The following is a 144,179-nucleotide window of genomic DNA, read 5'->3' as shown; positions in this document are numbered from 1 at the left end:
GTGATGTGTGGCTCTGGTTTCTTCTTAGATAGGAGGTTGAATTTAGAAATCAGGTTAGCTTTGCATTTGGCTGACATTGAGTCAGCAGAAGCAGAAGTCATGTTGTCAACGTGGTTCCAATCGGAAGGGGACATTTTTTGTGTTAATGTAATGTTCTTGGAAGGAGACGGAGTCTTCTTAGAGGCAACACGCTTTTATTCACTAACAGTTACTACACCTTAACACAAAGGGGTACTGGCTCCTTTCAACCACAACCTGGGGAGGTACAGCCTCCGGGCTATCTTACCCACACTTCTTCCACTTAAGCCCTCCGGCTATCTAGCCTAGGGGAGGCTAACCCACCGCTGGCACCGGTGGGTCCCCGACCACTGGCCCATCCGGACCTGGCCCTTACAAGGGCATCAGGCCGAGGGATCCTCAGGGTCCTCACCCCACGACCACTGGCACCGCACAGAGCCCCGGCCCTTAGAAGGACATCGGCGGCTTGGGGTCCAGGGTCTTCTGGGTCTTCGGGCGGCTTCTGGCTTCGTCTTGAGACGGACTGACTCGCGCTCTCAGGGAGCCACCTTATATACTCTTTCTCTCTGAGGGGCGGGGGTTCTGGGGGACCCCAGCTCCCGCCAGCCCCCTCCCCTCAGAGGGGTTCCAACCGCCTTTGGCCCGACCGGTTCGGACCGGTTCGGACCGGTTCCTACCCCTCCCCCAGGTTGTGGCGCGTGTGTGTCAAACCTGACCACCACATTAACATTAAATGTGTTTGTAAGAGAGTCTTGTCTAAATTATTGAGTTCAGATCGGAGTAACCTTATTCTCTCCGAGATTAGTGATAGGCTAGCTTTAAATAAAATCTGTTTAGAGTTCGGTGACGACACAGCAGCATATGTGAGTATGAAAGCGATGGGTATTACCTTGTTATCTCGGCATCTTTTTAGGAAGGCCAGCGTCTCGAGAAGCTGTGACTTCTTGTCTCGTTGTCTGTTAAAAACTCTAACAGATAGGTGGAATTCCTCCCCGTAGAGGGTATTAATTCTAGATTTGAAGCTTTCGTGACTGCAGGAATCCATACTCTTTGGTTCTTTCGATAAAGTCACGTAGGTAGAAAAAAAAATTATATTTAATATATATTTAGATATTATTTTTTGTTTTATTTTTAAGAGAAGTTTTGAAATGTATTTTTCCCCAGGCAACGCCGGGTTCTTCCTGCTAATAAATGTATGTTAGGTTTTTTTTATTTACCATACAGTATTTATTACAGTATTAAATATGTAATAAATCACTGCGACGACAATCTGGAACTTGTGTCTTCTTTATTGTTTAATTATTCCTTCACAGCTGGACAGCTCCGTGCTTTCTCTCTGATACGGCTGCACTCCCGTTCCCACGCGGTTAGGTGTTCTCTCGCGCCAGCTCGCTGACAACCTCTCCAGCTCCCACGCGCCGCTGACAGGCGGCTCGCAAGGAGGAAGCCTCCGGCCCGCCATGTGGCCGCTGGCGTTCCGGAGACGCGCGATGTGGTCCGGCTCTCTGACTCCACACACTGACCCCAAGCTCTCTTCCGCTTTCCCTTATATCCCCTGACCTACATCACCAAGCCCCGCCTACAGCCATGCCCCCTCACGATCCTTCTAGATGGTTACTCCCCAGAGCCTTTAAGCTCCGCCCCTAACTTCGGCTCGTCCTTCTGATTGGGTGATGGCCCAGGCGGCGGAGCCTATCCCACTGATCGGCGATCGTTGGTGAACTCTCACATGCAAATTAACTATACTTCTTATTTATGCGTTTACCAATGCTTCCCCTTTTTGTTGAACTGTAACACATTTTATAACACTGACTGTATGGGCATTTAAATACAGTACATTATTGTGTTACGACTTATGAACCGTCCGTCTTACGAACGGGCCTCAGTAATGAAACCCGTCCCTAAGTCAGGGACTGCCCATTTCGATTTTTGGAGATGGAATGTTTGCCTCTTCATAACAGTGGACCCTGGCGGTGGCCACCAATGAAAGCCAGAAATAATGTAAGTACTAAAGCCGGGGTTTTATAGTATGTGCCAAAAGTCTTTTTGCCAGGATTAGGTCATCCAAGTAGCACATACCCACCCAGTTGCATATCGGGCCAAGGGCCTAATGCATGAGTCGCTGAAACTCCTATAGGCCATTGGTTCAGCTGAAAATATGGCATTCAAATTGTCCCATGTTGTCTGGCATGACAAACGCTGTTTTCACCTTTGCTTTTTGTGAGTGGTATCTGTAGATAGATGTGTTTTCAGATCCAATACTGTGTGCAATGTGCAGCCTGACAATTGCTCAAGTTGGTCACCCTTCCCTTGCTCCCTGCCCCCCCTCACGCACTCCTCCCCGCACATATACTCGCACAGCCCCCCTTTTGTGACAACCCTACTGCCCCCGCTGACAGGGTCCCCCCCGTGTCCATGTGCGTACAGGAGGAGCGTGTGGTGCATGCGGACCACGTGCACTGTGTGTCCGTGTCTCATTGTTCCCCGGTGTCCCCCCACGTCCCTCCGAATCCACCCATGTCCTCCAGTGCCATCGTGTTTCCCCGTGTCTCTGCATGTCTCTCTGTGTTGCCCCATGCCACCGTGTCCCCCCATGGCCCCCAATTTACCGTGCCCCCCCTCCCCCCACCGTCTCCTCATGTCTCCCAATGTCTTTCCATGTTGTAGTAATTACCGTATTTCCCTGTGCCCCCTTCCACCCCCTGAGTCTGGTCATGTCCTCCAGCGTCTCCCTGAAATTCACCGTGTCTCCCCATGTCCCCGTGTCTGGTACTCAATAGCTTATCATTGGTACTATGCAATCGCCATTCAGAAAACTAGTTGTGGCGAAGTGTATATTCTCCCATATCCACTCACACGGTCTTTCCAGCAATCGACCCCAGATAAAATACAGAGACCAAGCTCGGTTGTAAGAGAACCTCCCTTTTAATAACATCAAAACCACCATAACTAACTTTTTGAGTGTCAGAGGGAATTTCTAATCCTGAATGGCAATGTGCATCAGGGCGGCAATGAAAGAAAAAATCATCAGAACTATTTCCCACAACATGCACGCACACAGTTGCCAGTCCACATAGTTTATAATCTGAGGTCATCGTCGTTCTTCACTCTGGAGAACACAAGTTGCCAGAGTGTAGCACAAGCAGAACAAGCCCTGGGTGTGCGATGGCCATGAACTTCACGCCCGGGCAGGTCACGGATGCGTGTAAGTAGGGGAAAATGGACTTAGCAAAGGTGAGTCACGTCAATCTGCACAAACGACTGAGCTACCGGGAGCACGCAGTTGTGGGGGCTGACGCCCGCCTTCCCGCTCCCTGTGAGCGGGCGGGGCGCGACGTCCACCCCCTCCACTCCCCCCTGCCTCCTCATCGGCCGCCTCTCGCCAGGCCCCCGCCGATCAGATGATCGGCCCCCCCACGCCAGCGCCCTCTCTGAGGGACATAGCTAAATTGCTGGCTCACCGCCGCACGGGGTTACTCCGCACATGCACCACCACTAATACTAAGGCAGCTGCGCGCACACGCGCACCCCTGCAGGCACTCGTTTCGCACAAAGGCTAGCGCTAAAAACGGTGGTATGAATATGCGCACGCACCTCCGGGTGGTTAAGCCCTAATCCACTTGCACACAAAGGCTAGCGCTAAAGGGCTGTGGGAATTTGCGTGCGCGCCTCGCCGTCAATGCTATTGTTGCTGTGTGAACACGCGCGTCGGCGAGCGGGTTCTAACGCGCCCCTCCCCTGCCCTAATATTCGCGTAGCACAGACGCGCGAGCGTGGGCTGGCCGTCTATGTTTAATAGACACGCGCCTCACACACACACTCAAATTAGCAACACCCCACCGACGCTGCAGCCCTGCGCTCGCTCTCTCGTGCACACCATCCCACCGCACAGTCGCACTACACACAAATCGCAGACACCACGCCAATGTTCTACCCACACACACAAAAATCACACTGCACCTATACTCTGTACTAAAGTTTATTAGCGGTGCAAATACACACTACCTGGAGGGGGAATGTTTTGCGAGAAGAGCTTAGCCTAACTCTGCCTACGAACCGAGTCACTCAAACGTCCTACCACGTACCTCGAAGCTGTACTCATGGAGTCCCACGGACGCTGTGAGAGTCGGAGGGAGGACGAGAAAAAACTTTATCTATCACTGCCTCGTAGCAGCACTCCTTGGCATCACACGGATGCTGCGAGTGGCTCGAGGAGGCAGGATGGCAAGGAGTGGGTCTTGAAGGCCCGAAGGTTGAAGACAACTCACCAAAATCATCCCGTGCTACTCTTTTTATTCCCTTAACTTCAAAGGCCCGGGGTGCCATTGTGCCGCGCGGCCAATCGTACGCTTACCTGCAGTTACAATTCCCCCCCCCCCCCCCGTTACCGTGTCCTCCCTCGAGTGCTGCTCGGCGGCGGCTGCAGGCAGCGGGCGGCGGCAGCCACCCATTGTCCCTTTGTCTGGAAGGGCGCTTGCACCCTTCTTGCTCAATATTCCGCCCTCCGTTCTCCCCCCAATGTTGTGAGTAACTCATTGCGGTTGCGCCCATACAATTTTAAACCAATTTTAGGGGCATCGCAATGTAACCTGTCCTGCGAGGGTCGGCCAATCTCCTGGCACCGGGAAACCGTGGGACTTTCCCTCTATGGGCCCTTCGGATTAAAACCCAATGTGCCAGGCAATCCCCCGCCAGGACACTACGTGGGTGCAAGTGCTGTGTGTGTGTGTGCGTGTGCTCAGGCTGGGGGGTAGTGGACCATCGCGGCGCTTGCGGAGTTGCTCCGTGGTCATGGCACCACACAGTGGCTAAGTGCACCTGATATCCCCAGACTAGGGTCTACAATTACGCTGAAAAGTTAACGAAATGATGTGCCGCTTTGTATCTATATTCATGGGAATTTCTGCTCCCAGTTTAATGATTCGGAGAGTTATATTGATCATCCTAGTACTCGTGACACTGTTACTCCGGTTAATTTTCACATTGGTACTCTGGATCGCTGTTTTTTAAAGATGGGGTCCACTTGAAATCCTGGGGCTCATTTATTACTGTCGTGCATCCCTGTTAGCGATCGCTGTCACCCTGTGTCTACCTGTGTGGCTGTGTCTGTTTGTCTCTTTCTGTGTCTCCTTGTCACTCTGTCTCCCTTTGTCTTTGTGTCTCTCTGTCTCAATGTATTTGTGATATTCTTAATCGATGTCTGTGTCTCTGTCTCAATGTCTGTCACACTCAGTCTTCGTGTCTCACTCTATATTGTTGTTTATCTCACTGTACATTGAGGGAAAAATGTATTTGATCTCCTGCTGATTTTGTACGTTTGCCCACTGACAAATAAATTATCAGTCTATAATTTTAATGGTAGGTTTATTTGAACAGTGAGAGACATAATAACAAAACAATCCAGAAAAACGCATGTCAAAAATGTTATAAATTGATTTGCATTTTAATAAGGGAAATAAGTATTTGACCCCTCTGCAAAACACGACTTAGTACTTGGTGGCAAAATCCTTGTTGGCAATCACAGAGGTCAGACGTTTCTTGTAGTTGGCCACCAGGTTTGCACACATCTCAGGAGGGATTTTGTCCCACTCCTCTTTGCAGATCTTCTCCAAGTCATTAAGGTTTCGAGGCTGATGTTTGGCAACTCGAACCTTCAGCTCCCTCCACAGACTTTCTATGGGATTAAGGTCTGGAGACTGGCTAGGCCACTCCAGGACCTTAATGTGCTTCTTCTTGAGCAACTCCTTTGTTGACTTGGCTGTGTGTTTTGGGTCATTGTCATGCTGGAATACCCATCCACGACCCATTTTCAATGCCCTGGCTGAGGGAACGAGGTTCTCACCCAAGATTTGACGGTACATGGCCCCGTCCAATGTCCCTTTGATGCGGTGAAGTTGTCCTGTCCCCTTAGCAGAAAAGCACCCCCAAAGCACAATGTTTCCACCTCCATGTTTGACGGTGGGGATGGTGTTCTTGGGGTCATAGGCAGCATTCCTCCTCCAAACACGGCGAGTTGAGTTTATGCCAAAGAGCTCCATTTTGGTCTCATCTGACCACAACACTTTGACCCAGTTGTCCTCTGAATCATTCAGATGTTCATTGGCAAACTTCAGACGGGCATGTATATGTGCTTTCTTGAGCAGGTGGACCTTGCGGGCACTGCAGGATTTCAGTCCTTCACAGCGTAGTGTGTTACCAACTGTTTCTTGGTGACTATGGTCCCAGCTGCCTTGAGATCATTGACAGGATCCTCCCGTGTAGTTCTGGGTTGATTCCTCACCGTTCTCATGATCATTGCAACTAGATTTGAAGCTTTCGTGACTGCAAGGATTCATATTCTTAGGTTTTTTCGGTAAAGTCACGTAGGTAAAACATCAAAATTAATAAAAATAAAATAAAATAAAGATCACGACGTTTCGGAGGCAACACAAGTCTCCGTCATCAGGTGGGACCGTCACAGCCAGATTAGCTGCATCAAGTGAGGCAATGATTCAAGATGTAATCCCTTAAAAGCAAGTTGAGGGGGGAGGAGAGGGGGGGGGGAGCTCATCAGAATGTGGTAGCCAATGAATGGAACGTATCGGGAGGGAGGGGGGGCGGGGCTCAAAGACGGCACAAAGTGCCACGTACAACGCATCGGGAGGGGGAGGGGGGCGGGGCCAAAAGGATGGGCGACGGCGTGGACGCGGTTGAGCGCAAGCGACTACTGCTGCACACACCAACGCATTGGACAGAGAGGGGGAGGGGAGGCCTGATACACATGATAGAAAAGAACGAAAATGCCCATGTTTATACCAATGCTGGCTGAACAATGAAGAGAGTACTGTTAAACACTGGGGATGTTAACACTCGGTAAAGTAAAGTAAAATAGTGCCTGTCAGATAAGATGGTCCAAAAAAGTGTAATTAAGTCTTTTTTGCGTGGTTGATAACATCTTTCCAATGATTACTAAGTTTGTACCCATCATCACGGTTGAAATTATGTCTGTGTTTGTATATTTGTATGGCTTCGTGTACAAACCTTTGATGGTAGCCAGGAGGTTTGCAGAGAACCTTGGTCTCGGAAAAGACAATTTCATGAGAGCCCACCGAGTTGTAGCAATGATCGGCAACGGCCGAAGAATCAGTTCTGCCGTGTTTCAGATCTGACTTGTGCTCGCGGACACAATCAGAAACATGACGTTTCGTTTCTCCAATGTAGCAATCACCACAAATGCAACTCAATTTGTAGACTCCAGGATACTGTAAGTCAGGAACGACATCCTTCACAGATGGAATCAGATCACGGATTTTATGCACTGTACTGAATCGGACTTGGATCTTATGTTTGTTTAGAATTTTTTAGATCTTTTTGGTCACGCCTGCTATGTATGGTAACGTGATAGTTTTGGTCGGAGTTTCATGTGGCTGTTTCTGTGTGGTGGGAGAGATAGCTTGGCGGATAGTACGGTCAGAGTATCCGTTCATCCTGAGGGCCCGATGTACATGTCTTAAATCACCGGTCAGGTGGTGTTGGTCAGAAATGCCATGGGCTCTGTGGTATGGCGTTTTGATGAGAGAATTCTTTTGAGATGGGTGGTGGTGGGAATCCGGTTTCAAGTAGGAATCTGTGTGGGTGGCTTTCCTGTAGACAGAATGTCCCAAGGATCCGTCTGGCCTCCTCTCAAACAGAATATCCAAGAATGGTAGTTTACCGTCTTTCTCCACTTTCATGGTGAATCTGATGGATGGGTGTCTAGAATTGATGTGGTCCAAGAAGTGGTTCAATGCTGGGAGGCCATGTGGCCAGATGACGAAAGTGTCATCCACATACCTCTTCCACAAGGAAGGACGCAGGGTGGATGTCTGGATGGCGTCTGATTCAAACTTTTCCATGAACATGTTGGCTATAACTGGTGACAAGGGGGAGCCCATAGGGGTACCCTCATTCTGTTTGTAGAAGGTGCCATTCCAGGTAAAATAGGTGTTGGTGAGGCAATGCCTAACCAGCGCAGGTACATCAGAATTCAATCCATGTTGGACTAAGTCCTCAATTATTGTTAGGGTGTCCGGTACTGGGACTTTGGTAAACAAAGATCCTACATCAAAGCTGACGAGGATGTCATCAGGAGATAGTACCATGTCCTTAACCAATAGAGACTAATTGGGTTGAGTTGAGTACTGCCGAAGAGGTCTTGCCTGTGAAGGGGAGCAGAGTATCTGATAGAAAACGGGCTAGTTTGTACGTAGGAGAGTTTATCGTCGACACGATGGGTCGTAGCGGGGTGCCTTCCTTATGGATTTTGGGAAGACCATAGAGTCTGGGAGGTCTAGCCGCCGATGGTTTTAGAGAGGGACGTTTGCTTGGTTCGATTAGGGAAGTCGAACTCGTGATGATACTGTTGGTTTTCATCGTTAGGCTTTTAGTGGGATCGTTTTTAATTTTGGAGTAACTCCCATCATTAAGAAGGTCCAGGATTTTGTTGTTGTATGAATCTTTATCCATGATGACCGTGGCATTGCCCTTGTCTACCGAGAGGATGACAATATCATCTCTCTTTTTTAGGTCTGCGAGTTCAGAGCGTTCGTTTTTGCTGATGTAACTAGTGGGTTTCTTAGCATTCTTAAGAATAGTAGCTATTTCAGCTCTGAACTGATTCTTCGGCCGTTGCCGATCATTGCTACAACTCGGTGGGCTCTCATGAAATTGTCTTTTCCGAGACCAAGGTTCTCTGCAAACCTCCTGGCTACCATCAAAGGTTTGTACACGAAGCCATACAAATATACAAACACAGACATAATTTCAACCGTGATGATGGGTACAAACTTAGTAATCATTGGAAAGATGTTATCAACCACGCAAAAAAGACTTAATTACACTTTTTTGGACCATCTTATCTGACAGGCACTATTTTACTTTACTTTACCGAGTGTTAACATCCCCAGTGTTTAACAGTACTCTCTTCATTGTTCAGCCAGCATTGGTATAAACATGGACATTTTCGTTCTTTTCTATCATGTGTATCAGGCCTCCCCTCCCCCCTCTCTGTCCAATGCGTTGGTGTGTGCAGCAGTAGTCGCTTGCGCTCAACCGCGTCCACGCCGTCGCCCATCCTTTTGGCCCCGCCCCCCTCCCCCTCCCGATGCGTTGTACGTGGCACTTTGTGCCGTCTTTGAGCCCCGCCCCCCCTCCCTCCCGATACATTCCATTCATTGGCTACCACATTCTGATGAGCTCCCCCCCCTCTCCTCCCCCCTCAACTTGCTTTTAAGGGATTACATCTTGAATCATTGCCTCACTTGATGCAGCTAATCTGGCTGTGACGGTCCCACCTGATGATGGAGACTTGTGTTGCCTCCGAAACGTCGTAATCTTTATTTTATTTTATTTTTATTAATTTTGATGTTTTAAATTTCGATTTAAAGCTTTCGTGACTGCAGGGATTCATCTTCTTGTTTCTTTCGGTAAAGTCACGTAGAAGGGAAGTAATAAAATAATAAAAATAAAACATAATAAAACAATTCTCACGACGTTTCGGCTACAACGCAAGCAGCCGTCTTCAGGTGAAGAATGAGACACTACCAAACTAGGAGCTTATATATAAGCTGCATTGGGGGTTGAAGAGCGCCTTAACAAAAAGAATGTGCATGTGAAGAGGGATTTAGCATATTCATGGAAAATGCGTAGGCGTTGGGCGGGGGGGTGTCAAAGTCATATTATGCCCATGCATTATGCAGGATCAGCAGCAACCAAGGGGGGTGCAGGGATTAGCAGTAACAAAGGAAAGGAATGTTAATGATATGTAGCTGCAGTTACTCAACAACCACGTAGAAAACTAAAGTATAAACTACATAAAAAACTAAAGTATAAACTGCATCGCACCATCAGTATACTTACTATACTCTATAATAAGCTGAGTTACTAACAGCAAGTAATACATTACAATTTTACCTCGTAAAAATTCTATAATATGCTTCCATCTAAACCTTATTCTCTTACATCACACGAGCATATACCGTACTATATACTGCCATAGATAAACCCAACATTAAATTATATACTGTATTGCTGTAAACCAACCTATATCTTATACATTTAATATCACACTATGTATTATTCTACACACCCTAATGTGTATCGAAATGGTTTATTACGTCCTTCCAATGATTGCTGAGCCAGAATCCATCTTCTCGGTTAAAGTTGTCTCTGTGTTTGTATATGTGGATCGCCTCATGAACGAATCTCTCATGATAGCCAGATGGCTTGCAGAGAACCTCTGTCTTGGAGAAGTCAATATCATGTGAGCCCACTGAGTTGTAACAGTGATCTAACACCTCAGCCGTGGCAGATCACTGTTACAACTCAGTGGGCTCACATGATATTGACTTCTCCAAGACAGAGGTTCTCTGCAAGCCATCTGGCTATCATGAGAGATTCGTTCATGAGGCGATCCACATATACAAACACAGAGACAACTTTAACCGAGAAGATGGATTCTGGCTCAGCAATCATTGGAAGGACGTAATAAACCATTTCGATACACATTAGGGTGTGTAGAATAATACATAGTGTGATATTAAATGTATAAGATATAGGTTGGTTTACAGCAATACAGTATATAATTTAATGTTGGGTTTATCTATGGCAGTATATAGTACGGTATATGCTCGTGTGATGTAAGAGAATAAGGTTTAGATGGAAGCATATTATAGAATTTTTACGAGGTAAAATTGTAATGTATTACTTGCTGTTAGTAACTCAGCTTATTATAGAGTATAGTAAGTATACTGATGGTGCGATGCAGTTTATACTTTAGTTTTTTATGTAGTTTATACTTTAGTTTTCTACGTGGTTGTTGAGTAACTGCAGCTACATATCATTAACATTCCTTTCCTTTGTTACTGCTAATCCCTGCACCCCCCTTGGTTGCTGCTGATCCTGCATAATGCATGGGCATAATATGACTTTGACACCCCCCCGCCCAACGCCTACGCATTTTCCATGAATATGCTAAATCCCTCTTCACATGCACATTCTTTTTGTTAAGGCGCTCTTCAACCCCCAATGCAGCTTATATATAAGCTCCTAGTTTGGTAGTGTCTCATTCTTCACCTGAAGACGGCTGCTTGCGTTGTAGCCGAAACGTCGTGAGAATTGTTTTATTATGTTTTATTTTTATTATTTTATTACTTCCCTTCTACGTGACTTTGATGTTTTACCTACGTGACTTTACCGAAAAAACCTAAGAATATCATTGCAACTCCACGAGGTGAGATCTTGCATGGAGCCCCAGGCCAAGGGAGATTGACAGTTATTTTGTGTTTCTTCCATTTGCAAATAATCGCACCAACTGTTGTCACCTTCTCACCAAGCTGCTTGGCGAGGGTCTTGTAGCGCATTCCAGCCGTGTGTAGGTATACAATCTTGTTCCTGACATCCTTGGAGAGCTCTTTGGTCTTGGCCATGGTGGAAAGTTTGGAATCTGATTGATTGATTGCTTCTGTGAACAGGTGTCTTTTATATAGGTGAAGTACCGGTGAGGACGCTTGACACCGAGGTTGAGGCACACGTATATTTATTTCACAATACGACAGTGGGCATATAACACTCGAGGGGGTATCGGCCCCCTCACCCGTATAACTCAGCATACACCCCTAGCTAACTCTGTCCTAGCCCCGAGCCCTCCACTAATGGGCTAGGGGAGGCTATCTGGCCCGACACTGGTAAGTCGGGCCCGGTACCCGGAGTTCCAGACCAGCTCTTACAAGAGCACCGGCTCTGGCTTTCGGGACCACGCCGCTGGCTCAGTCCTGTCCGGCCCTGAAAAGGACATCGAACTAGGGGAGTCCAGGGCTCTATCTAAGACGTCTTCAGTCCTCTTCCTTTAGCTTAAAACATAACTCCCGAGCCCTTTGAAACATCCCCTTTTATACCCAACCCCTCCCTGAGGGGTGGGGCCCCGGGGGATCATAACGTTCGAACCAGCCCCCCCCAGGGTGTCTGGCTCGGACGTCGTAGAGGGCACCTCCTCGTGCACTTACGTAGCCCCGCCCACTGTGTTTGTTTTCCATAGGCTGCCATGCATAACGGGCCTTCTCTTTAACACCCCTACATAGGTTTAGAGGTATTATGTAGAGGGGTGTAGCAAGCCGTTACGTTGGGGTGTCTACATCAACGTCCGCATACAGCTCCGCCCCTCGGGGGGGCAGTTGGGTATATAAGGCGGTGCGCGAGAGAGCTCGAGGCAGTCGTTGGAGCAGAAGAACCAGTGAAAACTGAAGACCAGCTAGCTAGCCCTGGGACTACCCTGACTCGCTGCTCTTATAAGAGCCGAGCAGGGCAAGCCAGGGGCGACCTCAGAGCAGCGAGGTCTGTGTCCTTGTGAGGGCCAGGCTCGTGTGGCTGAGGGTCGGACCTGAGCCGAAGCTGGGCCAGGTCAGTTATCCTCTACTAGGATGGTCTGGGTTAGAGGAGTGTAGGAGCTAACGGGGAAACGTTAGCCGAGGGACACTGCCTCGGATAGACCGGGTGAAGGGGCTGTTACCCCTTCCTGTGTTAGGGTGCGCTACGTACTGTATAGTACCCATTTGTTAATAAATACGTGTTGCCTCCATCAAACGTCTCCTGTGCTACTTACGCCGTTACAACTGGAGTCAGAAGTGGTCCTGTCTTCACGAAATGGATACCAGGAAAACAGTTCGTACCCACGGGCCGGGCCAAGGTGACGACCAGGAGGAGTCGAGTCAGCAGGCCTCGGACGGGGAATCTGAGATGATGCCGACGCTGCAGCACCCATCGCGGCCGCCTGACACACCGCTGCAGCTGGGGGGTGGGCTCCAGGATGCTCACTCCCGCCTGGCTGAGTTGCTGCTCGCCGCTGCCTCCATACTGGCGGAGATTACTGCATCGGGAGGAGGGGTGGCTGGTGACCGCGGAGAGAATTGGCGCCAAGCGCCATTTCGCGCCAGCACAGTGCCGCGACATGAGGATTGGCGCCAAAAACAGGCTCCCGCCACGGACACCGTGATGCGGCTTGAATTTGGCGCCATTTTACCAATCAGTTGATTGACTGGCGGAGACCGGGAGCACCACGTGAGGGAGGGTCTTCAATCACCACCTCCCACGTCATTAATACGCGACAGAAGTTGCTACGACCAACCCGTGGGGGGGGGGGGGGGGGGGCGCCATTTCCCTGGGCGACGGCGCTGCGCGGGAACATCAGCAGCGACTGCCCGTGTTGACGGCCTTTCAAGCAGAGGGAGGCAACTGGGGAGCCTTTCAATGGAGGTTCCTCGCTCACCAAGAGATGTCGGGGTGGACCGATGCCGAGGCACTGCGCACGCTCCCAGCGACTTTGGACGATGACGCTCTGGCCACCTTCAGATCGACTCCAAGGTCTGGTCGCTCCACACTCCATGCTGCGCTTCGGCTGATGGCCAGGGTCTACGGACCACCGTCTGCCTGTCGCCACCACTTCTACACTGGCCGTAAGGGGGAGACGGAAACTCCTCTCGCCTACCGCACTGCACTTCTGGCTCTCACTGACACCGCTTTTCCTCGCATGGACGAAGAAGGCAAAGACGCAATGGTTACAGAGCAGCTTTTGGCATTGGCGCAGGACTTGGGTGTTCCCATCAACGCGGCAGATGAGGTTGATATATGCTCGTTGCGAGTTGCTACGAGCATTCACGCGCACGAAGTTCTTAAACGGAAATGGCCTGTCGTTGTCTGCACCTCAGCCTCAGCTTCTGCCTCAGCCTCGGCGCCCAGTGAACCCCAAGGCGCTCTATCACAGGAGGAGGTCTTCGCCACGGCACGGTCGGGGGACTGGAGGTCGGGAGGTCGGTCGCCCCAGCGCACGCCACGCAAGCTGGAGCAACCGAAATTAGCGACGGCCCTCGTCACATGTTACAACTGTGGCCTCCGAGGTCACGTTGCTTCTGGGTGCCGGGCTCCACGTTAGCACGCTACAGGACCTCAGCTGGATGATGCCCAAGTTCCCAAGTCATCCCAACAGTCCCCGGCAAGTCGCGGCACCACACATGCTCGGCCCACTCACACTTTTCACATGAGTCACTGCGCCGCGCCTGATGGGCCACGGGATTCAGTGCGGGGAGGGGGTTCGTACGGGAGCTCGGACCAGGCCAATAGTCTGAGCTGGCCCATAGGGTGGTGGCTGCGTCGGCCGGTTCGTCCGTGGTTACTGGGTCGATCGAGGGTGTTGAGGTTTGGGTTTTGTCGACACGGGGGCGTCGGCAATGATCATTTTCGACCTTATTTACGATATTCTTCCCGTTCAATGTCGACCCTTACTCCCAGTAGACGTTCCATGTTATGCGGCGAATGGAGGTTCCTTGGGTATTGTGGGTCAGATCTGGGCGGGTATTTGCATTGGGGATATTAAATTGTCAGGACCAGTCTTGGTCTCATCGTCTCTTGCGGTCCCATGTTTATTGGGAACGGATTTTCTAGCTAAAATACCGATCAAGATCCTCATTGACCAGGGTTGCATGGAGCTCCCCTCGGGCCGCCGCATAGCATTTTTGTCCTCCCCTAGCAATCTACGCACGGCCTGTGCGACGGTGCAGGCGATGGTCACCCAGACGGTACTCGTACTGCCGGGGTCACAGATGTTAGTGCCCCTACGCTTGCGGAAATCTCTTGGTGTGGGTACGACGGAGCATTGTGTACTGTTAGGCCCGTCTAACGCAGCTGTCAGGGGTTTGGATTTGGCGGTGGCTCAGACGATGGTGCGGGGGGACAGAGACCCCTTCGTTATGGTTTTAAATGCGGGGTCATGAGCAGCTGTGATTCCACAGGGTACCGTGCTCGCTCATGTAGCACCGGCACCCGTGGGAGAGCCGCTGGTAGCGCATGTTGATACTGCTCCGGCTCCGCATCTGAAATCGGGGGGTGATCTAGGGTGGTTGGATTCACTGTGTTCTGGATCCAGTGATCTGTCTAGTTCACAGCTGGCGGCATTACGTGCCAATTTGGTCGAATTTTCGGACGTTTTCAGCAAGCACAAATATGATATTGGTTGCACTGACCTATTACGTCACCACATTGACACGGGTGACGCTGCCCCCATTCGGCAAAATTCCTTCCGGCTGAGCCCAGCCGAGAAGGAACATGTGAAATCATCTGTTAATGACATGTTGTCTGCCAACATCATTTCGCCCTCATCCAGTCCATGGGGGTCTCCCATCGTGCTTGTGAAAAGCACGATGGGTCCCTGAGGTTTTGCGTTGATTTCCGTCGCCTTAATAAGATCTCTGTGGCTGACGCATATCCGCTCCCCAGGATGGACGAATCCTTGGATGCTTTAGCGGGGCACGGTATTTTTCCACATTGGACCTGCTATTGGGATTTTGGCAACTCCCCCTTGACGAGGTGTCGAAACCCAAGACCGCATTTCGGACACCTGTGGGCCTATTTCAGTTCAATCGGTTGCCCATGGGACTCCATTCAGCTCCCGCAACGTTTCAGAGGTTAATGGAATTGGTTTTGTCCGGCCTGCAATGGGATACCTGTTTAATTAACCTGGATGACGTCATCTTTTTCAGTAGAACGTTCGAGGAGCACCTCCAACGTTTGAGGGCAGTGTTCCTCAGGATGCGATCCGCCAAATTTAAGTTTAAGCCACAAAAGTGCCAGTTACTCCGGGAATCAGTGCGGTACTTAGGACACATTGTCGGCCGTTCGGGTATCTCCATTGACCCCACTAAGACACATTGTGTCAGTACTTGGCCGACGCCCACTTCGGTTAGCGAGGTCCGTAGTTTTATTGGGTTTGCCTCCTATTACCGGCGATTCGTCGAACAGTTTGCCACCATAGCCAAACCCCTGCACGCTTTGACAGCTAAAGGTGTGAAATTTCGCTGGGGGCCGGAGGAGGAGGCCGCTTTTCACTCCCTTCGTGACGCCTTGGTGAGTGCTCCGCCCTTGTGTTACTCTGATTTCTGCTTGACACGGATGCCAGTAACACAGGCATTGGCGGAGTACTCTCACAGGTAATCGGGGGTGTCGAACGCGTTGTCGCCTACGGTAGCAGAGTTTTGTCGCCGGCAGAACAGAGGTACTGCGTGACCCGTCGCGAGTTACTGGCTATTGTGTTTTTTATCCAACAGTTTCGACCGTATCTCTACGGCCAACACTTCACTGTCCGTACGGACCACGCGGTGCTTCAATATGCGCTTCGCGTTGACCAGCCATCGGGCCAGTTGTCCCGATGGTTGGAGGTTCTCCAGGACTATCAATTCATAACTACTTACCGTAAGGGTGTTCGCCATACCAACGCGGATGCCCTGTCGCGGTTGTCACCAAGTTCGGAATGTGTGTGTCTTTTGGGATTGGGACGTTGCAAACCCCAGACTGTCGTCCCTCCGGCGGCTCTGGCCACCGCGGCTGATGCACCGCGACCCGAGATTCCCTTCTCTCCGACGGGTGGGGATTCTTTGCTCAAATTGTCCCTCGTTGAGTGGGGCCGGCTCCAAATGGGCGACGCGTCCCTGCTCGCGCTGCGTCACAAGGCCAATGGTTCCGATAAGGGTGCAGTTTGCGTCAGCTCGTGGGTATTGAAACAGGGCCTCCTTATGAATTGGGACGGTACGTCCCTTCGCCATAGGCTTGTTGTGCCATCTGCTGTGCGGGATAGGGTTGTTCTGGCCGCTCATGAACGACTGTTACATTTGGGATTTCACAAAACCCTTGCTCTGCTCCAGCGTGATTACTATTGGCCGGGTATGGCAAGGGATGTGTCCACCATTCTCAAAGAGTGTGTGCAGTGCGCCCAACGGAAACCGCCTCCCATTGCGGCTAACCCACCATTGCAATCTATTCAGGTCTCGCGCATCAATGAACTTGTTGCGCTTGATATTTTGGGGCCCTTCCCGGTGACACCTAGGGGTTACAAGTACCTGCTGGTTGGCGTGGAATATTTCACTCGATGGCTCATGGCCTGGCCACTTGCCAACCAGTCGGCAGCGGCCGTTGCCGAGGCCTTTGTCCAGGGCTATGTCTTGGACAAAGGTGCACCGGAGCGGTTGCTGACCGACCAGGGGAAAATTTTTTCCGGCGTTTTATTACGGCAGGTGTGCAACCTTTTGGGCACTAAAAAGGAGCGTACCTCCTCGTAGCACCCACAAACTGATGGGATGGTGGAGCGGCTCCACAGGATGATTACGTCCATGTTGTGCCATCGGGTGTGCGAAGCTCAAGTGGATTGGGACTTACAGATTCCAGGTGTCCTCGCCGCCTACAGGATGGCTCCCCACGCGGCGACAGGGTTTTCCCCCTTTTTTCTTATGTATGGCCGGGACGCTGATCCGCCCATGGATGCCCAGTTGGGGATTTCCAAACCCCGTGCTAAGTCGAAATTGGCTGATCACATCAAATTAAACATTTCTAAATTTGCCGAGGCACGGGAAGCAGCGACACTAAACTCTAGATCTCGCCAGATGGCGAACGAGCGGTTGCATGCACAGCGGACACACACGCACGAGTGGAAACCGGGCGATAAGGCCTGGTTGCACTGCCCGCAGGCACCATTGGCAATGTCCCCAAAACTACTGAGGCCATGGCGAGGACAGGTCGAGGTTGTGCAGGTTGCGCTCCCCCAATCTGTTCGGATTAAGTGGGGGAAGCGTTGTTGGTATGTTCACCCCTCCCGACTGAAACCTTTCACGGCACCACATACCTTCCCTTCATGTCCAAATGGCCGAGCATGTGATGTGTCCGTTGACTCGGGGAATGGGATGCCGCCGCCTGATCCTCACATGCCTCTGACTGACCCGCTCCCAGGTGCCCCGGAATTGACAGCCTCCGAACGCCAGCAGCCGGATCCCCGGAGCACGTGCGGACAAGCATGCCCTGTCCCGTACGACGGACCGGCCAAGCGGACTCGCGCTAAATTGCACCACTTCCCCTGACGTGCGGCCAGATCCACCAGGTTGCCCGTGTCAGGGTAGCCCCCTTTGACTGTCCGGATGTCCCACTTCTCCTGGACGTGTGGGGTCGCGGGCACGGGTCATGGGACGGTGTAATGGCGTTTTTTTATTTTATTTTCGACATTGTACATATGTTCATGGTGTTGAGTGTTGGAGGGTTGGGTTATCTATTGGGGCGTTTGGTTGTTGTTGTTAATTGTTGTTACGGGGCACACATACGGTTCTGCTTTTTGATGTATTCTTTATTGAAAAGGGGGGTTTTTGCAGCCGGGCCGGCTGCGAGCTATGCGGGGGGGGGGGGGGGGGTGATGTAGAGGTATTACGTAGAGGGGAGTTGCAAGCCGTTACGTTGGGGTGTCTACATCAACGTCCGAACATGGGGTGTCTACATCAAAGTCCGCATACAGCCCCGCCCCTCGGGGGGGCAGTTGGGTGTATAAGGCGGTGCGCAAGAGAGCTCGAGGCAGTCGTTGGAGCAGAAGAACCAGTGGAGACTGAAGACCAGCTAGCTAGCCCTGGGACTACCCTGACTTGCTGCTCTTATAAGAGCCGAGCAGGGCAAGCCAGGGGCGACCTCAGAGCAGCGAGGTCTGTGTCCTTGTGAGGGCCAGGCTCGTGTGGCTGAGGGTCGGACCTGAGCCGAAGCTGGGCCAGGTCAGTTAGCCTCTACTAGGATGGTCTGGGTTAGAGGAGTGTAGGAGCTAACGGGGAAACGTTAGCCAAGGGACACTGCCTCGGATAGACTGGGTGAAGGGGCCGTTACCCCTTCCTGTGTTAGGGTGCGCTACGTACTGTATAGTACCCATTTATTAATAAATACGTGTTGCCTCCATCAAATGTCTCCTGCGCTACTTACGCCGTTACACAAGTAACAAGCTGAGATTAGGAGCACTCCCTTTAAGAGTGTGCTCCTAATTTCAGCTCGTTACCTGTATAAAAGACATCTGGGAGCCAGAAATATTTCTGATTGAGAGGGGGTCAAATACTTATTTCCCTCATTAAAATGCAAATCAATTTATAACATTTTTTACATGCGTTTTTCTGGATTTTGTTGTTGTTATTGTCTCACTGTTCAAATAAACCTACCATTAAAATTATAGGCTGATCATTTCTTTGTCAGTGGGCAAACGTACAAAATCAGCATCTGTGTCATTGTCTCTGAGGCTGTCTGTCTCACTGTGTCTCTCTATCTCACTCTGTCTCTGTTTTTTCATTTTGTCTCTGTCACTTTGTTTCTGTCTCACTTTGTCTCTATCTCACTGTCAATGTCTGTCTTCCTGTCTCACTTTGTCTTTGTCTCACTCTGCCTCTGTCTCACTTTGTCTCTGTCTCACTATATCTCTGTCTGTCTCATTTTGTCTCAGTCTGTCTGTCTCACTCTGTCTGTTTCTGTCTCACTCTATCTCTGTCTTACTCTGTGTCGTCTCCCTTTGTTTCTGTATCTCACGTTGCCTGTCTCATCTTTGTCTGTTTCTGTCTCACTGTCTCTGTCTCTTTGTGTCTCTCTGTCTCAATGTATTTATGATCTTCTCACTCGATCTCTGTGTCTCTGTCTCAATGTTTGTCACACTCAGTCTTCGTGTCTATCTTGGTGTTTGTCTCACTGTCTCTGTATCATTGTATGTGGGTCTCTGTCTGTCTCACTCGCACTTTGTCTCTGTCTCACTCTATCTCTGTTTTTGTCTCTCTGCCTCTGTTTCTGTCTCAGTTTTTGTTGGTATCACTTTTATTCGTCTCACTGTCTAATTTTGTCTCTATCTCACTGTATGTCTCATTTTGTCTGTTTCTGTCTCACATTGTTTCTGTCTGTCTATCTTCCTGTCTCTGTCTCACTGTCTTTGTCTTACTGTCACTGTTTATCTCACTCTGTCTCTGTCTCACTCTTTCTGTCTGTCTCACTTTGTCTTCGTCTCACTTTGTTTCTGTCCACTTTTGTCTCTCAAATTTTCTCTCTGCCTCACTCTGTTTCTGTCTCACACTGTTTCTGTTTCACCCTGTCTCACTGTCTGTCTGTCTCACTGTGTATTGTCTTACTCTTTGTCTGCCTCTGTCTGTCTATCTCACTGTCCCTGTCTGTCTTACTTTCTCTTTCTGTCTCACTATCTGTTTCTGTCTCACTGTCTCAATTTATTTGTCTCACTTTGTATGTCTCACTCAGCCTATCTTTCTGTCTCACTCTGTCAATGTCTGCCTCACTGTGTCTTTGTCTTACTCTGTTTCTGTCTTACTCTGTCACTGTCTGTCTCACTTTGTCTGTGTCTCACGTTGTCTGCACTTCACTTTGTCTTTGTTTCACTGTCTCTCTCTGTCTCACACTGTCTCTGTCTCACTCTGTCTCTGTCTCACACTGTCTCTGTCTCACTCTGTCTCTGTCTCACACTGTCTCTGTCTCACTCTGTCTCTGTCTCACTCTGTCTCTGTCTCACTCTGTCTCTGTCTCACACTGTCTCTGTCTCACTCTGTCTCTGTCTCACACTGTCTCTGTCTCACACTGTCTCTGTTTCTGTCTCACACTGTCTCTGCCTCACCCTGTCTCACACTGTATCTGTCTCACACTGTATCTGTCTCACTCTGTCTCTGTCTCACTCTGTCTCTGTCTCACACTGTCTCTGTCTCACACTGTCTCTGTTTCTGTCTCACAGTGTCTCTGTCTCACTCTGTCTCTGTCTCACTCTGTCTCTGTCTCACACTGTATCTGTCTCACACTGTCTCTGTCTCACTCTGTCTCTGTCTCACACTGTCTCTGTCTTCACACTGTCTCTGTCTCACTCTGTCTCTGTCTCACTCTGTCTCTGTCTCACACTGTCTCTGTCTCACTCTGTCTCTGTCTCACACTGTCTCTGTCTCACACTGTCTCTGTTTCTGTCTCACACTGTCTCTGCCTCACCCTGTCTCACACTGTATCTGTCTCACACTGTATCTGTCTCACTCTGTCTCTGTCTCACTCTGTCTCTGTCTCACACTGTCTCTGTCTCACACTGTCTCTGTTTCTGTCTCACAGTGTCTCTGTCTCACTCTGTCTCTGTCTCACTCTGTCTCTGTCTCACACTGTCTCTGTTTCTGTCTCACACTGTCTCTGTCTCACTCTGTCTCTGTCTCACACTGTCTCTGTCTCACTCTGTCTCTGTCTCACACTGTCTCTGTCTCACACTGTCTCTGTTTCTGTCTCACACTGTCTCTGCCTCACCCTGTCTCACACTGTATCTGTCTCACACTGTATCTGTCTCACTCTGTCTCTGTCTCACTCTGTCTCTGTCTCACACTGTCTCTGTCTCACACTGTCTCTGTCTCACACTGTCTCTGTTTCTGTCTCTGTCTCACTCTGTCTCTGTCTCACTCTGTCTCTGTCTCACACTGTATCTGTCTCACACTGTCTCTGTCTCACTCTGTCTCTGTCTCTGTCTCACACTGTCTCTGCCTCACCCTGTCTCACACTGTATCTGTCTCACACTGTCTCTGTCTCACTCTGTCTCTGTCTCACACTGTCTCTGTCTCACCACTGTCTCTGTTTCTGTCTCACACTGTCTCTGTCTCACACTGTCTCTGTCTCACTCTGTCTCTGTCTCACACTGTCTCTGTCTCACTCTGTCTCTGTCTCACACTGTCTCTGTCTCACTCTGTCTCTGTCTCACTCTGTCTCTGTCTCACACTGTCTCTGTCTCACTCTGTCTCTGTCTCACTCTGTCTCTGTCTCACTCTGTCTCTGTCTCACACTGTCTCTGTCTCACTCTGTCTCTGTCTCACACTGTCTCTGTCTCACTCTGTCTCTGTCTCACTCTGTCTCTGTCTCACACTGTCTCTGTCTCACTCTGTCTCTGTCTCACCTGTCTCTGTCTCACTCTGTCTCTGTCTCACACTGTCTCTGTCTCACTCTGTCTCTGTCTCACACTGTCTCTGTCTCACTCTGTCTCTGTCTCACTCTGTCTCTGTCTCACACTGTCTCTGTCTCACTCTGTCTATGTCTCACACTGTCTACGTCTCTGTCTCACACTGTCTCTGTCTCTGCCTCATCCTGTCTCTGTCTCACACTGTCTCTGTCTCACACTGTCTCTGTTTCTGTCTCACTCTGTCTCTGTCTCACTCTGTCTCTGTCTCACTCTGTCTCTGTCTCACACTGTCTCTGTCTCACTCTGTCTCTGTCTCACACTGTCTCTGTCTCACTCTGTCTCTGTCTCACTCTGTCTCTGTCTCACACTGTCTCTGTCTCACACTGTCTCTGTCTCACACTGTCTCTGTCTCACTCTGTCTCTGTCTCACTCTGTCTCTGTCTCACTCTGTCTCTGTCTCACACTGTCTCTGTCTCACATTGTCTCTGTTTCTGTCTCACTCTGTCTCTGTCTCACTCTGTCTCTGTCTCACACTGTCTCTGTCTCACTCTGTCTCTGTCTCACACTGTCTCTGTCTCACTCTGTCTCTGTCTCACTCTGTCTCTGTCTCACTCTGTCTCTGTCTCACACTGTCTCTGTCTCACACTGTCTCTGTCTCACACTGTCTCTGTTTCTGTCTCTGTCTCACTCTGTCTCTGTCTCACTCTGTCTCTGTCTCACACTGTATCTGTCTCACACTGTCTCTGTCTCACTCTGTCTCTGTCTCACACTGTCTCTGTCTCACACTGTCTCTGTTTCTGTCTCACACTGTCTCTGTCTCACACTGTCTCTGTCTCACTCTGTCTCTGTCTCACACTGTCTCTGTCTCACTCTGTCTCGTCACACTGTCTCTGTCTCACTCTGTCTCTGTCTCACTCTGTCTCTGTCTCACACTGTCTCTGTCTCACTCTGTCTCTGTCTCACTCTGTCTCTGTCTCACTCTGTCTCTGTCTCTGTCACACTGTCTCTGTCTCACTACTCTGTCTCTGTCTCACACTGTCCTCTGTCTCACTCTGTCTCTGTCTCACTCTGTCTCTGTCTCACACTGTCTCTGTCTCACTCTGTCCTCTGTCTCACTCTGTCTCTGTCTCACTCTGTCTCTGTCTCACACTGTCTCTGTCTCACTCTGTCTCTGTCTCACACTGTCTCTGTCTCACTCTGTCTCTGTCTCACTCTGTCTCTGTCTCACACTGTCTCTGTCTCACTCTGTCTATGTCTCACACTGTCTACGGTCTCTGTCTCACACTGTCTCTGTCTCTGCCTCATCCTGTCTCTGTCTCACACTGTCTCTGTCTCACACTGTCTCTGTTTCTGTCTCACTCTGTCTCTGTCTCACTCTGTCTCTGTCTCACTCTGTCTCTGTCTCACACTGTCTCTGTCCTCACTCTGTCTCTGTCTCACACTGTCTCTGTCTCACTCTGTCTCTGTCTCACTCTGTCTCTGTCTCACACTGTCCTCTGTCTCACACTGTCTCTGTCTCACACTGTCTCTGTCTCACTCTGTCTCTGTCTCACTCTGTCTCTGTCTCACTCTGTCTCTGTCTCACACTGTCTCTGTCTCACATTGTCTCTGTTTCTGTCTCACTCTGTCTCTGTCTCACTCTGTCTCTGTCTCACACTGTCTCTGTCTCACTCTGTCTCTGTCTCACACTGTCTCTGTCTCACTCTGTCTCTGTCTCACTCTGTCTCTGTCTCACTCTGTCTCTGTCTCACACTGTCTCTGTCTCACTCTGTCTCTGTCTCACTCTGTCTCTGTCTCACACTGTCTCTGTCTCACTCTGTCTCTGTCTCACACTGTCTCTGTCTCACTCTGTCTCTGTCTCACTCTGTCTCTGTCTCACACTGTCTCTGTCTCACTCTGTCTCTGTCTCACTCTGTCTCTGTCTCACACTGTCTCTGTCTCACTCTGTCTCTGTCTCACACTGTCTCTGTCTCACACTGTCTCTGTTTCTGTCTCACTCTGTCTCTGTCTCACACTGTCTCTGTCTCACACTGTTTCTGTTTCTGTCTCACCCTGTCTCTGTCTCACACTGTCTCTGTCTCAAACTGTCTCTGTCTCACACTGTCTATGTCTCTGTCTCACACTGTCTCTGTCTCACACTGTCTGTCTCTGTCTCACACTGTCTCTGTCTGTCTCACACTGTCTCTGTCTGTCTCACACTGTCTCTGTCTCACACTGTCTCTGTCTGTCTCACACTGTCTCTGTCTGTCTCACACTGTCTCTGTCTCACACTGTCTCTGTTTCTGTCTCACTCTGTCTCTGTCTCACACTGTCTCTGTCTCACACTGTCTATGTCTCTGTCTCACACTGTCTCTGTCTCACACTGTCTGTCTCTGTCTCACACTGTCTCTGTCTGTCTCACACTGTCTCTGTCTCACACTGTCTCTGTTTCTGTCTCACACTGTCTCTGTCTCACTCTGTCTCTGTCTCACACTGTCTCTGTCTCACTCTGTCTCTGTCTCACACTGTCTCTGTTTCTGTCTCACACTGTCTGTCTCACACTATCTCTGTCTCACTCTGTCTATCTCACACTGTCTACGTCTCTGTCTCACACTGTCTCTGTTTCTGTCTCACACTGTCTCTGTCTCCGCCTCACCCTGTCTTTGCCTCACCCTGTCTCTGTCTGTCTCACACTGTCTCTGTTTCTGTCTCACACTGTCTGTCTCACTCTGTCTCTGTCTCACACGGTCTCTGTTTCTGTCTCACACTGTCTGTCTCACCCTGTCTCTGTCTCACACTGTCTCTGTCTCACACTGTCTCTGTCTCACACTGTCTCTGTCTCACACTGTCTGTCTCACCCTGTCTCTGTCTCACACTGTCTCTGTCTCACACTGTCTCTGTCTCACACTGTCTCTGTCTCACACTGTCTGTCTCACACTGTCTCTGTCTCACACTGTCTCTGTTTGTCTCACTCTGTCTCTGTCTCACACTGTCTCTGTCTCACACTGTCTCTGTTTGTCTCACACTGTCTCTGTCTCACACTGTCTCTGTCTCACACTGTCTCTGTTTGTCTCACTCTGTCTCTGTCTCACACTGTCTCTGCCTCACCCTGTCTCACACTGTCTCTGTCTCACACTGTCTGTCTCACTCTGTCTCTGTCTCACAATGTTTCTGTCTCACACTGTCTCTGTTTCTGTCTCACACTGTCTCTGTCTCACACTGTCTCTGTCTCACCCTGTCTCACCCTGTCTCTGTCTCACACTGTCTCTGTTTCTGTCTCACACTGTCTCTGTCTCACACTGTCTCTGTTTCTGTCTCACACTGTCTCTGTCTCACTCTGTCTCTGTCTCACACTGTCACTGTCTCACTCTGTCTCACACTCTGTCTCACACTCTGTCTCTGTCTCACACTGTCTATGTCTCACACTGTCTCTGTCTCACACTGTCTGTCTCTGTCTCACACTGTCTCTGTTTGTCTCACTCTGTCTCTGTCTTACACTGTCTATGTCTCACACTGTTTATGTCTGTCTCACACTGTCTCTGTCTCACACTGTCTGTCTCACACTGTCTCTGTCTCACACTGTCTCTGCCTCACATTGTCTCTGCCTCACACTATCTCTGTCTCACACTATCTCTGTCTCACAGTCTGTCTCACACTGTCTCTGTTTCTGTCTCACACTGTCTCTGTCTCACAGTCTGTCTCACACTGTCTCTGTCTCACAGTCTGTCTCACACTGTCTGTTTCTGTCTCACACTGTCTCTGCCTCACACTGTCTCTGTCTCACTCTGTCTCTGTCTCACACTCTGTCTCACACTATGTCTCTGTCTCACACTGTCTATGTCTCACACCGTCTGTTTCCGTCTCACACTGTTTCTGTCGCAATGTTTCGAGCTGCCGCCGTACGCGACCGCCACACCGGTGTGATCAGAAAATATTTGTCAAATGTAATTCTCATCAGGCCCCATGGCTTTAAGTGCAGTCTGCATCCACTATCAACATTATTCCTGGCCTATGTGCTCTGAATGAGGGCCATTGCCCAAAACGTCGCATATTCTACGTTAATCTCCACAAATCAGGCTGTCGCCTGATGAAGCTAGTTGTAATTACTGACGAAACGTCGTACTCAAGATTGTAATAGTTGTGGCTTGACTCTCCAACACACCGGTGTGCTGTACGAGTGACGAATTGGCACGTTCTGTTTTCCTGACAACCCTTACAAGTTGCTTGTGTCGGGTGGTGGCGGGTTTTAACGACACATTGATATATTTACATGATGATATAACCCCCAAAAAAACCCTTATGTATCCCACGTGTGTTTTTACATCTCCGTACAGCAGCACAGTGACATCGTCGTCGATGTTGTTACGGGCGAACGCGTTGAGATTTCCGCTTATAAATGAACCCCGGTCGGCTCTCGGCCAATGGGAGCGCTGTGTTGGCGTGACGTAGCGCGCAGCCACGCGCCGCCCACTTGCCCCCCCCGCCCCGGGCAGGAAGCGAGGCACAGAGCGGCCATGAGCGAGGAGGGGAGCGAGTGGTGCTGCTGAGCGACTCTCATCGCGTGGCGACTTGTGGCGTGTTCGTAAGTGGAAACGGCATGCGACAAGCACAAGTCCGATGCAGGCACGCACCACGTTAATGCGCACGACGATGTGTCGCTGGAATCTATTTGCGTTGCTGCTGAATGACGGAATAGAATCGAGGAGTCGGCGTAGACGGATATTGTTGCATTGACTGGGGAGGCACAGTTCGCTTGGAAGTGGCCGGGTTTCCTCGATCACCACGCGGGTTCGCGTTACACAGCGTTTAGTCTGAGTGTGATACAGAGTCTGTTCGTGTGTTAGTGTGTGTACATGTACGCGTGTTATTATGTTTGTGTATTCGTGTGTTAAGAGTCCATAGGGAGAGTTGTGTGTCCATCCCGTGCTGTATGAAGAGTGTTGTGTCCACCACATACTGTATGAAGAGTGGTGTCCACCCCATACTGTATGAAGAGTTGTCCACCGCATACTGTATGAAGAGTGTTGTGTCTATCCCATACTGTATGAAGAGTGTTGTGTCTACCACATACTGTATGACGTGTGTTGTGTCCACCACATACTTTATGAAGAGTGTTGTGTCCACCCCATACTGTATGAAGAGTGTTGTGTCTATCCCATACTGTATGAAGAGTGTTGTGTCCACCACATACTGTATGACGTGTGTTGTGTCCACCACATACTGTATGAAGAGTGTTGTGTCCACCCCATACTGTATGAAGAGTGTTGTGTCCACCACATACTGTATGAAGAGTGTTGTGTCCACCCCATACTGTATGACGTGTGTTGTGTCCACCCCATACTGTATGAAGAGTGTTGTGTCCACCCCATACTGTATGACGTGTGTTGTGTCCACCACATACTGTATGAAGAGTGTTGTGTCCACCCCATACTGTATGAAGAGTGTTGTGTCCACCACATACTGTATGAAGAGTGTTGTGTCCACCCCATACTGTATGACGTGTGTTGTGTCCACCACATACTGTATGAAGAGTGTTGTGTCCACCCCATACTGTATGAAGAGTGTTGTGTCTACCACATACTGTATGAAGAGTGTTGTGTCCACCCCATACTGTATGAAGAGTTGTCCATCCCATACTGTATGACGTGTGTTGTGTCCATCCCATACTGTATGAAGAGTGTTGTGTCCACCACATACTGTATGAAGAGTGTTGTGTCTACCACATACTGTATGAAGAGTGTTGTGTCCACCCCATACTGTATGAAGAGTTGTCCACCCCATACTGTATGAAGAGTTGTCCACCCCATACTGTATGAAGAGTGTTGTGTCCACCCCATACTGTATGACGTGTGTTGTGTCCACCCCATACTGTATGAAGAGTGTTGTGTCCACCACATACTGTATGAAGAGTGTTGTGTCCACCACATACTGTATGAAGAGTGTTGTGTCCACCACATACTGTATGAAGAGTGTTGTGTCCACCCCATACTGTATGACGTGTGTTGTGTCCACCCCGTACTGTATGAAGAGTGTTGTGTCCACCACATACTGTATGAAGAGTGTTGTGTCCACCACATACTGTATGAAGAGTGTTGTGTCCACCCCATACTGTATGAAGAGTGTTGTGTCCACCCCATACTGTATGACGTGTGTTGTGTCCACCCCATACTGTATGAAGAGTGTTGTGTCCACCACATACTGTATGAAGAGTGTTGTGTCCACCACATACTGTATGAAGAGTGTTGTGTCCACCCCATACTGTATGAAAGTGTGTTGTGTCCACCCCATACTGTATGAAGAGTGTTGTGTCCACCACATACTGTATGAAGAGTGTTGTGTCCAACACCATACTGTATGAACGTTGTTGTGTCCACCCCATACTGTATGAAGAGTGTTGTGTCCACCCCATACTGTATGAAGAGTGTTGTGTCCACCACATACTGTATGAAGAGTGTTGTGTCCACCCCATACTGTATGACGTGTGTTGTGTCCACCACATACTGTATGAAGAGTGTTGTGTCCACCCCATACTGTATGAAGAGTGTTGTGTCCACCACATACTGTATGAAGAGTTTTGTGTCCACCCATACTGTATGAAGAGTGTTGTGTCCACCCCATACTGTATGAAGGTGTTGTGTCCACCACATACTGTATGAAGAGTGTTGTGTCCACCCCATACTGTATGACGTGTGTTGTGTCCCCACATACTGTATGAAGAGTGTTGGTCCACCCATACTGTATGAAGAGTGTTGTGTCCCCCATACTGTATGAAGAGTGTTGTGTCCCACACCTACTGTATGAGTGTGTGTACCACATACTGTATGAAGAGTGTTGTGTCCACCCCATACTGTATGAAGAGTGTTGTGTCTAATACTGTATAAGAGTGTTGTGTCCACCCATACTGTATGAAGAGTGTTGTGTCACCACATACTGTATGAAGAGTGTTGTGTCCACCCATACTGTATGAGTGTGTGCCACCACATACTGTATGAAGAGTGTTGTGTCCCCCATACTGTATGAAGAGTTGTCCACCCCATACTGTATGAAGAGTTGTCCACCCATACTGTATGAAGAGTGTTGTGTCACCACATACTGTATGAAGAGTGTTGTCCACCCCATACTGTATGAAGAGTGTTGTGTCCACCACATACTGTATGAAGAGTTGTCCACCCCCCATACTGTATGACGCGTGTTGTGTCCACCCCTACTGTATGAGAGTGTTGTGTCCACCACTACTGTATGAAGAGTGTTGTGTCCACCACATACTGTATGAAGAGTGTGTCCACCCCATACTGTATGAAGAGTGTTGTGTCCACCCCATACTGTATTACTGTGTGTTTGTGTCCACCCCATACTTGTATAAGAGGTGTTGTGTCCACCACATACTGTATGAAGAGTGTTGTGTCCACCACATACTGTATGAAGATGTTGTGTCCACCCCATACTGTATGAAGAGTGTTGTGTCCACCACATACTGTATGAAGAGTGTTGTGTCCACCCCATACTGTATGACGTGTGTTGTGTCCACCACATACTGTATGAAAAGTGTTGTGTCCACCCATACTGTATGAGAGTGTTGTGTCCACCCATACTGTATGAAGAGGTTGTGGTCCACCACATACTGTATGAAGAGTGTTGTGTCCACCCCATACTGTATGACGTGTGTTGTGTCCACCACATACTGTCATGAAGAGTGTTGTGTCCACCCCATACTGTATGAAGAGTGTTGTGTCCACCCACATACTGTATGAAAGTGTTGTGTCCACCCCATACTGTATGAAGGTGTTGTGTCCACATACTGTATGAAGAGTTGTGTCCACCACATACTGTATGAAGAGTGTGTCCACCCCATACTGTATGAGTGTGTTGTGTCCACCCACATACTGTATGAAGAGTGTTGTGTCCACCCCATACTGTATGAAGAGTTGTGTCCACCCATACTGTATGAAGAGTGTGTGTCCACCCCATACTGTATGAAGAGTGTTGTGTCCACCACATACTGTATGAAGAGTGTTGTGTCCACCACATACTGTATGAAGAGTGTTGTGTCCACCCATACTGTATGAAGTGTGTTGGTCACCACATACTGTATGAAGGTGTGTGTCCACCACATACTGTATGAAGAGTGTTGTGTCCACCCATACTGTATGAAGAGTGTTGTGTCCACCCCATACTGTATGAAGAGTGTTGTGTCCACCACATACTGTATGACGTGTTGTGTCCACCATACTGTATGAAGAGTTGTCCACCCCATACTGTATGAAGAGTGTTGTGTCACCCATACTGTATGAGAGTGTTGTGTCCACCCATACTGTATGAAGAGTGTTGTGTCCACCATACTGTATGAAGAGTGTTGTGTCCACCCCATACTGTATGAAGAGTGTGTGTCCACCACATGTATGAAGAGTGTTGTGTCCACCCATACTGTATGAAGAGTGTTGTGTCCACCCCATACTGTATGAAGGTGTTGTGTCCACCACATACTGTATGAAGAGTGTTGTGTCCACCACATACTGTATGAGTGTGTTGTGTCCACATACTGTATGAAGAGTGTTGTGTCCACCCATACTGTATGACGTGTGTTGTGTCCACCACATACTGTATGAAGAGTGTTGTGTCCACCCCATACTGTATGAGAGTGTTGTGTACCACATACTGTATGAAGAGTGTTGTGTCCACCCATACTGTATGAAGAGTTGTCCACCCCATACTGTATGAAGAGTTTGTCCACCCATACTGTATGAAGAGTTGTGTCACCACATACTGTATGAAGAGTGTTGTGTCCACCCCATACTGTATGAAGAGTGTTGTGTCCACCACATACTGTATGAAGAGTGTTGTGTCCCCACATACTGTATGAAGAGTGTTGTGTCCACCCATACTGTATGACGTGTTGTGTCCACCACATACTGTATGAAGAGTGTTGTGTCCACCACATACGTATGAGTGTTGTGTCCACCCATACTGTATGAAGAGTTGTCCACCACATACTGTATGAGAGTGTTGTGTCACCCATACTGTATGACGTGTGTTGTGTCCACCCCATACTGTATGAAGAGTGTTGTGTCCACCCCATACTGTATGAAGAGTGTTGTGTCCACCACCATACTGTATGAAGAGTGTTGTGTCCACCCCATACTGTATGACGTGTGTTGTGTACCCATACTGTATGAAGAGTGTTGTGTCCACCCCATATTGTATGAAGAGTGTGTTGTCCACCCCATACTGTATGGGTGTGTGTCCACCCCATACTGTATGAAGAGTGTTGTGTCCACCACATACTGTATGAAGAGTGTTGTGTCCACCACATACTGTATGAAGAGTGTTGTGTCCACCCCATACTGTATGAAGAGTGTTGTGTCCACCCATACTGTATGAAGATGTTGTGTCCACCCCATACTGTATGAAGAGTTGTCCACCCCATACTGTATGAAGAGTGTGTTCCACCACATACTGTATGAAGAGTGTGTCCACCACATACTGTATGAAGAGTGTTGTGTCCACCCCATACTGTATGAAGAGTTGTGTCCACATACTGTATGAAGAGTTGTGTCCACCACATACTGTATGAAGAGTTGTGTCCACCCATACTGTATGAAGAGTGTTGTGTCCCCATACTGTATGAAGAGTGTTGTGTCCACCACATACTGTATGAGTGTTGTGTCCCCCATACTGTATGAGTGTGTGTGTCCACCCATACTGTATGAAGAGTGTTGTGTCCACCCCATACTGTATGAAGAGTGTTGTGTCCACCCATACTGTATGAAGTGTGTTGTGTCCACATACTGTATGAAGAGTGTTGTGTCCCCATACTGTATGAAGAGTGTTGTGTCCACCCCATACTGTATGAAGAGTGTTGTGTCCACCCCATACTGTATGAGAGTGTTGTGTCCACCACATACTGTATGAAGAGTGTTGTGTCCACCCCATACTGTATGAAGAGTGTTGTGTCCACCCATACTGTATGAAGAGTGTTGTGTCCACCACATACTGTATGAGTGTGTTGTGTCACCATACTGTATGAAGAGTGTTGTGTCCACCCCATACTGTATGAAGAGTGTTGTGTCCACCCCATACTGTATGAGGTGTTGTGTCCACCCCATACTGTATGAGTGTGTTGTGTCTACCACATACTCTATGAAGAGTGTTGTGTCCACCATACTGTATGAGAGTGGTGTCCACCCCATACTGTATAGATGTGTCCACCCATACTGTATGAAGAGTGTTGTGTCTACCACATACTCTATGAAGAGTGTTGTGCCACCCCCTACTGTATGAAGAGTGTTGTGTCCACGCATACTGTATGAAGAGTGTTTGTGTCCACACATACTGTATGAAGAGTGTTGTGTCCACCACATACTGTATGACGATGTGTGTGTCCACCACATACTGTATTGAAGAGTGTTGTGTCCCACCACATACTGTTATGACGGTGTGTTTGTGTCCTATCACTATACTGTATGAAGAGTGTGTGTCCAACCCCATACTGTATGAAGGAGTGTTGTGCCCACCCCATACTGTATGACGGTGTTGTGTCCACCCCATACTGTATGAAGAGTGTTGTGTCCACCCCCATACTGTATGAAGAGTGTTGTGTCCACCCCATACTGTATGAAGAGTGTTGTGTCCACCCCATACTGTATGACGTGTGTGTGTCCACCCCCTACTGTATGAAGAGTGTTGTGTCCACCACATACTGTTATGAAGGGTGTTGTGTCCACCCCCTACTGTATGAAGAGTGTTGTGTCCACCCATTACTGTATGACGTGTGTTGTGTCCACCACATACTGTATGAAGAGTGTTGTGTCCACCCCATACTGTATGACGTGTGTTGTGTCCACCACATACTGTATGAAGAGTGTTGTGTCCACCCCATACTGTATGAAGAGTGTTGTGTCCACCACATACTGTATGAAGATGTGTGTCCACCCCATACTGTATGAAGAGTTGTGTCCACCCATACTGTATGAAGAGTGTGTCCACCACATACTGTATGAAGAGTGTGTCCACCCATACTGTATGAAGAGTGTTGTGTCCACCCATACTGTATGAAGAGTGTTGTGTCCACCACTACTGTATGAAGAGTGTTGTGTCCACCCCATACTGTATGAAGAGTTGTGTCCACCCATACTGTATGAGTGTTGTGTCCACCACATACTGTATGAAGTGTGTGTCCACCCCATACTGTATGAAGAGTGTTGTGTCCACCCATACTGTATGAAGAGTGTTGTGTCCACCACATACTGTATGACGTGTGTTGGTCACCACATACTGTAGACGTGTGTGTGTCATACTGTATGAAGAGTGTTGTGTCCACCCCATACTGTATGAAGAGTGTTGTGTCCACCCATACTGTATGAAGAGTTGTGTCCACCCCATACTGTATGACGTGTGTTGTGTCCACCCATACTGTATGAAGAGTGTTGTGTCCACCCCATACTGTATGAAGAGTGTTGTGTCCACCCCATACTGTATGAAGAGTGTTGTGTCCACCCCATACTGTATGAGTGTGTTTGTCCACCACATACTGTATGAAGAGTGTTGTGTCCACCACATACTGTATGACGTGTGTTGTGTCCACCCATACTGTATGAAGAGTGTTGTGTCCACCCATACTGTATGAAGAGTGTTGTCCACCCATACTGTATGAAGAGTGTCCACCCATACTGTATGAAGAGTGTTGTGTCCACCACATACTGTATGAAGAGTGTTGTGTCCACCACATACTGTATGAAGAGTGTTGTGTCCACCCCATACTGTATGAAGAGTGTTGTGTCCACCACATACTGTATGAAGAGTGTTGTGTCCACCACATACTGTATGAAGATGTGTTGTGTCCACCACATACTGTATGAAGAGTGTTGTGTCCACCCACATACTGTATGAAGAGTGTTGTGTCCACCCCATACTGTATGAAGATGTGTTGTGTCCACCACATACTGTATGAAGAGTGTTGTGTCCACCACATACTGTATGAAGAGTGTTGTGTCCACCACATACTGTATGAAGAGTGTTGTGTCCACCACATACTGTATGAAGAGTGTGTGTCCACCACATACTGTATGAAGAGTGTTGTGTCCACCACATACTGTATGACGAGTGTGTGTTCCACCACATACTGTATGAAGAGTGTTGTGTCCACCCCATACTGTATGAAGAGTGTTGTGTCCACCCACATACTGTATGAAGAGTGTTTGTGCCACCACATACTGTATGAAGAGTGTTGTGTCCACCACATACTGTATGAGAGTGTTGTGTCCACCACATCCTGTATGAAGAGTGTTGTGTCCACCCCTACTGTATGACGTGTTGTGTCATCCATACTGTATGAAGAGTGTTGTCCACCCATACTGTATGAAGAGTGTTGTGTCCACCCATACTGTATGAGTGTTGTGTCCACCCCATACTGTATGAAGAGTGTTGTGTCCACCCATACTGTATGAAGAGTGTTGTGTCCACCCATACTGTATGAAGAGTGTTGTGTCCACCATACTGTATGAAGAGTGTTGTGTCCACCCCATACTGTATGAAGTGTGTTGTGTCCACCCATACTGTATGAGTGTGTTGTGTCCACCCCATACTGTATGAAGAGTGTTGTGTCCACCACATACTGTATGAAGAGTGTTGTGTCCACCACATACTGTATGAAGAGTGTTGTGTCCACCCCATACTGTTTGACGTGTGTTGTGTCCACCACATACTGTATGAAGAGTGTTGTGTCCACCCCATACTGTATGACGTGTGTTGTGTCCACCACATACTGTATGAAGAGTGTTGTGTCCACCCCATACTGTATGAAGAGTGTTGTGTCCACCACATACTGTATGAAGAGTGTTGTGTCCACCCCATACTGTATGAAGAGTTGTCCACTCCATACTGTATGAAGAGTGTTGTGTCCACCACATACTGTATGAAGAGTTGTCCACCCCATACTGTATGAAGAGTGTTGTGTCCACCACATACTGTATGAAGAGTGTTGTGTCCACCACATACTGTATGAAGAGTTGTCCACCCCATACTGTATGAAGAGTGTTGTGTCCACCCCATACTGTATGAAGAGTGTTGTGTCCACCACATATTGTATGACGTGTGTTGTGTCCACCCCATACTGTATGACGTGTGTTGTGTCCACCCCATACTGTATGAAGAGTGTTGTGTCCACCCCATACTGTATGACGTGTGTTGCGTCTACCACATACTGTATGACGTGTGTTGTGTCCATCTTGTGCTGTATGAAGAGTGTTGTGTCCACCCCATACTGTATGAAGAGTGTTGTGTCCACCCCATACTGTATGAAGAGTGTTGTGTCCACCCCATACTGTATGACGTGTGTTGTGTCCACCCCATACTGTATGAAGAGTGTTGTGTCCACCCCATACTGTATGAAGAGTGTTGTGTCCACCCCATACTGTATGAAGAGTGTTGTGTCCACCCCATACTGTATGACGTGTGTTGTGTCCACCACATACTCTATGAAGAGTGTTGTCCACCCCATACTGTATGAAGAGTGTTGTGTCCACCACATACTGTATGAAGAGTGTTGTGTCCACCACATACTGTATGAAGAGTGTTGTGTCCACCCCATACTGTATGACGTGTGTTGCGTCTACCACATACTGTATGACGTGTGTTGTGTCCACCACATACTGTATGAAGAGTGTTGTGTCCACCCCATACTGTATGAAGAGTTGTCCACCCCATACTGTATGAAGAGTGTTGTGTCCACCCCATACTGTATGACGTGTGTTGTGTCCACCCCATACTGTATGAAGAGTGTTGTGTCCACCCCATACTGTATGAAGAGTGTTGCGTCTACCACATACTGTATGACGTGTGTTGTGTCCACCACATACTGTATGACGTGTGTTGTGTCCACCACATACTGTATGAAGAGTGTTGTGTCCACCACATACTGTTTGACGTGTGTTGTGTCCATCACATACTGTATGAAGAGTGTTGTGTCCACCCCATACTGTATGAAGAGTTGTCCACCCCATACTGTATGAAGAGTGTTGTGTCCACCCCATACTGTATGACGTGTGTTGTGTCCACCCCATACTGTATGAAGAGTGTTGTGTCCACCCCATACTGTATGAAGAGTGTTGTGTCCACCACATACTGTATGAAGAGTGTTGTGTCCACCACATACTGTATGAAGAGTGTTGTGTCCACCACATACTGTATGAAGAGTGTTGTGTCCACCCCATACTGTATGAAGAGTGTTGTGTCCACCACATACTGTATGAAGAGTTGTCCACCCCATACTGTATGAAGAGTGTTGTGTCCACCCCATACTGTATGAAGAGTGTTGTGTCCACCACATACTGTATGAAGAGTGTTGTGTCCACCCCATACTGTATGAAGAGTGTTGTGTCCACCCCATACTGTATGAAGAGTGGTGTCCACCACATACTGTATGAAGAGTGTTGTGTCCACCCCATACTGTTTGAAGAGTGTTGTGTCCACCACATACTGTATGAAGAGTGTTGTGTCCACCCCATACTGTATGAAGAGTGTTGTGTCCACCCCATACTGTATGAAGAGTGTTATGTCCACCACATACTGTATGAAGAGTGTTGTGTCCACCACATACTGTATGAAGAGTGTTGTGTCCACCACATACTGTATGAAGAGTGTTGTGTCCACCACATACTGTATGAAGAGTGTTGTGTCCACCACATACTGTATGAAGAGTTGTCCACCCCATACTGTATGAAGAGTGTTGTGTCCACCCCATACTGTATGAAGAGTGTTGTGTCCACCACATACTGTATGAAGAGTGTTGTGTCCACCCCATACTGTATGAAGAGTGTTGTGTCCACCCCATACTGTATGAAGAGTGTTGTGTCCACCCCATACTGTATGACGTGTGTTGTGTCCACCCCATACTGTATGAAGAGTGTTGTGTCCACCCCATACTGTATGAAGAGTGTTGTGTCCACCACATACTGTATGAAGAGTGTTGTGTCCACCACATACTGTATGAAGAGTGTTGTGTCCACCACATACTGTATGAAGAGTGTTGTGTCCACCCCATACTGTATGAAGAGTGTTGTGTCCACCACATACTGTATGAAGAGTTGTCCACCCCATACTGTATGAAGAGTGTTGTGTCCACCCCATACTGTATGAAGAGTGTTGTGTCCACCACATACTGTATGAAGAGTGTTGTGTCCACCCCATACTGTATGAAGAGTGTTGTGTCCACCCCATACTGTATGAAGAGTGTTGTGTCCACCACATACTGTATGAAGAGTGTTGTGTCCACCCCATACTGTATGAAGAGTGTTGTGTCCACCACATACTGTATGAAGAGTGTTGTGTCCACCCCATACTGTATGAAGAGTGTTGTGTCCACCCCATACTGTATGAAGAGTGTTATGTCCACCACATACTGTATGAAGAGTGTTGTGTCCACCACATACTGTATGAAGAGTGTTGTGTCCACCCCATACTGTATGAAGAGTGTTGTGTCCACCCCATACTGTATGAAGAGTGTTGTGTCCACCCCATACTGTATGAAGAGTGTTATGTCCACCACATACTGTATGAAGAGTGTTGTGTCCACCACATACTGTATGAAGAGTGTTGTGTCCACCACATACTGTATGACGTGTGTTGTGTCCACCCCATACTGTATGAAGAGTGTTATGTCCACCACATACTGTATGAAGAGTGTTGTGTCCACCCCATACTGTATGAAGAGTGTTATGTCCACCCCATACTGTATGAAGAGTGTTGTGTCCACCACATACTGTATGAAGAGTGTTGTGTCCACCACATACTGTATGACGTGTGTTGTGTCCACCACATACTGTATGAAGAGTGTTGTGTCCACCCCATACTGTATGACGTGTGTTGTGTCCACCACATACTGTATGAAGAGTGTTGTGTCCACCACATACTGTATGACGTGTGTTGTGTCCACCACATACTGTATGAAGAGTGTTGTGTCCACCACATACTGTATGACGTGTGTTGTGTCCACCACATACTGTATGAAGAGTGTTGTGTCCACCACATACTGTATGACGTGTGTTGTGTCCACCCCATACTGTATGAAGAGTGTTGTGTCCACCACATACTGTATGAAGAGTTGTCCACCCCATACTGTATGAAGAGTGTTGTGTCCACCCCATACTGTATGAAGAGTGTTGTGTCCACCCCATACTGTATGACGTGTGTTGTGTCCACCACATACTGTATGAAGAGTGTTGTGTCCACCACATACTGTATGACGTGTGTTGTGTCCACCACATACTGTATGAAGAGTGTTGTGTCCACCACATACTGTATGACGTGTGTTGTGTCCACCACATACTGTATGAAGAGTGTTGTGTCCACCACATACTGTATGACATGTGTTGTGTCCACCACATACTGTATGAAGAGTGTTGTGTCCACCCCATACTGTATGACGTGTGTTGTGTCCACCACATACTGTATGAAGAGTGTTGTGTCCACCACATACTGTATGACGTGTGTTGTGTCCACCACATACTGTATGAAGAGTGTTGTGTCCACCACATACTGTATGACGTGTGTTGTGTCCACCACATACTGTATGAAGAGTGTTGTGTCCACCACATACTGTATGACGTGTGTTGTGTCCACCCCATACTGTATGAAGAGTGTTGTGTCCACCACATACTGTATGAAGAGTTGTCCACCCCATACTGTATGAAGAGTGTTGTGTCCACCCCATACTGTATGAAGAGTGTTGTGTCCACCACATACTGTATGAAGAGTGTTGTGTCCACCCCATACTGTATGAAGAGTGTTGTGTCCACCCCATACTGTATGAAGAGTGTTGTGTCCACCACATACTGTATGAAGAGTGTTGTGTCCACCCCATACTGTATGACGTGTGTTGTGTCCACCCCATACTGTATGAAGAGTGTTGTGTCTACCCCATACTGTATGAAGAGTGTTGTGTCCACCCCATACTGTATGAAGAGTGTTGTGTCCACCCCATACTGTATGAAGAGTGTTGTGTCCACCACATACTGTATGAAGAGTGTTGTGTCCACCCCATACTGTATGAAGAGTGTTGTGTCCACCCCATACTGTATGACGTGTGTTGCGTCTACCACATACTGTATGACGTGTGTTGTGTCCACCACATACTGTATGAAGAGTGTTGTGTCTATCCTATACTGTATGAAGAGTTGTCCACCCCATACTGTATGAAGAGTGTTGTGTCCACCCCATACTGTATGACGTGTGTTGCGTCTACCACATACTGTATGACGTGTGTTGTGTCCACCACATACTGTATGAAGAGTGTTGTGTCTATCCTATACTGTATGAAGAGTTGTCCACCCCATACTGTATGAAGAGTGTTGTGTCCACCACATTCTGTATGACGTGTGTTGTGTCCACCACATACTGTATGAAGAGTGTTGTGTCCACCCCATACTGTATGACGTGTGTTGTGTCCACCACATACTGTATGAAGAGTGTTGTGTCCACCACATACTGTATGACGTGTGTTGTGTCCACCACATACTGTATGAAGAGTGTTGTGTCCACCACATACTGTATGACGTGTGTTGTGTCCACCACATACTGTATGAAGAGTGTTGTGTCCACCACATACTGTATGACGTGTGTTGTGTCCACCCCATACTGTATGAAGAGTGTTGTGTCCACCACATACTGTATGAAGAGTTGTCCACCCCATACTGTATGAAGAGTGTTGTGTCCACCCCATACTGTATGAAGAGTGTTGTGTCCACCACATACTGTATGAAGAGTGTTGTGTCCACCCCATACTGTATGAAGAGTGTTGTGTCCACCCCATACTGTATGAAGAGTGTTGTGTCCACCACATACTGTATGAAGAGTGTTGTGTCCACCCCATACTGTATGACGTGTGTTGTGTCCACCCCATACTGTATGAAGAGTGTTGTGTCTACCCCATACTGTATGAAGAGTGTTGTGTCCACCCCATACTGTATGAAGAGTGTTGTGTCCACCCCATACTGTATGAAGAGTGTTGTGTCCACCACATACTGTATGAAGAGTGTTGTGTCCACCCCATACTGTATGAAGAGTGTTGTGTCCACCCCATACTGTATGACGTGTGTTGCGTCTACCACATACTGTATGACGTGTGTTGTGTCCACCACATACTGTATGAAGAGTGTTGTGTCTATCCTATACTGTATGAAGAGTTGTCCACCCCATACTGTATGAAGAGTGTTGTCCACCCCATACTGTATGACGTGTGTTGTGTCCACCACATACTGTATGAAGAGTGTTGTGTCCACCACATACTGTATGACGTGTGTTGTGTCTATCCTATACTGTATGAAGAGTTGTTTACCCCATACTGTATGAAGAGTGTAGTGTCCACCCCATACTGTATGACGTGTGTTGTGTCCACCCCATACTGTATGAAGAGTGTTGTGTCCACCCCATACTGTATGAAGAGTGTTGTGTCCACCACATACTGTATGAAGAGTGTTGTGTCCACCACATACTGTATGAAGAGTGTTGTGTCCACCACATACTGTATGAAGAGTGTTGTGTCCACCCCATACTGTATGAAGAGTGTTGTGTCCACCACATACTGTATGAAGAGTTGTCCACCCCATACTGTATGAAGAGTGTTGTGTCCACCCCATACTGTATGAAGAGTGTTGTGTCCACCACATACTGTATGAAGAGTGTTGTGTCCACCACATACTGTATGACGTGTGTTGGGTTTACCACATACTGTATGAAGAGCGTTGTGTCCACCACATACTGTATGAAGAGTGTTGTCCACCACATACTGTATGAAGAGTGTTGTGTCCACCCCATACTGTATGAAGAGTGTTGTGTCCACCCAATACTGTATGAAGAGTGTTGTGTCCACCCCATACTGTATGAAGAGTGTTGTGTCCACCCCATACTGTATGACGTGTGTTGGGTTTACCACATACTGTATGAAGAGCGTTGTGTCCACCACATACTGTATGAAGAGTGTTGTCCACCACATACTGTATGAAGAGTGTTGTGTCCACCCCATACTGTATGAAGAGTGTTGTGTCCACCCCATACTGTATGAAGAGTGTTGTGTCCACCCCATACTGTATGAAGAGTGTTGTGTCCACCACATACTGTATGACGTGTGTTGGGTTTACCACATACTGTATGAAGAGTGTTGTGTCCACCACATACTGTATGAAGAGTGTTGTCCACCACATACTGTATGAAGAGTGTTGTGTCCACCCCATACTGTATGAAGAGTGTTGTGTCCACCCCATACTGTATGAAGAGTGTTGTGTCCACCCCATACTGTATGAAGAGTGTTGTGTCCACCCCATACTGTATGAAGAGTGTTGTGTCCACCCCATACTGTATGAAGAGTGTTGTGTCCACCACATACTGTATGAAGAGTGTTGTGTCCACCCCATACTGTATGACGTGTGTTGCGTCTACCACATACTGTATGACGTGTGTTGTGTCCATCTTGTGCTGTATGAAGAGTGTTGTCTACCACATACTGTATGAAGAGTGTTTTGTCCATCCTGTGTTGTGTGAAGAGTGTTGTGTCCACCCCATACTGTATGAAGAGTATTGTCCACCGCATACTGTATGAAGAGTTGTCCACCGCATACTGTATGAAGAGTGTTGTGCCCATCTTGTGCTGTATAAAGAGTGTTCATCTTCTTGGTTCTTTCGGTAAAGTCACGTAGAAGGGAAGTAATAAAATAATAAAAATAAAACATAATAAAACAATTCTCACGACGTTTCGGCCACAACGCAAGCAGCCGTCCTCAGGTGAAGAATGAGACAATGCCAAGCTAGGAGCTTATATATAAGCTGCGTTCCCTTACTTCCCTTTTACGTGACTTTACCGAAAGAACCAAGAAGATGAATCCCTGCAGTCACGAAAGCTTTAAATCGAAATAGAGAGTGTTGTGTCCACCCCGTGCCATGTGTAGAGTATTTTGTATACATCCCGTGCTGTGTGAAGAGTATTATGTCCATCCCTTGGTGTGCTCTACATGCTGCATGCACAGGAAGGCCACTGCTGGGTGGCGTTGGCCCCGTGACCCGGCCATCATGATTCCAGGGACCATGCAACAGCCATCGAAGCGAAAAGCAAGTACAAACAACGTCCTTGCCTATATCTGTAAATTCACCAGCAATGTTTCGACTGCTGATGAGACCCTGAATGTTGAAACGATCCAATGTTTTATTTTACTGAACCAGTTTTGCCTATAGGATGCACTCCGTGAAGGTTTTCTGAGGATAGACACATGGGAATGAGGCATTATTTATTTTGGGTCACTTGTTTCAATGCTCTGATCCACACTTTATTCTTCTTGTCTTATGTTGTTTTAAACGGCTGTAGGGACATGCTGTTGACTATGGTAAAAGTTGATTTGCCTATTCTTGGGTCTTTCGGTAAAGTCACGTAGATAAGTTCAAAGAAAATAACAAGAAAGCCACGACGTTTCGATTGCAACACAAGCAATCGTCATCAGGGGAAAAAATATAGCGGGAAAGCTGCTGAGGCAGGATGTTTTAAAGGTATTAAATGGGTGTAGCCCAAGGGTCATAAGCGAAGTGGGCAAAGGCTAGTGATGTAAAAAGTGAGAAATTTGCATGTAAATGTAAGATTGGAGAACTACCTCCACGACGACAATGCTGCGGAGGTGGCCATTGTATTGTGAGAGATTAGCATGTCAATGTAAGATCTCAGAGCCACCGCCACATCGAGGAAAACGAGCAACGGTGGCTGTGTTAGTGAGACATTTAACCTGTTAATGTAAAGACATTTAACATGTTAATGTAAAACCAGAGAGTCGAAGATAACTACTAACATCGGAAGGTAGGATGGCAACATCACAGCCAGTTATGACTTAAACTGGTTAATAACTTCCTTCCAATTATTTCTCAGTTTATACCTGGAGAGAGACACAGAGAGAGAGACACACAAAGAGAGACAAACCCCACACAGAGAGACAACCCCCACACAGAGAGAGATACACACAGACAGAGAGACACGCAGAGAGAGAGATACACACAGCGAGACACACATGGAGAGAGACAGAGAGAGAGACACACAAAGAGACACACAGAGAGACACACAGAGAGACAACCCCCACACAGAGAGACAACCCCCACACAGAGAGAGACACACAGAGCCACAACACAGAGAGACACACAGACAGAGAGAGACACACACAGGGAGACAACCCCCACACAGAGAGAGAGAGACACACAGAGAGACACAAAGAGAGAGAGACACACACAGAGACAACAACAACAACCGCCATTCGCCACTAAGTGGCCGTGACGTCACCACGACGCTTGTGCCAGGCCATGTGCACCTTGAGGCCACGTGAAGTGTCGAACGCCCACTGGCAGGAGGTCACGGGGCAGACCCAGGTGCCACGGGTCGACTGACTGAGATGACCGAGATGACTGGCTGATGCACCACCTGTGCCCCCTAATGTGCCAACTTGCTGTGCTTTAGCCATCCGGCGCTCCGCTCGTTGTTGAGAGCGTGGCTCCTCCGCCCTCCGTTGTTGTTGGAGGGCGACTGCCTCCAACTGCCCAGTAGCGTCCTTCACGAGCCTCCTCCACAGAGGCCGATCTTGACACCGCTGGTACCAGTCATCGGCAAGTCCACTCAGCTCCACGTCCTCCTGTACCACATCACTCCATCTCTTCTCTAGCCCGTGCCGCGCCCGTTTAGCCCCCTCGATCTGGCCGAACAAAAGCTGTTTAGGCATGCGGTGGCTGGGCATGCGGGCTACATGACCCAGCCAACGCAGCCTTGGCTGCCAGAGGAGCTCACATAGAGACACACACATAGAGACACACAGAGAGACAAACAAACAGAGACATCACAGCCAGTTGTAGTCTGTTAAAAAACGAGAGGTCCTGCCACATCGAGGGAAAGGGGGCAACGGTAGCTGTGTTAGTGAGACACTTAGCCCATTAATGTAAAGACGTTTAACCTGGTGATTTATTCATAGTCGGAAATAACTGCTGACATCAGCAGGTAGGATGGAAACATCACAGTCGGTTAAGACTATCTGGTTAATAACGTCCTTCCAATGGTTGCTCAGTTTGTACTCATCTTCTCGGTTGAAGTTGTGTCTGTGTTTATATATCTGGATGGCTTCATGAACAAATCTCTGATACCGGTGGGTTGGCGGGTACCTTCGACTTCGTGAGTTCTCAGATGGGATCAGATCACGAATTTTACGTACTGTGTTAAATCGAACCTGGATTTTGTGTTTGCTCATGATTTTGGAAGTCTTTTGTGACCCCTGTTATGTATGGCAAGGTCATGGTTTTGATTGGGTCCTCAGATGGTTCTTTCCCAACGGTTGGGGTGATAGCTTTACGGATTGTGTGGTCTGAATATCCATTCATCTTGAGAGCTTGTTGTACGTGTTCCACTTCACTGGCTAGGTGATGATGGTTGGAAATACATCGAGCTCAATGGTGTAGAGTTTTGATGAGGGAATTCTTCTGGGATGCATGGTGGTGTGAGTCAGGTTTTAGGTAGGCATCTGTATGGGTGGTTTTCCTATAGACAGTGTCCCATTGAGCCATTTGGTCTCTTTTCAATTAAAACATCTAAGAATGGTAACTTGCCATCCTTTTCCACCTCCATGGTGAATTTGATGGCTGGGTGTATGGAATTTATGTGTTTGAGGAATTGGTTTCGTTTAACAGCAGATTCCATAACTTCAAGGATTCCAGATTTAAAAAGCTGGATGTTACGTGTTGCATATACTACAAGAGTTGCATTCATACATTTTCAAAGCATAATAACAACTGGTACGTCTTCCTTGGGGGGATTCCACAAGCTGCTTTATTGTGTTCATGGTAATTTGAATAGTTGCACTAGTTATGGTCATACAATCATGCTGGCACTATGATAATGAAAAATAAGATGAGTGGAATATCTCGCTTTGTTTGAATTGCCTTAAAAAATAAGTTGAGGGAGATATTCATATTTGCAGTTTTCAAAGTCATTCCAAAAGTTAAACTGTGGATTGTCTCATTGGGCGTTATGGGTTGCCAACAATAGGCTGAATGTAAAGGTTGAATTCAACCAGTTGTAGTAAATAAAGCTGTTAATATTGAAAACAATAGGCCTGCACGGTAATGCAGCTAGGTGGGATCTCACTTGGTGGACTAATTGCTCTTGTGATAACTTTTTTGAGTTCTTGTGATAACGTGTTATTTATACCTTTAGTTTGTATGCCATTTATTGATTTGTTTATTCATTTTCTAAAGTTGTTCATTTAATAATTGTTAAAATAGGATTTAGGCCTTGTATATAATTTTAGTACAGAATTGTGAGTAGAAATTGACATGGATGATGCTTTATAACGCAAAATTATGATTGTTATGTCAAATGCAAGGATACATCCAAAGGTAGTTTAAAATGTAAAAACAATTATTTCAAATTAGACATTAGTAATTTCCCATATGTTGGAGGAATTGTTTCATGTCAATAGATACAAATTCTTAACTGCATCAGAATATTTATTTATATTGAAGGAATCCGATGAGCTATAAAGTGCTCTTTGACAGATATCCAGTAGGACAGTTAGAACGTTACAACAGCAAATAATACAAAACATGATAGGAGTGCACATAGGCAAATAAACAAATCACTTGAAAATATAGCTCAATGCAGTAGCTTATCATGTGGAAATCCAAAGAAGCAACATAATTTAGACGCATGCTTCGAAATGTGGAAGGAAAAAACGGAGGACCCAGAAAAAATATCCACATGATCACGGGGAGAATATGCAAACTCCAATTATATAGGCGTCAGGGTCAGGATCGAACCCCTACATCCTGCGTGCCAGGCTAGGAACATAACATGCGTCGCAAGTCTGCTGCACCCCACAACCGAGGCTGGTGCTGCCAGGGTGAGCTCAGCAAGTCTAGTGCGCCCCACTATCAAGGCCGGTGCTACCAGCGCCAGCGGGAGCACGTCAATGGTGACATGGTCAAAACCATACCCATGGAGGAAGACTTTAAACACAGCGATAGCCCGGTGGGGGCTCGACACGGTTCGTCCCCCGCTCAACACCATCAGTGAGTGGGAGCTCTGCGCAGCTCGTCCCTCGCTCAGCACTACCAGTAAGTGGGAATTTTTGATTTAAAGCTTCCGTGACTGCAGGGATTCATCTTCTTGGTTCTTTCGGTAAAGTCACGTAGAAGGAAAATAATAAAAATAAAACATAATAAAATAATTCTCGCGACGTTTCGGCCTCAATGCAAGCAGCCGTCTTCAGGTGGAGAACAGGTTTGTCAGACTCTGTCTACTTGACAGACCTGTTCTCCACCTGAAGACGACTGCTTGCGTTGTGGCCGAAACGTCGCGAGAATTATTTTATTATGTTTTATTTTTATTATTTTCCTTCTACGTGACTTTACCGAAAGAACCAAGAAGACAGTAAGTGGGAGTTAGGCGCAGGTGCATCCACCGCTCTATGCCACCTGAGAGCTGGAGCACGGCGTGTGGTCTGCTCCTTCACTGGACCTCGTGTTCATCGGGCCACTCCATCGTAGGTGCCATGTGCGTGGTTGTGTCTGCGGGTGTACATGCTCAACAAATGTTGACGTATATGTGTACATGCCCTCCATGTATATGGGAACGCGTGCTGATGGCGTGCACCACCGGACTGCACCAAGTTGGTGCCCAGCTGCTTGCCTTCCCTGGATGTGCACGAGTATCTGGACTGCACTGTCCACCGAACCCACCGGACAACGGCATTCGGCGCCGCACTGTTACTGCCGTAATGATTTTGTCGTCCACCACCATCAACCTCCACCGGCCATACTGTTGGTTGGTGTTCACCCAACCCAGGTCCTGCTTGCTTCTCTTGCTTCGACCTCCATCAGGCCACAACTCTGCACCATCTACACACCGACACCAGCCTCATCTCCAAGCTCGCCAACCTCGGCCTCCTTTGTGATCAACGTAGCCGTTGTCGGTCCCGTGGCTGCAGGGGAGGCAGGAGCTGTGCTTCCCGGCAAAACTTTCCACTCACCACAAAGAAATCTGGACCAAGGTTCCGTCACACATTAATGCACCTACTTCAACCTTCATTTGTTTTGGCCTCCTAAATTCCCACTCAATCACCAATAAATCTGTCCTTATCCACGATATCACCCACGATCACCAAATTTATCTGCTCATCACCGAGACTTGGTCCAGACCATATCTCCCTCCTACTATCACTGCAGAAGTTTAACCCATGGGTTACAGCATCCTTAACGTCCCTCACGCAACGGATCGCCGAGGCGGGGGCCTGGCTGTCGTATTTTCTCATGATATTTTCATCAAACCTCACCAATTATCGATCGTTGCATCCACCTATGTATTTCAGTCACTGTCCCTCATCAATAGAACCTCTGGTTTTTACTCCTACTTATCTACCGTCTCCCAGTAGGAAGCATCCCTGTGTTCCTTAGCTCTCAGATCTCATATTTCCTACCCAGATCACCTCGCAGGTTCATACTCGTTGGTTATTTTAACTTCCCCTGTCCTTCCCCACATTTCATTGATCAACGCTTTGCTGACCTATTAGTCTGCCACAACCTGGCAGTTGTAAACTCCAGCCCCACCCGAACCTCTCCCACTGGTATTGAGAGCATGCTGGACCTAATATATGAACCTGACTCGGACTGCCACATCTCCACAACTAGCAAGTCCAAGGTCATCTTCTCGGATCACCACCTCATCCTCACACATCTCCCCTCACCCAAGCCACCTACTGCAAAATCATCCTGCATTACTCGTAACCTGAAGAACATTGAGCACCGCACCCTCAGGCTCTCACTCGCAAACATCCAATCCAAAAATCTGTGCCAACCAAGCAGAACAATACCTCAGGGAAGCTCTAGACAAATTTGAACCACTTAAATTTCGGTCAGTCGGATCATCATCTCATGACTTGCGTTGGCTGTCTGCAGATGCCAACCTTGATAAACCATCACAGGAGATGCTGTGAGCGCACCTTAGACCGTCACAACTAAATTTACTGTATCAAGTCACGAAAGCTTCAAATCTAGAATGCTCTTTCAAACTCCAGCACTGGATATCATAGTCTCTCACTGAACCCTTCCAAATATGAAGCCTTCCTCATTGTTACCAGACAAAAGCTAACCTAGCTTTCACCACCTACAACCATCCTAATCGCTGGGTCTGCTGTTAGATTCACTGATCATCTCAAATTTCAAGGTGCCACCATGGATTCCACCCTGTCATTCAATTCTCACACCAATCTGGTCATCAGAAACTGTAACTACCACCTTAGAGCCTTTCGTCATCTTTGCCTATTCATCACTACAGATATCTCAAAAACGCAAGCATGCAGCATCAACGGGGTTGACGCATAGACTACTGAAACTTGGTAATCACACGGTCCTCACAAAACAACCTGAATACACTTCAACGTCTACAAAACCACCTCACACTCACTGTCCCCACCTCCCACAAACCGCGTCTGAGCTCCGACTTCACTCTCTGGGCCCACGAATGGCTCCCAATCCCCATCAGAATCACCTTCAAATCGCCTGCCTCTGCTACACTGCCTACAGAACCGGTTGCCTTCCATACCTTTCGGACCTCCTGACACCCTGCTCCCAAACCACCATCAGGACTCTCCGCAGCTTTTTCCAGGAGTTACACTCGACACTCAGAGTCAGGACCACGATTGCCACGCGTCATTTCTCTTTTGTCGGCGCCTCCACCTGGAACGCCAACCTCCTCCATATTCACAGCACTGACTATTTATCTAGCTTTAACCGCCTTCTCAAACAACATCTTTTTATTTTACTTTTACTAAACGGATCTCTGAGCAGGGTCCACACCTCAGGGTCGCTGCCGTCGGGCCAGTGAAAATTGAGCGCATTACAAATTTGCATTATTATTATGACATCCCATCACTCTGGTACTCCTTAAATAATTCAAGTATGGAAGTTCAAATTGCATTCGTACATCAATTCCCAAGTTTGGGAAAGGCAGGAAAACAACAGCAGACCACACCAAGATAATACATTCTCTCAATTAAATTGTACATTAAATTGTAACTATGTTTACATTGTTATGAATCAAATTTACAAGTCACATTGGCAAATGTAGCTGTATCTAGCACTTATTTTCTGCTTCAGAATAATTTTTTAGGGAAGGTTTATGATCTTCTTGGTTTTTTCGGTAAAGTCACGTAGAATGGAAATAATAAAATAATAAAAATAAAACATAATCAAATAATTCTCACGACGTTTCACCCACAATGCAAGCAGCCGTCCTCGGGTGGAGAACAGGTCTGTCGAGAAGACAAGAGTCTGAATGACACGCCCCAGGCTTGGAGCGACTATTTAAGCTGGGATGGAGGGGCCAAGAGCGCCTTGACAAAATAATTTGCAAATCAAGAGGAATTTAGCATATTTATGGGAAATGCAGATATGCGATTAGTACTACTTGTGAAATGCGTAGGAGGTTTGGCGAGGGGTTTAAAGTCATTATGCCCGTGCATTATGCAGGATTAGCAGCATCAAAGGGAGGGGATAGGGTTAACATTAATAAAGGGAAGGAGTGTTAATAGTATGTGGCTGCAGTAACTAAACCACCACGTAAACAACTAAAGTATAAACTACATAGTATCATCAGTATACTAAATATATCCAATAAGCTGAGTTACTAACAGTAAGTAATACATTACAATTCTATGTCGCAAAAAATATAAAATGTTTCCAGCTAAACTTTATTCTCTTTCATCACACGGGTCTACCCCGTACTATATACTGCCATAGACAAACCCAACATTAAATTATATACTGTATTACTATACACCACCTTATACATTGTAATATTACACTATGTATTATTCTACCCACCCTACTGTATATCACACTGCTGTATATTCACTATACAATTACGATACTATATATTACTTTGTACATTGTAAAAGCATTACAATTTTATACTATTTATTATTATACAATCCGCTATACACTGTACCATTGACCGTCGTGTGAAAGATACTAAGAGGAAGCAACGAAATATGTCAAAAACCACCTCTGCGGTACTAAACTCTTCTGACCTGGTATCGACAATCAAGGGGATTTCCCTGTCCCCAGACGACCTGCTTGTCAGTTTTGATGTGGTTTTCTTATTCACCAAAGTTCCTGTACCTGACACCATCGCAATCATTGAAGACTTGGGTCATCAAGGACTGAATACTGGGGTACCCCCCCTGGTGAGACACTGCTTAACCAATGCATACTTCACCTGGAATGGATCTTTCTACAAACAAACTGAGGGAGAAATTTGAGACTGACGCCATCCAGACTGCCACTCTCCTCCCGACCTTATGGAAGAGGTACGTAGATGACACGTTTGTCATCTGGCCACATGGCCGGCCTGCTCTCGACCAATCAATTCCTCGACCACATCAATTCCATACACCCAGCCATCAGATTCACCATGGAAGTCGAAAAAGATGGCAAGCTACCCTTTTTGGATGTCCTAATTAAAAGGAGACCTGATGGTTCAATGAGCCACTCTGTCTACAGGAAAGCCACCCATACGGATGCTTACCTAAAACCGGATTCCCACCACCATCCATCCCAGAAGAATTCCCTTATCAAGACTTTATACCATAGAGCCCAATGGATCTCCGACCAGGAACACATTGCCAGTGAACTCAAACACGTACGCCAAGCTCTTAAGGCTAATGGTTACTCCAACTATACAATCCGCAAAGCCATCACTCCTTTCAAGACCATCACCTTACCCTACATTGCTGGGGTCACAAAAAATATCTCCAAAATCCTGATTAAACACAAGATCCAGGTCCGATTCAACACAGTACATAAAATCCGTGATCTGGTCCCGTCTGTAAAAGTTGTGGTTCCAGACATATATTACCCTGGCGTCTACAAACTAAGTTGCCTCTGTGGTAGCAGTTACATTTGTAGGGGTGTTAGAGAGCCCGTTATGCATGGCAGCTTATGGCAAACAAACACAGTGGGCGGGGCTACGTGAGTGCACGGGGAGGTGCTCTCTACGACGTCCGCGCCAGGCACCCTGGGGGGGCTGATTCGGAGTTATGATCCCCCGGGGCCCCACCCCTCAGCGGGGGGCTGGGTATAAAAGGGGATGTGTCGGAGGGCTCGGGGAGAGATGTTAAGCTAACCAGTGAAGACTGAAGACGTCTTAGCTAGAGCCCTGGACTCCCCTGGTTCGCCGTCCTTATCAGGGCCGAACAGGACCGAGCCAGCGGCGTGGTCCCGAGAGCCAGAGCCGGTGCTCTTGTCAGAGCTGGTCTGGGACTCAGGGTACCGGGCCCGACTTACCAGTGTCGGGCCAGATAGCCTCCCCTAGCCCGTTAGTGGAGGACTAGGAGGCAGGCTAGGAGTAGCTAGCGCGTGTATCCCCAGCTAGCCGGGTGAGGGGGCCGATACCCCCTCTAGTGTTGTATGCCACAACCGTGCTGTGTGAAATAAACCCGTGTGCCTCCAACTCCGGCGTCCAAGAGTCATGAACTCTACTACATCTGGTGTCAGAAGTAAAAATCTACGAACATGGACACGCGCCGGACAGCTCGAGTCAGGGTACCGGAGGGGGAGGACACCGTTGCAGTCAGGGAACCCGGGACGGCTGAAGAAAGCACAGAGCAGTCGGGGCCGGATGCGTCCACACCGCAGCAACAGGAGGATGGGGAGCCGTCGACAGAGGGGCTGAGGCAGGCGCACGCTAAGCTGGCGGAGCTGCTGTACGCCGCTGCCACCATGCTGGACCACATCACACAGCTGGGGGCTGCTGGACCGCCACGGGGCGACGGCAGCCGACGACCACAGCGCCTTCCCGCCATTTCGACGGAGCACCACTTTGAAAATCCCGCCATCGCCGCAGCTGCTGTTGAGGGCGTGGCCGGTCTGAGCATCGCGTCCAACGGCGGGTGTACAGTACCTGCCGCGTCATCACCAACGGACGGAACGTCACCACGGGTGCGACCGGCGATGCCATCGGTTGTTCGCGCCGAGGCAGAGCCAGGTGAGGGGGACGAGGGAGTGCGACCTTCCGCGGCAGCCGCTGCATTACATCAGCGACTACCTCCACTTAAAGAATTTGTGGGCGAGGAAGGCGACTGGGGCGGCTTCCAGCGGCGCTTCCTCGCTCACCAGGAGATGGCGCAGTGGACGGACGCCGAGGCTCTCCGCGCGCTGCCGGCACTCCTCGACAGCGACGCCCTCGCCACTCTTAACATCGGCACCGAAGGAGAGGCGCTCCACGCTGCAGACGGCGATGCAGCTGCTGGCTGCAGTCTACGGTCCGCCGTCGGACTGTCGGCAACTCTTTTACGATCGCCAGCGGGGGGCAAAGGAGTCGCCCCTAGCGTACCGCACAAGCCTCCTGGCACTGGCAAAGGCGGCCTTTCCACGGATGGACAACGAAGGTGTCGACGCCATGGTTACGGAGAAGATACTCTTGCTGGCGGACGACTTGGATATCGTCATCGTCGCACAGGACGACGCGGAGATGTGCTCCCTCCAAGCGGCACGACTCCTCCACGCAAACCTGCTCTCGCAACGACGGAAGGCCAGCAAGGCGGCGAGCGGGCGTGCCGTGGCTGCAGCCACCCTCCCGGCGGAAGAGATTTGCGCCATCGACCATCAACGGCAGCAGGGAGCGGGAGTACGGGCGGACCGGGGCGGTTCGAGCCACCTCGACCATCCATCGTCGTTGCCAGCGCTCCCGCGCTGTTACATCCGGGGCCATGTCGCCTCGGGGTGCCGCTCTCCTCGGCAGCGCGGGACGACACCTCGACGGGACGCCGGCCCTCTTTCCAAGCTCCATCATCATAACCCGGCGAGTCGCGGCACCCCTCATGTTTGGCCCACGCATACGCCCGTCACACACTCAAACACCGCAGCGAATGGGGGGCCGATATCGCGCACCATCGCACCAACACGCACCACTCTGGGTACTCATATCGAACCCAGCCAGTGGTCCGTGTTGGCCCATCGCGTTGTAGCCGCATCGTCGGGGTCGTCTGCCGTTGTGGGGCACATCGACGGGGTTGAGGTGCGCATCCTGGTCGATACGGGAGCATCGGCGACCATTATTTCGGAATTAATTTACAATATTCTCCCTGTCCAGAGCCGTCCTTTGATGCCCGTTAACGTGCCATTCTATGCTGCTAATGGGGGCTCACTTGGCATCATTGGACAAATTCGAGCCCAAATTTGTATCGGGGATATTAAATTGTCTGGGCCGATTTTTGTTTCCTCCTCGCTGGCGGTTCCGTGCCTGCTGGGGACGGACTTCCTGGCCAAAATGCCGATTAGGATATTAATCGACCAGGGATGCATTGAGCTCCCGTCGGGCCGACGCATGGCGTTTCTGCCATCCCCCGTTACGAGTCGGACGGCGTTCGCGACGGTGCCGGCGTTCGTAGATAGAACGGTGCGCGTTCCTCCGGGGGCACAAATGTTGATTCCTTTGAAACTTCGGCGGCCCTTCGCTAAGGGCATTGGGGCCCAGGGGGTTCTGCTGGGGCCGTCTAGGGCCGGGGTTAGTGGACCTCATTTACTTCCGGCCCAGACCATAGTAAGAGGGGACGGAGACCCCTTCATCGCGGTCCTCAATGTGGGCTCGCAGACGGTGGTGGTCCCACAGGGCACCGTGCTTGCTCACGCAACGCCGTTGCCCTGTGAAGAACCCGTCGCGAATCACGTGAGCGCTGTCCCTGCGCCGCGACCACATTCGGACAGCGATGAAGGGTGGCTCGAGGCGCTTTGTGCGGGATCGACGGACCTGTCAAATTCAGAGCGTCAACAACTTAAAACACTACTGCGGGAATTTTCCGACGTTTTTAGTTGAGACAAATACGATTTGGGCTGCACTCATCTGCTGCGTCACCATATTGATACGGGTGACAGCGCGCCAATACGCCAGAATCCTTTTCGGTTAAGTCCCGCCAAAAAGAACCATGTCAAATCGGCTGTTGATGACATGTTAGCCGCCGACATCATTTCTCCTTCCACCAGCCCTTGGGGAGCGCCGATCGTCCTAGTTAAGAAACAGGACGGCTCGTTGCGGTTTTGCGTTGATTTTCGGCGCCTTAACAAAATTTCGGTTGCCGACGCATACCCGCTTCCACGGATGGACGAATCGCTTGACGCCTTGGCGGGAGCGCGATTCTTCTCCACATTGGATTTACTTTCGGGATTCTGGCAGCTTCCTCTGGACGATGATTCAAAGCCTAAAACTGCTTTCCGTACACCACACGGCCTGTTCCAATTCAACCGGTTGCCGATGGGACTCCACTCAGCGCCGGCAACTTTCCAGCGTTTGATGGAATTAGTTTTGGCTGGATTGCAATGGGACTCGTGCTTAATTTATTTGGATGACGTTATCGTCTTTAGTAAAACATTTGACGAACATCTCCAGAGGTTGCGGGCGGTTTTCCTAAAGATGCGGGCTGCTAATTTGAAATTCAAACCCCAAAAATGTCATCTGTTACGCGAATCGGTGCGTTATTTGGGACACATTGTGGGACGCTCAGGTATTGCTACCGATCCCGCCAAAACGCAGTGCGTCAGCTCCTGGCCGACTCCCACCTCGGTGGGAGAGGTCAGGAGTTTCATTGGCTTCGCGTCGTATTACCGACGGTTTGTCGCGGATTTTGCGACGATTGCGAAACCCCTACACGCTTTAACGTCAAAAGGGGTTCGGTTCCACTGGGGACAGGAGGAGGAGGCTGCTTTCCGCTCCCTTCGGGACGCTCTGGTAAAAGCTCCTCCCTTGGTTTACCCCGATTTTTCTAAGCCCTTTTTGCTCGACACCGATGCGAGCAACACGGGTATTGGGGGCGTGCTTTCCCAGGTGGTTGACGGCGTGGAACGGGTGGTCGTGTACGGTAGTCGGGTGTTGTCTCCAGCGGAGCAAAGATATTGTGTCACCTGTCGGGAACTGTTGGCAATTGTCTATTTCATCCAACAGTATCGCCCATATCTGTATGGTCGGCATTTCACCGTCCGCACAGATCATGCGGCACTAGAGTACGCCCTGCGAGTTCAACAACCATCGGAACAATTGTCTCGATGGTTGGAGATTCTCCAGGACTTTGATTTTGAAACCACCTACCGTAAGGGCGTTCGCCACACCAATGCGGACGCTCTGTCGCGCATGCCAACCACCTCCGAATGTGCATGCCTCCTGGGGTCTGGACGTTGCAGGCCTCCGGGGGACATATCGGTTCCGGTCTTGGCGGCCGCCGACGACGACGAAACATTGATTACTAATTCGATCGCACAACAGGGAAAAGATTCCCTGTTGGGGTTGCCCGTCACTGAATGGGGGCGCCTCCAGATGGAGGATACCTCCCTCCTCGGGTGGCGTCATTGCGTCGGCGGTGCTGGGCGGGGGAGGGGTGATGCCGACGCATGGGAAATGGTGCAAGGTCTGCTGATGCATTGGGACGGGAAATCCCATCGACACCGGCTGGTGGTCCCTTCTTGGTTGCGGGGCAAGGTGGTGTGGGCCGCTCATGAGCGCCTCCTACACCTGGGGAGCCAAAAGACCCTCGCCTTGCTCCAACTTGATTTTTTTTGGCCAGGCATGACGAGGGATGTCGGGGATTTATTGGGGTCATGCCCTCGGTGCGCGCAACGAAAACCGCCAGCACGGGAGTCTAACCCACCCTTGCAATCAATCAAAGTGTCCAGAGTAAACGAGCTTGTCACGCTGGATATTTTGGGCCCATTCCCCGCCACCCCCAGGGGCAATAGATATTTGTTGACTGGTGTGGAGTATTTTACGCGCTGGCCTATGGCCTGGCCCCTTGCCAACCAGTCGGCAGCAGCCATCGTGGAGGCCTTTGTTCAGGGATACGTCCCTCTACACCAATAGAGCGAGACCAGCTGCGCTTGGCCCGCGACTGGAAAATGCTAGCTGACATTGGCCGGCAACTTGTGTTTCCTCCGGAGATCGCAACCACCACCCTAAGACCTGACGTGGTGCTCTGGTCCCGTTCGCTCAAGAAGGTCTTCATCATTGAGCTCACAGTACCCTGGGAGGACTCAGTAGATGAGGCTTATGAGCGAAAACATCTGCGCTATGCCGATCTAGCTGCCGAAGCACGGCATCATGGCTGGAACACAGAAGTCCGACCAGTGGAGGTGGGCTGCAGAGGTTTTGTGGCAACATCTACAACCAGACTGCTTAGAGACCTGGGAATTAAGGGCCAGAGCCAGCGTTCGGCAATCAAAGCTGTATCGGAGGCGGCAGAAGGCAGCAGTCAGTGGCTCTGGATGAAGAGGAAAGACCCCAGCTGGGCCCCAAAGTGAGAGGGCCAGGAGGTATGCAGTCAACAATGCTTGACTCAGGGAGGAGGATGCCCCTGCCATGCATAGTCCCATGGGATGTTGGCTACCAACAACAAGGCAACTCCTATGACTAATTGGGAATGGGACGCAAGCGTAGGATTGATCACCCTGTCGCTGGCCGCCTTTGGGGAGGGTGTATAGTATGAAAGGCCGAAACACCCGAGGAACCAAAGGGTCACTACTGACGATGCGCTCCCCAAATTTCACCAGGCTCACTGTTCATGAACTCTTGGAAGTGCTTGCACAAAGGATAGTAACATCTCATCCTGTGTTCTTTGGAATCTGAATATCTGGACTTGTCCAGTGACTGCTGAGAAAGATCAGCTGACAACAGGGGAAAGTCCTTGTGGCGGCACGGAGAGACGGCTGACAGGAGGGAATAGACCCCACTGGGACAGTCATGGGTTAGCTTCCCATTTCTGTAGTTTCCCATGCTTCGCAGTATGTTGGAAACACCCGATTTAGCTACAGAAAGTCAACATACGAGAATACCCCTAGAGTCTGCGAGAGCGGGGGCGGAAGATGACTCATCGACTGACAACATGGTAACGACTGGACCGGAAACGACTACGAGTAATGAGAGCACAGCACAAGAGAACACCACAGCAACTGTCACAAGTTCCGCTGCAACAGCAGGCCACAAACAGATGCAGGTATGTGTCTGTGGTTGGAGGAAAGTTACATCACACCATGGGTTGAGGATCCACCAGGGGAAGAAGGGGTGTTTGGGTAAAGAGAGACAGAGGCCTCGCATTGATTACTTTCTGCGAAAGCGATCAAATCAGTCGAATGAAGCACAGCAACTGGACGCAAACCATAGTTTGCAGTGCATCAGTACCACTGTCATGGAGGACGTAAACTCAAGCACTGAAGTAACAACTGAGGTGGAACCAACAACAGGAGTGGAACTCACCCAGCCTCCGAGACCTGCAATCGAGAGGAGACTACCAGGGCACAGACCGTATGTGAAGTGGCCTGGCGCCAGTGACAAGAAGTTGTGGGAAACAGTGAATACTGACCTTACCTTGACCCTCGAGAAACTTCGAGGCACTGTGGAGAAGAAGTTGGAGAGGATGGGGGACATCATCTATGAGTACGGGGCAGAAAGCTTTGGAGTGCAAGAGGCAAAAGGCGGGAGAAAGGTTCCAACCCCACCAGTTTCCAGGAGGCAACAAGAAATCAAGCGCCTCGTTCAAGAAAGGAGACAGCTTAAGAAACAGTGGAAGAAAGCCTCGGAAGTGGAAAAGGAGGGCATAGAGGCACTTCAGGCTGACATCAAAACCCGGTTGGCATCCCTCCGTAGAGCAGAGAACCTACGGAAGCGCAGAAGGAAGAAAGAACAAACTAGAACTCGATTCTATAAAGATCCCTTCAAGTTCCTTAAAAGTCTCTTCACGAAGGAAAAAAGTGGAGTTCTAAAAACAACAAAGAAAGACCTAGAAGAGCACCTGAGAACAACAAACTTTGACTCAAATCGACATGAACATCTGTCCATCCCATCAGATATCCCACCCATTGAACCCCCGGAACATCAAATTGAGACCAGCCCTCCGACATGGAAAGAGGTGGAAAACACAGTTCGAAGGGCACACACAGCATCAGCCCCGGGGCCAAATGGAGTCCCGTACAAAGTGTATAAGAACGCACCAGACGTCCTGAGGTTCCTCTGGAGGCTTATGAGAACAGCTTGGCAAAAGAAGATAATACCCAAAGTGTGGCGTAGGGCAGGCGGGGTCCTGATCCCTAAGGAGAAGGATGCAGTGAACATCAGCCAATTCCGCCCAATCTCCTTACTGAATGTCGAGGGTAAAATCTTCTTTAGGATCATTGCCCAGAGGATGGCCGAGTACCTGCAAAGGAATGCGTACGTCGATACATCTGTACAGAAGGCAGGAATATCAGGGTGCTCTGGCTGCTTGGAACATTCCAGCATGATCTGGCACCAGATCCAAATGGCCAAGGTGGAGAAAAGGGACCTCCATGTAGTCTTCCTCGACCTCGCCAATGCATTTGGCTCTGTGCCCCATGAACTCCTGTGGTCTGCCTTCAGATTTTTCCACATACCGGACACCATCACAACCCTGGTGAAGTCGTACTTTCAGGATCTGCAGTTCTGCTTCACCACCTCAGAGTTCACCACCTCATGGCAATGCCTGAATGTAGGTATAATGGCGGGATGTACCATTTCTCCATTGGCATTCATAATGGCAATGGAGGTTATCATCAGATCCTCAAAATGGGTTGCTGGTGGACAGCGAGTCGACTCTGGTTTTCGCCTCCCTCCACTCAGAGCCTACATGGACGACATTACAACATTGACCACCACTGTCCCATGCACCAGGAGACTGCTCAGAAAACTCGAGGAGAACATCAGCTGGGCCTGTATGAAGATTAAACCATCCAAGTCACGCAGCATCTCGTTTGTGAAGGGAGTACTCTGTGACCTGAAATTCTTCATCGGAGATGACCAAATCCCAACAGTGTCTGAGCAGCCGGTAAAAAGCCTTGGAAGGTGGTATGATGCAAGCCTGAAGGACAAAGACCAGGTGCAACAGCTGCGCAAAGACATCAGTAGTAGCCTACAGTCCATCGACAACACCCAGCTACCTGGAAAGTTAAAGGCCTGGTGTCTGCAGTTTGGTCTCCTACCCCGGGTGTTGTGGCCCCTAGCAGTGTATGAGGTTCCAATCTCAACAGTGGAGAAGATGGAAAGAGGAGCCACGAGCTACTTAAAGAAGTGGCTCGGAGTTCCACGATGCCTTACCACCATAGGCCTCTATGGAGATGGTGTCCTCAAGCTGCCCCTCACCAGTCTAACCGAGGAATTCAAGTGTGCAAAAACCAGGCTCCAGATGACACTGAATGAATCTCGAGACCCAGTGGTGAGCAACAACGCGCCGACCTTGGCAACTGGGCGCAAATGGAGGCCAGGAAAAGCAGTCCAGGAGGCAACAGCAGCCCTCAGACATGCTGACATTGTGGGTCATGTTCAGCAAGGGAGAGGAGGCCTTGGGCTAACTAGCCGTGCTGCTTGGAGTAAGGCCACTGCACCAGAGCGGCGGAAGATGGTAGTGCAGGAAGTACGCCATCAGGAGGAGGCTGCAAGGTGGGCCAAGGCAGTCTCTCTTGCCAAACAAGGACAGTGGACTCGATGGGACAGTGTGGAGAAGAGGAAGATCAGCTGGAAGGATCTGTGGGCCACGGAAGCGAGGCGGTTGAGCTTCTCCATCAGAGCAACATATGACATCCTTCCAACACCAGTTAATCTTCACCAATGGTATGGTGAAGATCCGGACTGTGCCCTCTGTTCCATGCCAGCCAACCTCAGGCACATTCTCACAGGGTGTAAAACAAGCCTCACCCAAGGACGCTACACTTGGCATCACAACCAAGTCCTTAAAAACCTTGCGTCCGCCCTGGAGGACAAGCGAGCTGCCACCAACTCCCTACCACCCCCAGCAGCATCACACCCCTTACGGACGACCTTTGTCCGCGAAGGGGCTAAACCACCGAAGAGCGGCTCTACACCAATAGAGCAAGACCAGCTGCGCTTGGCCCGCGACTGGAAAATGCTAGCTGACATTGGCCGGCAACTTGTGTTTCCTCCGGAGATCGCAACCACCACCCTAAGACCTGACGTGGTGCTCTGGTCCCGTTCGCTCAAGAAGGTCTTCATCATTGAGCTCATAGTATCCTGGGAGGACTCAGTAGATGAGGCTTATGAGCGAAAACATCTGCGCTATGCCGATCTAGCTGCCGAAGCACGGCATCATGGCTGGAACACAGAAGTCCGACCAGTGGAGGTGGGCTGCAGAGGTTTTGTGGCAACATCTACAACCAGACTGCTTAGAGACCTGGGAATTAAGGGCCAGAGCCAGCGTTCGGCAATCAAAGCTGTATCGGAGGCGGCAGAAGGCAGCAGTCAGTGGCTCTGGATGAAGAGGAAAGACCCCAGCTGGGCCCCAAAGTGAGAGGGCCAGGAGGTATGCAGTCAACAATGCTTGACTCAGGGAGGAGGACGCCCCTGCCATGCATAGTCCCATGGGATGTTGGCTACCAACAACAAGGCAACTCCTATGACTAATTGGGAATGGGACGCAAGCGTAGGATTGATCACCCTGTCGCTGGCCGCCTTTGGGGAGGGTGTATAGTATGAAAGGCCGAAACACCCTAGGAACCAAAGGGTCACTACTGACGATGCGCTCCCCAAATTTCACCAGGCTCACTGTTCATGAACTCTTGGAAGTGCTTGCACAAAGGATAGTAACATCTCATCCTGTGTTCTTTGGAATCTGGACAAAGGTGCTCCGGAGCGGCTGCTGACCGACCAGGGCAAAAATGTTTCCGGCAAACTACTCCAACAAGTTTGTGAGCTCCTGGGCACGAAGAAAATTCGTACCTCCCCGTATCACCCGCAAACTGACGGGATGGTCGAGCGTCTGCATCGAACCATCACGTCAATGTTGTCACAGCAGGTTTCGGACTCACAGACCGATTGGGACCTGAAAATTCAAGGGGTCTTGGCGGCATACCGGATGGCACCCCATGCAGCTACGGGATTTTCCCCCTTCTACCTCATGTACGGCCGCGAACCTGACCCGCCTGTTCGTGCCCAGCTGCAGATCCCCGCGCCGCAGGGTAAAACTAAATTGGCTGACCATGTAAAATTTAATCTGGCCAAATTAACAGAGGCACGGGATGCTGCCATGCAAAACTCTGACCTCCGTCAGAAAGCGAATGAGCGGCTCAGACTGGGTCGGGCGCACATGCTGCAGTGGAAGCCGGGGGACAAGGCATGGCTGCACTGTCCCCAGGTGCCACTTGCAACCTCCTCTAAGCTGGTGCGGCCGTGGCGGGGCCCTGTGGAGGTGGTCGAGGTTTTGCGACCGCAGTGCGTGCGCATCAAATGGGGGAAGCGGCGGTGGTTCGTGCACCCCTCTAGATTAAAACCCTTCGTTGCGGTACACATCCCCACTTCACACACGCGTGGCCAAACATGTGGGGGGTCGACCGACTCGCTGGGTCCGTCTCTGTCGCTCTCACCTAATGCCTTGCCGGCTGTGCCACCTCCAGGTGCATCAGGAGTGACGGGCTCACGCCCGATCACCCCTCCTGGGGATGCCAAGGGTCACGCGGCATCGGATGAGGACTCACTCCGAGACGGACAGTTGCCACCTGACGGTCCGCCACCCGGGGTTACCCCGTGTGAGGGGCCCGCTGCAAGGACGCGCGCTAAAATGCGCAGACTGTTGTGAGGCCGGAAGATGTGTACATAGGTTGTGTTCATTGTGTGTTGTGTTGGTGGTGTGTTCCCTGCTCATTGGATGTACATATGTTGGGTTCACCATGTGTTGTGTGTGTGGTGTGTTCCCTGCTCATTGGATGTACATATGTTGGGTTCACCATGTGTTGTGTGTGTGTGGTGGGTTCCCTGCAAATTGTATATAGGCTGTTTTTACGGAATTCGTATTTATTCGGGGGGGGGGGGGGGTGCGTCGGGTTGTTTTCTCTTCTTGCTGTTGCGTTCTTGTTGTGTTCTTGTTGTTGTTCTTGTTATCGTTGAAAAATAGTGAGGCACACGCGCGGTCAGGGGGTAAATGCACTTTTATTGTCATTTTTTTTTGTATGTTGGCAGCCGGGACGGCTGCAAGCTATGCGGGGGGGGGGGGGGGGGGGGGGGGGGCGGGGGCGGTGATGTAGGGGTGTTAGAGAGAGAGCCCGTTATGCATGGCAGCTTATGGCAAACAAACACAGTGGGCGGGGCTACGTGAGTGCACGGGGAGGTGCTCTCTATGACGTCCGCGCCAGGCACCCTGGGGGGGCTGATTCGGAGTTATGATCCCCCGGGGCCCCACCCCTCAGCGGGGGGTTGGGTATAAAAGGGGATGTGTCGGAGGGCTCGGGGAGAGATGTTAAGCTAACCAGTGAAGACTGAAGACGTCTTAGCTAGAGCCCTGGACTCCCCTGGTTCGCCGTCCTTATCAGGGCCGAACAGGACCGAGCCAGCGGCGTGGTCCCGAGAGCCAGAGCCGGTGCTCTTGTCAGAGCTGGTCTGGGACTCAGGGTACCGGGCCCGACTTACCAGTGTCGGGCCAGATAGCCTTCCCTAGCCCGTTAGTGGAGGACTAGGCAGGCTAGGAGTAGCTAGCGCGTGTATCCCCAGCTAGCCGGGTGAGGGGGCCGATACCCCCTCTAGTGTTGTATGCCACTACCGTGCTGTGTGAAATAAACCCGTGTGCCTCCAACTCCGGCGTCCAAGAGTCGTGAACTCTATTACACATTGGAGAAACCAAACGACATGTCTCGGACCGCATCCGTGAACATAAAGCAGACTTGAAACACGGTAGGACAAACACCTCAGCCGTGGCAGATCACTGTTACAATTCAGTGGGCTCACATGATATTGACTTCTCCAAGACAGAGGTTCTCTGCAAGCCATCTGGCTACCATGAGAGATTCGTTCATGAGGCGATCCACATATACAAACACAGAGACAATTTCAACCGAGAAGATGGATTCTGGCTCAGCAATCATTGGAAGGACGTAATAAACCATTTCGGATCTTAACTGATTGTGTTCACGTTTACGGTGACTTTCAGACCGCGTTCCACTCACTGGCATTGACTATATATCTTGTATTCTCCGCAGGGAATGGATTCTTTGCTCCGCTGCAAGTCTCCTACCACTACTCTCCCATTGACATATTTCGTTGCTTCCTCTTAGTATCTTTCACACGACGGTCAATGGTGCAGTGTATAGTGGATTGTATAATTATAAATAGTATAAAATTGTAATGCTTTATACAATGTACAAAGTAATATATAGTATCGTAATTGTATAGTGAATATACAGCAGTGTGATATACATTAGGGTGGATAGAATAATACATAGTGTAATATTACAATGTATAAGGTATAGGGTGATGTATAGCAATACAGTATATAATTTAATGTTGGGTTTGTCTATGGCAGTATATAGTACGGTGTAGTCATATTCTTAGGTTTTTTCGGTAAAGTAGGTAAAACATTAAAATTAATAAAAGTAAAATAAAATAAAAAATCACGACGTTTCGGAGGCAACACAAGCTTCGGTCTTCAGGTGGAATCGTCACAGCCACGACAGCTTTATCAAGTAAATGAGAGATTGCAGGAGCTACCACTCCGTTTATATAATGGTTGGAGAAGGGGGGGGGTAAGGGCCAAGTACAGCACACTTTTTATTAATATGGTAAGGTGAGGCTTAAGAGGGTGAGCCTTTGCTATGGAGAGGTACGGTTTGTGACTAAACCTGTGACAAGGAGAAAACCACTAAACATGGTAAACCTGTAATAGTTGTCTGTCAAATAAGATTGGCAAATAAGTGTAGTTAAATCTTTTTTGCATGGTTAATCACATCTTTCCAATGATTACTCAGTTTGTAACCGTCATCACGGTTGAAATTATGTTGTGTTTGTATATTTGTATGGCTTCGTGTACAAACCTTTGATGGTAGCCAGGAGGTTTGCAGAGAACCTTTGTCTCGGAAAAGACAATTTCATGAGAGCCCACCGAGTTGTAGCAATGATCGGCAACGGCCGAAGAATCAGTTCTGCCGTGTTTCAGATCTGACTTGTGCTCGCGGACACGATCAGCAACATGACGTTTCGTTTCTCCAATGTAGCAATCACCACAAATGCAACTCAATTTGTAGACTCCAGGATACTGTAAGTCAGGAACGACATCCTTCACAGATGGAATCAAATCACGGATTTTATGCACTGTACTGAATCGGACTTAGATCTTATGTTTGTTTAGAATTTTGGAGATCTTTTTGGTCACACCTGCTATGTATGGTAACGTGATAGTTTTGGTCGGAGTTTCATGTGGCTGTTTCTGTGTGGTGGGAGAAACAGCTTGGCGGATAGTGCAGTCAGAGTATCAAATCTAGAAGTACGGTGTAGACTCGTGTATTGTAAGAGAATAAAGTTTAGCTGGAAGCATATTATATTTTTTGTGACATAGAATTGTAATGTATTACTTACTGTTAGTAACTCATCTTATTGGAGAGTATATTTAGTATACTGATGATACTATGTAGTTTATACTTTAGTTGTTTACGTGGTGGTTTAGTTACTGCAGCTACATACTATTAACACTCCTTCCCTTTATTAATGTTAACCCTATCTCTCCCTTTGATGCTGCTAATCCTGCATAATGCACGGGCATAATGACTTTAAACCCCTTGCCAAACCTCCTACGCATTTCACAAGTAGTACTAATCGCATATCTGCATTTCACATAAATATGCTAAATTCCTCTTGATATGCAAATTATTTTGTCAAGGCGCTCTTCGCCCCTCCATCCCAGCTTAAATAGTCGCTCCAAGCCTGGGGCGTGTCATTCAGACTCTTGTCTTCTCGACAGACCTGTTCTCCACCTGAGGACGGCTGCTTGCATTGTGGGCGAAACGTCGTGAGAATTATTTGATTATGTTTTATTTTTATTATTTTATTATTTCCATTCTACGTGACTACCGAAAGAACCTAGAAGATGAATCCCTGCAGTCACGAAAGCTTTAATTCAAAAGGTTTAGGATGATAATTCGTTTTTTACACTTCTATCTGGCAACAAAACTGACACCTTTTTTTACAAGGAGTCATGTTTGCATGGACCACAATACCTGCAGCCATAATGCAAAAAAAAACACAACTCTGATAATATATGCACTGTCCTTGAAGTTGATTGGTCCACACCCGAGACAGCTTTCCTTAGAGCTTAGTCTCACATGGGTTGGACCAGATGACGCCAAAAGGTGCACAACTCAAAGGGTGTGGACCAATCAACTTCAAGGACATTGCATATATTATCAGTTATGTTTTTTGTTTGCATTATGGCTGCAGGTACCATTCTTGGATCTTTTTATCGCAAACATGACTCCTTGTAAAAAAGGTGTCAGTTTTGTTGCCAGATAGAAGGGTAAAAAAACATTTATCATATTTTTTGCTGGCAAATGTGGTTCCAATGGTCTAAATGCTTACCCCGAGCTCTCATACTCTGATGGTGCATTGCAGAATCAAACTTGGGTCACTGTTTTCGTAGTGCAGTGCGCTAACCGCTACACTACCGCTTCCCACAAAGATGAAGAATCTGTCGTATAGCCTTAACAGACTTATGGGGCAATGGCTGTTTGTGAGCACCTATGAACGCCGGAACGGCACACGAGGGGGTGGGTGGCCAGCACCACGCCCGACCGCCTTTGTCTCCCTAGTGGTGATGTTTATGCATCGTATCAGGTACTCATTTGAGGCTGAGTCGACCTAGGGGAGGCCCAGGACCAGTTCAGATAATTGTCACTGGTGTTGACCATGAGCGGGAATCGAACTCGGGTCGCCAGGTTCGTAGCGCAGCACGCTAACCACTACACTACCGCTCCCCACAATGTTCAGTTAGTAAATTCAAGTACTCCTTTTGTTCAAATGGTGGTGTTTCTGATATTCGAAATAGGTGAAGAGACTGAAACTGGATTTATGTTTGAGGAAAAGATCATGATCGTTTTTTTAAGATTCACGAGGATGACAATTGATGTTTAATTAAATTGAAATCGTGTTGTTTTCATGGAGAAATTTTAGACAGATGCCATCCAGGCATCCACCCTATGACCAGACTCCGCCATCCACACTTGTCTCTCGCTGCCTCGTAGCTGGCCACATGGCCTACCAACTCTGGACCAATTCTTCAACCACATCAATTCCATACACCCAGCCATCAAATTCACCATGGAGGTGGAAAAGGATGGCAAGTTACCATTCTTGGATCTTTTTATCGAAAAGAGACCTGATGGCTCAATGGGACACTGTCCCATCCACACTTGTCTCTCGCTGCCTCTCGTAGCTGGGTTAGTGCAAGGCCAGTGGTGTTCCAGATGTTGTCCATCCACCTCCTCTCGAGGTCAACCTCTGCCCTTGCTACCTTCTCAATTCCGAAGCAAGACCCATTCCTCTAGTCCAGAGGTCCTCATAACGTGTCCAAAGTATGTCAATATCTGATTCACGAATAAGGCCTCGACTAGGAGAGTAAGACCATCCTCTCTTAGGACGAACATGTTTGATATTTTGGCTGTCCATGGTATACGTAGCATTCTTCTCCAGCACCAATTCTCAAATGCACTTTCGCTCACTCAATCTCAGTGTCCATGACTGACATCCATATAGAGCAACAGGAAATACCAGAGCTTTGAAAAGCCTCTTCTTGGTGTTTATGGTAAAGCCCTTGTCTCTCCATATCTTATTATACTGTGGCATAGCTGTTCTACCGAGAACTAGCTGCCTTCTGATCTCGTAGCTACACTCCCCATCTTCAGCAGTCAAGGAGCCCAGGAATACATTTTTCACAACTTTGATTGGTTTATTTTCCAGACTAAATGAGTTTAGTTCGGTCGCCATTACCTTTGTTTTTTGGAGAATCCAGCCTTCTCACTAGCTTCGTTAACATTTACCAACAGGGTCATCATTTTAGCTTGGCTATTTGATAGTAGGGTGGTAATTCTAGATTTGAAGCTTTCGTGACTGCAAGGATTCATATTCTTAGGTTTTTTCGGTAAAGTCACGTAGGAATTTTTTAAAATTAATTAATAAAAGTAAAATTAGTAAAATAAAATAAAAATTAGTTTACTTTTATTAATTTTTATTTTTTATCTACGTGACTTTACAGAAAAAAACCTAAGAATAGGGTGGTATCATCAACATATCTTAAGTTATTTATTCTTCAGCCTCCAATCTTCACACCTGCTTTGATAGAATCCAGGCATGTCTCTTGCATAATGCGCTCACTGTACACATTTAATACTCTTTGGTTCTTTCGGTAAAGTCACGTAGAAAAAAATCACGACGTTTCGATCGCAACACAAGCAATCGTCTTCAGGTGAAAAGAAATACAGCAGGTGAACTGCTGAGGCAGGAGAAATATAGCGGAGAGCTGCTGCAACAAGAGGTTATATAGGTTTGAGATGGGTGCAACCCAAGTGGAAGTGGGCGGGGCTAGAGATGGAATTTGCATGTAAATGTAAGATCGGAGAGCCTGAAATACCTCACGACTACGGTGTTGAAGAGGCGGCCATTGTATTTCTAGAGATTAGCATGTCAATCTGTAATTTGCATGTAAATGTAAGATCGGAGAGCCTGATATACTTCACGACAACGGTGTTGAAGAGGCGGCCATTGTATTGCTAGAGATTAGAGATGAGCATGTCAATGTGAGATGGCTTCCGCAAGCAGCGGCTGTGTTAATAAGAAGATTGGCATGTCAGTGTCAGAGAACCGGGCACAACGCCACCTCGTGGGCAACAAAATCTGCGGTGTTGGCCGCTGCACTGAGAGAGACCAGTATGTCAACGCAAGAGAACCACCGCAACGGTGGCCTTGTCAGTGAGACATTCAGCCTATTAAACAACGAGAGCCACCGCCACATCGAGGAAAAGGGAGCAGCGGCTATGTTAGTGAGAAATTTTGCCTGTTAATGTAAATACATTTAACAAGGTAATGTAACTCAGAGAGTCGGGAATAACTGCTAACATCGGCAGGTAGGATGGAAGCATCACAGCCAGTTATGACTTTACCTGGTTAATAACGTCCTTTCAATTATTGCTCAGTTTGTACCCATCTTCTCGGTTGAAATTGTGTCTGTTTATATATCTGGATGGCTTCATGAACAAATCTTTGTTGATAGCTAGTGGGTTTGCAGAGTACCTTCGTCTTGGAGAAATCTATTTCATGTGTGCCCACCGCGTTAAAATAATGATCAGCCACGGCCGAGGTATTGGTCCTACCCTGTTTCAGATCCGCCTTGTGTTCTCGAACACGTTCTGAGACATGTCGCTTAGTTTCTCCAATGTAACTACTGCCGCAGACACAGCCTAGTTTGTAGACGCCGGGGTATTGCATGTCAGGGATCACATCCTTCACAGATGGGATAAGATCACAAATTTAATGTACTGTATTGAATCGAACCTGGATCTTGAGTTTGCTCATGATTTTGGAAATCTTTTTGGTGACCCATGCTATGTATGGCAAGGTGATGGTTTTGATTGGATCCTCAGATGGTTCTCTCCTAATGGTTGGGGTGGCAGCTTTACGGATTGTGCAGTCCGAATATCTATTCATCTTGAGGGCTTGGTGTACGTACTCCAGTTCACTGGCTAGGTGGTGATGGTCAGAAATGCAATGAGCCCTATGGTGTAGAGTTTTGATGAGGGAATTCACCTGGGCTGGATGGTGGTGGGAGTCAGGTTTTAAATAGGCATCCGTGTGGGTGGCTTTCCTGTAGATAGTGTCCCAATGAGCCATCTGGTTACTTTTTGATTAAAACATCCAAGAATGGTAACTTGCCATCCTTTTCACCTCCATGGTGAATTTGATGGCTGGGTGTATTAATTAATGTGGTTGAAGAATTGGTTCAGTGCTGGCAGGCCATGTGGCCAGATGACAAATGTATCATCTACGTATCTCTTCCACAAGGAAGGACGTAGGATGGATGCCTGGATGGCATCTGTCTCCATTAAAATATTGGCTACCACTGGAGACAAGGGAGAACCCATTGAGGTACCTTCAACTTATTCTTTGGTTTTTTCGGTAAAGTCACGTATAAAAATAAAATAATAAATTAAATAATAGCATACGACGTTTCGATTGCAACACAAGCAATCATCATCAGGTATAATAAAATAGCGACATAGAATATAACCAGAAAACTATAGACAGACATATAAGCAGACAGATATCACCAAGATACATAGAGAGAGCAACCCAGGTACAGAGAGAGGTGATCGTCTCTGTGGGGTGGCCTTAAATAGACAGGGGGGCGGAGGCAGAGAGAGGGAGGGGGTAGGGAAAACATTTACATGTCAATGAGTACGAAGGGAGGGGAGTAAGGTAAGCAGGCTTAGAGGGAGACAGAACACACTAAATTAAATAACCTAGCAAAGTATCGAAGGTTATTTAATTTAGTGTGTTCTGTCTCCCTCTAAGCCTGCTTACCTTACTCCCCTCCCTTCGTACTCATTGACATGTAAATGTTTTCCCTACCCCCTCCCTCTCTCTGCCTCCGCCCCCCTCTGTCTATTTAAGGCCACCCCACAGAGACGATCACCTCTCTCTGTACCTGGGTTGCTCTCTCTATGTATCTTGGTGATATCTGTCTGCTTATATGTCTGTCTATAGTTTTCTGGTTATATTCTATGTCGCTATTTTATTATACCTGATGATGATTGCTTGTGTTGCAATCGAAACGTCGTATGCTATTATTTATTTTATTATTTTATTTTTATACGTGACTTTACCGAAAAAACCAAAGAATAATTCCTGCAGTCACGAAAGCTCCAAAATTAAGATTGTACCTTCAACTTGTTTGTAGAATGTACCATTCCAGGTGAAGTATATTCTTGGTGAGGCAGTATCTCACCAGGGCCGGTACATCAGCATTCAGTCCTTGTTGGACCAAATCTTCGATGATTGCAATGGTGTCAGGCACAGGAACTTTAGTAAACAAAGAAACTACATCGAAACTGACAAGCAAATCACCTGGAGATAGTGAGATGTCTTTAATTAGAGATACCAAGTGAGCTGAATTAAGTACAGCTGAGGTGGTCTTGCCAGTGAATAGAAGCAGTGTCTCAGACAGAAATCGGGCCAGTTTATAGGTGGGTGAGTCAATGGTGGAGACGATAGGACAGAGTGGTGTACCTATTCTATTTCTTATTTATATAGCACCCTTTCCAGGGCACTTTACAATGAATTTTAACTGTTTGCCGATAGGTTTCCAGACAGCGCCAGCCACTTTTCAATGGTTGATGGAGTTGGTCCTGACAGGTCTTCAATGGGACGTCTTTTTGATTTACTTGGACGACTTCATCATTTTTGGGCGGTCTTTTGAGGAACATTTACAGCAGTTGGCACTGGTTTTTTCAAGCATTCAGGGGGCAAGCCTGAAGCTTAAACTGTCTAAGTGCCACCTAGCGCAGTCCTCTGTCAAATATTTGGGGCACGTCAGCATGGCAGGTGTGGCCACATACCCCGACAAGACTCACTGTGTTCATGACTGATCCCACACCCGTCTCAGTATCGGATGTTCGGAGGTTTGTTTGATTTGTGTCATACTATCGCCGTTTTGTACTGGATTTTTCCGCCATTGCGAAGCCATTCCATGCGCTTACTGCCAAGGGTCAGAAGTTTCACTGGGGTCCTGAGGAGGATTTGGCCTTTAGGAATTTGCGAGGGTTTCTTATGGATATTCTGGCACTGGCTTAGCCTGATTTTTAGTTGCCTTTTATATTGGACACGGATGCCAGCGATATGCGGTTTGGGGGCATGTTATCGCAGGCCCAGTCTGACCGGAAAGTCGTGATCGCCTATGGCAGTTGGGTGCTGTCACCGGCTGAACAGCGGTACTCCGTCATGCGCCGGGAACCCCTAACAGTTGTACATTTCGTCTGCCGATTCCGCCCTTATACGGCCAACGATTTGTGGAGAGGACCGACCATGCGGCGCTGCAGTTTTCATTCGGCAATCAACATCCTTCGGGCCAGATGGACAGATGGATTGAGTGCCTGCAGGAAATCTCTTATGACGTGGTCCACAGGAAAGTGATGCGCTACGCCAAGCAGGATGCCTTGTCGGGCCTGCCAGCTAGGACGGCTTGCACTTGCTCTGGGGGGTCTGGTAGATGCAGGCCAGCTCCTAATGATACGCCGAGCCTTGTAACGCCGATCGACACGCATGCAGGCTCCTCCAAGGCTACGTTGATGGACTGTGATATAGGGCTTAGCCGGGAGGATTTGTTGCGGTTGCAAATGGAAGATGACATGTTAGCGTCGTTTCGTGCCCTGGTTCACTCTCGCCCCCCCAAGTCGATTCTTGCTGCGGCGTCATTTGCGAATGTTAATGGCCTGCTTATGCGATGGGAACTCGACACCCAGCGTCACTGGCTGGTTGTTCCTATATCCGTACGGGAACGGACTGGTGGCGGAGGTTCATTGTCACCGTCTCCTGCACTTGGGTGAATGCAAGACGCTCGCCACGCTTAGAAGTCACTACTTCTGGCCAGGCATGTCAGCAGATGTACGCACGTAGATAGCCACGTGTGCTGAATGTGCTCGCCTTGTGACAGTGCCATTGCAATCTATCGCTGTCTCCCAGGTGAATGAGCTGGTGGCTCTTGACATTTTAGGACCCTTCCCTCGCACTGCTTGGGGTCACAAATTTTTGCTCGTGGGTGTTGGGTATTTCACCCGTTGGCCTTTGGCATGGCCCCTCGCCAATCGTACGACTGTCTATTGTGGTGGTTTTCCTGGAGAAGGGTGCCCTGGAGAAATTGCTCACGGATCAGGGCCGCAATTTTTTGTCTAAACCAGTCCAGGAGCTGTGCGACATTTTGGGTATGAAGAAGTTGCTCACATCACCGTACCACCCACAGACTTATGGGATGGTGGAACGCCTAATCTGCACCATAACTGCTATCTTGTGCCAAGTCGTCGATAAGTCAGACCGACTTGTACCTGCACATTACGGGGGGTTCTCACAGTGTACCGGTTGGCACCTCATACCTCCACAGGATACTCCCCATTTTTCTTAATGTATGGGCAGGACCCGGATCCCCCCCATTGGATATCAGCTGGTTGACCTCCCGAGTGGGCAACTAAGTGGCCGACGATGATACGCCGTTCAATGCAGCAGTGACAGTCGACAAGGGAGGCGGTGCAAGTGGCGGCGGCGTCCGCTCACTTTGTGAACGAACAGACTAGATAGAACGTCATTACTGCTTTTCCTTTCCAGTGGGGGACAATGGCTTGGTTGCATTACCCCCAGGTTTTCTTGGGGACATGGCAGGGGCCTGTCAAAATTGTTGAAGCTCTTCAGCCCCAGTTTATACATGTCCAATTGGGCTAATGCCAGTGGTATGTACACCCTGCGCGGCTGAAGCCTGACGTGTCGAGACATATCACTGAGATGCCACTGCTGGCCGACGCACCACCACACGCAACGCCACCACTCACACCTACAGATTCACCCCTATCTGCTCCATCGCCTCCACTGTCACTGGCGAGGTCAGGGGGACAGCCAGCTGCGACGGGACCCCACTAAAGGCTGATGCCTTCCTCCCCCAGGGCCGCATGTGACGGGAGGGGTGGATCAGCCTCGGATGCTGCTGCCGGCACCTATCACTTGTGCAAAAGTCCGGAGCATGCTCCTGCGGTGATTGGGGGGGGCGACGATGCGGCACGACGAAGGGACCTGGGAGGATTGTTCAGGATGATTCTCCTTAGGGTTCCCCAAGGCTGATGCATTGACGGGGATGTGGTTGCTCCATTGGAACCTCCTTTTCCAGTAGCAAAATATGATAATTCTTTTTTTACCCTTTTATCTGGCAACAAAACTGACACATTTTTTACAAGGAGTCATGTTTGCATTGGCCACAATACCTGCGGTCGGAATGCAAACAAACAACACAACTCTGATAATGTATGCACTGTCCTTGGCGTCATCTGGTCCAACACCATGTGAGACTAGGTTCTAAGAAAAGCTGTCTTGGGTGTGGACCAATCAATTTCAAGGACAGTGCATACATTATCAGAGTTGTGTTTTTTGTTTGCATTCCGACTGCAGGTATTGTGGTCAATGCAAATATGACTCCTTGTAAAAAAGGTGTCAATTTTGTTGCCAGATAAAAGGGTAAAAAAACAATTATCGATGTGGTTGCTGTTGACATCCTGTACAGGCTGTAGTCTGTGCGTTGTGTCACCCTGGCTGTCTTGTGTGTTTTTGTTCCCCCCTCCCTCACCGGGATTACACTGTGGGTGTTTAGATGCCTGCAGGATTGTCAATAATGTTTTATATAAAATATTTGTGGTTGTGTATGCTTATGTTGTTCGCCCTTTCTCCAGTTGTTGTGTTACACAAGCGCGGGTTGTCATTTGGAGGGGTGTGCTGCTGGTGTGCGTCCGCATGCTGAGATGGGACACACATGCACATTTGAGGGTGATGCGTTCATGGATGACTTGTGCTGGCACCTTCTTTATTTGGGCAAATGGTGCGGTGTATCTGGACATTGGGCTCGTCCCGGTGCCACGCAGCGGGGTTGTTACGTTGAGGACAACTTTTTTTTCAGGTTGGTGAGGTGATGTAGGATACTCAGGGCTGTGATAATTCGGAAGAGAGAAGCAGTACATAGCTGTCAGCAGAGTCTCGCAGTTCTCCCATTGGAGAATGAGCCGCTGGCCGCATGGCCGCACGCTGCGATAATTCGGAAGAGAGAAGAAGTACATAGCTGTCAGCAGAGTCTCGCAGCTCTCTCATTGGAGAATGAGCCGCTGGCAGCATGGCGCGCTCTAGGAAAGGTCCTTACGGGGGACATGATTGGAGGAGGAGAGAGCAGGATGAAAGAGGCCGGGCGAGGAAAATAGCGGGAGTCGCGGGGAGAGAGAGCATGGAGATGGCTGCGTGAAGCGAAGCTGAAGAGAGAAATAAAAAGGGTTAATACTTACCTGTCTCCCTCGTAGATTTCATTACAAATGTAAAACACATATTGTATTAAAGAGCTTAGCTTTGAGGTTGATCTTCGGTAATTCCACACAGCTGTGTTTGTTGTTATTGATGTTATACTCACCTGTACTTTCACTTGCCTGTAGACTCTCTCACTTCTACCATGACCTGTACACTCACCTGTACACTTATTAAGTTTATTAGCCTAACTCCAGAATAAAGGGATCAATCTGGGTTTCTGAAGTGATTTGAGATTTTTTGACTGAGTTTCAAAGATGTTTTTATAGCCACATGCCATCTTTTGATAGCACAGTTGTAATTTAATTTGTGATCAAACCTTTCCATATTTCCTCTGCACAGATGGATCCGCCATGGGTGCAGTCATCCTTTGAAGGTATCGGTGGAGACCTGTCAAAGGCCAGTGGTTGTAGAGATACAATCTCAAGCCTTAGACCACACATACCAGTTGCAAGCAAAGTTAAATCCCGACGTGGTGCTGCTGCTGCTTCTTGTGCTGCCATGGCCAAAACTGGGTGGCGACAGGACTACAACAGAGACAGTGCAGAGAGCTGGGTGGAGCGGCATGCGCCAACAACAACGGTGAGGCCCCCCCCAGTGGTAGGCTGGACCATGATTACACTTGTGACCATTCTTCCAGGACTCCTACTTCTAAAGGCTATTGCTTGAGGTCCCGCTTGACCTTCATTGTTGAAATAAAATGTGTTCATGCTGCCCCTAATGGGGTGACGTCCGCTTCACTAGGCCATGTCCACTAACCTAGGCCATACTGCTGGGACACGACTTGTACCTTGCAGGAAGTTTTGCGTATCAGTGTGTTTTAAGTTTTGTGTACTGGTAGTGTAGCGGATAACACTTTGCACTACTAAACTGGCAACTCGAATTCGATTCCTGCTCATGGCCAACATCAGTGAGGCGATTATCTGAACCAGTTCTGGGCCTCTCCTCGTTCGACTCAGCCTCAAATAAGTACGTGGTGGAGTGTGTAAACATCACCACTTGGGAGACAATGGCAGCCGGACTTGGTGCTGGCCACCTCTACCCCCTTGTGCACCGTACCAGCCTTCATAGGTGCTCACTAACAACACTTGCCCCAACAGTCTGTTAAGGCATCTCATCCTGCCTGACAGCCATGCAAGCCTGGATGACCGAAAATTTCCCTTCCCTAAATCCTTCCAAAACTTCGATGCTTTTATTTCAATCCTCTCGCTCAACCCTTCCTGCACCCCTCATTTCTTTACCCCCCCCCCCCATTAGCCTCTTCCCAAACTCTACCACACTCACTCTCGGTGTTACCTTCGATTCCACTCTCTCCTTCATTTTTCACATTACAAACACCACTCGCACATGGCGTTACCATCTGTACAACATCAGGAAAATCCGCCCACTCATCACTACCACACTCCCTTGTCTTCACTCGTCTGGATTACTGCAACTCACTCCTGGTCGGTCTCCCTGCTTACGCCTTTATCTCTCTCCAACACATCCAAAACGCATCTGCACGGACTGTACTCAACCTTTCATTCACATCTCACTGCTCTCCTCTCCTTCAATAACTTCACTGGCTTTCGTGACTGCAGGGATTCATCTTCTTGGTTCTTTCGGTAAAGTCACGTAGAATGGAAATAATAAAATAAAATAAATTAAACATAATAAAATAATTCTCACGACGTTTTGGCCACAACGCAAGCAGCCGTCCTCAGGTGAAGAACAGGTCTGTCGGGAAGACAGTGTCAGAATGAAACACCCCAGGCTTGGAGCGTATATTTAATCTGGGTTGGAGGGGGAAGAGCGCCTTGACAAAACAATTTGCATATGAAGAGGAATTTAGCATATTTATGGGAAATGCAGATATGGGATTAGTACTACTTGTGAAATGCGTAGTAGGTGGGCGGGGGGTTTCAAAGTCATATGCCCGTGTATTATGCAGGATTAGCAGCATCAAAGGGAGGGGATAGGGGTAGCATTAATAAAGGGAAGGAATGTTAATAGTATGTAGCTGCAGTAACTAAACCACCACGTAAAAAACTAAAGTATAAACTACATAGTATCATCAGTATACTAAATAGACTCTCCAATAAGCTGAGCTATTAACAGTAAGTAATACATTACAATTCTATGTCGCAAAAAATATAATATGCTTCCAGCTAAACTTTTTTCTCTTTCATCACACGGGTCTACCCCATACTATATACTGCCATAGACAAACCCAACATTAAATTATATACTGTATTACTATATACCACCCTATACCTTCGACTATACATTGTAATATTACACTATGTATTATTCTACCCACCCTACTGTATATCACACTGCTGTATATTCACTATACAATTACGATACTATATATTACCTTATACATTGTATTAAACATTACAATTTTATACTATTTATTATTATACAATCTGCTATACACTATATCATTGACCGTCGCGTGAAAGATACTAAGAGGAAGCAACGAAATATGTCAATGGGAGAGTAGTGGTAGGAGACTTGCAGCGGAGCAAAGAATCCATTCCCTGCGGAGAATACAAGATATATAGTCAATGCCAGTGAGTGGACTGCGGTCTGAAAGTCACCGTAAACGTGAACACAATCAGTTAAGATCCGAAATTGTTTATTACGTCCTTCCAATGATTGCTGAGCCAGAATCTATCTTCTCGGTTGAAATTGTCTCTGTGTTTGTATATGTGGATCGCCTCGTGAACGAATCTCTCATGGTAGCCAGATGGCTTGCAGAGAACCTCTGTCTTGGAGAAGTCATTATCACGTGAGCCCACTGGTGGCTTTCCTGTAGACAGAGTGGCTCATTGAACCATCAGGTCTCCTTTTAATTAGGACATCCAAAAAGGGTAGCTTGCCATCTTTCTCGACTTCCATGGTGAATCTGATGGTTGGGTGTATGGAATTGATGTGGTCGAGGAATTGGTCTAGAGCAGGCCGGCCATGTGGCCAGATGACAAAAGTGTCATCTACGTACCTCTTCCATAAGGTCGGGCGCAGAGTGGCAGTCTGGATGGCGTCAGTCTCAAATTTCTCCATGAAAACGTTGGCTACAACCGGAGATAGGGGGGAGCCCATTGGAGTGCCCTCTGTTTGTAGAAAGTTCCATTCCAGGTGAAGTATGTATTGGTTAAGCAGTGTCTCACCAGGGGGGGTACCCCAGTAATCAGTCCTTGATGAACCAAGTCTTCAATGATTGCGATGGTGTCTTATTTTTTTATTATTTTATTACTTCCCTTCTACGTGACTTTACCGAAAGAACCAAGAAGACAGTACATAAAATCCGTGATCTGGTCGCGTCTGTAAAAGATGTGGTTCCAGACATATAGTACCCTGGCGTCTACAAACTAAGTTTCCTCTGTGGTAGCAGTTACATTGGAGAAACCAAACGACATGTCTCGGACCGCATCCGTGAACATAAAGCAGACTTGAAACATGGTAGGACAAACACCTCAGCCGTGGCAGATCACTGTTACAATTCAGTGGGCTCACATGATATTGACTTCTCCAAGACAGAGGTTCTCTGCAAGCCATCTGGCTACCATGAGAGATTCGTTCATGAGGCGATCCACATATACAAACACAGAGACAATTTCAACCGAGAAGATGGATTCTGGCTGAGCAATCATTGGAAGGACGTAATAAACCATTTCGGATCTTAACTGATTGTGTTCACGTTTACGGTGACTTTCAGACCGCAGTCCACTCACTGGCATTGACTATATATCTTGTATTCTCCGCAGGGAATGGATTCTTTGCTCCGCTGCAAGTCTCCTACCACTACTCTCCCATTGACATATTTCGTTGCTTCCTCTTAGTATCTTTCACGCGACGGTCAATGGTATAGTGTATAGCAGATTGTATAATAATAAATAGTATAAAATTGTAATGTTTAATACAATGTATAAGGTAATATATAGTATCGTAATTGTATAGTGAATATACAGCAGTGTGATATACAGTAGGGTGGGTAGAATAATACATAGTGTAATATTACAATGTATAGTCGAAGGTATAGGGTGGTGTATAGTAATACAGTATGTAATTTAATGTTGGGTTTGTCTATGGCAGTATATAGTACGGGGTAGACCCGTGTGATGTAAGAGAAAAAGTTTAGCTGGAAGCATATTATATTTTTTGCGACGTAGAATTGTAATGTATTACTTACTGTTAGTAGCTCAGCTTATTGGAGAGTCTATTTAGTATACTGATGATACTATGTAGTTTATACTTTAGTTTTTTACGTGGTGGTTTAGTTACTGCAGCTACATACTATTAACATTCCTTCCCTTTATTAATGCTACCCCATCCCCTCCCTTTGATGCTGCTAATCCTGCATAATGCACGGGCATAATGACTTTGAAACCCCCCGACCACCTCCTACGCATTTCACAAGTAGTACTAATCCCATATCTGCATTTCCCATAAATATGCTAAATTCCTCTTGATATGCAAATTCTTTTGTCAAGGCGCTCTTCCCCCTCCAACCCAGCTTAAATATACGCTCCAAGCCTGGGGTGTTTCATTCAGACGCTGTCTTCCCGACAGACCTGTTCTTCACCTGAGGACGGCTGCTTGTGTTGTGGCTAAAACTTTGTGAGAATTATTTTATAATGTAGAAATTTTTATTATTTTATTATTTCCATTCTACGTGACTTTACCGAAAGAACCAAGAAGATCATTGGAAGGATGTTATTAACCAGGTAAAACCTTAAATACTTTATGGTTGTTCCATCATATTTACCGGGCACTTGTCTATTTTGCCGAGTTAATTGCATTCTTAGCGTTTGGCATTGCTGCTGCATTGGGGTTGTTGGCTTTATTGGTACTTCCCAGCCTCGGCTTTCGTCGTGCAGCACCCCATTCTTCCTACCCCCCAGCCCCGCTTACTTGCCAGCCCCGGCATTTGTCTCAGCACCCCATTCCCCCCTACCCCACACCCCAACCTTTCTATCTCTCCTCCCTGGCTCTGCCCCCCCCCCTCTCTTACCTATATAGCCTCTTGATACAAGCACCTCTGTTGCCCACTTCAGCAATTGTTTCTTGCTGTGATTGTCCCACCTGAAGACGAATGCTTGTGTTGCGCCCGAAACGTCATGATTTAATGTATTTTATTTTATACCTAAGTGACTTTACCGAAAGAACCAAAGAGTATGGATCCCTGCAGTCATGAAAACTTCAAATCAAGATTGTATTAGCCTTTGTATAACCGTCTTCAGCTTACAACATGGTCTGGATTCAAGGCCTGATGCTGAAGCTTGTAAGGATCATTCCCTGCATCAAAACATTATCCCTGCTATGGACGATGCTTAGGAATAGAGGGGGGAGCTACGTGTCCATTGGGGTGACAAACTCACCTCGCCTCATTTCCCCAATTATGGTGTTGCCACAGGATCCAGTACTCGCAAAGAGGATCTTCAGCGTCTACACAAACAGCATGCCCCCATTGAGTAATACATTTTCCTACGCGGATGACCTTGGCTCAAGCCAAGCCTCCACAAAAAACTGTCACTGCATTTCATCTTGATAACAGAAACACTAACGCTCATCCTGACAGTATTATTTTGTGGCAAATCTGTGACATGATCCCGCTAAATTCTAAATATGACCTGATCCCACTTGGCAATCTCCCATTTCATTCTCACACTTCACCTCTTCACCGTCAAATTCATTGTCTTGTTTACATTCTATTCTATTTTGGATTTATAAAGCGCCTGTCACCAAGGCGCATGACAATGCTTACTGACTACGCTACAAAATGGCAAAATAAGGAATGCGGTAGTGACTAGGGTGGAGGGAGCGAAAGGTGGAGGCTGCGGCTAGGGAGGGGTTAGGGGCGTTAGGAGGTGCTGGTAGGGGTGGTGGAAGAGGAAGGTTAAAGGGATAGGATCTGAGGGCAGTGCAAAAATAATCTGATGTGGAGAGGGAGTTTGTTCCAATGTAAGGGGACAAGCAGAGAGAAGGAGCGAAAGCGAGATTGTGCGCAGGGTGGAGGAGGGACAGCAAGAAGATAGACAGCTTGTGCCCGGAGCGGGAATGATGGGATTGTCTCGGCCTCGCTGTGCGCTGCGTTGCACTGCTAGCTGAGTAGTTAACCTCGCGTCCAATAAACCCTCAGAGCCAGGATGAACGTCCGACTCCAAACGTCATTTATTGAATTTACGAGGTAAAACTGGTGAGAAAACAGCACAGATACAGCATATGGTAATACCCGGAAACACCAACATAATGAATGAACACCACAGCATGATAACAGTCTTAGATTACATGTTTCTAAACAATAGATCCTGGATGGACCAGGCCCCTACATTACCACTGAATAACTATACAAGAGCACAAGCTGCTGTGTTACATAAAGGCACATTGTGTATTCATCACACTGCACCCCAAATGTACAGTATTACACATGACACTAAATTGTGGATGAGATATTTTGTCATCCTTGCTCTCAGGATCGCAATATAGTTACTTGGGTACAAGTTTGACTCGACTTATTAAATTACAAGTAACATTCACAATAAGGAAATTTGCAGGCTTCGTTGTTAACTAGGCCTCGTATTTATCATAACAATTTAACAGCATTATAAAGGCATTTACATCATTATAACGGTCATTCTAACATTATAACAGCATTGCCAATATTATAAGAACATAAACGAACTTACATACAATGCTTCTTAAAGTCCCACAATGGACAATTGCGGCTGGCTTCACTGGGACATGATGTGTGCCGCCAACTTGAATTATATGTGTAATGGCCGACACCCGCGTGGTTGAGCGGGAATCTTAAATCGCAACTTCCTGGTCACGTGACCAAACTTAGCATCAAAAACAGGAAATTCCTGTGTACATACGCCCCACATATGCCGTGAGGCAAGACACCTGCCGTGAGGCAGAACAGGGATATACAGTGATACCTCGGTTCACGAATGCTTCTGTTCACGAACAACTCAGTTCACGAACAGAAAAGTTCATAAAAATATGCTCCGGTTCACGAACTCCGCTTCGGTTCACGAACAGGAGCCGCGGCCATTTTAATGCTATTTCCAGGCTATCACATGGTCGTGACTTCCTGTAGGAAGATCGTGGAGAGAAGAAGAGACACAGAAAGAAGTACTGTGAGTACTGTGAAGACACTTTCAGTGACTTTTTGCTTTTTGGTGTGCTTTTTAGCACATACAGTACTGTACTGTACTACTGTACTGTACTGTACAATACTGTACTTACTGTATTGTACAGTTCACCCGTTTGAGTGCTTATTGAAGTCATCTCAAGCAAGGTTAGTGTTCATCTTCTTGGTTCTTTCGGTAAAGTCACGTAGAGAATTATTTTATTTTATTATGTTTTATTTTTATTATTTTATTACTTCCCTTCTACGTGACTTTACCAAAAGAACCAAGAAGATGAATCCCTGCAGTCACGAAAGCTTTAAATCGAAATTTAAGGTTAGTGTTCTCTCTTTATACATTACTATACTGTACAGTACTAATGTGTATTGTAATTTGTTTCATATTTTTGTGCTTCAAAAACCAAAAAAAAAGGTCAGAACGGATTAACCGGATTTACATTGAACCCTATGGGAAAATGTGCCTCGGTTCACGACCAATTCGGTTCGCGACCAGAGTCAGTTCACGAATTAAGTTCGTGAACCGAGGTATCACTGTATAAGGAAAGGAAAGAAGAGAGGTAAGGGGTGGGCAGTTCACGCAAAGCTTTGAAAACTAAGGTGAGCAATTTAAAGAGACAGCTTTGATAGATAGGAAGCCAGTGAAGTTGTTGAATGAGAGAAGCAATGAGAGATGAAGGGAAGGTTAAAGGTGGAACTGCTGAACCAGCTGGTTCAGCAGTTCCACTGCTGGATTATTATTATTATTTTCCGCCTGAGTGCGACCCCTTGTGTTGCGATCGAAACGTCGTGATATATATATATTTTATACCTACATGACTTTACCGAAAGAACCAAATAGTGTGTGTCATTCATGCTTTAGATGACCATTAGGCAGGATGAGATGTGGTCGGAAAGGTCGGGAGTAAGAGCCTTGAAGGAAAAGAAGGGGGATGTGTCAAGGGAGAATAGGAGAGGACCAAGTACAAAACCCTGGGGGATACCAACTGTGATGGGGGAGTGAGAGAGAGAACCATGGTTAAAAGAGACAGTGGATGAACGAGAAGTGCGGTAAGAGCGGAACCAATGAAGTGGGGTGCTAGAGATACCGAGGTTAGACAGTTGATAAGAGGATGGAGTGATCAAGGGTGTCGAATGCTACAGACAGGTCGAGCAAAATTGGGGAGATGAAAGGCCCAAGTGGCGTGAGTTAGCCAAGTGGTTGTGCACGTGGAGGAGAGCGGTTTTGGTGGAATAGAGAGGACAGAAACCAGACTGGTGGAAGGGATAGAGAGAGTGAGTAAGAAATTTAAGAAGTGAGTCGGGTGTGAACTAAGCGTTCAAGGAGTTTGGAAAAGTAGGAAAGCAAGGTAATAGGGTGATAGTGTGCAGGGATGGAAGGATCTAGGGAAGGGGTTTTGAGAAGGGGTAGCATGATGGTGGTTTTGAAGGAGTCAGGGAAGATTCCAGATAAGAGGGAATCAGTTGAGAGTTAGGAGGAACGGGAGGATAGTGGGGAAGCAGGGAAGGCGGCAGGAGGGGATCAAGGGAGGAAAAGGTTGGGTGAATTTTGGAAGTTATATTTGACATCTCCAAGAGGGAGGACAAGGGTCAACTAGTACATGCGACACTGAGCAAGCAGAAGTGAAGATAAGGTCAAGCAAGTTACTGGAGGAGTGAGCTGGAGGAGAGGAGACAAGGTGTAGGTTGATAGAGCTAGTGAGAGACATTAAAGTCGAGGACGTACATGGGGAAGTAAGATAGAGGTTGAAGTCTCCCAGAAGAATCAGCAGACATGAGATAGGAAGGATAGTGGAAGGAAGGCAGTCCAAGTCGTCGAATAACAAGGAGGGCTGACTAGGGTGGCGGTAAACAATTAGAAATTAAATTGCAAAGGAGAAAGAGAAAGAGGGTAGTTGAAAATCGAAAGAGGGAAACATTGGAACAACAACAGATGGAGGCGATGGGATCCAGGTAGAGGAGAAGAGCCAGATGGTCTTGGGAATGGATGACGTTGGTGTGGGATGTGGAAAGCGCAGCTGGGATGGCAGTATTCAACGTGGATATCCAGGTTTCTGTAATTGCTAGGGCTTCAAGGTTTTTTTAGAAAAAGGCGTCTAGGGTGGAAGCGGACGTGTTACCGACTGAATGGCAATTCCAGAGGCCGAGGTGAATGGAGCTGATGGGTGGAGGGAGCGGGGTAGGGTGGTGCGGCAGGGGTTTTTAGAGTAGAGGGATGGCGATGAGGTTAGAAAGAGTCGCACATAGTGAAGATGGGGGGGGCGTATAGAGGGCAGCAGATGGCAGCAGATGGCAGGGATGGACGATAGGTATTAGGGAATTTAAGGGGGTAATCGATTTAGGGGGTATGGCTGTAGCTGGTGGGGATCTGGACATGGAGCAGGCCATCTGCTGCGCTGCTCGACCCCTTACACCCTGACAGCCCCTTCGGCAAGGTCTTTGGGAGGCCCTGCACCTTTAACAAGTGGGTTGTGCTTAGCACGATTGGCATAGGCTGGCAGTAGAACCCCCGGAGAAATACCCTGGTGTACATGAGCCAACCAGGTTTCTGGTTAATGCCCACCAGACATTTTTGTGAGCTATCACGATGGGCCGCCTTGCACAGATCGTCCAGCAGAACCCCCGACACGGGCAGCAAGAGGCACGGCTGACTCGTGCACAGGTAGGCGAGGAAGCCGCCCTGTACCAACAGATGGCCGCACGGCTCAGTGAGCGGGCTGTTTGTTGCATGTGTCGTAAGGGCCCATCGGCCGGACCGATGGGCCCAGCCCGATTGCCCTGAAGGCTGTCTTTTGAAATACCTTACACTATCTCCTTTGGCCTTTCCCCATCTTATCTTACATTTCTTATCTCTTTTACGTCCTGCCTCGTGCTCTTCGTTCACAATCTTCCCTATCTTGCTCAGGCCCTCCTTCCTGTGCCCAATCTCGATTTCGGTCCTTCTCCCTCCTTGCACCCTACCACAGGAATCAACTTCCCCTGTACATTAAGAAGTCCCCCTCCTTAATCACCTTTCTTTCCTTTCTTAAAGCCTCACCTTTTCTCCATTGTCCATTCCATTCCTCTTCCATTCCCTCATCCCTCCACTGCATTTCATCCCTCCCCTGCCCTTTTGTGACCCCATATGCCCTCTGTTATTGCACACCCTTGCCATATATCAGTCAGTTTGTGTTACCGCTTTTAAAATACGTAAAGCACATGTAAAGCACCTTGAGCTGAGGTGCTCTATAAATATAAAATAAGATCAAATTAAGATGGCGGTCAGTATGGACGTCTGACTGTGCCACTGCCCGTGTCTCTCATGGAGAGGTGAATCAGGACACCCTGACCAGTCCATCCTCCCGTTCAATCTGTCCGACCTGAGTCCCCCACATCATCAAGTGGTTCTCTCACTATCTCCCCCTAAGCCCCCCCGGGTAACGGAAAATGTTTGTGGCGACTTGGCCTAGTCCCACCTGGACTCCAACATGACTGCCGGCAGGGTAGCGATCAAATGTGGCACATCAACGGTCTCCAAGCGAAGTCTCGATCTCTTCCGGGACTGGTATGGACGTCTACCTGCGCTGCTCCCTTTGTTTCTTTGGAGTGGTGTATTGGGAACCCTACCCGCTCATGCTATTCTTTTACTATAGCCTATCCCCCACCTTGTTGGGTGCCCCCTTCCTTTTGATGTCCCCCACTGGGCCCTGCTGGTGTCTGGGTGTTTCGTAGTGACTGGCCCTGGTTGAGGTATGATCCCACCTCTCTGTCCACGACCTCTGTTGGCCACCTTTGTGATCGCGATTGTGTGTGGCCTGCCAATAATCTTCAGGCGAGGTCACTACCTGCTTTGGGGCTGGTGGGGCACCACCAAGTGGTGTATGTTAACTTGCAATCATATGCATTTTCGTACATTTCATGCCATTCAGTCATTGTTTTCAGAAATGTCGACTAGGAACACAACCCTTTATTTCAACATTGTCTAATGGGAAATTAGAGTTCGCTATCAGTAATATTGTGTGAAGTAGCATTTCCCAGGAATGCATCCCCACTTATCATGAGGGATTCCTGTATCTGCTACTCCTGATGCAATTATTTTACTCGGCCACCTCAGTGTAAAATTATAGTTGTTCCACAGTAATATCAGCCATATGAAGAAGAAGCATGCTGGTAAGTGCTGGTTGGTGAAGACAAGGAGCATATACAGACTGCCATGCAATGGAGAGCCTGTACTGGGGGATTTCTGCTGTTGGAGGGGGTATTTTGTGTTTTTGTATTGTTGGCACATTATGACCTGCCCCTACTAAACATATTTGAAAAAGAGCTTTATTGCTCATTGGATTCCTATAAATAAAGATTCTGATTGTGATTTCAGGTTGTGGTCCCCTCATGCTTCATACAGCACTTCCGATTAACACGGTTGGCTACATACAGTACGAAAGAAATTCAACATACATGCATGCAAACTAATCCTTTGCACTTACATTGTGTGTCCTTAACCAGCTAACTGGCCGATTCAGAGCTAAGGGTGTTGCTCTTGGGCAACAACATCCACTCCCCACCCAACTGCTACTCACCCCTCTTGAATCCTGTAGTGTTTTCATATTTATTTTTGTGTCATGTATGTTTATTTAATATGTATTTTTTCATTTGTGGTTGGCATTGTGTTTGTTTTTCAGATGGAGCTGGCTGTGCACAAGAAGAAGGTGGAGGAGTTGGAGACATGGCTAAAAGCTCATGCCTTGCAGCATAATGCTCACAAGGTGAATGTGGAACACCCAGTGCTACTTAGCCACGCCTCTGTACCCTTTACACCATTATGCACACCTCCATATATAACTGTTATCATCTCCCAATTCCTTCTTGAACATTGGCATATGCACGACCATTGTTCACACCCTGCTTGCCATATACCTACACTGCTGCGCATATTACACGAATATATCAGCACTTCCTGGACTAACACGCTGTACGTACGTCTCGCAGGGCAGCATCCTACTGCTCACGGGTCCAGCAGGTGCGGGCAAGACGGCCACACTCCAGGTTCTCTGCAAGCAACTGGGGATCATTATCCATGAGTGGATTAACCCACTCGGCCAGGAGACACTTGGTACGTCACGACACCAATTACGCTCGTGCTGCAAAAACTCCACACTATTCTTAATATTTAACCACCAGCTCACTGTCAGACATGTATTTGCTACCTGGCTCCAACCAGTTAATACATTTGCAAAAATATGCAAAGTTGTATAAATTAGGTAATTTGTTAGTGATTTGCCTCCATTGTGAATCGATTTATTGTCATGATTTTGTGTTGTGATTTGCTTCAATAATCAATTTTACACTATCCAGCTAAGATTGAAATTGTTCCTGCAATAGCTCTGTCCATCTGTCTGTCCACCTGTCTGCATCATGTGGTCAATGCTAATTTTAGAACACAGTCTTGTAGCTTTCATAAAACTGTAAAAATTCATGATATGGTTCCAAAATACTGGGCAATAAAAACAGAACTAATAATAAAAGTGTTTTCTGCCAAGATGTGGACGTCACAGAGCATGTGTGCATCTCCTGATGAGGTCATCTTGTGACGTCATCGGGAGGCGTTGGTATCATCTTGTGCGTCTCGGAAGATCGCAAATATCATTAACCATGATACATTCACTGTGAAACCAAATCCTCCCCAACCTACCACCAACCCCCATAGTCATGCAATGTAATAATGTACTTAACGCCGGCACACGAGTGGATTTCATCGCTCCACATCCATGGTGGGCCTCCTCCCAAATGCATTCTATCCCGTGGTTGCCATTCTGTCATTATTTTAAACCAATGACCATCATTTTGTCTCCTATCATGTACACTACCATGCATTCCTTTGTATGTAATAAGAGATCCTACAAATTTGAGAATGATATGTTTTGAAGGATGCAGTGTTATAGGTATGAAGGTTGGCCATAGGAACATAGGGGCATGCGGGCTTGTGGTAATTGGTGATGTCACTTGTCAGGGTGGGAGAGGGAGCCTGGTGGCTTTGGCAGTGGTGTGCAGACACAGGTGGCTCTATTCCGGGAGTTCCTGTTGAGAGCAAATCGATATCATGCACTCTGCCTCAACGGGGTGGAAGTCAGTGTGGAGCCAGAAGCGCGGCTTATCCTGCTAGAGGTAGGCATTATTTTGCACGTACACACATGCACACACACCTGGCGGTGCACAAACAAAAGCATGTACTACATTGAGTCCAATAATATCCATGAAAATTACGTTTCCAGAAAAGTCCGGCTTAACCTCAAACACGTTTTTCATTTGGATGTTTAGTCCAATTGGCTTTGAGAGGAAATGTGAGAACCCTGAATTTAAAGCTTTTCAGTACCCATGCTTGCCAAACACTTTTGCCTCCCCAGTGCGGGTACTAACCACACCATTTGGCCAGGTATCCATTTTTTGGAGAATTATCCTTCGGAGGACCATGCCAGGTTTCGACAACCACTTTCCACTGTTCTATATATGCATAGTCAGGCAATGGAACCTTGATTGCTATAATTACAGCACAGTAAGACCTCTCCTCACACAAAGATACATTGGTTAACCTCATCATTAGATCTGGCACCACACAACATAATATAGTTTGTTCTCGATTATGGGACCTTGCAAATCCAGCTGCCCTTTGCGTCCCACTGCTAATGCTAACCATAACACAACAGATAACATGTTAGGTTTATGTGACATAAGGAAGGCCCTAGACAGGTTCACATACATATTGATGCTGGTGTTATGCATGACCAATATTCGATCCTGATCACTGGAATCATAACTTATAAATCACCACTCCCTGTTCCCCGCACACACAGTGCATACACCATGTTTGCTGTTACATCCATGACTGTGCTTATCTCTTTCCTCCTAGGATATTCCAAACCAGTTTTACAGGGAGGCCTCTACCCTGCATGACGTACTCAGGTAAGATATGACTGGTGAAGTGAAGTGGGGTTTGACCAGCACTTTTGAGTCCTATGTCCCACGAGGGTTCACAATCGCAATGTAGTAGAGCAATAGTTATGAGTTGTAAACAATTGCAGTTTGCCATTGAGCAGTGGTACTACAACGATACTACCATACTCCCAAGCCATAGGTTAATTGTTAATTTTACAATGGTTTAAAATCATAATGTGTGTGTTAACAGAAATGTATAAAATGCTAATCACAAAATGTGTTATGAAGCAACCAAAGAAAGTTGCTGTTTCACCAGCACATTGTTCGATTTCATAAATCTATAGCTTCTTTTATTCTGCAGCATTTGAATTGGTATTCTCCATACTAACCAGAGCCGGCTTCCATTGCCTTGTGTACATTATATGCCTTCTTCGTCTCTTTGTTATTATGTACAGTATGTTGAGGTGCATGAAGCTGTGTTTTTTAATGATGGGCTATTGGTGATGCTGCTTGTGCCATAACCCTTGTACTCCTGTTATCTTGTGATTCCTTTCCCTCTGTAACCTGATGGGCTATTTTAGAAAGTTTTCTATCTGTGGCCGGTGTCCACTGGTGCTGGTGGCGAGCGACTGCTCTGGGAGTGAGTACAGCCTCCGAACCCTACTGCCCCTTGGCACTCAGGAGGATCTAGGCATTCATGTTATCAGGTGAGGACCAAGGTTTCCACCAGTCTGCTGTTTGTGTTATTCAAGTCCACATCAAGAATATATATTTGCGGCAAATTATTTTTCCACGAAGATAATTATAAATATATCATCAAAATGTATAGGTACACAAGTTGGGTTATTCTTTTCAAAACCACAATCCTGAATAAAACCCCTTTTTAGCTGAAAGGGGTGCCAAGGTGGCAAAATGTTAACTACCTCACTTGGTATACAGGAAATCGTGGGTTAAATCCCGACCCTGACGCCTGTATATTTGTAGTTTGGACGTCTCTCTCCTATATTGATAAAGCAAGAATCATTGACATTATCACGATCGATAATACATATCTCTAGACAATGTGAAAGCCAATAATAACTTCATTAATGTGAAAATCTATCAATAAATAATTATTATTTCCATTATATAATACATTAATAACGCACAAGTAAATACAAAATAATGAATAATAGTTATATAATAACGAGTTAATAAGCCCTGTCTTCGCCAGGAAAAAGTTTTCAATGAATATAATAATTAACCTGATATGATTGATTATTTGAAATTTTTTTCGATGCTATGACACTAACAACTACACCAAAAAAAATGTTATGCAAAAAAAACACATTGTTGACGGAGGATGGCTGCTTGCGTTGTGGCCGAAACGTCGTGAGAATTGTATTTTATTATGTTTTATTTTTATTATTTTATTATTTCCCTTCTACGTGACTTTACCAAAAGAACCAAGAAGACTTGATTCAACTTTTTATATTTAAAGACCTACCCATCTGAAACTTTTAAATTTAAATAATCTGTTATTTTTATTAGAAAGAACAAAAATGTATTAACATAATACTCCGAGGGGAAGCTTCTATATTTTACCGTTTTCGAATTATTCATATTTTAATATCATAAAATGTTTAATTTTTTATTCAAAACCGTCTGAATCCGAATATCTCAAAAACAATAAAAGATAGAACAATGTTGATTTGAAGCTTTCATGGTTCTTTCAGTAAAGTCACGTAGGTATAAAATAAAATAAATCAAGCGTCCGTCATCAGGTGTGAAAGCATGATCTGCTGCTGAGGCAGACTGTTTTAAAAGGTTTGAAATGGGTGTAGCCCAAGGGTCATAAAGAAGTGGGCGTGGCTAGTGATGTTAATGTAAGAAATTAGCATGTAGCTGTAAGAACGGAGAGCGGCCTCCTCGACGAGGGTACAGAAGTGGCTATGTTAATGTGAGAGATTAGCATGTTAATGTAAGAACAAAGAGTGGTGCAATCCAAAGGACATGTGAGCATGAGAGTGCAATCCAAAATGCATGAGAGTGCAATGCAAATGACATTTGAGTATGAGAGATCTAAGAGAGAGGCATAGAGAGACACAGTCGGAAATAACAGCTGCGGCCTACTCGACTCTGTGTCTCTCTTTCTCTCTATGCCTCTTTCTTAGATCTCTCATGCTCAAATGTCCTTTCCATTGCACTCTCATGCCATTGGATTGCACTCTCATTCAAATATAGTTTTAATCTTGAATTGAATTGTGACCCTGAATGTAATTAATTTATTAACAAGGATGGGTGGGGAAAGGGGAGTGAATCACTAACTGCCTCCCTAGAGTCACCTGAGTGTGTATCTGTGTGTGGTGTTTGAGTGCAGCTTCAACCCAGTGTCTCCCACCAGCTTGCTAAAAGTGCTGATGCGTGTTGCCTCTGCAGAAACTGCCCAGGTGTGAATCTTCCTTTTTATGTAATGACTAAGCAATAGATACCCAATGTCATGCACGTCTGAATAATGGGGGTGGTCTGTTTCTTGGAAGTTTGTATTACTATTTTAGAGCACGATATAATTAATTTTTGTGCAATTTTTCTCTTGTCTGAAAACATATGTGATAGCAGCTTAAGATACTCCTCACATGCTACTGTCAATGAGAACACATCACCCGAATATGGGAAAACCGGGATTAGGTGATGTTGCGGTGATTGTTACACTGTATCATAAACCTGACCAGTTTGATGAGTATATGAGTATTAATATTCATGTAGTAATCAACCCAGATACCTAAATATGTGTACGGTTTAACATTTGTGGCGGTAGAGCTGCACAGTGTGCCAAGTGGACTACATGGGGCATGAGAGGAAACATATCGCTGGGAAAGGATAAGTCCTTCGCGTCCCTTGCATTTAGCAGGAGTTGGAGCCAGATGAGGTCATTTTTAGTTGCTGGAGAACTTGAATGATGGCCACCAGGAATTTGATAAAAGAAGAGAAATGTCAAAGTGGGTTGAGGTTCTTTCAAGTGTTTGGCACAATGTGTTCGAAATTACTTGGAGTATGAGGCTTATACAGGTTAGCTTCAGCTTTGGGTGGGACATTGCAGTTTCTGGTAGTTGTAGATATGGTGATTAGAAATGGGGATTTTAAGCTGTGTTTTATATCAACTAAGTTGATGGCAATGGTTAGTGGTAGGAATTCTTCAGTTTTTTTGCAGGTACATGAACGATGTATGTTCATGTGTGCTTATGTCGGCGGGTCGTGTGTGATGCTGGCCGTGTTGGCCTTTATAGGTGCTTGTGAACAGCACTTGCTCCAAATGTTTCTATGGTTATACAGGGGATATTTGTCTTTGTGCAGGTAAGGGGGCGGCCGTGTGTGCTGAATCAGATGGTTCTGCACGACCTGTGTGCATCAAGTGCAGGCGATATCCGTGGTGCTATCAATGCCCTGCAGTTTGCCTGGCAGTGTGGTGAGTGCACCAGCAGCTCCACTTTCTTCATGAATGCGGTGATGAAGAGTAACCTTTAAACGTTTCCTGTAAACAACATGAGCAGTTTTCGAAGCTTTCGTGACTGCAGGAATTACTCTTTGGTTCTTTCGGTAAAGTCACGTACAAAGAAATTAAATTAAATAATAATAGAATACGACGTTTCGATTGTAACACAAGCAACCATCATCGGTTGTGCTGTACGAGTGACGAATTGGCATGTTCTGTTTACGTGACAACCCTCACTAGTTGGCTGTGTCGGGTGGCGATGGGTTTTAACGACACGTTCATATATTTACGCGATTTAACCCAAAAAACCTCTCTTATGGATGATATTTGTCGAGAAAGCCTACACGTTAAACTGAATTATATCGTTCTTTTCATTCACTATCCGTAACATTTTTATTAAAAAAGACATAGTTTGCATAAATGCCAGAGATTTTCTCATACAGATATTCCTCAACTTACGAACACCCGACTTACAAGCACCCGCACTTACGAACCAGATTTTATGAAATATATATCTATATATTTATTTTTAAACATTGACTTAAAACGCGTACTCACACTTACAAACTAAACTGGGGAACTATTTTGGTCAGCGGCGCGATCCTCCGCAAGATAAGTCAGCCTCTCACTGGGAGTGCGTGTTTGTGTGTGTGTGCACGCGCATGTCTGTGTGTCAAAGTGGAAACACTGAAATAAGCTAGTGCTCGAGGCCTCAGGGGAAAGGCGTTAATGATGCCTTCTGGAAAAACTCCATTTAGCATAGCCAGACTGAACCCCCCCTCGGGGTTCTCCCAGGAACAGGAGACTACTGCTGTTAGCCACGTGGAATGTTTGAAATGGGCTGTACCACTTAGACCTCTGTGGAATACAGGAGGCACAGTGGACCTGTTTTGGCTCCAGTCATAATGAAGGGTGGACAGTTCTCCACTCGGGGTAGGAAACTGCCAAACAACAGGGAGTGCTACTTATTTTGAACAAAATAAAGGAGGTGTGGGAGCATGGTGGTGAGGTTTGGGAAGCTGTAGGTCCCAGGCTCCGGTGGGCTTGACTCTCCATCAACAAGAGGCGAGGGGATTGGTGGTGGTCACTGGCGGAGCCAGTGGGGGGGGGGGGGGGGGGTGGCACGTGCCTCCCCAATGATCTGATCCCTAATTTTGATCGGCTCATTGGGATTTATCTATATATTTAAAATGGAAAATTGTGATTATGTGTGTCTGTTCAAAATGTTTAGCATACTTCCCGACATGGAACAAACTTGTACTTTCCAGACTGTACACCATGCAAAAATTATTAAAATAGACTTTTGTATTTTGGGGGCGGGGGGGGGGGGGCTCAATAATGCATATTTTTTTGCACGGCAAGTGAGCTGTGACGTCACATCTGTCATGTGACCCACGCATGTGGAAGCATAACGGAGTGTGCCTGCTGACGTCACGCCCCCCCCCAACCCTCCAAGGCGCGAGTAAAGTGCCATAAAAATGTGTTGCAGGTCTAGGGCGTTATTTGCGCAGCATTGCTTTATTATTTCAGTCGTTTACTGCTGTACGCACCCTGATAGTTGTGTGTGTCTGCAGAAAGCATGTGTATGTGTACCTATGGATGCGCGCGCGTGTGTGTGGGGGGAGCGGTAATATAGTGGTTAGCGCGCTGCGCTATGAACCCAGCGACCCGAGTTCGATTCCCGCTCACGACCACCACCGGTGACGATTATTTGAACCGGTCCTGGGCCTCCCCTAGGTCGACTCAGCCTCAGACGAGTAACTGCTGTGGTGTGTGAACATCACCATTGGGGAGACAAAGGCGGCTGGGATGGTGCTGGCCACCCACCCCCTCGTGTGCCGTGCCAGCCTTCATAGGTGCTCTCTAACAGCACTTGCCTCCTACAGTCTCACAGGCTACACGGGGGATCTTTGTCTTTATCCTTTGTGTGTGGGGGGGGAGCAGCGACTGCGTAGCGATTCGCGCGCTGCGCTACGAACCTGGCGACCCGAATTCGATTCCCGCTCACGGCCACCACCGGTGACGATTATTTTAACTGCTCCTGGGCCTCCCCTAGGTCGACTCAGCCTCAAACAAGTAACTGGTGTGGTGTGTGAACATCGCCACTGGGGAGACAAAGGCGGCTGGGCATGGTTAATCCAAGCCCCGGGCGAAGCCAGGTAGTAAAGCTAGTTAGTAATAAATCGGCATTTTGCAACCCCCACTGCCACTGTGTAGCATATTATTATGTACCAGGGACTTTATAAGATGATAGGACAATCGTCTGAGTCCATAATTGGCAATAAGTAATGGCAAAGCAGTTATAAGTGACTCACAGAATTGTGCACAGTTGCGTATACAGTACACGACTTCCCTGAAGGCATACCTTCAGCGAGCGCGATGCCGATCTCACACGGTTTTAATTCGACCCTCGATCGATGGCTGCGCCATCGCCGCACACGCGTCGAATAAAAAGCAAGGGACAAGTCCTTACTTACTAACAACATCCATCATTGCTGGAGGGGTTGCCCCCACAACCTGAAAATCCTGGCTCCGCCATTGGTGGTCGTGGTTGCTTATGCCCCCACCGAAGATGAACATCAGTGGAGGGATGCAGACAAGGCTGATAAGTCAGACGCCTTCTATAACCTCATGTCCCAGGTACAAGCTAAAGTGGCCCTTTGGGATAAGTCGTCCTGTTGGGTGACTTTAATGCATGTGCGGGTTATGACGCAGACACGTGGGTCGGAGTGATTGGAAGGCATGGGCCATATCAGCTCAATAATAATGGGAGGAGGCTGCTAGACTTGTGTGCAGCCCCTGGGCTTGTAATTCCCAACATGCTGTTCTGACATTGGTGCATCCATACAAAATCATGGATACACGCCAGGTCCAAGCAAGAACATCTGCTGGATTACAAAGTGACGGAGCAGTGGGTGCATGCCCATGTCATTGACACCAAGACCTACCGGGGAGCTGATCTGCCCACTGACCATTGGCTTGTTATCTGTAAGATGCACCCTCCATTCTTCCACTCCGGTGTTGGGTGTCCATCTAGTACCCAATTCAAACCCACAGTAGCCTGGTCTCAGCTAGCTAAAGATACAGGCACTCCTTGACATACGCGATAGATGCGTTTCTGGAAAAGTGCGCATATCTAAAAATCGTGTATGTCAAAAGCAATTTTCCCATAAATAATTGTAAAGGATGGTGTTAGGGAATTTCACTCACACTCACAGACATGATCACCTATATTATCCTAGCCTATATCAATCAATGCATGTACACAAAATAATACTTAAATTAAAATCATGTAAACTCTAATATACGTCTGATAAAATAAAAATGTAAATAAAGAATTACAGTAAGAAATAAAAAAGCGGTGAACACAACACATCGAGAGACATGAGTCAAAGGGAAGAGCGCTGGTGTATACGCGGCGAAATGCTGTATAGTATAGCACACTAGTTATAGTTATCGTATCGCACTGTCTGCTGGCAACGCCATTGGGTTGTGGTGCCAGGCTAGGGTGGCATATGTCGTGTTGTGGATGACGTTATTCCGAAAATTGCATCACGCATGTCAAAAGGTCTAAATACAAAGCGCGCGTTATTCCAAAATGGCGTACAAAAGTGCGTAAACCTGTAGTTGCAAGCAAGAATTTCAACATCACTTGCAGCTGGGGTTGGCATCGTCCCCCCTCCTGATGCTGTGAGGGGAAATGGGTGAGGTTCAAAACTGTGGCTCATGTAGCTGCAATGACTGCGTTGGGTATCCAGTCCAGACTTCCTGGCAGAAGCAGGAGGTGTTCCGGATGGATGAGAGAAAATGATAGGCCCACTCCCGTCATCTATAACATCGGAGGTTGAGAGCCATGCGGCGCTGCAAGGATGAGTGGTGGGTGCTCTTTGCTGAGGGGATGGTTTCTGCCTCAGTAGCCCACAATCACAAATCACTATTTAATTCCATCCAAAAAGTTACTTGCAGCATCTCGCCTATCACTGTCCTTAAGGGAAAAATGGTGATCCGATCTCCTACCCTCAGGAACTGATCTGCCGGTTTTCATAGCATTTCTATGAGGTCTTTGGGGAGGGGAATTCCCTCAGCCCAGACAACATCATGGGGCAAGGTGTGCATGACTCTGCTGGGGCCTCTGTGCCTTAAATATTGGCAGAAGTAGTCACCTCTTCTGAGTGGTTGGCTGAGGTACCATCTGTGGAGGAAGTATGAGCAGCGCTCCGGAGTCTGAAACCAGGAAAAGCACCGAGCAGATATGCTGAAGAAGAGTGGCGTCTGTGTACAGACTGCCCTACATGACATCATCACAACTGTCTGGACCACAGAATGGGTTCCACAAGATTGGAAGGATCCCTGGTGGCTCATCTTTTTGAAGGGGGACAGCACAGATTGTAAGAACTACATAGACATTTCTCTCCTCAGTGTGCCAGGAAAGGTCCTGGCAAGGATGACACTGTGGAACAATTTCTTTTTTATCCTGGGTAGTAAGTGTTATTTCCTAATTACTTATGCCTCAAAAGTACAGAAAATGGCTATTATTCCCCACAAACTTTGCTTTTGTGACCAGGACAGTGATATTTAGAAATGTACCTATTTTCCAGATTCAGTGCTGAGTAAACTTGGAGTAACTTCTAGAACATTCTAGAATTTTCCAGTAATTTAAATAGTATAAATACAGGGGCCTTAAGCCCACCATTTCAGTTTAGTTCCAGCTGCCTAAGTGGATACATATCTACATTTTTCTGAGAATGCATCAAGACAAGAGCGAAAAAGTACTCTGTGGAAGCATCTGCAAAGATGTGTGAGGCCTACAAGGCATATTTCGGCATGCCTGTCGGGGATCAAGACAAACCCTGGGCACCTCATTCCACCTGTCAGAAATGCAAAAAAACTCTGGAAGGCAAGATGGACAATTGTTGCTCGGAATTTTATGTTATCGAATTTGTAAAAAAAGAATAATTGTAAAAGTTTTTAATTTTAAAATGTTTTACAATTTCCAATGTTATTGAAAAAAAATATATCAAATTTGAAAAATTTTGCGATAATATCTTACACATTAGTCATGGGGGAAATGTATCCCAATAATTTGGTGGGAACCCACTGACCACTCAAGCAACTTGTACTTCTGCATGGTGGACCCTTCCAAACGTTGGACTGGCAAAAATGTACCTACCATCATGTATCCGGACCTTCCTTAATCCATCGCCCTGATGCCACACTGCCATGAGCTCCCCATACCCACTCCTCCGGAGAGAGAGCAGCCGTCTTTAGAAGAGAGCAGCAAGTCAGAGAGTCAGGAGGATGTAGATCCAGATGACAATTTAAGAGGTGGAGCTGAGGAGAGAAACCCATACCACCCCAACCAAAATACCTCAATGACCTGATTAGAGATATTGGTCTCACAAAGTCCAATGCCGAGTTTTTGACGTCTAGGATCAAGCAGTTGAACTTGTTGGATGAAAGTGTGCAAGTTGCAGATCAGAGGAAGCTTCACCAACCTTTTTGCAGCTTCTTCTTGGTTCATCTTCTTGGTTCTTTCGGTAAAGTCACGTAGAAGGGAAGTAATAAAATAATAAAAATAAAACATAATAAAACAATTCTCACGACGTTTCGGCTACAACGCAAGCAGCCGTCTTCAGGTGAAGAATGAGACAATGCCAAGCTAGGAGCTTATATATAAGCTGCGTTGGAGGTGGAGGAAAGAGCGCCTTAACAAAAGAATGTGCATGTGAAGAGGAATTTAGCATATTCATGGAAAATGCGTAGGAGGTGGGCGGGGGGGTTTCAAAGTCATATTATGCCCATGCATTATGCAGGATCAACAGCACCAAGGGGGGGGTGCAGGGATTAGCAGTAACAAAGGAAAGGAATGTTAATGATATGTAGCTGCAGTTACTCAACCACCACGTAGAAAACTAAAGTATAAACTACATAAAAAACTAAAGTATAAATAGCATAGCACCATCAGTATACTTACTATACTCTACACTAAGCTGAGTTACTAACAGCAAGTAATAAAATACAATTCTACGTCGTAAAAATTATATAATATGCTTCCATCTAAACTTTATTCTATTGCATCAACGAGCATATACCGTACTATATACTGCCAACATTAAATTATATACTGTATTGCTGTAAACCAACCTATATCTTATACATTTAATATAACACTATGTATTATTCTACCCACCCTAATGTGTGTCGAAATGGTTTATTACGTCCTTCCAATGATTGCTAAGCCAGAATCCATCTTCTCGGTTAAAATTGTCTCTGTGTTTGTATATGTGGATCGCCTCATGAACGAATCTCTCATGATAGCCAGATGGCTTGCAGAGAACCTCTGTCTTGGAGAAGTCAATGTCATGTGAGCCCACTGAATTGTAACAGTGATCTGCCACGGCTGAGGTGTTTGTCCTACCGTGTTTCAGGTCTGCCTTATGTTCACGGATGCGGTCCGAGACATGTCGTTTGGTTTCTCCAATGTAACTGCTACCACAGAGGAAACTTAGTTTGTAGACGCCAGGGTACTGTATGTCTGGAACCACATCTTTTACAGACGGGACCAGATCACGGATTTTATGTACTGTGTTGAATCGGACCTGGATCTTGTGTTTAATCAGGATTTTGGAGATCTTTTTTGTGACCCCAGCAATGTAGGGTAAGGTGATGGTCTTGAAAGGCTCCTCAACAGGATCCTTCTTGATGGTTGGAGTGATGGCTTTGCGGATTGTGTAGTCGGAGTAACCATTAGCCTTAAGAGCTTGGCGTACGTGTTTGAGTTCACTGGAAATGTGTTCATGGTCGGAGATGCATTGGGCTCTATGATATAGAGTCTTGATGAGGGAATTCTTCTGGGATGGATGGTGGTGGGAATCCGGTTTTAGATAAGCATCCGTGTGGGTGGCTTTCCTGTAGACAGAGTGGCTAATTGAACCATCAGGTCTCCTTTTGATTAGGACATCCAAAAAGGGTAGCTTGCCATCATTTTCGACTTCCATGGTGAATCTGATGGCTGGGTGTATGGAATTGATGTGGTCGAGAAATTGGTCTAGAGCAGGCCGGCCATGTGGCCAGATGACAAAAGTGTCGTCTACGTACCTCTTCCATAAGGTCGGGCGTAGAGTGGCAGTCTGGATGGCGTCCGTCTCAAATTTCTCCATGAAGATGTTGGCTACAACCGGAGATAGGGGGGAGCCCATTGGGGTGCCCTCAATTTGTTTGTAGAAGGTTCCATTCCAGGTGAAGTATGTATTGGTTAAGCAGTGTCTCACCAGGGGGGGTACCCCAGCATTCAGTCCTTGATGAACCAAGTCTTCAATGATTGCGATGGTGTCAGGCACAGGCACCTTGGTGAACAAGGAAACCACATCAAAACTGACAAGCAGGTCGTCTGGGGACAGGGCAATCCCCTTGATTGTCGATACCAGGTCAGTAGAGTTTAGTACTGCAGAGGTGGTTTTTCCAGTGAAAGGCCGTAGGATTTCGGACAAAAAACGAGCCAGTTTGTAAGTGGGGGAGTTGATAGTAGAGACAATGGGACGAAGAGGTGTATCTTCTTTATGTATCTTTGGCAAGCCGTACAATCTTGGTGGCCTGGCTGCAGAAGGTTTCAACGAGAACTGTTTGGTCTGATCAATTAATGCGGTTGAAGCAGAAATGATGTTGTTGGTTTTGGAGACGAGGCTGTTGGTGGGGTCTCTTTTTATTTTTGTATAGCTGCCATCGTTGAGTAGTTCTTGAATTTTGTTGTTGTATTCTATTTTGTCCATGATGACAGTGGCATTGCCTTTGTCGGCTGAGAGGATGACAATGTCATCCCTCTTTTTTAATTGAGCTAATTCAAAACGCTCATCTTTGCTAATGTTGCTAGCTGGCATCTTAGCGTTTTTGAGGGTTACAGAGATTTCAGATCTTGCTACGTCTGCAGCGATGTGACTCAAGCCCTTGAGAGCTACATCTACTCGAGCAATTATATCATTAACTGGTATGTGTCTAGGTGTGACTGCAAAGTTTAGTCCTTTAGCTAAAACGGATTTCAAACCTTCAGAAATAGGACTGTTACTGCGATTAATTACGACTTTGTTAACATCTAGCTTTTCAATGTGTGGGTCCGGTTTCTTGTTTGAGAGGCGGTTGAATTTGGAAATCAAGTTGTCCTTACATTTAGTCGACATAGCGGCAGCTGAAGAGGCAGTCATTTTTTCCACATGTTCCCAATCCGATGTGGACATTGTTACACTCAAAGATAAGTGTGATTTATAGAGTGTCTTGTCTAACTGATCTAGTTCGGTGCGCGTAAGTCTGATTTTCTCTGAGATAAGGGCTAAACTAGTTCTAGACAGAATTCGTTTCGCATTAGAAGAAGTTACAGCAGCAGATGTTAGTGTAAATGCGTTTGGTATTACCTTAGAGTCGCGGCATCTCTTCAGAAAGGTGAGAGACTCGATTAGCTGAGCCTTCTTATCCCGGAGCTTGTTGTTGATGAATCCCTGCAGTCACGAAAGCTTTAAATCGAAATTTAACCGCCTCTACGGGGAGGGTTTCCACATAACTTTGAGATCCTTCAACAAGCTCCGGGATAAGAAGGCTCAGCTAATCGAGTCTCTCACCTTTCTGAAGAGATGCCGCGACTCTAAGGTAATACCAAACGCATTTACACTAACATCTGCTGCTGTAACTTCTTCTAATGCGAAACGAATTCTGTCTAGAACTAGTTTAGCCCTTATCTCAGAGAAAATCAGACTTACGCGCACCGAACTAGATCAGTTAGACAAGACACTCTATAAATCACACTTATCTTTGAGTGTAACAATGTCCACATCGGATTGGGAACATGTGGAAAAAATGACTGCCTCTTCAGCTGCCGCTATGTCGACTAAATGTAAGGACAACTTGATTTCCAAATTCAACCGCCTCTCAAACAAGAAACCGGACCCACACATTGAAAAGCTAGATGTTAACAAAGTCGTAATTAATCGCAGTAACAGTCCTATTTCTGAAGGTTTGAAATCCGTTTTAGCTAAAGGACTAAACTTTGCAGTCACACCTAGACACATACCAGTTAATGATATAATTGCTCGAGTAGATGTAGCTCTCAAGGGCTTGAGTCACATCGCTGCAGACGTAGCAAGATCTGAAATCTCTGTAACCCTCAAAAACGCTAAGATGCCAGCTAGCAACATTAGCAAAGATGAGCGTTTTGAATTAGCTCAATTAAAAAAGAGGGATGACATTGTCATCCTCTCAGCCGACAAAGGCAATGCCACTGTCATCATGGACAAAATAGAATACAACAACAAAATTCAAGAACTACTCAACGATGGCAGCTATACAAAAATAAAAAGAGACCCCACCAACAGCCTCGTCTCCAAAACCAACAACATCATTTCTGCTTCAACCGCATTAATTGATCAGACCAAACAGTTCTCGTTGAAACCTTCTGCAGCCAGGCCACCAAGATTGTACGGCTTGCCAAAGATACATAAAGAAGATACACCTCTTCGTCCCATTGTCTCTACTATCAACTCCCCCACTTACAAACTGGCTCGTTTTTTGTCCGAAATCCTACGGCCTTTCACTGGAAAAACCACCTCTGCAGTACTAAACTCTACTGACCTGGTATCGACAATCAAGGGGATTGCCCTGTCCCCAGACGACCTGCTTGTCAGTTTTGATGTGGTTTCCTTGTTCACCAAGGTGCCTGTGCCTGACACCATCGCAATCATTGAAGACTTGGTTCATCAAGGACTGAATGCTGGGGTACCCCCCCTGGTGAGACACTGCTTAACCAATACATACTTCACCTGGAATGGAACCTTCTACAAACAAATTGAGGGCACCCCAATGGGCTCCCCCCTATCTCCGGTTGTAGCCAACATCTTCATGGAGAAATTTGAGACGGACGCCATCCAGACTGCCACTCTACGCCCGACCTTATGGAAGAGGTACGTAGACGACACTTTTGTCATCTGGCCACATGGCCGGCCTGCTCTAGACCAATTTCTCGACCACATCAATTCCATACACCCAGCCATCAGATTCACCATGGAAGTCGAAAATGATGGCAAGCTACCCTTTTTGATGTCCTAATCAAAAGGAGACCTGATGGTTCAATGAGCCACTCTGTCTACAGGAAAGCCACCCACACGGATGCTTATCTAAAACCGGATTCCCACCACCATCCATCCCAGAAGAATTCCCTCATCAAGACTCTATATCATAGAGCCCAATGCATCTCCGACCATGAACACATTTCCAGTGAACTCAAACACGTACGCCAAGCTCTTAAGGCTAATGGTTACTCCGACTACACAATCCGCAAAGCCATCACTCCAACCATCAAGAAGGATCCTGTTGAGGAGCCTTTCAAGACCATCACCTTACCCTACATTGCTGGGGTCACAAAAAAGATCTCCAAAATCCTGATTAAACACAAGATCCAGGTCCGATTCAACACAGTACATAAAATCCGTGATCTGGTCCCGTCTGTAAAAGATGTGGTTCCAGACATACAGTACCCTGGCGTCTACAAACTAAGTTGCCTCTGTGGTAGCAGTTACATTGGAGAAACCAAACGACATGTCTCGGACCGCATCCGTGAACATAAGGCAGACCTGAAACACGGTAGGACAAACACCTCAGCCGTGGCAGATCACTGTTACAATTCAGTGGGCTCACATGACATTGACTTCTCCAAGACAGAGGTTCTCTGCAAGCCATCTGGCTATCATGAGAGATTCGTTCATGAGGCGATCCACATATACAAACACAGAGACAATTTTAACCGAGAAGATGGATTCTGGCTTAGCAATCATTGGAAGGACGTAATAAACCATTTCGACACACATTAGGGTGGGTAGAATAATACATAGTGTTATATTAAATGTATAAGATATAGGTTGGTTTACAGCAATACAGTATATAATTTAATGTTGGCAGTATATAGTACGGTATATGCTCGTTGATGCAATAGAATAAAGTTTAGATGGAAGCATATTATATAATTTTTACGACGTAGAATTGTAATTTATTACTTGCTGTTAGTAACTCAGCTTAGTGTAGAGTATAGTAAGTATACTGATGGTGCTATGCTATTTATACTTTAGTTTTTTATGTAGTTTATACTTTAGTTTTCTACGTGGTGGTTGAGTAACTGCAGCTACATATCATTAACATTCCTTTCCTTTGTTACTGCTAATCCCTGCACCCCCCCCTTGGTGCTGTTGATCCTGCATAATGCATGGGCATAATATGACTTTGAAACCCCCCCGCCCACCTCCTACGCATTTTCCATGAATATGCTAAATTCCTCTTCACATGCACATTCTTTTGTTAAGGCGCTCTTTCCTCCACCTCCAACGCAGCTTATATATAAGCTCCTAGCTTGGCATTGTCTCATTCTTCACCTGAAGACGGCTGCTTGCGTTGTAGCCGAAACGTCGTGAGAATTGTTTTATTATGTTTTATTTTTATTATTTTATTACTTCCCTTCTACGTGACTTTACCGAAAGAACCAAGAAGATGAATCCCTGCAGTCACGAAAGCTTTAAATCGAAATTCTTCTTGGTTCTTTCGGTAAAGTCACGTAGAATGACAGACCTGTTCTTCACCTGAGGACGGCTGCTTGCGTTGTGGCCGAAACGTCGTGAGAATTATTTTATTATGTTTTATTTTTATTATTTTATTATTTCCATTCTACGTGACTTTACCGAAAGAACCAAGAAGATGAATCCCTGCAGTCACGAAAGCTTTAAATCGAAAATTTTTGCAGCTTATTCACCTGTCAAGATGGGCTCTGCTTCTGCCACAATGTGACCAGTCTGTTCAAGGCAATCGGAATCGCCTGTAACCAGAATGAGTGGCGTCTCTTCATTGACAGCTCATCCAGGAGGACAGCTCATCCAGGAGCCTCAAAGCCGTGCTGCTCTATAATGGTCACAAGTACCAGTCTCTTCCCCTAGCTCATACGGTGCACCTCAAAGAGGATTACAACAGCATTAAGACCTTGCTGGACGGCTTGAAGTATGATGAGTACGGCTGGGAGGTCATCAGAGACTTTAAAATGGTGGCATTCCTGATGGGTCTCCAAGGCGGTTTTACCAAGTTTCCCTGCTATCTTTGCCTTTGGGACAGCAGGGACACCAATGCGCACTACTCTGGTGAAGAACTACGGCATAATTGGCTGTAGGATGTCCCTCAGAGTCCATATCCTTGATGCTCATCTTGATAAATTCAAGGAGAACATGGGAGCGTACTCGGAGGAGCAAGGCGAGAGCTTCCACCAAGATATACTGGACTTTGAACACCGCTACCAAGGACAGTATAACGAGAAATTGATGGGAGACTACATTTGGGGGCTGATTCGTGAAAGTTATTTACAGTATACTGTAATCGTAAATCTCGAAAAACTACTCACTTCTAAATCTTTTTAATAATTTTTGTATTACTTTAGTATAAATACAGGTGTAGTGACATCGCCGGATGTCCCAATGAAGTGGGTGCAGTACCGGCCCCAGAGGGGCACGGCATGCGGAGTAGCGACATCGCCGGATACCACAATGTTGTGGGTGTAGTACTGGCCCTAGAGGGGCACGGTGTGCGCTGAATAATAGCGCTGGATGGTACCACGCTTTAAGTGCAGTGCCGACCCTACAGGACAGGGTGTGTGGGTGCCGACCGAAGGATAAGTTTGTGTGAGGCCATGGCACTCTGGTTGACCCGGAAGGACACGTGACCAGTTAAGTTGACAGAGGGGGCCCCAAGAGGGGGCTAGGGGGTTCACTTGATTGGGATCCAGGTCCTTCCCGAAGATTCTGGAAGGTGGACGTGGCCAAGGGCGGAGCCAGCCATGCCACAGAGAATATAAGCCGGGTCCCGAGAGGGGACCGGGGTTGTTGTTCATCCTTGAAGAAACCCTTCGTCTACGATCTCTGTTCAACGAGTCTCCAACACGTGGACCGGGGCCGAAGTCCCAGTCCGTAGTAACTAGTGTAGTAACTTAGCTGGGTGGTCACCACCTTAGGTTGTTATTCTGTTAAGGGGAAGTTACCCTGTGTGTTGGAACTGAATAAATGTGTTACCTCCAAAGTCTACACCTGCGACTCAGTTGAACCCATTACACATGTTAATTTTGATTCATATGTTGTTTTTTTCTGACTTTATGTGAACGAAAAGACACAAATTCGCCCGTTTTCTAATTAAAAATAGGAACATTTCAAAACATCACTCTCCTGATCACAAAAGCAAAGTTTGTGGGGAATAATAGCCATTTTCTATACTTTTTGGGCATAAGCAATTAGGAAAGAACACTTAATACCCAGGAACAAAAATTGTGTTACATAGTGTTGAATAATTATTCAACATTTGTTTGCCAGGTTCTCTAAGGAGAAGCTTGCGGAGCCCCAATATGGTTTCAGACCCGGGCGGTCCTGCACAGATGCCATATTCACTGTACATTTACTACAGCAGAGGTGTAGGGAATTCCAACAAAACCTACATCACTCCCTTATTGACCTGGTGAAGACCAATGATTTCATCAACAGGCCAAGGTTCTGGGCTGTTGTTTGTGATTTCGGAGTCCCTGACTGGTCACTATAATTAAGGGCCTTGATTATGATGGGCAACCCCAGGTAAAGCTATGTGGCTTGAAGTTATAGCCATTCCCTCTTCACCTTGGGGTGTGACAGAGATGCCCTGTGGTTCCCATATTATTTAACATTATCTTTGACCATGCAGTGGTCATCCATCTTATGTATGCTGATGATCTGGTAATTGTTGCCCACTCAGAGGAGGAATTGGAGGTGCTGCTGCTGAACCTGGAGCATGCCAATAAGAGGTGGGGTCTTACCATTAGCCCCACCAAAACTATGCACCTGCCTGGGTATTTTGGGCCATCAAATACTCCACCCCCTCAACTCACCATTGGTGATGAGGCAGTTGTGGAGAGAGTGGAGAGTTTTCCATACCTGGGCAGTGTGCTTATGACCAGCTCCGGTTTTACATCAGAGGTCTCACTCCAAATCAGTCCAGCAGCATTATCTTTTCATCGGCTGCGTAACAATGTATGGAAGCTACCTGGTCTGTTGCTACACATGAAGCTTTGGGTCTCCTCGGCCACAGTCATGTCCTCCCTTTGCGCTTGTGAAACATGGACCCATCTAATGGAACATCCGTGCCAGTTAGAAACATTCAGGCTGGCCTGCTTACGATCCTGGGTTTAACCAGGCTGGATTGTGTGAGTAGCTCACATCCTTGAGAGATCTGGACAAGTCCCATTGGTGAGCCCCTCCGGGAGGCAAGGCTGCATTGGATGGGCCATATAGCCCGCATGCCCAGCCACCACATGCCTAAACAGCTTTTGTTCGGCCGGATAGAGGGGGCTAAATGGGTGCGGAACTGGCTATAGAAGAGATGGAGTGATGTGGTCCAGGAAGATGTGGAGCTGAGTGGACTTGCCGATAACTGGTACCACCGGTGTCAAGATCGGCCTCTGGAGGAGGCTCGTGAAGGATGCTACTGGCCAGTTGGAAGCAGTCGCCCTCCAGCAGCAACTGAGAGCAGAGGAGTGATGCTGACAACGAGCAGAGCGCCGAGCGGCTAAAACACAGCAAATTGGCACAGTAGGTGCACAGGTAGTGCATCGGTTGGTTATTTCATTCAACCCATGGCACCTGGGTCTGTCCCGTGACCTCCTGCCAGCAGGCTATCAACACTTCACATGGCCTTAAAGTAGACTTATCCTGGTGTTGTATATTTTGGGTCTTGAAAATTTTATAAAAAAAAAAAATTCAATGAAAATAAAAAAATGTGTAATTTCCTGAAACTATGCAAATTATGCTAATGTATGTAATAACGATAATTAGGTTCTGCCTCGTCTCGGGTAGTATTATCAATCGGGATAATACAATGAATTGTATGAAGTTATGCAAGTGTGATGTAAGTATGCTGATTAAGCTCGGCTTTGTTATCTAGGGTTGTATTATCAATCGGGATAATACAATGATTCTCGCTTTAACTTTTACTAAAATGTGTACCTGGTGCAGTGTGTAAACACCACCACTGGAGAGACAAAGGGCGTGGTGTTGGCTACCCACCCCCTCGTGTGCCAATGCCAACCCTCATAGGTGTTCTCTAACAGCACTTTTCCTAATATTCTGTTAAAGATACATGGGGGACCGTTGTCGTTGGTGACCCCCCCCCCCCCCGTGTGTGTGGGTGTGGAGAGCAGTAGTGCAATGGTTAGCACGCCAGTAAAAAGTGGCCAGGCATGGTGCTGGCCATTCACCCCCTCGTGTGCCGTTCCAACCTTAAAAGGCACTGCTCACCAACAGCACTTGCCCTAACAGTCTGTTCAGGCTATATTGGAGATCGTTGTAATTGGTGTCTTTGTCTATGTGCGTGTGCCCCGTGCATGTTTTTTGTGCAATTTTAGTGACTCGTGCCCCTTCTAACAAGCAAGCCAGCATCAGGACTCAAGGTAAGTTAAAATAAAACAGATTTTTGTTTACATTACTTTATTTTACGTTATATTAACTCTGCAGTATGTACCACAGTATTACATGCAAATGTACAATCTATTTTCTTATTTATGAGTTTAACAATGCTTCCCTTTTTTGTAAAAACTGTAACGTTTCAAAACACTGACCGTATGGGCATTTAAATACACTACATTATTGTGTTCCGACTTATTAATTGTTGGATTTACGAATGGGTCTCAGGAATGAATTATGTTTGTAAGTCAAAGATTGCCCGTACTCATAGATACCATTTTTTCTGTCTTTGATTTGCTTGGTATCATGTGTAGTTTAGCAACCTCATGCTATGATGGGATGTATTGCACTTTCGGATAGGTTTGTATGTGTGTAATTGTTGTATATGGCATGGTGGTTTGTGGGGTTTGCGAGTGTTCGTGTAGATGTGAATTTATAATTTTGTGTACATGTGTGTGTGCAGACACATCTGACAGTACAAGCTCTGTATTTCCGCGGAAGCTGTTGCGAGGAGGTGTAGGGCTTGGATTAGGGAGGCGCGGACGACGAGGTACAGAGTCCCCCACAAGTCCTGAGGAGGCAAAGGCCGTCTTCGGGGGAAGGGATGTGTCACTCTTCCTTTTCCATGCGCTCGGGAAGATTTTGCACTGCAAGCGTAAGTGCTCATGTGCACACACACATGAACATATTACTGTATTCTACAGGCAATAATGCAAGATAAGGCTCGTGTAGTGCCATTCATTTTAATTTCAGAATAGTCCTGACAAGTTCATCTCCATGCAACATTTTACTTACATTTTTTGGTCTTGACTAATGCAGATTCAGGTAGAATTCCTTTTTCTTTTTAAAATGAATCATTAATTTAAAACAACACAGACGTGCAAGAAGTACTCGGATAAATCTTGACTTAAAGATTTTGTGACTGCAGGAATTCATACTCTTTGGGTCTTTCGTTAAAGTCACGTAGATAGAAAAATAATAAAAAATCACAACATTTCGATCGCAACACAAGCAATCGTTTTCAGGTGAAAAAATATAGCAGGCGGACTGCTGAGGCAGGAAGAAATATAGCGCGGGAGCTACTGCAGCCAAAGGTTATAGAGGTTTGAGATGGGTACAACCCAAGGGTAAGTGGGTGGAGCTAGAGATGGAATTTGCAAGTAAATGTAAGATCTCTAGCCCCGCCCACTTACCCTTGGGTTGTACCCATCTCAAACCTTTATAACCTACTAGCAGAAGTACCCGGCGTTGCCCGGGTGAAAAATATATTTCCTTACATATATACACAGATACTAAGGTATTGTCAAAGCCCGGTGGGCTTTGACAATACTCACCATTCACGCTCACCACTCACCCTCACCACTCACCCTCTCCCTCACCACTCACGCTTACCACTCACCCTCACCACCACCACTCACCCTCACCACTCACGCTCACCACTCACCCTCTCCACTCACCCTCACCACTCACCCTCACTAATCACACTCACCCTCACCACTCACCATCACCACTCACCCTCACCACTCAACCTCACCCTCACTACTCACCACACATCCTCTCCAATCACTACTGACCAATCACCACTCACCCTCACCACTCTCCACTAACTCTCACTACTCACCTTCACCACTCACCCTCACCACTCACCCTAACTACTAACCACTCACCCTCACCACTCACCCTCACCACTCACAACTCACCCTCACCACTCACGCTCACCACTCACCCTCACCGCTCACCCTCACCACTCACTAATCACCACTCACAACCGCCACTCACCCTCACCACTCACTCTCACCACTTACTCTCACAACAACCACTCACCCTCACCGCTCACCCTCACCACTCACCCTCACCACTCACCCTCACCACTCACGCTTACCACTCACCCTCACCACCACCACTCACCCTCACCACTTACGCTCACTACTCACCCTCTCCACTCACCCTCTCCACTCACCCTCACCACTCACCCTCACTAATCACCCTCACCACTCACCCTCACCACTCACCATCACCACTCACCCTCACCACTCAACCTCACCCTCACTACTCACCATTCATCCTCTCCAATCACTACTGACCGATCACCACTCACCCTCACCACTCTCCACTAACTCTCACTACTCACCCTCACCACTCACCCTCACCACTCACCCTAACTACTAACCACTCTCTCACCACTCACCCTCACCACTCACCCTCACCACTCACAACTCACCCTCACCACTCACGCTCACCACTCACCCTCACCGCTCACCCTCACCACTCACTAATCACCACTCACAACCACCACTCACCCTCACCACTCACTCTCACCACTTACTCTCACAACAACCACTCACCCTCACCGCTCACCACTCACCCTCACCACTCACCCTCAACCTCACCAATCACCACTCACTGCTCACCCTCACCACTCACGCTCACCACTCACGCTCACCACTCACGCTCACCCTCACCACTCACCCCTCACTAATCACCACTCACAACCGAGGGAGAGTGGTGAGGGTGAGTAGTGAGAGTGAGGGTGAGTGGTGAGGGTCAGTGGTGAGCGTGAGTGGTGAGGGAGAGGGGTGAGCGTGAGTGGTGAGAGTGAGTGGTGAGTCGTGAGTAGTGAAGATGATTGGTGAGGGTGAGTGAGGGTGAGTGGTGAGGGCGAGTGGCGGTTGTGAGTGGTGTTTAGTGAGGGGTGAGTGGTGAGGGTGAGTGGTGAGGGCGAGTGGTGATGGTGAGTGGTGAGTGGTGAGGGTGAGCAGTGAGGGTGAGTGGTGAGTGGTGAGGGCGAGTGGCGGTTGTGAGTGGTGAGGGTGAGCGTGAGTGGTGAGTGGTAAGGGTGAGTGGTGAGGAAGAGTGGTGGTAGTGAGTGGTGAGGGTGAGTGATGAGCGTGAGTGGTGAGAGTGAGTGGTGAGAGTGAGTGGTGAGGGTGAGTGGTGAGGATGATTGGTGAGGGTGATTGGTGAGGGAGATTGGTGAGGGAGAGTGGTGAGGGTGAGTGGTGACGGAGAGGGGTGAGAGTGAGTTGTGAGTGGTGAGGTTGAGTGGTGAGCGTGAGTGGTGAGAGTGATCTTCTTGGTTCTTTCGGTAAAGTCACGTAGAAGGGAAGTAATAAAATAATAAAAATAAAACATAATAAAATTATTCTCACGACGTTTCGGCCACAACGCAAGCAGCCGTGAGAGTGAGTTGTGAGTGGTGAGTGGTGAGTAGTGAGGATGATTGGTGAGGGTGAGTGGTGAGGGTGAGTGGTGAGGGAGAGGGGTGAGTGGTGAGGGTGAGTGGTGAGTGTGAGTGGTGAGGGTGAGTGGTGAGTAGTGAGGGTGAGTGGTGAGGGAGAGGGGTGAGCGTGAGTGGTGAGAGTGAGTTGTGAGTGGTGAGGGTGAGTGGTGAGTGGTGAGTAGTGAGGATGATTGGTGAGGGTGAGTGGTGAGGGAGAGGGGTGAGTGGTGAGGGTGAGTGGTGAGCGTGAGTGGTGAGGGTGAGTGGTGAGGGAGAGGGGTGAGTGGTGAGGTGGTGAGTGGTAAGGGTGAGTGGTGAGCGTGAGTGGTGAGAGTGAGTGGTGAGGGTGAGTGGTGAGAGGGAGTGGTGAGGGTGAGGGTCAGTGGTGAGTGGTGGTGGTGGTGAGGGTGAGTAGTGAGAGTGAACGGTGAGGGTGAATGGTGAGGGGTGAGTGGTGAGGGTGAGTGGTGGTAGTGAGGGTGTTGTGGGTGAGTGGTGGTGGTGAGGGTGAGTTGAGTGTGAGTGGTCAGGTTGAGTGGTGGTGGTGAGGGTGAGTGGTGAGGGGTGAGTGTTGTCGGTGAGTGGTGAGGGTTAGTGGTGAGTGTGAGTGGTCAGGGTGAGTGGTGGTGGTGAGAGAGTGGTGAGGGAGAGTGGTGAGGGAGAGTGGTGAGGGTGTATATACTTTTGCCTATGATGACAGCAGTACATGCTGGCGTTTTGTATGTTAAATGTAAAAGCTAAATGTGTGAATGTGTGTGTCTGTTGGAAATGTCAAGCAAGCTTGGCGACACGCAGATTTTAAAACGGGAATAGGGCGATTCTAAAGTAATCTACAACCTTCTATGAGTCCTTTGCGCGATTCAAAGAATCGATTCCTGGCGTGTTGGGGGTTTACATTTTGAATGACAGAGTTTTATTTTCATTGGTATGTTATGTTTTTGATTATATTTTTGCCCCGGTCAACGCCGGATATTTCCCGTTCGTAGCAGTTTATATCGACTATAACCAACTTATAGTAAACGGGAATCGGCCGATTCTGAAGGAGTCTACAAGCTTTGCGCGATTCAGAGAATCGATTCTTGGCTCGGTCGGGTTTAAAATTTTAATTACACATTTGTATTTTCATTGGTATGTTATGTTTTAAAGTTTTCAGAATATTTTAAATGTATTTTTTCCCCGGGCAACGCTGGGTATATCGAGTTTATAACACAAAGTCTTCGCCTGACACGTGTGGGGTGTCGAGGCCTAGTACCGTGCAGAGCCTCCGGCCTCGCCTAGATTGCCCACCCGGCCGAGGCTGCGTGCTGGGGCCGCCCCCCCCCCGCGCTAGAATAATACTGTCTAATCGCTATAATTTTATTATCTACAGACCCTATAATAGTAATTGCGCACACTGGAGTGGGGGGGAGTGAAGAGGACGCGAAACTTTGATGTATTTACCTCAGCGTCGCGTGTTAATGCGTGTGCATATTTTTAACGGGAATTAAAAATGGCGTCCACCCACAGCGACGGCGTTGCTGCCCGTTGCCAGGGGCAACCGCCCTGGTCGGCGTCTCGCGCATGCGCAACGGCGTGCTTCATCACGTGCCGGCCGGCAATAGTAAATAAATAAATAAAGAGAAATCGCACTAGATCGATAATCGAACCGATTTAAAGGCGACGGACGAAAAATCGGAAATGCCTTTGTTCACCGCGGGGCACGGGACGTGCCTCCTGGCAAATTTTTTTCGTCCTAACCCCACGGCCCGAGCACCAAATCCCTCGCAAGCGAGCGTACGCAGACAGACAGACGGACGGACAGACAAAAAGTAACGTTTATAGGTAAGATGGCTGCAGTAGCTCTCTCGCTATATTTCTTCCTGCCTCAGCAGTCCGCATGCTGTATTTTTTAACCTGAAGACGATTGCTTGTGTTGCAATCGAAATGTCGTGATTTAGTATTATTTTATTCTTTTTCTATCTATGTGACTTTACCGAAAGACCCAAAGAGTAAGTACTTGGCTTTTGTGCCTAATGCAAAATCATCAATACATTTAAGATATTTTAATATAATCATAATTAAGTGATCAGTCATTTAAATCATATTTAACATATGGAACGTATAAAATGCATCATAATTTCACAAGTCAAAATATAAAACTAATGCTCCAAGTCCACATGGAAAACATCACCTTTGTGAGAAACATTTGAATAACTTTAGTTAATACAAGTGTTTCCTTTTTAAATTAATTGTGACTGAATGTGTTATTGGGCAGAGTATGGTATAACATTGGTATATGGTGATGCATATCATGTTTTAATGCATAGAAATTGAATCTTTAAAAGTCACCCAGTATTGAATAGACAATTGCATGCATTTACTTAGCAATGAATTAGGATTTATTCATATTTACCAGAATTGAATAGCATGTGGCCAGTTGAATTGTGTACAAATTACAGTTGTATGCAAATGTGTGCATGTGTGCAGGTGAAAACGGCCCTATCTCAGAATCCCACGCTCTCCCCGCTCACTTGACCCATCAACAGAGAGACATGTTGGCAGTTAATCCTGAGGTCAGGTAACACTTGTGCTGATCCACCCAACCACGATATCTCTTGTATGTCTGTGATTCTTTCTTCACATGACCTCACAGCTTCATAACTTCAGCATTTGACATGCACATCTATTTGTGTGTATGCAAATATAACCGTCTCATCCTATGCCTCTCCTCCCATGATCATAACGAGGGGACAGGCCGATTAACAACAATAACTATCACTAAATGTAATTAACTATAACAAAATTAACTCCTTTTTTATACATAATATAACATTCACTTTCGAATCACCTTCCCATTACTGCATATCCATTAAATTAACTTGAAATTTTCAAACTAGACAAATGAGCACTCGTATATATAATTAAATAAGTACCACGGTCTTAACGGCGCCATCTTGTTTTTGAAAAAATGTACAATATAGAACTCAAAAGTAATTAACTTATACTTGTAATTATGACCAGATACACACCAACCGACCCCACATTGCACAACACCTCACTGCTCAATCTCTGTAGTTGGGATTGAGTGGAAGTGTTAATATTCTGCAACCACGCCCGAATTACTGTATTTAATAAGTTATTAAAATCGTATTCAATTATCAAAATCTTAACTGTGAATATATTTACTATCATTAAACAATCAAGCTAATTCACATTACTTTCAGTTAATTAATGTTAGAATAACAATATCAGTAACTATTAAACAGTTATATACAACTATATTTTTGCAGAGTCTTAAATCTGTGTTACCTGTACAGCCTCCATTTGAACCTGAATAGATAACCTGGACCCTGAATTGATTACTCCACTGGTAGGCGTAGCCGACTGTGCAGTTACGCGAGTCTGGGTCCAATCCATGGTCATTAACTCCATTGCTAATTATAAGTGTAATTCCTTACATTAAGCTCACCCTGCCTACACAAACAAATGTCTATGGATTTTTATTCAATTGTTTCTTGCACTCTCACAAAAAAATGCATTGTGGAAATTATATTACAAATTGATGTAAAGCTAAATATGGCCAGGTGATCAAGTTAAAGTACACAGCTCGACATTGGAAGTTTGTAAATTAAAATTATGGTCTGTAATGAACACAAACCTTAATATCTTTTAGGTCAATGAAGTAACCAATACTATGGGAAATTAACAGTGGTTTCTTATGGTTTGATTTGCCCCTGAATTAGGAATGGGAAATTTTCACCACTAAGGTGTTACGTTGATCTGGAAAGGTTCAGGTTCAAGGCTGTATACATTATAAAAGTCGGTAGCCCCAATGCCTCATTAGTGGGCTCCATCATAAGCACATACCTAACTACAGGCAGTCATCGACTTACGAACACCCGCACTTATGAACCAGCTTCCATTATTTTATTTTTAGCATTGACTTAAAACACGAACTCGTACTTGAAAACTGAACCGTGGAACTATTTTGTTCAGCGGAGCAATCCTCCACCAGATGTAATGTGTCAACCTTGCGATGCGAGTGAGTGCTTGTGTGTATGTGTGCATGCGCACGTGTGTGTGTGTGTGGGGAGCGGTAGTGTAATGGTAAACATGTTGCGCTACGAACCCGACAACCAGAGTTTGATTCCCGCTCACAGCTAACACCAGTGACGAGTGTCTAAACCGGTCCTGAGCCTCTCGACTCAGCCTCAAATGAGTACCTGGTGTTAGTAAACCTCACCACTGGGGAGACCAAGGCAGCCGGCATGGTGGTGTTTGCCACCCACCCCCTCGTGTGCTGTGCCGGCCTTCATAGGTGCTCCCTAACAGCACTTGTCCCAACAGTCTGTTCAGCCTATATGGGGGTTCTTTGTGTTTGTTTGTGTGTGTGTGTGAAAGTGAGTGTGGGGAGCGGTCTTGTAGCAGTTAGGGCGCTGTCCTACCAACCTGGCATTCCAAGTTTAATTCCCGCGCACGACCAACACCAGTGACGATTATCTGAACAGGTCTTGGGCCTCCCCTAGGTCGACTTAACGTTAAATAAGTACTTGGTGCGGTGTGTAAACAATCGCCGCCGGGGAGACAATGGCAGCCGGGTGTGGTGCTGGCCACTCATTCTCTCGTTCCGTGCCAGGCTTCATAGGTGCTCGCTAACAGCACTTGCTCCAGCAGTCTTGTGAAGGCTATATTAGTGTGTGTGCGTCTGTGTGTGGAAGGATGCCCTGGTGGCCCCCCTCTTTAAGAAGGTGGCCCGCACAGACTGTAAAAACTACAGGGGCATCTCACTCCTCAGTGTGCCGGGAAAGGTCCTGGCAAGGATTATTCAACATCACCTTGACAGGCATGCTGAGGAGAAGCTTGCGGAGCCCCAATGTGGTTTCAGGAAAGGGCGGTCCTACACAGATGCCATATTTTCTGTCCGTCTACTACAGCAGAGGTGTAGGGAATTCCAACAAGACCTACATCTCTGCTTTACTGACCTGGTCAAGCCCTATGGTACCATCAGTAGGCCTGGGCTCTGGGTTGTTGCTTTCGGAGTCCTGACTCTGCTCACGATCACTAAGGCCCTTCATGATGGTGAGTGGGCCTGGGTAAAACTACGTGGCCGGGAGTCGGATACATTCCCTGTTCACCTTGGAGTGCAACAGGGATGTCCTCTGGCTCCCACATTATTTAACATCTATTTCGACCACGTTCGTGTGAAGCCTTTGATGGCTGTACTTGAGGAATTTCCATCTGGTACAGATACAATGGGAGGCTGATCGATGCCCGGGTGTGGTCAAGGGATGGCTCCCTATTGTATTCTTTGGGTCTTTCGGTAAAGTCACTCAAGCTGTCGTCATCAGGAAAAGGGGGTTAGCTTCTCAAGGCAAACTGTTTATAAAGGTTTGAAATGGGTGTAGCCCAAATTTCCGCAGCCAATGTTAATGTAAGTGGTGGGCAGCGACCGCGACGGTGGTGGGTTTTCCACCAATCAAAGGGCTGCCAGGTAAAAATTAGCATGTTAATGTAAGATCGTTGAGCAGTCTCCATGGCGATCGCACTGAGGTAGCTATGTTAATGTAAGAGATTAGCATGTTAATGGAATATCGCAGAGCAGCAACCTCGAGGTCGGCGTGTGAGGTGGCTGTGTTAGTGTGAGAAATTTAACCTGTTAATGTAAAATCAGAGCTGAAAATAACAACTAACATCGGAAGGTTGTAGGATGGAAACATCACAGCCAGTTATGACTTAAACTGGTTAATAACGTCCTTCCAATGATTGCTCAGTTTGTACCCATCTTCTCAGTTGAAATTGTGTCTGTGTCTGTGAATTAAAAAAGAGAAAAAAAGAGAGATTACATCTTCTTGGTTCTTTCATCATCAGGTGAAAACCACACCTGATGATGATTGCTTGTGTTGCAATCGAAACGTCGTGAGAATTTTTATTATTTTTTATTATTTCCCTTCTACGTGACTTTACCGAAAAAAACAATAATATGAATAACTACAGTTACGAAAGCTTTAAATCGAGAGATTACATCATCATCCTCTCAGCCGACAAGGGCAATGCCACAGTCATCATGGACAAAACCACATACATTCACAAAATTCAGGATCTACTTAATGATGGTAGCTATCCAAAAATTAAAAGAGATCCCACCAGCTGCCTCGTTATGAAAACCAACAATATCATCACCGATTCTACATCTTTAATAGAACCAACCAAGCGGTTTTCCATAAAACCCTCTGCTGCTCTGCTGCACCCAGAATGTATGGCTTACCAAAAATCCATAAAGAAGGTACACCCCTTCATCCTATCGTCTCCACCATTGACTCACCCACGTATAAACTGGACCGATTTCTGTCTGAGACCTTACGACCATTCACTGGTAAGACCACCTCAGCTGTACTTAACTCAGCTCACTTGGTATCGTTAATTACAGACATCTCACTATCTCCAGGTGATTTGCTCGTTAGTTTCGATGTAGTTTCTTTGTTTACCAAAGTTCCTGTGCCTGACACCATTACAATCATTGAAGATTTGGTCCCAGAAGGACTGAATGCTGATGTACCAGCCCTGGTGAGACACTGCCTCACCAATGCTTACTTCACCTGGAATGGGACATTCTACAAACAAGTTGAAGGTACCCCAATGGGTTCTCCCTTATCTCCAGTTGTAACCAATGTGGACAAATTTGAGACAAATATCATCCAGGCATCCACTCTACGTCCATCCTTGTGGAAGAGGTACGTAGATGGCATGTTCGTCATCTGGCCACATGGCCTACCAGCTCTGAACCAATTCCTCAACCACATAAATTCCATGCACCCAGCCATCAAATTCACCATGGAGGTGGAAAAGGATAGCAAGCTACCATTCTTGGAAGTTTTAATCGAAAAGAGACCAGATGGCTCAATGGGACACTGTCTACAGGAAAGCCACCCATACGGATGCATATCTAAAACCTGACTCACATCACCATCTTTCCCAGAAGAATTCCCTCGTCAAAACTCTACACCATAGAGCTCGATGTACTTCTGACTATCATCACCTCGCCAGTGAACTGGAACACGTACACCAAGCTTTCAAGATGAATGGATATTCAGACTACACAATCCGTAAAGCTATAACCCCAACCGTTGAGAAGGAACCATCTGAGGACCCAATCAAAATCATCACCTTGCCATACATAGCAGGGGTCACCAAAAGTATTTCCAAAATCATGAGCAAAAACAAGATCCAGGTTTGATTTAACACAGTACATAAAATTCGTAATCTGATCCCATCTGTGAAGGATGTCACCCCTGACATGCGATACCCCGGCGTCTACAAACTAAGCTGTGTCTGCGGCAGTAGTTACATTGGGGAAACTAAGCCACATGTCTCAGACCGTGTTCGTGAACATAAAAGGCAGATCTGAAACACGGTAGGACCAATACCTCGGCCGTGGCTGATCATTGTTTTAATGCGGTGGGCTCACACGAAATTGTTTTTTCTAAGACGAAGGTACTTGGCAAACCCACTGGCTATCAACAAAGTTTAATTCATGAAGCCATCCATATATACTGACACAATTTCAACCGAGAAGATGGGTACAAACAGAGCAATCATTGGAAGGACGTTATTAACCAGTTTAAGTCATAACTGGCTGTGATGTTCCCACCCTACTACCTGCCGATGATAGTTATTTTCGGCTTTCTGATTTTACATGAACAGGTAAAATTTCTCACACTAACAAAGCCACCTCGCACGCCGACCTCGAGGTTGCTGCTCTGCAATATCCCATTAACATGTTAATCTCTCACATTAACATAGCCACCTTAGCGCACTCACCGTGGAGGCCGTTCAACGATCTTACATTAACATGATAATTTTTACCTGGCAGCCCTTTGATTGGTGGAAAACCCACCACCGTCGCGGTCGCTGCCCACCACTTACATTAACATTGGCTGCTGACATTTGGGCTAAGTTCATTTCAAACCTTTATAAACAGTTTGCCTTTCGAAGCTAACCCCCTTTTTCTGATAATGATCGCTAGTGTTGCGATCAAAACGTCGTAGTTTTTTTTATATATTTTTTGAACCTATTTACGTGACTTTACTGAAAGACCCAAAGAATATTCATTCCTGCAGTCACGAAAGCTTTGAGTCAAGTTTTTGGCTCCGTATTGGTCAACCATGTTATGCATGCCGATGATCTGGTAATTGCTGCTCAATCAGAGGAGGAGTTGGAGGCGCTGCTGCTGAACCTGGAGTGTGCCACTAAGAGGTAGGATCTTACCATCAGCCCCACCAAAACTAAGCTCCTGCTTGGGTATTTTGTACCATCATACACTCCACCCCCACAACTCCCAATTGGTGATGGGGCAGTCCGTCTACTACAGCGCACCAGGTAGTTTCCACACAGCATAACGCTGTGTGGAAGCTACCTGGTCTGTTGCTCCACATGAAGCTTCAGGTCTTCACTGACACAGTCATGCCCTCTTCTCTATGCTTGCGAAATGTTGACCCCCCTAATGGAATATCTTCGCCGGTTAGAAACATTTATGCTGGCCTGCCTACAATCCATCCTGGGTTTAACAAGGCTGGATCGTGTGAGGAGCTCACAAATCCTTGAAAGATCTGGAGACATTTCCATAAGTGAACTCCTCCGGCAGGCAAGGCTGCGTTGGCTGGGTCATGTAACCCGCATGCCCAGCCATCGCATGCCTAAACAGCTTTTGTTCGGCCGGATAGAGGGAGCTAAATGGGCGCGGCACGGGCTAGAGAAGAGATGGAGTGATGTAGTATGAGAGGATGTGGAGCTGAGTGGACTTGCCTGGTACCAGTGGTGTCTGAGTGGACTTGCCTGGTACCAGTGGTGTCAAGATCGACCTCTGTGGAAGAGGCTCTTGAAGGATGCTGTTGGGCAGTTGAAGGAAATCGCTCTCCAACAATAACAACGGAGAGCAGAGGAGTGACGCTCAAAACAAAGCGGAGCACCTGGCTGCTAAAACAGCAAGTTAACACAGGGGGCACAGGTGGTGCATTGGCCAGTCATCTCAGTCGGTCAATTCACGGCACCTAGTTCTGTCCCGTGACCTCATGCCAGTGGACGTTCGACACCTCACGTGGCCTTACAGTACACATAGCCTGGCGTAAGCGCCGTAGTGATGTCACCGCCACTTAGTTGTGAATGGCAGTTGTTTTGTGTCTTTGTATGTGTGCATGTCCTATATGTGTGTGCACTTGTGGTTACTGATTGAAATATTTTTTACAGTGCTACATGCAAAGGTACAATGTCTTCTTATTTATGCGTTTAACGATGCTTTCCTTTTTTGCTGAACCGTAACACATTTCATCACACTGACCGTATGGGCATTTAAATACAGTACATTATAGTGTTCCGACATACGAATCATTCAACTTACGAATGGGTCCAGGAACAAAATATGTTTGTAATTCGAGGACTGCCCATACACACATGGTAAGGCCTCTACATTCTCGAGGACTTTGTTCTTGTAAATCTGCACAAGAGTAAAATTCGCAAATGTAGATAATGTTTATTTGGGAAAAAGGTTCCCGTGTCTCACTGATGATGTGGGAGAGAATTCAATATTTCATAACATTAATCCTCTTCCGTAAACATTCATAACCATCTACTTCTTCTTGGTTCTTTCGGTAAAGTCACGTAGAAGGGAAGTAATAAAATAATAAAAATAAAACATAATAAAACAATTCTCACGACGTTTCGGCCACAACGCAAGCAGCCGTCCTCAGGTGAAAACCAGGTCCGTCGAGGCGACAGAGTCTGAATGAAACAGCACACGAGCTTGGAGCATATATATAAGCTGGGCGCATTGACAAAGGAATTTGCATATCAAAAGGAATTTAGCATATTTATGGGAAATGCAGGAATGTGATTAGTACTGCATATGCATGTGCATTATGCAGGATTAACAGCATCAAAGGGAGCTGCAGTTACTGCTGCTGCTGCAATTGCTGCTGCTGCAGTTGCTGCTGCTGCAGTTTCTGCTGCTGCTGCAGTTGCTGCTGCTGCTGCAGTTGCTGCTGCTGCAGTTGCTGATGCTGCTGCACTTGCTGCTGCTGCTGCAGTTGCTGCCTTATCCATTTTAATATAACACTATGTATTATTCTACCCACCCTAATGTGTATCACACTGCTATATGTTTACTATACAATTACGACACCATACATTACTCTGCACACTGCACCATGCCAGTGAGTGGAACGCGGTCTGAAAGTCACCGTAAACGTGAACACAATCAGTTAAGATCCGAAATGGTTTATTACGTCCTTCCAATGATTGCTAAGCCAGAATCCATCTTCTCGGTTGAAATTGTCTCTGTGTTTGTATATGTGGATCGCCTCATGAACGAATCTCTCATGATAGCCAGATGGCTTGCAGAGAACCTCTGTCTTGGAGAAGTCAATGTCATGTGAGCCCACTGAATTGTAACAGTGATCTGCCACGGCTGAGGTGTTACAATTCAGTGGGCTCACATGACATTGACTTCTCCAAGACAGAGGTTCTCTGCAAGCCATCTGGCTATCATGAGAGATTCGTTCATGAGGCGATCCACATATACAAACACAGAGACAATTTCAACCGAGAAGATGGATTCTGGCTTAGCAATCATTGGAAGGACGTAATAAACCATTTCGGATCTTAACTGATTGTGTTCACGTTTACGGTGACTTTCAGACCGCGTTCCACTCACTGGCATGGTGCAGTGTGCAGAGTAATGTATGGTGTCGTAATTGTATAGTAAACATATAGCAGTGTGATACACATTAGGGTGGGTAGAATAATACATAGTGTTATATTAGAATGGATAAGGCAGCAACTGCAACAGCAGCAGCAAGTGCAGCAGCATCAGCAACTGCAGCAGCAGCAGCAACTGCAGCAGCAGCAACTGCAGCAGCAGCAGAAACTGCAGCAGCAGCAACTGCAGCAGCAGCAATTGCAGCAGCAGCAGTAACTGCAGCTCCCTTTGATGCTGTTAATCCTGCATAATGCACATGCATATGCAGTACTAATCACATTCCTGCATTTCCCATAAATATGCTAAATTCCTTTTGATATGCAAATTCCTTTGTCAATGCGCCCAGCTTATATATATGCTCCAAGCTCGTGTGCTGTTTCATTCAGACTCTGTCGCCTCGACGGACCTGGTTTTCACCTGAGGACGGCTGCTTGCGTTGTGGCCGAAACGTCGTGAGAATTGTTTTATTATGTTTTATTTTTATTATTTTATTACTTCCCTTCTACGTGACTTTACCGAAAGAACCAAGAAGATGAATCCCTGCAGTCACGAAAGCTTTAAATCGAAATTTAACCATCTACTTATTTGATTGTACAATAATACAAATAGATAATAACACAAATAATAATAGAACAAAATTGAATTAATTTAATTAAACATCAATAAGCTTTACTGTAAATGTATACGTTTTATTTACCTCGACACAAAACGTCATGGTCACTTGATCGTTAACGATACGCCGTCTCGGTGTCCGTATGGCACGTCCTCAATGAGTGAACAGCAAGATGCATCCGGTAACGTCTGTACACATTTGCGTTGTGCTTAAGTGTGTCAATTATGTGTTACGTCTGTACACATTTGCGTTGTGCTTGAGTGTGTCAAGTTTGTGTTACGTCTGTACACATTTGCGTTGTGCTTGAGTGTGTCAAGTATGTGTTACGTCTGTACACATTTGCGTTGTGCATGAGCGTGTCAAGTATGTGTTACGTCTGTACACATTTGCGTTGTGCTTGAGTGTGTCAAGTATGTGTTACATCGCCACATGCATCTAGGTGTCTGTATATAAAATCGCAAATAATCCAATTTAGCAAAATAAGTTTTACTGTATAGTATACTTAACTAAATACACATGTACTTAACACATTGTCTTGTTCAGTGTATTCCCCGATTAAACAATTGTGTTTTGGTTATATTAATTGAGAGAGCTCATTGGTCAATGGACTGAATTTTACTTCATTTTGGCAATAAAACAATCTTTACTAACTTTTTGTAAAACACCTAGTCCTGCATACTAATGTATTTACTGCTGCACACATAACACCTGGGTCTGTCTGGGGATTTCACGTCAGTGAATCTTCACTGTTCCCGGTATTCATTCCCTCAAAGTGAATTCGGCAAAGGTGCCTACACTTATTGATCGATGCATAAATTATGTATCCATGCAAGCATTCTCATGTTTGCATGTACTTGTGAATGCGTGTGCACCTGTGATTTGGACACGTTGGCAGGACGTACTGGAGAGGAGCCAAATGTCGCCCGGGCTCTTTACACTTTACCTACACCAGAACTACCTGGGATTCCTGCACGATGCTGAGGATGTTAGTGCGGCTGCACAGCACCTGAGTGATGCGGATTGTCTCACAGCTGACTGGGCGGTATGCACGCAGTCTCACGAACACCATCGTAATATGCACACATATTTTAGTGAATGTTTTTTCTTTGGGAAATTAGTATTGGCGAGTGGATAAGAAAAGTATCCTTAACCTAACTTTCATTGAACATCCCTCAGTAATGCTTTTTTTCCATTGCCCTAATTTTACAGAACACAAACTAAAAAAAAGATATATAATCCATTGATGTAAAAAAGTGATGTGCAGGCATAGGAAAGTTACGGGAACCTTTAATTATTGTATTCTGAGTAAGGTAAGCTCAATGTTGTTCAGAAACTTCAATTATGGAACTCATTCCTGTGTTTGGTTAGGAGCCACACCAAAATGCCTCGAGGCAAGGACCAGTGTATGATAAGGCATGTTAAGAGTAATGCTACGCTCAAAAGGGGATTTTTAGACAACAAAAATTGTAAATGTGACCATGAGCTTGGTCCTCCCATTATGCCTTGTGGGTCATGTTACATTACTATTCTGTATGTAGAATGCACACAGATTTATTATTGTAAAAATTCTGATTCTATTACTTCAGACAGCAGTAATCCTGGTGCTTCTGGTGGTCCCATTGCGACTTCTACCCACCGGTGCAGGTGAGAGTTGAAATGCGGGATTATGTGGCGGCAGTGGCCACGCGAGGGCTGCTTCACAGCCACGTGGGCAGAGCGCGGTCTGGTGTGGCTGGAGTCGGCTTCCGGCCTCTCCACAAACCAGAGTGGATCTCTGTGCACAGGAAGGTAAGTCTGTGCACGTGCATGTTCGTGCAACCCACACACAACCATGTTATGTCACGTACACAAGTCACAATCACAACTTTTGCTGTGGCACAGGTAAGCGGTGGGTGGGGTTCTTGATGTGTGACAGGAAGATCTCAAGCCAAGTGGACTTGCCATCAGTTGGCACCAGCAGTGTTAGGATTTATCTCAATGGAAAAGGCTAGAGAATTATGCTTTTAGTATCAGGCAGTTGCCACTCGCCAGAAATAGCAGAAGGAACATTGCTCACAATAATGAGCAAAGCATCTGACAGCGAAAGATTGAGTGCATATATGTGGCTCTCGAGTCAGACAAAAATACAGGTTAGGCAAGTTTATAGGGATAGGAAAAACATCGATATTTTAAATAATAAAATAATAAATATCGTTGACGAAAACATGTGAACTAAATGTCAGTGATTTTTCTATGTTTTATATTTTTTTACCATAATCCATTTAATAATAATGCTATTTATAATGCACAATATTTTTGAGACAGATGACCCTGTGACTGAGGCATGGAGTCAAGTTCATTGTTGCTTGAACACCAGGTGATACAGGTGGGGCCTTTAAGTGTGTTAAAAGAAAGTGCATCTTCAATATTTAATAGTAATTCTTATGATTGAAGAAAAAACTAAATTACAAAACATCAAAAGGCAGGCTGAGGTTGCAGGTTAAACACAAGACAATCTTGCGTTACTTTCCAGGTTAAATAATCAGAATAATTATTTATAATTTGAGAAATAACAATGGCACAAGGTTGATGTTACACCATAAACATAATGGACTTACATCTATTTTCAGAATATACACCTGTTAGCGACATTTGAAGAGGGACCAGTTTTTTCTTTCATCAAAGAATATAACATCGAAAGTTAAATATTAAAAGGAAAACATTTATGTTCCAATGTTATAGAAGGGACATTGAAGTCTGCCCTTTAAATGTCTCGCTATCCGGCAATAGTTGTTGTAGGTGCTGCTCCAATAACCCTCCTAATCTCCATTCTGCACGTGCACTCCACCAATTGAAATAGTTTCTCCTTGGCTACATCTGCCACAATTTGATACACGTGATATCACAGCTTTGTACTACTGCCACATAAGTTATTCAGACTAACACCTGTGATAAAGATATGTGAATTCCATCCTTCATTACTGTTATCAACTGTGTTTTAAGAAACCGTATTATTATGTTCCCAATGTCACCACAATAATTAACAGTCAAGTGTATTACCTGGCTAAAGCCCATTGAGCTTTATATATCTTTTTAAAGATATGTAATGGTCCAGATGAGCCCCTAGATAACAAACCTGCATCTGCAAATTCCAAGTCTGAGATACAGATGATTAAATCTGACGCCTAGAGTTCTGCTGTCCCTTCCAGTACATTTCTATAAGAAGGGCGGAGGTACGGGTACAGTGTGGTAAGTTGTAGATGACGTGTGCAGACGCATTTTGGATCTGTTGCAGTGGAATGAATGCATAGGCTGCAAGACCGAGGAGAGAGTTGCAGTAGTCTAAGCAAAGGAAGATAAGTGAGTGTATTAGTAGTTTGGCAGTGGACTGAGTGAGGAGAGAGCGTATTTTTCGAATTTGAAAGAAGAGGACACCAAGGTTGTGGGCAGAGGGGATATGGGTGAGTGAGAAGAGGGGGAGGAAAGTGATGGTGCGAGTGGGTGGAGGGGAAAGAGCAATGGGGAAAAAGAGAACCTGGGTTTTAGAGCGGTTGATGGCTAGTAAGCGAAGCGACATCCAAGACTGAACGGCAGTTAAGCAGGCTGAAATACAAGAAGAGAGGTCCGGAGTGAATGTGGAGAAAGAGTATAATATTTGTATGTCATCGGCGAAGAAGTGGTAGGAGAAGTTAAAGGAAGAGATAAGTGTTTCAAAAGAGGAGATGTAGAATTTAGGGCACCACGATGGCGAGATGTTAACTACCTCGCCCGCTATACTGGAAGTCGTGGATTTGATCCCAACCATGACGCCTTTATATGTGGAGTTCCCATGTCCTCTCCGTCGTTGCATGGATTTTTCTCCAGATCCTTAGGTTTTTCCCTTCACATTTAGAAACATACGTTCAGAGTATTTGGCTTCTTTTAATTTTCACATGATAAACCACTTGTTTGAGCTATCATTTGTGGCCAGGTCACTTCTGAAAAAGAGCTATATAGCTCACTAGGCCTTATCTGGAAAAAAGAAAATAGTTTATAGTTTGGAAAATAAATAAAAACAAACTCAATGCTTCTTTGCATATTCCCAGTTCATGAATAATCTTGTATAGCTACCACATTATCTGAGTGGACTGCACAGACCCTTTTTATCAAAATGGCGTCTGGCTGCTTGACCTGTAATCATTTGATTTGAAGCTTTCGTGACTGCAGGAATCCTACTCTTTGGTTCTTTTGGTAAAGTCACAGTATAAAATAAAATAAAACAGTCTGCCTCAGCAGCAGACCATGATTTCCCACCTGATGATGGACGCTTGTGTTGCGCCCGAAACGTCGTGATTTATTTTATTTTATACCTACGTGACTTTACCGAAAGAACCAAAGAGTATGTAATAATTTGGTGATTTTATGAATATTAACGATTTGGGGTCGAAATTTACATTCAAACATGGGTTATTTAATATTGTGGTTGAATTTAGCACCTTTGGTTGCTATGGTCATGTGAATTAATTGAATACAACATTTATGAATACAAATAATACATTTGTACACAATTCAGCATATACATCATTAACATGATAATAAGGAATGTCATCATGGGACCTCCTTGGCCAGTACCAAAATATGAGAATAGGGTTTCCCCTTTCTTCTGGCAACGAAACAGGTGTTAAGATGTTAAAACACCAAACTGAAACCTTTTACAAGGAATCATGTCTGCATTAACCACAATACTTGTGGTCAGAATGCAAACAAAACACGTACTCTAATAATATATGCATTGTCTTTGAAACTGATTGGTCCACACCAGAGACTGCTTTCTTTTCAGCCTCGTGTCAAAATGGTGTTAGACCAGAGGACGCCAAAAGGCGTAACACCTGTTTTGTTGTCAGAAAAAAGGGGAAAACCTATTCTCTATAATGAATGTCAATTGATGAATTGATGCATCATTGCATGCCTTCTCTCACCAAAATGGGATATTTTACTGGAGTCTATGTTACAGTGTGATGTTTGGGCACTGAGCAGTAGCCTCTCATCCAATGGTGTATGTTGCATCATTGGGAGATTTCCCTCTCAGCAGACTGGATGTAGCACTGAGAGCACTGATCACTGTAGATTATGATGCTGTGGCCTGGATTTACAAGTACACTAACACAAGAAGAAGACTCTCCCGATGTTTGTAGATCCCAATGGGCTACTGGTGGCTCCTCTGCCTTCGGATCCCGCAATCTCAGATCAAAGCTGTGGTATCCCTCACTCTCAGATGGCTCCTGCTCTAAAGCTGAGAACAGGGTTTAACTCATTCCAGTTGACTCGCCAATTTAGGTCTGGGACATTAGGGTAGCCTCTATTCAGCAAGTTTTTACCACTCCACACAGAATACAGGTTTTTCCTAAAACCTTGTGTGAGGGTTTATTATTACACTTACATTACCAAGGTATATCATGTGATCTACTGAGAGAAACCCTTCATTCCTGATACACACTGGGGTCATTCTGAGCCAGACCAGTGCAGTTCAGGAGGCTCCAAGTTGTTTTTCAACTGCAGATCCCGAGCCATGATGTGAGTGTGATACTTTTGTAACATGCAATGAACGATTTGAGACACATGTAGATTAATTAATACATTTTATAATGCACCCAAATTTAACTTAAGAACGTTGACAGGCGTGGGAGAATAAATTAAAGTAAGAGAAAAAGGTCAGCACAGATGCCACTGCACACAGTGAGAGAGGGATTGAATTCCAGAAGACTAGAGCTGCAACAGCAAAGCAATGTTCACCTCGTCTGGTTTGAGAGATGGGCTTGAAAAGGAGGCCACTTTTGAGGCAGATCGGCGACTCCAAGATGGGATGTATGATGAGACAACATAAATTAAATATGCTGGTTGACCCAGCGCGTGTGCTCTGTGACAGAGGACAATGACTTTGTACAGAATGTGTTCTTGAACTGGAAGATGGTGAAGTCGATTTTGAAGTTCAGAGAAATAAATGAAGGGGTCACGTCTTGTTGCGAACATCGTGTGGCGGGCACAGCAGTGCTGGATGCGCTGGAGACTGATGTTATTCGTAGTCCAGTATAGATCCGACGGTAGAGCAGGCTATAGTGTTGGCCAACTCAATGTTAAGGAGAGCACGAATATTGACGAAGCCCGGCGTGATGGTAATTGGACACAGATTGAGTTGTACTGGCTGACGTCACATGCAATGAGCATGTCATTAGCCCTGCCCTCAACTAGATTGATATTTTGAGGTTAGCGTATCACAGTTTGGTCCCGGCTCGGTAGAGCTCCTCATTAACTCAGCTCGGATGTGCCAGTGTGCCAGTAGAAAATGAGTATGAGTGAGCCAGGTCTGGCACATCCACTTTGGTGATGTTACCCCCACTTACTGGTGAAAGGTGGATTGTTGATTTCAGTATGTGGAGGCAAGGCTGGGGGCAAAACAGCTGTTCTCCTCATTCTGCCTGCCGCCTCTTGCCCTGCACCTTGAGCTACTACCGTATCTGGCCCTGCTCAACACTCCACTCCGAAATCCAGGCAAGTCAGTGCTGTGATCATCAATGGCACGCACGCATCCATACTCATGAAGGTGATATCCATCTCTCCACATTAAAAATACTCGTATTTCTAATAACCCATCAGCTGTAACGCCTACTGGGAGTGTATAATTTCAGCAGTATTAATTCAAGACAAGCAAATTATCTATCCTTTTAGACATACAGGCAATCCTTGACTTACAAACACTTAATTTGCCAACACCCTCATGTAGGAACCAGCTTCCATGAAATATATATTTTTAACATTGACCTAAAACGCGAACTCGCAATCGCAAACTGAACCGTGGAACTATTTTGTTCAGTGGAGTGATCCTCAGCGAGATGTAATGAGGCGGCCTCGCGCTGGGAGTGAGTGTTTGTGTGTGTGTGAAAATTTGTGTGTGTGAAAATTGTGCGTCAGTGCGCGTGCCCCCGTGTGTGTGTAATGGTTAGCACGCTGTGTTACCAACTCGGCGACCCGAGTTCGGTTCCCGCTCACAACCAACACCAGTGACAATTATCTAAATGGGTACTGGGCCTCCCCTAGGTTGATTCAGTCTCAAATGAGTACCTTGGTCAGGGTGTAAACATCACCACTGAGGAGTCAATGGTGGCCAGGTGTGGTGCAGCCCACTTACCCCCTTGTGTGCCATTCTGGCCTTTATCGGTGCTGCTGGCTAACAGCACTTGCCCCAACAGTTTGTTAAGGCTATACAGGGGATCGTTGTTGGTGTGTATGTCTGTGCATTGCGTGTGCATTGCATGTGTGTGCAATTGTGGTGACTCATTGTGCCCCTTCCAATTAGCAAGCCAGCATCAGGACTCCAGGTAAGTGAAAAAAAGTTGTACATGCCAATGTACAATATTTCACGTACATTTTTCAGTTTAACAATGCTTCCCGTTTTTGTTGAACTGTAACACATTTCATAACATTGACCGCAAGGGCATTTAAATACAGTACATTATTGTGTTCCAACTGACGAACTGTTCGACTTACAAACGGGTCTCAGGAACGAATTTTGTCCATAAGTTGATGACTGCCCATATACTGCCTCATCGGCAGTCAGGCTTGCTTGGCTCAATGTTGTTGAAGAGAGGGTCCTGCCTGTAACATCAGAAGATCACCTGCTTATTTTGTTGTTTATAGTCTAGTAATTGTTATGTTTTAGGAATGGTCAGTAGATTTTAATGTTTAGATTATAATATAATGTTTTAATGTGCTGACCATCTGTCCTATTGACCACAGTGACAATTATCAGTCACTGTGGTCAATAGGATAGACGAGCTATAAAATGTAATGGTTAATTACTGTTACAATTCTCAAATTTTCTGGCTTTAACAATGTTTTAATCGTACATGGTATGAACCTTATGGCGGGACCCCGGAGCCCCGAATAAACGGAAGTCTAAGTTGTAAAATAATGCATTTATTTTTGGCGACTCCGTCCCACCGTGCAAATAAACGCCGCAACCCACCTGGCGCATATCATTTTGTTCTCATGTCGTCTAAGTGCAGCGAGGACGAATGCACTCCATGCTCGGGTATGGGCAGGGATCATAAGTCTTATCCAAAGCTGCTCAAACTGCCTACACGACTTAAGTCCTTTATTTGTCATAACGGTATGCATAATACAGTGAAACTGCTCTCTTCATTATTATTTGTGACCTACCAATGTCTGCAGCCAGGCTCAATCGATGACAATCCTATTACTTGCAGATATTTAACAGATGAGATGCGTTGCACCGTTAATTTATCCTGTTTGATAATACTTCTCTTTCGATTTAAAGCTTTCGTGACTGCAGGGATTCATCTTCTTGGTTCTTTCGGTAAAGTCACGTAGAATGGAAATAATAAAAATGAAACCTAGTATCTTTCACGCGACGGTCAATGGTATAGTGTATAGCGGATTGTATAATAATAAATAGTATAAAATTGTAATGTTTAATACAATGTACAAAATAATATATAGTGTCGTAATTGTATAGTGAATATACAGCAGTGTGATATACAGTAGGGTGGATAGAATAATACATAGTTAAATATTACAATGTATAAGGTGGTGTATAGTAATACAGTATATAATTTAATGTTGGGTTTGTCTATGGCAGTATATAGTACGGTGTAGACCCGTGTGATGTAAGAGAATAAAGTTTAGCTGGAAGCATATTATATTTTTTGCGACATAGAATTGTAATGTATTACTTACTGTTAGTAGCTCAGCTTATTGGAGAGTATATTTAGTATACTGATGATACTATGTAGTTTATACTTTAGTTGTTTACGTGGTGGTTTAGTTACTGCAGCTACAGACTATTAACATTCCTTCCCTTTATTAATGCTTCCCCCTATCCCTTCCCTTTGATGCTGCTAATCCTGCATAATGCACGGGAAAAACATAACTTTAAACCCCTCGCCAAACCTTCTACGCATTTCACAAGTAGTACTAATCACATATCTGCATTCCCATAAATATGCTAACATTCCTCTTGATATGCAAATTATTTTGTCAAGGCGCTCTCCTCCTCCCTCTCCACTTTAATATACGCTCCAAGCCTGGGGTGTGTCATTCAGACTCTGTCGTCTCGACAGACCTGTTCTTCACCTAAGGACGGCTGCTTGCGTTGTGGCCGAAACGTCGTGAGAATTATTTTATTATGTGAAAATGTTATTATTTTATTATTTCCATTCTACGTGACTTTACCGAAAGAACCAATAAGATGAATACTTCTCTTGTCCGTATGCATCTGTGCAGATAGGTTTTTTTTTTGCGGTTAAGCCATAGTCCCCACATACCACTCGTATCAATGCGGAGAAGAGGAGCGGCGACCCAGTACTCTGTAAAGTAACATTGGTATAAACGCTTGTTACAATATGAACAGCGCATTGAAAACCGCGTACTATTTTACGTACTGTTTACAAAGTGTGTTCACAAACCAACAATGAGAAACACGATTGACAGAGGGGTGTAAATTATTTTTTCGATAGTGTATTTAAATAGAGATACTACAGGTAAGTAGTTTTCATTTTTAAAGGCATAGTTTAACAAGACAACAGTTGCCACCATTCTTCAAACCCATTGGTGAAAAAGAGCAAAGTTTTCGTTTACATTATAATATAATGTTTATGCGAGAGCGGGGGGATTATGGGACCCCGGGGTCCAGCCATAAGGTTCATATATATATAGTTTAACACATAGGCCTTAACGACCAATGTCAATAATATTTTTTTTGGTTACATCTCATTAATATAAATGTGTCGTTATATATTTATACTAACGGGAAGTACCCGGCGTTGCCCGGGCGAGAAATGAATTTCAAAACTTCTTTTAAAAACCTTACATATACAGTGAGGGAAAAAAGTATTTGATCCCTGGTGATTTTGTATGTTTGCCCACTGACAAAGAAATGATCAGTCTATAATTTTTATGATAGGTTTATTTGAACAGTGAGAGACAGAATAACAACAACAAAAATCCAGAAAACCGCATGTCAAAAATGTTATAAATGTATTTGCATTTTAATGAGGGAAATAAGTATTTGACCCCTCTGCAAAACATGACTTAGTACTTGGTGGCAAAACCCTTGTTGGCAATCACAGAGGTCAGACGTTTCTTGTAGTTGGCCACCAGGTTTGCACACATCTCAGGAGGGATTTTGTCCCACTCCTCTTTGCAGAACTTCTCCAAGTCATTAAGGTTTCGAGGCTAACGTTTGGCAACTCGAACCTTCAGCTCCCTCCACAGATTTTCTATGGGATTAAGGTCTGGAGACTGGCTAGACCACTCCAGGACCTTAATGTGCTTCTTCTTGATCCACTCCTTTGTTGCCTTGGCCGTGTGTTTTGGGTCATTGTCATGCTGGAATACCCATCCACGACCCATTTTCAATGCCCTGGCTGAGGGGGAAGGAGGTTCTCACCCAAGATTTGACGGTACATGGCCCCGTCCATCGTCCCTTTGATGCGGTGAAGTTGTCCTGCCCCCTTAGCAGAAAAACACCCCCAAAGCATAATGTTTCCACTTCCGTGTTTGATGGTGGAGATGGTGTTCTTGGGGTCATAGGCAGCATTCCTCCTCCTCCAAACATGGCGAGTTGAGTTGCTGCCAAAGAACTCCATTTTGGTCTCATCTGGCCACCACACTTTCACCCAGTTGTCCTCTGAATCATTCAGATGTTCATTGGCAAACTTCAGACGGGAATGTATATGTGCTTTCTTGAGCAGGGGGACCTTGCGGGCGCTGCAGGAATTCAGTCCCTTCACGGCGTAGTTTGTTACCAACAGTTTTCTTGGTGACTATGGTCTCAGCTGCCTTGAGATCATTGACAAGATCCTCCCGTGTAGTTCTGGGCTGATTCCTCACCATTCTCATGATCATTGCAACTCCACGAGGTGAGATCTTGCATGTGTAGTAGGTTCCAGGAGACTTGGATGACGTAGTTGGAGGCACACTTTTTTATTAACTACAATGTACATAACAGGCCGAGATGTACAACACTCGAAGGGGTATCGGCCCCTTCACCCGTCTAACAGGGAGATCACACAATCTGTGTCACGCTAGTCTACTCCTCGGTCCTCCACTACAGGGCTAGGGGAGGCTAGCTAACCCAGCTCTGGTTAAGCTGGGATTACGGCACCCTGAGTCCCCAGACCGGCTCTTACAAGAGCATCGGCTCTGAGCTCTTGGAGCCATGCCACTGGCTTGCCCTGGTCAGTCCTGAGAAGGACAGCGATCCAGGGGAGTCCCAGGGCCTATCTAGCCGGTCTTCTTGCTTCGCTGGTTAAGGCTGAACACTGAACCCCGAGCCCTCTGGCTCACCGCCTTATATAGCAACTCCCCCACTGAGGGGTGGGGCCGTGGGGGATCCCAGCGCCGTGTTAGCCCCCCAGACTAAACGGTGCGGACGTGGATGTAAGCACCTCTTGGCGTACGGGCATAACCACGCCCAGTGTGTTTGTTTGCCCTCCGTAACACCTCTACACATGGAGCCCCCGGCCGAGGGAAATTGACAGTTCTTTTGTGTTTCTTCCATTTGTGAATAATCGCACCAACTGTTGTCACCTTCTCACCAAGCTGCTTGGCGATGGTCTTGTAGCCCATTCCAGCCTTGTATAAGTCTACAATCTTGTTCCTGACATCCTTGAGAGCTCTTTGGTCTTGGCCATGGTGGAGAGTTTGGAATCTGATTGATTTATTTCTTCTGTGAACAGGTGTCTTTTATACAGGTAACAAGCTGAGATTATGAGGACTCCCTTTAAGAGTGTGCTCCTAATCTCAGCTCGTTACCTGTGTAAAATACACCTGGGAGCCAGAAATATATCTGATTGAGAGGGGATGAAATACTTATTTCCCTCATTAAAATGTAAATCAATTTATACAAATTTTGACATCCGTTTTTCTGGATTATTTTGTTGTTATTCTGTCTCTCACTGTTCAAATAAACCTACCATTACAATTATAGACTGATCATTTCTTTGTCAGTGGGCAAACGTTCAAAATCAGCAGGGGATCAAATACTTTTTTCCCTCACTGTACATACACAGATACTAAGCTATTGTGAAAGCCCGGTGAGCCGTTTGTATGTTTCTCCACCAACAAAATTATAAGAGGCTTGCAGAAGTCCAAAAAGTAATAGAAAGTGGGGGTAAATAGTTGATCTAAAAGGTTTCTGAAAATTGTTGACCCCCTGCCCCCTAGTACATACTGACTGTGGTGGTACCTGCTTTCACTACAGCAGTGCATACTGACTGTGGTGGTACCTGCTTTCACTATAGCAGTGCATACCGACTGGTGGAACCTGCTTTCACGACAGCGGTGCGTGCATACCGACTGTGGTGTTACCTGCTCACTACAGTACATGCTGACTCTATAGCAGTATATATCGACTCTATAGCACAAACTACTAACTTGACAGTGCCGTCATGAGGCCTAGTCCCGTGCAGAGCCCCCGGCCTCGCCTAGATTGCCCAGCCGGCTGAGGTGGCACCTTGGCACCCTCGCCCTCCCCCACCATCCCCCCCGCCTGCTCTTCAATAATAGTATCTAAGTGCTATAATATTAGTATCTACCAACCCTATAGTAGTAAGTGCACACATTGGGGTGGGGGGGAGAAGAGGACATGACACTTTGAAGAATTCACCTCAGCGCTGTTTTCTTTTGCATTTTTTACGCGAAAGATAATTCCCCCCGCCTCCCAATGAACGTGTATGCGTTGCTAGGGGCTAATAATAAATAGTACTTAAAATCGGAATAGCGCTGGCTCACCAAGGGGCTTATCGCGTGGTACCTGGCTATTTTTTCAACAAAAACCCCACGGTTCGTGAGGCAAATCCTTCGCAAGTTTCGTCGACACACAGACAGACGGACAAAAATGACATTGCAGACATGATTCCTTGTAAAAAGTTTCAGTTTGGTGTTTTAACAACTTAACACTTGTTTTGTTGCCAGATAAAAGGGGAAAAACCTATTCTCATATTTTGCTACTGGCAAAAGGGAGGTCCCATGATGTAGATGCTCACCCCGAGCTCTCATTACTCTGATAGTGCATTGTCTTTGTGCTGCACGCCTTTTGGCGTCCTCTGGTCTAACACCGTTTGAGACGAGGCTAAAAAAAGCTCTCTCTGGTGTGAACCAATCAGTTTCAAAGACAATGCATATCTTATCAAGAGTATGTTTTTTGTTTGCATTTTGACCACAAGTATTGTGGTTAATCCAGACATGATTCCTTGTAAAAGGTTTCAGTTTGGTGTTTTAACAACTCAACACCTGTTTTGTTGCCTAATAAAAGGGGGAAATCCTATTCTCATGACGTACATAGAAAACGAATCTTTAAAAGCTGAGTTAGTAAATAGAAAAGTTCAAATCTGTGTGTGAAAGTCGTTGTCTATGTGTGTAAGTCCATGCGTGTGTGTTAGTCAATATGTGTGTGTGTAAGTCTATGTGTGTGCGTGTATTTTTTGACCGGGCAATACCGGGTACTTCCCGCAAGGATATAATATATTTTAAAATCTGATGCTGTTTCTTGATGGAGTACGTTTCTTCTGCAGGCCAAATTGCTTTTTTGCAGGATGTGGGGAGATTCATGCACAGTAAGCTGCCACACAGGTAACCATGTGCCTTTGGATTCAGTACTCAACCTCATATGCACTAATAGCGGCTAAATGTATTGCACATGTTTCATGTCTCCTGGATTTGAATACGTATTCCCATGTGAGTTCATGCAAAAGAGAATTTTGCATCTCTAGTAATTTATGGCTTGTATTTCTTTCCACAATACATTAAACCCTTAATATTCGTTCAGGATATATTGATAATGAATGATGAGTCATTAAATCCACGAATATTAATATTGAAAGCTTATGGGGAAAATATGGTTCGGGGCATACACATATAATCCATTTAAACATAAACATAGCACTACATAATTTGTTGCAGAAATGCAAAACCGTGATTATAAAACCAATGACTTAAGGGTTGACTGTACTTTGAAACCTTTTGAGTCACCATGACTCTCACATCTTTGATCATATTACTACAATCTCCGTAATAATTCCTTTCCCTGAGCTGCTACAGCATAAATCATGTGATATGGTACAGCAATTTTGGACAACTAAGCTCTCCTTGTGTCCTAGGCAGAGACGTTTCACAATTTGTGAAGGCAAATAAATACTTGGAACCCAGATTTCCATTAATATGTGGGACTCATTGAAAGCATTCATCACAGTGAAATGTATTGCAATAAAATAAATGTATTCCTATGCAATAGCCGTAGATGGTGAGAATGCATTTGATTTGGTAGAATGGCCTTTACTATGGCAACCACAAATATTGGACTTTTATGCCCTTAATCATAATTACAAGTATATAGCGCTTTTCATCAAATATCTCAAAGCGCTGCACAGGACACAGCAGCAGCAGACGCTCAGCATGAAAATATAAATACGTTTTAAGAATAATTTACTAAATTAACAAAAAAATTAATAAGCGGAAGAATATAAATTAATTTTAAGGCGCATTTTTTAATGTCCATAGACTCCGATCCTGATATGTCATGGAAGAGCATTCCATAGCCTGGGGGCTACACGAGAAAAAGCTCGGTCACCCATAGACCGAAACCTCGACCTGGGAATATAGAGAAGATCTGCATCCTCAGATCTTATGGACCTTGTGGGGACATATGGGTGCAGCATGGGCAAGATGGTTCATTGCTTTATCTGTTAACAATGGGATTTTAAACCATATTCTACGTGAAACTGTAAGCCAGTGCAGGGAGACCAAAACGGGTGTAATATGTTTAACACGTAGGCTTTCGCGACCAATATCATCCATAACAGAGATCGCGAAACAATAAGACTTCTCCAAAAATCTGGCTGTCGCCTAATGAAGCTAGTTGTAATTACTGGCGAAACGTCGTGGCTTGGCTCTCCAACACACTGGTGTGCTGTATTAGTGACGAATTGGCATGTTCTGTTTACGTGACAACCTCTACAAGTTGGCTGTGTCGGGTGGTGCCGGTTTTTAACGACACATATTTGCACGATCTAACCCAAAAAAAACCTCTTATTGGTGTAATATGATGTGAAGAAGGTGTTTTGGTTAACACCCTAGCAGCCGCATTTTTAACATGCTGCAAATTGATTAGCACCTTCTTAGCAACGTTAGGGAGTAAGACATTACAATAGTCTATGCGAGATGAGTTGAAGGCATGTACCAGCTTTTCTGCATCTGAGGCAGAGAGAAGGGATCGGATATGGGAGATATTCCAAAGATGGAAAAATTAAGTCGTGTGATCTTTTTAATATTTATTAGTAACCATACAGAGCACTTTAGAAGAAACAAAAATAACACCATTAACATTAACGCAGGTACGTGTGTTGTATACCAACATTGTGTTTTGCTTGTGTTTTCATTTAATGTACGTTTATTCAGATGAAGTCCCTCAATGTAAATGTGGTTCTGTCGGTGCAATCATGCTGCACAGTAGGGAAATATGCATCTTTCCACACATGTTTTTGCATCCTCTCTGTGATGCGTTTTTGTGCACAGGCAAGAGGTGATCACCATGGCAGAGCATGATGGAGGCGGGATTGACCCTGACAATGACCCCACTGACCCCACCTCTGCTCTGCCCGCGCCTTCCAACCAATCAGCTTACAGGGACCTTTCTGCTAGCCAACCCCAGCCAATGGACTCGCATGAGGGATACGAAGATGAGGAGCTTTTCATTGAAGAGTTTGACTCTGACAAAGAATGACGAGTTTGAGTTGGAAACCAAACAGCAGCACTATTCTCAGAATAAAGACCGACCAGGGCTAATAAGATGTATGGAAAAAGGAATGTTCTGTCATACAGTGGGCTTGAGGTGATCAAAGTCTATATTATTTATTATTATGCTGTTTTACCCAGGAAGAAGTCTCAAGAGTTTTTCTTGAGGGTCCTGTCTAGTTACTGCAGTAGGGGGCAATGTAATCCCGATTTACTAATTTGCAGGTAATTTTTCAGCATTGAAATGTTTGACCAATATCAGTTACATTGAGTATTTTTTATCCTTTGGGTTCTCTGATTCCATCCCGAGGAAATCCAAGCAAAACAGGGAAAAAATACAAACTCTACACAAAAAGGCACCGAACTCGGGATCAAACCCATGTACTTTATGTGACGCACGAGTGTTACAACTGCGCCACCCTACTGCCCTCTCCAATTTCCACAGGATGACTTTTTTGGTCAAATTGCTTGCCCTTGGTTCAATTGCCTTTGTTAAGTAATGTAAGAAAAACAAGGGATTGGCAGATAACTTCATTGTTAAATATGGAATATAAATGAGATTACATGATTAGTTGGGTCTAGCCTCGTTTTGAGTGTGCTCCCCAGTGGGCCAATTTGTTCCCAGAGCTGCTCCGTTGCATTTGCAGTAAATGACCAAAGTGATGTCAACTGTTAATTCACATTAAAGTTCCTCCAAGATAAAGCACAATAGGAGGCCATTCAACCGATGTCTGGAAAATACGAATACATTGTATGAAAATAAATGGTTTGTAAATACTTGGCCAGGTCAATGTTTGTGTTAAACAACAGGGCTCTTAATCCTGTTGCTAGTTTCAATCCCACTGGGGTGGCAGTGGGTGGTACCTCATCTAAAACACGTTTTTTTGTTGTTTAAATAACCTAAGCAGTTGAAAAGCCCCATTTGAGTTCAACCAAAATTGTAACATTCTTTGGGTCTTTCAGTAAAGTCGCGTAGATATAACAATAAAATAATAAAAATTTCAATAAAGTGAATTAAAAAAATATAACCACGTTTCGATCGCAACACAAGCAATCGTCATCAGGAGAAAATAGGGGGAAAGCTGCTGAGGCAGGCTGTTTTAAAGGTTTGAAATGGGTGTAGCCCAAGGGTCATAAACGAAGTGGGCAGGGCTAGTGATGTTAGAGAGAGATTAGCACGTCAATGTAAACAGCGGCTGTGTTAGTGTGCACCTGTTAATGTAAAATCATAAAGTCGAATATAACTGCTAACATCGGAAGGTAGGATGGAAACATCACAGCCAGTTATGACTTAAACTGGTTCATAACGTCCTTCCAATGATTGCTCAATCTGTACCCATCTTCTCGGTTGAAATTGTATCTGTGTCTATATATCTGAATGGCTTCGTGAACGAATCTTTGTTGATAGTGGGTTTGCAGAGTACCTTCGTCTTGGAGAAATCAATTTCGTGAGCCCAACGCATTAAAACAATGATCAGCCACGGCTGAGGTATTGGTCCTACCATGTTTCAGATCTGCCTTATGTTCACGAACACGGTCCGAGACATGTCGCTTAGTTTCCCCAATCTAACTACTGCCGCAGACACAGCTTAGTTTGTAGACAACCGAGAAGATGGGTACAAACTGAGCAATCATTTGAAGGACGTTATTGACCAGTTTAAGTCATAACTGGCTGTGATGTTTCCATCCTACCTTCCGATGTTTTCAACTCTGATTTTACATTAACAGGTTCACACTAACACAGCCGCTGTTTACATTGACATGCTAATCTCTCACTTTAACATCACTAGCCCCGCCCACTTTGTTTATGACCCTTGGGCTACACCCATTTCAAACCTTTCAAACAGCCTGCCTCAGCAGCTTTCCCCTCTTTTTTTCTCCTGATGACGATTGCTTGTGTTGCGATCGAAACGTCGTGATATTCTATTATTTTTTATTCACTTTATTTTCTTTTTTATTATTTTATTGTTCTATCTACGTGACTTTACCGAAAGACCCAAATAATATGAATTCCTGCAGTCACGAAAGCATTAAGTCAAGATTGAAAATTGTAACACTTTTGGCTAATGTAAGTAGTTTTTTTCAATTTAAGTTAATTCTGATGGAATACAACAATGAGTTTCAAATGATTCAAGCCATAGGGGCACATCTCTGGCCTCTTGTGAAGTGGGTATTTCGGCATCTCAATGGCCATTTCAATCCACCCTCACCTTTGTTCAAACAGGGTACTCAGGTGGTGGGTAGAGGTTGTGCCTCATGGCCAATCAAAAGGTGCCATGCTTGGTCCCTACTACGACCTCCGGGTGCTGCTAACCCCACAGAATACCTGACTGCAAGGTCCTGCCCAACTCTATAGCCTCCAAACTAGTGGAGACAACAAAAAGGGCCACTTGACAAAAACATCAAGCAAGAGATCCATCACCAATTACACCAGACACCGGAAGAGTCGACGGGTAAGTTCTTTCTTTTAGCCGCTTTCTTTGACATGGTTGCGTAGTTCTTTTACCACTTCGACACCAAATGTAGTGCTGTTATTTCACGCGGACAACTTTTTTTTCTCCTGTTGTCACTTTTATTCGAACAGAATGCCTCGCGTTCAACACCACGTAACTCCATCACAACTCTCCCACGTGCGCTGCTCGCCTGCTTCGCTCCGCTCGCTACGCTCTCCCTGCTTCTCCACCGATAGCCTGCTCTCTCTCATTTTGATAGCCTCTCCCGCTGCTAGCCTGTCTCACTCTGTTTACCTCTCCGCTGCGAGCCTGCTGGCTCTTTGCTGGCCTCTCCGCTGTTAGCCTGTCTGCCACGCTCCGCTCGCTCCACTCTCTCACTTTGCTAGCCTATCCACTGCTAGCCTATCACTACATACTCTGGTAGCTTCCCACCGTACACTCTGCTAGCCTCTTCACTGTTAGCCTATTACGATACACTTTGCTAGCTTCTCTACTGCTAGCCTCTCGCTATATACTCTGCTAGCTTCTCTACTGCTAGTCTTCGCACACTTAGGATTCCGCTAGCTTCTCTACTGCTAGCCTAGCCTTCCTACCCTCGCCTCTCCAACCTCGCACTTGCCTCCAGTGTGTGTTCAGCCATCACCGCTGGAGAGGACGAGGTGTCGAGAACGGGGCCCTGGACTTCTCTTGTGTTCGCTCTTTTCTTGCTCCAACCAACTCAACCTTCCGCCTCACATGTTCCGTATTTATCCTGCTCATTAAACGCCCTAATTAAGCTGGTGTCCTCCCGTCGCCTGTCGCACTAGGCCAGTGGTCGGCAACCAAAATAACAAGAAGAGCCATTTCTTTCCAATTCGGTACAAAATTCAGTATTTCAAGAGCCGCAATGCATCTGAGTACATACGTACTCATCGTCAAGAAGCAGCCCGTAAAGAGCCGCATGCGGCTCCGGAGCCGTAGGTTGCCGACCCCTGCACTAGGCTATGCCTCAATCTGCAGACTCCCGAGGCGCCTACACCGTGTCTGCATTTGCAGCCAGCCAATCACCACTATGCATTCTAATTGGTCGTCTCTGGATTGCTCTCACACCGCACCTGTTTGTCCTGGCGTGACTTCAATGTCTGCGGCTCACGTGCATGCACACTGCAAAACCCCACGCGTGTTACTCCACTACAATTATTTCGCACAATTCATGCAAAGAATGAAATACAAAATGCTTTACAGGACTAAATGAAGGAACTGACACAATGTAAACGACAATAAGAATGATACGTAAAAAGGCATATTCTAATGAACTAAAAGTGTAATAAAATGCATAATAAACAAAGCATTCCAATTAAAAGACAATCTAAAAAAGGTATGTTTAAGATTTCGTTAAAAAATATTCACCGATTTAGATTCCCTCAAATCCTCAGGCAAGCTTTTCCAAAGGCGAGGACCATCGAAGCTAAAGGCTGCCTCGCCATAGGTCTTGGTCCTGGCCTTTGGCATAACCAAGAGACCAGTGCCAGAGGACTCGAGGGATCTACGAGGTTCATACCTTAAAAACATGTCAGACGTATTCAGGTGCCAGTCCATTTAGTGACAAAAAAAATCAAATAATCTTGAAATCAATTCTAAAGCTGACAGGCAGCCAGTGTAGAGACTTTTTAAAAGGTGTAATGGGTGCTCTCCTGATCTTGGTCATCACTCGTGCTGCAGAATTCTGAATGAGTTGCAGTTTGACTATTGCTTTCTTAGTGTAACGATTCGAAATAGTTGCCCTCACATGAAAGCTGAAGGGTAAGTAAGTCCTTGTAGCTATTCGTGTCCTCGTTCTTGGAGTGGCGAGTCCCCGCACTCCAACAGTCGACACTAATCACTCAGCTCTTGAAGTGGTCTCTCTGCACTCCAATAGTTGATAGAGCCCTCCTTGTGGCCATGGGTGTGGCGTGTCGCCCCCACCTCACTCCAGCAGTCGAGACTGCACCAGGGACGTGCGGTCAGGGGAGGCAGAGCCTCACCAGTCATACTCCAATGAAAATAGCTGTTACGAAAAGTAAAAAAAAGAATACTCATTTAAAATAAATATTAAGATTTTTCCACTGATCTGTTATAAATGTAATTTCTTTATAGTCAAAATCGCCAAATTTGCGGAGCTCCACTGCAAATACAGGAAGAGACGAGAGGTGAGGCAGCGACGAGCTCAGCCTCCCCTCTGATTGCGCAACCCCTCAGTAACTGGATGGAGCGCGGGCAATAAGCGCATGCCTGTTACTATCTCAGTATGTCACCAATGTAATTTTTGTAGACCCCTTCATTTAATGTCCTCCCATACTCCAGGTAACTTATTTCACGTATGTGTATAAATATATTTAGGCTCGCTGGTCTCGTCATGAAACTGCAATGAAAAAGCACCAGGGGAGGCAGCTATCACATCTGCCTCACTGAGGGAGACATTTCTAACACGCCCCCTCAGTGAGGACACGCCCCCTCAATGAGGACACGCCCCGTCAGTGAGACCACGCCCCCCTCTGTGAATCTGGCTCTGACACTAGTCAGTGCCTCCCCAGCCATTGACCTCACCGTACGTCACTGGACTGCACCCACAACCGAGAAGATAGATTCCGGCTTAGCAATCATTGGAAGGACGTAATAAACCATTTCGGATCTTAACTGATTGTGTTCACGTTTACGGTGACTTTGAGACCGCGTTCCACTCACCGGCATTGTATTCTCCGCAGGGAATGGATTCTTTGCTCTGCTGCAAGTTTTCTCCCACTACTCTTCCTCTTAGTATCTTTCACACGACGGTCAATGGTACAGTGTATAATAACAAATAGTATAACATTTATATGCTTAATACAATGTACAAAGTAATATATAGTATCGTAATTGTATAGTGAATATACAGCAGTGTGATATACATTAAGGTGGGTAGAATAATAGTGTAATATTACAATGTACAAGGTATAGAGTGGTTTATAGCAATACAGTATATAATTTAATGTTGGGTTTGTCTATGGCAGTATATAGTACGGTGTAGACTCGTGTGGCGTAAGAGAATAAAGTTTAGATGGAAGCATATATATATATTTTACGACGTAGAATTGTAATGTATTACTTACTGTTAGTAACTCAGCTTATTGTAGAGTATATTTAGTATACAGATGATAATATGTAGTTTATACTTTAGTTGTTTACATGGTGGTTTTAGTTACTGCAGCTACATACTATTAACACTCCTTCCCTTCATTAATGCTACCCCTATCCCCTCCCTTTGATGCTGCTAATCCTGCATAATGCACTGGCATAAATAAACTATTCACATACCTGCATTTCCCATATCACATACCTGCATTTCCCTTATCCCCCTCCCTTTGATGCTGCTAATCCTGCATAATGCACGGGCATATGCAGTACTAATTACACACCTGCATTTCCCATAAATATGCTAAATTCCTCTTGATATGCATATTCTTTTTTCAAGGCTCCCCCCTTTCTTCCCCCCTTCCAACCCAGCTTATATACATGCTCCAAGCGCGTGTGCTGTTTCATTCAGACGCTGTCGCCTCGACAGACCTGGTTTTCACCTGAGGACGTTGTGGCCGAAACGTCGTGAGAATAATTTTATTATGTTTTATTTTTATTATTTTATTACTTCCCTTCTACGTGACTTTACCGAAAGAACCAAGAAGATGCACCCACACCTCTCAGCACACGTAGCCCCAGGTACAGCACTCAGTTTCTGGGGCTTCACTGCTTGAGACATGCAGCCCTGGGTGTGGTTCCTCCACACTTCAGCAGTGAATCAGGCCCTCTTGCTAGTGGCTGGTTTCTGGTCTCTGCTGTGTGGGCTTCAAAGTTCAAATCCGGGTCAAAAAACACACCGAAGTTTTTAACCTGGTCTTGGCATTTTGTGTCAGCGTGCTTACATTTGTGAGCCGTTTTTCTCTGGGCTTTTTCTCCAATTACCAGCACCTCAGTTTTGTCTTTGTTTAGCTGCAAAAATTGTGACATCCACATGTTGATATCCTCAATGAACTTAATCAGGTTATCGATGGGACTGACATCATTAGGTAATACTGAAATGTACAGTTGTGTGTCATCAGCATAGGTATGCAAATCAAGTCCCATGCCTCCTGATGACATTCCCCAGTGGCAGCATATAAAGACTGAATAAAATAGAGCCCAGAATGGAGCCTTGCGGAATGCCACATGTGATGTTCATATTGGAGGAGGAAAGATCAAGAGAAACAAAATCTCTACTGGTAAGATAGGTCCTAAACCAATTAACTACTGTACAAGAGAGGCCAAACCACTTCTGCAGTCTATCAATGTGAATTCTGTGATCAACTTTATCAAACGCTGCACTCAGGTATAAGAGTACAAGGACAGAAAGCTCGTTATCAGCAGTGTGCATTCTTAGATCATTAACGACTTTAGAGCCGTCTCAGTGCTATGGAGGGGACGAAAACCTGACAAGAAATTTTCAAATATACAGTTGCCATTTAGGTCAATATTGAGTCGGTTAAAAACCAGTTTCTTAAGAATTGCACTTTAAAAATTAATAATAGAAATCGGCCTGAAATTGTTAAGCATTTCGGAATCCAGATTACTTTTCTTAAGAAGGGGTTTTACCATGGTGGTTTTAAGTGCCATGGGGGAAAATGCCCGTAAGCATGACATGATTCAGAATAGCTAGCACTTCCTCTGACACATAATTAAAAACAGTTTAAAAAAAAAGGTGGTGGGAATAGG

The 144,179-nt window shown here is 46.3% G+C and overlaps 1 protein-coding gene across 3 annotated transcripts; it reads left to right on the top strand.

Moving 5' to 3' along the window:
- The first annotated feature begins 26,233 nt into the window (after window positions 1–26,233).
- On the top strand, window positions 26,234–137,763 carry RAD17 (RAD17 checkpoint clamp loader component). 3 transcript variants are annotated; one of them, XM_061561777.1, is made up of 18 exons: window positions 26,234–26,333; window positions 41,764–41,845; window positions 73,998–74,237; window positions 85,446–85,529; window positions 85,753–85,876; window positions 86,774–86,928; window positions 87,671–87,723; window positions 88,278–88,403; window positions 90,056–90,125; window positions 91,030–91,141; window positions 106,599–106,643; window positions 107,120–107,311; window positions 112,343–112,428; window positions 122,114–122,260; window positions 122,863–123,006; window positions 127,605–127,725; window positions 134,769–134,826; window positions 136,768–137,763. In XM_061561777.1, exons 2-18 carry the CDS (start codon window positions 41,807–41,809, stop codon window positions 136,973–136,975), a joined length of 2,004 nt encoding a protein of 667 aa, XP_061417761.1. In that variant the 5' UTR covers window positions 26,234–26,333; window positions 41,764–41,806; the 3' UTR covers window positions 136,976–137,763. The 3 variants fall into 3 exon arrangements, with proteins under 3 accessions (XP_061417761.1, XP_061417770.1, XP_061417781.1); XM_061561786.1 differs by lacking the exon at window positions 73,998–74,237; XM_061561797.1 differs by lacking the exon at window positions 127,605–127,725 and having other exon boundaries at window positions 136,768–136,944.
- Window positions 137,764–144,179: the final 6,416 nt, after the last annotated feature.

Source organism: Lethenteron reissneri, chromosome 4 (genome assembly GCF_015708825.2).
Source record: "Lethenteron reissneri isolate LAM-NWPU_2019-01 chromosome 4, ASM1570882v1, whole genome shotgun sequence".
NCBI lineage: Eukaryota > Metazoa > Chordata > Hyperoartia > Petromyzontiformes > Petromyzontidae > Lethenteron > Lethenteron reissneri.
The sequence above is the reverse complement of the archived record's forward strand: the minus strand, read 5'-3'. Positions and strand labels throughout refer to the sequence as shown.

What these genes read in the sequence shown, in the direction of transcription:
- RAD17 (XM_061561777.1), top strand. Translation starts at nt 41,807, where the DNA reads ATGATTCCAGGGACCATGCAACAGCCATCGAAGCGAAAA. An exon ending in ACCCTGCATGACGTACTCAG is followed by an intron (nt 87,724 to 88,277) that starts GTAAGATATGAC and finishes GGGCTATTTTAG; the next exon opens with AAAGTTTTCTATCTGTGGCC. An exon ending in AGCCAGCATCAGGACTCAAG is followed by an intron (nt 106,644 to 107,119) that starts GTAAGTTAAAAT and finishes GTGTGTGTGCAG; the next exon opens with ACACATCTGACAGTACAAGC.